The sequence below is a fragment of the Oryctolagus cuniculus genome, chromosome 2 (genome assembly GCF_051225735.1).
Source record: "Oryctolagus cuniculus isolate XC-2025 breed Fujian yellow rabbit chromosome 2, ASM5122573v1, whole genome shotgun sequence".
NCBI lineage: Eukaryota > Metazoa > Chordata > Mammalia > Lagomorpha > Leporidae > Oryctolagus > Oryctolagus cuniculus.
The window spans coordinates 169,356,246-169,465,100 of NC_142868.1; the positions used below are offsets into that span (position 1 = coordinate 169,356,246).

The 108,855-nt window shown below is 47.2% G+C and overlaps 1 protein-coding gene and 1 long non-coding RNA gene across 3 annotated transcripts; one reads left to right on the forward strand and one right to left on the reverse strand.

Moving 5' to 3' along the window:
- Positions 1–5,192: 5,192 nt before the first annotated feature.
- GALM (galactose mutarotase) lies at positions 5,193–62,901 on the reverse strand. Of its 2 annotated transcripts, none has more exons than XM_089326537.1 (7): positions 62,685–62,901; positions 50,852–51,006; positions 44,383–44,589; positions 36,999–37,080; positions 8,542–8,683; positions 6,632–6,806; positions 5,193–5,615 (listed from the first exon to the last, which is right to left on the reverse strand). In XM_089326537.1, the coding sequence occupies exons 1-7, from the start codon at positions 62,872–62,874 to the stop codon at positions 5,451–5,453; spliced, it is 1,116 nt and encodes a 371-aa protein (XP_089182663.1). In that variant the 5' UTR covers positions 62,875–62,901; the 3' UTR covers positions 5,193–5,450. The 2 variants fall into 2 exon arrangements, with proteins under 2 accessions (XP_089182663.1, XP_002709956.1); XM_002709910.6 differs by having other exon boundaries at positions 5,193–6,104.
- LOC103347701 (uncharacterized) lies at positions 24,541–33,413 on the forward strand. Its single transcript, XR_007918285.3, has 3 exons — positions 24,541–24,633; positions 31,115–31,280; positions 32,759–33,413. It is a non-coding gene; the product is annotated as an uncharacterized LOC103347701 (long non-coding RNA).
- Positions 62,902–108,855: the final 45,954 nt, after the last annotated feature.

The window sequence follows — 108,855 nt, forward strand, 5'->3', positions numbered from 1 at the left end:
CTACATGGCCCAAGCACTTGGGCCATCTTTCCTGCTTTTCCAGGCCATCAGCAGGGAGCTGGATCAGAAGTAGAGCAGCCAGGACTCGAACAGGCCCCTGTATGGGATGCTGGCACCACAGGTGGATGCATAACCTACCAGCCCCTTTTCCTCTGTTTTTCAGATTGAATAATTTCTGTTAATCTCTTTTCAAGTTCACTTACTCTTTCCTCTGCCAGCTCAAATCTACTGAACCTCTCTAGTAAATTTTTCATGTGTTTCTGTGTGTTTTTTTAACAGACAGAAATTTCTGATTGGTCCTTCTTAACAAAATCTCTGTTCGGTTTTATTTGTTTGTAAAAACAACTCTCAAAAAAAAAAAAAAAAACTCTTGCTTTAAAAAAAAAAAAGATTTATTTTATTTATTTGAAAGACAGAGTTACAGAGAGAGAGAGAGGTCTTCCATCCACTGGTTCACTCCCCAAATGATCACAATGGCTAGAGCTGTGCTGATCCAAAGCCAGGAGCCAGGAGTTTCTTCTGGGTCTCCCACATGGGTCCAGGGGCCCAAGGACTTCAGCCATCTTCTATTGCTTTCCCAGGCAGTAGCAGAAAGCTGGATTGGAAGTGGAGCAGCTGGGTCTTGAACTGGTACCTATATGGGATGCTGGCACTGCAGGCGGAGGCTTTAACCCACTGCACCACAGCACCAGCCCCTTGTGCTTACTTTTAAACTCTACTTTCTGGAGGGTTGCCCTGTATCTGCATAGCTTAGTGGTCAGCCAGTAACAGGACAGAAGCTGGCCTCCAGAAACCTTAACCTGTCAGACTGCCCTGTGTTGTTGCATATGTGTATAGCTAGGTGAGTGATTTCAGTGTTCAGACTGGCTTGAAGTCTGACTTTTTGCTTTCTACGGAGCCCCTTCTCAACTCTTGCATGTGCATGCAGCCTCAGAGTTAACCAGGGGCATGTGAATAGTTTGGGCCCTCTGGTCTCTGCTCTGTGTTCATGCAGCCTCCCATCAGCCAAAACTCCACTTGCTCTGGTCACTACTGCAGTCCCAGCTAGCAGGCCATGCCGCCTCATAGCTTCTGTTGACATTGCTAGGTGTGGCCATCACCCACCACTCCAAACCAAAGGAGCCCGCCTTCAGCCACAGCTGCCTGCTCGTCCTCATGTTGTTTTGCTCTAGCAGAACCTCCCTAATGAGCTGAGGAAGGAGAAGGGGAACTCTCCCAGGCAGGCATGCTGCAGACTCCCTGTTCCTACTCAACTTGCAGCAGGTTGCCAAACATGAGCATATTTCATACTGAAATGTTGTGTGTCTTCAGTTGGTTTCCAGGGCACCAAATTTGTTGTTGTCTTGATTTTTTTTTTCCTTCAGCACTGGAGTTGCCTTTTTGAGATTTGCTGGCCTCTTTACTTGATTATAGCCGGAAGTGTTGCCTAACAAACACATCTGAGACTTTTATTATGATCTAGCAACCAAACTGGAGAATTTGGAATGTAGAGAGAAGATAAATGCTTTGATTGGAGAAGGACTGTACTCCTGTCAAAACTGTCCAAATAGGCTCCAGTGCTGTGGCACAGCGGTCTAAGCTGTGCCTCAACACTGACATCCCATATGAGCACTGGTTCAAGTCGTGGCTGCTCCACTTCCAAGCTGGCAGTTTGCTAATGGCCTGGGAAAGCAGCGGAGGGTGGCTCAAGTGCTTGGCCCCCTGCACCTTGCACTTGGATGGAGCTCCTGGCTCCTGGCTTCAGCTTGGCCCTGCCTCTGCTTCTACGGCCATCTGGGGAGTAAGGATGGAAGATCTGTCTCTGTCATTCTCCCTTCTAAATAAATAAATCTTAAAAGAAGAAGAAGAAAAATCATCCAAATCGTCCCTTGCAAATTGGTGACCCAGTTGTTTAAGATGGTTAAGGATGATACACGGAATCAACAAGGGACCAGAGCACATGTTATATTTTCCTCCTGCCCTCTGCTGGCAGTCATGTAGATTTTCTTTCTTTCACTATTATTATTTTATTTGAGAGACAGAGACAGCTCTCTCATCCACTGGTTCACTCCTCAAATGCCTTCAATGGCCAGGAAGCTGTCGCCAGGAGCCAGGACTCAAGGTAGGTCTCCCACGTGGGTCATGGGAACCTGACTTACTGAGCTGAGCCATCACTGCTGCCTCCCAGAGTGTGCATTGGTAGGAAGCTGGAACCAGGGGCTGGAGCCAGGGAGTGGACCCAGTTATCCTAATGTGGGACATGGGTGTCCTAACCAGCATCTTTTTTTTTTTTTAATATTTAGTTATTTCAAAGAGAGATATATATAGAGAGGGAGAGACAGAGAAATTCCATCTTCTAGTTCACCAAATACACACCCTTGTAGATTTTCTATTTTGCCTAAACTACTCAGCATTATTGACATTAAACTTCCTATAGTCTTCTAAGTTTGGACTGCCATTGGTGGCTAGTGGTCACAGTAGTTTAGCCTCTGCTGCATGACGTCTGAGTCTTTAATGAATGTTTGTATAATGACATTAACACTGCAGCTAACCCATTCAGTTTTATTTCTTGCTGAGGCCTTCAGTAATTTCATCTTAACCTCATAAAATGCCTCTTATGCTCCCATGCTGTCATATTGGCTAGAGCGGCGCCAATCCAAAGCCAGGAGCCAGGGGCTTCTTCGGGGTCTCCCACGTGGGTACAGTGGTCCAAGGACTTCAGCCATCTTCTACTGCTTTCTCAGGCAGTAGCAGAAAGCTGCAAAGTCCTCTTTCATGTGTTTCATGAAAAAGGAAAGGTTGGTTGCTGCCTCCAAAACATGGGTCTCTCTAAATGTGTTTTCATCAGATTTGTGGTTTGACAGACTTAGCCTTTTCACTTGCATAAACATCATGAAAAAACACAGGTAACTTCTTTCAGCTGCCCTCCAGGTGAGTATCCTGACTGGGGCTTCTGTGGACTTGGCTTACTATGGAAACAGTTCTCGTTTGGAACAGGGGAAGGCAGCGCCTGACTGACAAATGTACCCTGGGACCTAAAGGCCATTGAATTGAGAACTCATTTGCAGGTAGGTTTCCTGGTGAGTAAGAAAATACCCGTTCTTCTTTCTTATCTGGGATTTCCTAAATGATTTTTGGTACCTATAACATAATCAAGCAATAGGCAACTTAAACTGGTAGATGGGTTGTGGTCAGCTTCGTATTTCACTTCAGAAGCTTCTAGGCTAATGTACACACTGACGGCTTTAGGATGGAGAGGCCCATGGACAGCATCTTAACCAAGGGATGCTCCCCAGAGGGAGGACAGCTGAGTTTGCAGACCACCTGCTGGGCTGCCGTGTACACAACACAGGACTTTTGTGCTATTCCTGCCGAGCATTTGGGATGTGGAGCTGATCAGGAGACACAGACGTCCCAATGGAGGAACACTCTACCGAGTAACTTTCCTGCAGTCCTCAAGTATATTAGGGTCAGAGAGGTCAGCAGAAGACTGAAGAATTGCACTGGATTGAAGAAACTGAGGAGGGGTATTATTCAGACAGGTGGTGAAATTTAGGATCTCGGAGTAAACAGTGTATGGGCATTTTCTGTATTGTTTGTGCAACTTTTCTATATATTTTAAATGATTATTTAAAAAATTACAGTGCCTCTTCCTCCAACACCCTCATTCTGGAGTCTTGTATTTTTTCATATTGCAAATGGGAGATGTTTGGCAATTCAAACTCTACCAATGAAGTAAAGCGAAGGCTCTGCCTTTTCCTCTCCAAATTCTATTTCCCAGAGATCACTGTTAATAATTTGGTTTTCCTCTCCAGATTTTACAAATATCCTTGAAGTTTTTGTTTGTTTTACAAAAGCAGGATGCTCTATGTATTATCTGAACTCACTCTTTTTAATGACCACATCCCATAGTACTCTATTTTATGATTATCATTTATCCATTCCTATACTGATGGCATTAGGTAGTTTTCAATTTTTTACTTTTACTAATTGCTATGCATACCTTTTGTCTGAATGTCTCTACCCATTCATGCTAGTACTTCTGAATAGACTTCTAGACAAGGAATTGTTAGAGATCATGATTTTTGCAAGTTTTCCAGTACTGATAGATTGTGCCAAGTTCCCCACCCTCCCCCCCAATTTAATTACTGCCAGTAACAATGGAGGAGACAGTCTCCATTTATCAAGACTATGTGTTAGGAATCCTTGATTTCCCCCTCTCAGAAAGGCAAGACTGGGGACTGTCGGTGGAGTACGCACCAGTACACCACACATTGGGGGTTCCTATTGAAGGGTGAGGGCTTGGGCTCTGGATCAGTCACTTTCTCCAGCCAGTGACCTCTTGTTTTACATGAGGACTTCACCACCTACACTGCAGGGCTGTAGGGAAAGATGAAATACTCCACTCAGACACTCTGGCAAGCATTAGAATTAGGTGAGAGTGAGCAGCTAATGAAGGTGAATGCTGGCCAATGGCAGCAGAGTAAGAAGCCAGTTGTCCAGGGGGGTCCTAGAAACAGGATGTGGGACAGAAGTTCAGACTGTGCAGAGCTCTTGCCATCTTGTTAGGCCTCCACCCTTGCTCAACCCAAAAAGGAAGCAAAAGACCCTGGACTCCATCTCCTTGCTCCCAGCATTTGTTGCTCAGTGCTCCAGCGGCTTGAGCATTTGTTGTCCACCCTGCATCAAAACCACGGGGAGGGCCTGAGGAAAAGAACTTGACTAGTGGCCCCCAGAAGGCCCTGCCTTGCAGACATGGTCTCATCTTCCAGGTAATCAAAGTCTAATCTGTTGAGGAAACTCAGGCCAAGTAAAGCCAGCAGGAGTGAAATGCCCAGGGCCGCTGGCTCTGTCAGGGTGCAAGTCTGTACAAGTCTGTAACAGTTACCCAGTTATTAGTCTTGTGTTCCGCAGAGAGGCGGTGATATTCCTGCAAGAACAGACTACGTTGTCTATGCTGCTTCTTGAATCCCTTGAAGGCTCCAGCAGAGGGTTGTAGTACTCAGGGAATCCATATTGAAATGGATTAAAAAGACACGGTACCTTTGCTTTATTACTTGTTGCAAAGAAAGGAAGCATGGGAAAGCTCAACAGGCTGCCACTGGGCCCCGTTCCTCTAGGAAATGCTGGGCTGCTCGGTACAGGACTTGGCAGGCCCATGTCCTTGGCCATTTCCTGAAGGCCCATGGAAGGTGAGTGAAGGAGCTGCAGTCTTCAGAAGAGGCAGATTTTAGTTTTATTTCAACTGATTAGAGTAGATAATAGGTACAGGATATATTTCTGCAAAAATCACCACCCCAAACACATCATTTATAAAAGTGAATCTGGGAAGAAAAGTTGGCTCTAACGGAATAGGGCTCACACCCCTCTTTGCTCCTCAGTGACCCTGGGTATGCTCTCGCGGACTCAGGTGCAGGCAAAGCAGGAGACTTGAGTTTGCATGACCTGAACTCAAGTCCTGGCTACAAGTTTTAGTAGCTTGTGGTGGGGAGGTCACTCTGTTTCTCAGCTGAGCTCCCTCTCTGGTCAGTCAGGTGCTGCCTCCCGGAGGCACAGAGGCCCATCTGTTGGCATACTGAATGAGCTGGTATGACTTTGGAAAACTCTTGTGCTGCAGCAGAATAATGTGGTAGGGGCTAGAGGGTGGGAAGAAATAGAAAAGCTATGAGAGCAGCATCAAAGACAGGAAGGGCGGGAAGCAGGAAAGAACAGGGTAGGGTAGAGAGGCGGAACCAACAACAGCACAAGAGTCCTGGGCACTGCTTCTGGACAGGGGTCAGGGCTTAGACGATGACACTGATGGCTGAGCTGACTTGCCCGCAGAACTGCACAGAGAAGAGAGTGATCATTAGCCATGGCCTGGAGCTAGTCTTGGAAAAGGAAATCAACACTCAGCCTGATTATCACGACAGCTACCATCTGTATGATTTTAAAACACATAGGATCACGTTGAAAGCCTCTAACTCCTCATCCCATCTTGGGACAGGAGACATGCTGCTGCGGGGACCCCCGGCCTCCAATCTCCAGGGTCCTATCTTCACGTTTCCTTAAGCCACAGAAAACTTGAACCAGGTGGTGTGGTTGTATTCCTCGTCGGGCCTCAGCAGCACAGGAGGGAAGTGGGGCTGTGAAGGGGAAAACAACCCAGGTTACATCATTAGTCACTAGGGGTGTGCTTCTGGGGAACCCGGCCAGTGCAGCTTTGCAACGAGGTAAATAACTCGAGCCAGAATGAAAATCTACTGCATCGCTCAGCACACGTGTTGAAGGCAGCAGAGTGTTGTAAAGTGCAAGGTTCTTCTCGTGGGTTGGCACTGACAGCTGGAGATTAAGGTTACACAGCAACAGATAGGAAGGAAAGACATGGAAGATGTGTCCCGGAGCATGGATGCAGCAAATGCACAGGCGTTGATAAGGAGGAACACTAAACGGAGTCGAGGCTTTGCAGGTACAACACTCGAGCTCTTTTGAAACATGGAAGTATCATGTCAGTGACTTGGCTACGGGTTTTCCGTGTTTATCATGACTTGGGGAAGAGAACCAGCATGGGCTTCTGACTCATACAGACTGACTTGAGTGCTGTGGCCTCTGTCATGTAGTGTGACCTTGGACAAAACACCACTCCGACAAGCCAGCCTGTGGCTTTATTTACCTGGTTGACTGCATTAGGCCAGTTCTGGGTCTCCAGGCAGAAACCAGAGTGCTTGGGATAGACCGCTCCGCCCTTGCCCTTCAGCGTGCCATCCAGGAAGTTGGCCGTGTAAAACTGGACCCCAGGCTGAGTGGTGTACACTTCTAGCACCCGCCCACTTCCAGCGTGCTGCACCCTGGGGATAAAGACAAACCACGCATGAGTGCAGGGCAGAAATGCAGGCGGGGAGGGACAGGAGCTGGGAAGCAGCTTTGAGACATGAGTCAGACCTGGCCGCAGAGCAGGGGCAGGATGTATGCAGGACATAAAAGTAGGAGGAGCACAGTGGAAAATTCTCAAAGCTTCGTGGGCCAGGAAGTGCGTTTTTTTTTTTTTTAAAGATGTGTTTATTTATTTGAAAAGCAGAGTTATAAAGTGAATGAGAGAGAAAGAGAGAGAGAGAGAGAGCGCGCACTTCTATCTGTTGGGTCACTCCCCAAATGGCCACAACAACCAGGGCTGGGTAAGGCTGAAGCCAGGAGCCTGGGACTCCATCTAAGTCTCCCATTTGGGTGCAGGGACCCAAGTACTTGGTCCATCCTCCTCTGCCTTCTCAGGTGCATCAGCAGGGAGCTGGATTGGAAGAGGAACAACTGGGACTCACACCAGAGCAGTCCAGCTCTGGGTTCCCACTGGATACACTGTTTCCTTTGTGTACCACCAGACCTCTCCAGAGGTGTTCCCACCTGGCTGTGCACCCGGTGTCAATGGGATATAGGGGACCGGCGCTGTGACCTAGCGGGTAAAGCCACCGCCTGCAGTGCTGGCATCCCATATGAGCGTTGGTTCAAGTCCCTGCTGTTCCATTTCTGATCCAGCTCTCTGCTATAGCCTGGGAAAGCAGTGGAAGATGGCCCAAGTCCTTGGATCCCTGTACCTGCGTGGGAGACCCTGAGGAAGCTTCTCGCTCCTGGCTTAGGATTGGTGTAGCTTTGGCCATTGTGGCCATCTGGGGAGTGAACCAGCAGATGGAAGACCTCTCTCATTGCCTCTGCCTCTCTGTAACTCTGCCTTTCAAATAAATTAAAAAAAAAAAAAAATGAGATATAGATCAAGAAAGGCCTGGACCTGACAGTCTCAGTACTAGTTAACACACCCCTACCCATGTTGTCCACCAAGAGGTTCAGGGAAAAGAGGCGAGGGAAGAGGAGGCCAGGATTTGCTCAAGAGGGAAGAAGTCAGGAGGGCCTTGTGGGGGTCGGGGCAGTGGGGGAGAGAAATGGGAGGGAGCGGCACGGAGGAGAAAGGTGACTGGGCTTAAAGGACACAGCCAGGCCTTGTGCGGGGGCTCTGAGGTGGAGAAGGTTTGGAAGTTCTTTGTCCAGCAGAGTTTCAGTCATCTGCTGTATTTAAAATCCATTCGTCCTTCCAACGTGTGATGATTGCTAGTGTCAAGCATGGGATTAGCTGTCTGGATAGAGCCAAGGGTTCCCAAAGATGAAATGGCACGAGCGAGGAGAGACAGCGCGACACGAGCATCGCGCAGACTGAGGCCGGAGGTGGTGACAGCTGCAGGAGAACCGTGGCCTTCCCGACTTGCCACAGGAGCAGGCAGGACACAAATCACCAACGGAGAAAGGAGGAAGGGCTCTGCAAGTTCAGCGAAGGAAGAGGTGACTTCAGGCAGGGAGAATTAGGGCTTCTACCAGCAATGGGCTTTCAGGGCTCGCAGAGATTAGGAGAGAGGATGTGGAGTAGGGGGCACGGGGATAATGGAAGGGGATAAGGGGCTAATTGGCATGGGAGCTTTGAAAAGACATGGGATGTGGTATTTGGGCCCCGCAGCATAGTGAAGAAGCACAGAGAAGTTCCTTAAGTAGAAGCTGGTGTCTCCTCTTCCCTACCGAGGTAGTAAGTGAAAAGTTCCCCACCTTGCACAAAAATGTTTTTCTTTGGATCCCTTCAGACAGAAATTGTGGTCAAAACCATTGATGTGGAACTGCTGCAGGTGTTTCCCGAGCTCCACCGGCTTCCTCAGGTCGAATGCAGTTCCTTGCACCGGAGCAACTTCTCCTGGTGGCAGAAAGCAGAAAGCGGAGGTGGCGACTGCCCAGACCAGTGAGCACCTGCAGCATCCCAGGGACCTCACCCTCCCCACTTGGCAAAGGAGACGGGAGCCTGGATTCTAGGAAGGAGAATGAACTCCTGGATTTCTTAATTAGAGTGTGCTGTGGACTGCAAACATGCGGTGGCCATAACATTCAGAGGCCGTCAAGTGTGAAAACGTATAAAAGCAAGGCAGCACACGATTTCCATCAAAGAGTGACGTCGTCCCAATCATTCAGTCTCCTTCCTGACCTTCCTTGCCTCCGGCTGAATTATCTCAAAGCTCAGAACCAAGCACTAGCACCAGGCACGGCTAAGCCGTCACTAAGAAAGTCCCGAGCAGAGTGATTCTCGTACCATCGGGGGCCCTTGTTAGCCAATGACAACCATGCTGCCCCAAGCAGCTCGCCATCAGCCTGGGGACACACTCCAGACCACAGCGGGAGCTGTTACAAAGAACCCAGGAACAAGTGGCTTAAGTGGCAAACAGGGTTGTATGAGCACTCTGCCTGTGCCCGTGTAGACTCAGTATTCAGGGAAGCGGTGTGTCTCCCGGAGTGATTCCTGGGGGAACTGTAGATGGGCGAGCGCTGCTCCTTCTTGGGAGCAGTCAGATTCGTCAGGCTTGCATGTACTATATTTGTCCTTGTCAAGGTGGCCATCAGGAACCTCTTCACAGTGGTGTGCAGGGGAGGTCAGTCCTGAGGGAGGACACTGCAGTTTGGTGACCTTCAACTCAAAGGGGAACGCATAGGAGGAACCTGGACAGGATTCCATTCTTGGTCATTACACAACCAATATCTAGTTGAGAACATCCCTTCGGGGTCGGTGCTATGGTGTAGTACCGGGTCACGCTTCTGCCTGCAATGCCACCATCCCATATGGGTGCCAGTTCAAGACCAGGCTGCTCCACTTCTGATGCAGCTCCCTGTTAATGCACCTGGGAAAGCAGTGGAAGATGGCTCAAGTCCTTGGGCCCCTATACCCATGTGGGAGACCCAGATGAAGCTCCAGAATCCTGGCTTTGGCCTGTTCCTGTCCTGGCTGTTGTGGCCATTTCGGGAGGGAACCAGTGGATGGATGATATCTGTCTCTTTGTCTGTCTCCCTCTCTCTCTGTAACTCTGCCTTTCAAATAAACAAATAAATCTTTTAAAAAAATCCCTTCGTGATGTAAAGAACTCAAGGATGGGGTCTGGCGATGTGGTACAGTGATCTAAGCTGCTGCCTGAAATGCCAGTATCCAATATTGGAGCACTGGTTCGAGTCCCAGCCGCTCCACTTCTAATCCAGCTCCCTGCTAATGCACCTTGGAAGGCAGCAGAGGATGACCCAAGTCCTTGGGCCCCTGCTGCCCATGTGGGAGTTCCAGATGGAGTTCTGACTGTTGTGACCATTTGAGGAGTGAACCAGCAGATAGAAGATCTCTCTCTCTCCTTCTATCACTCTGCCTTTCAAATACAGAATCTTCAACAAAACAAAAAGAAATGAACAAAATTCAATGATGTCAAGACCGGAAGGGTTCTCAGAGCTTGTCCGGTCCAGATAGCTCCTGTAATAGATGAGGAAGCAGAGGCTCACGTAACTTGCTGTCATTAACCAACAACCTATGATTTTCCTTTACTGTATTTCATCCATCTAAGACACTTTTTAAAAAAGATTTATTTATTTACTTTGAAAGTCAGAATTACAGAGAGAGGGGGAGATTTTCCATCTTCTGGTTCACTCCCCAGATGACCATCCTAGCCAGTGCTGGGCCATGCTGGAGCCAGGAGCCAGGAGCTTCATTCGTCCAGGTCTCCCATGTGGGTGGTGGGAGCCCAGACACTTGGGCCATCTTCTGCTGCTCTTCCCAGCCCATTAGCAGGGAGCCCATATGGGATGCCTGTGTCCCAGGCACTGGCTTTACCTGCTACACTACAACAACGGCCCAAAGACAGTTATTTTCACATTTTAAAATCTCTGGGGGTTGGCACTGTGGTGCAGTGGGTTAACACCCTGGCTTGAAGCGCCAGCATCCCATATTGGTGTCAGTTTGAGACCCAGCTGCTCCACTTCCAATCCAGCTCTCTGCTATGGCCTGGGAAAGCAGTAGAAGATGGCCCAAGTCCTTGAGCCCCTGCACCTGTGTGGGAGGCCCGGAAGAAGCTCCTGGTTCCTGGCTTCGGATCAGTGCAGCTCCAGCCGTTGCGGTCAACTGGAGAGTGAACCAACAAATGGAAGACCTCTCTCTCTCTCTCTCTACCTCTCCTCTCTCTGTGTAACTCTGACTTTCAAATAAATAAATAAACCTTAAAAAAAAAATCTCTGGAGCTATCCCATGGTTTAACTGGCATAGCTTTTTCTTTCTTCGTGGTACATACAATAATGGTGAACTTTATAATTGCTGGCATCTTAGAGTTGATAAAATGTGTAAAAATAGCTTGCCATCTTTTCTGTTTTAATAAAAACCAGTTAAAAAAAAAAAGTACAGGGCTTTGAGGCAAAAAAGAGGAATGGGGCTGATTGTGTGAATCCCCTCAACAGGAGGCTCAGGGAAGGGCTGGTCTCGGCAGAGTCCTCCTGCGACATTTGCCAAAAGGCTGGGACGCGGGCTGACCGTCCGCCGGAATGCAGCCACTCTCCTTTCTCACCTTTCATTCTCTTCCTTTCAGTTCTGTTCTTCCCCAGACACGGGACGAGCTATTTCAGAGGACACAAATTTCTTAAATTGAGCTGGTAAGAAAGCCTAGACAATGTGAGGAAGCCTGCAGCGCAAACCAGTGGGTTACTTTTTTTTTTTTTTTTTTTTTTTTTGGAATTTTTAAACGAAAGGCAGAGAGACACAGACAGACAGACAGACAGAGAGCTCCCATCCTCTGGTTAACTCTGCAAATGCTAGCAACAGCCAGGCAGGGCCGGGCCGGGATGAAGCCAGGAAGAACTCAATTTGCGTCTTCCACAGGGATGGCAGGGACTCAAGGACTGCAGCCATCACCTGTTGCCTCCCAGGGCGGGCACCATCAGCAAGTTGGAACCAGGAGCATAGCCAGGACTGGAAGCCAGCACTCCCAATATGGGGCACGGCCCATCCCAAGTGGCATCCTAACTGCTGTGCCAAATGCCTACAGCAGACCTGTCCTTGAAAGTATGCTAGGGCCAGAGCAGTGAACTTGAGAGCATTCACCGAGTCCTTCTAACATGTATTAAACACTTACTGTATGCCAGGGATTCTGATACCCAGGGAGACTACATGGAGGCTGGAGGAGGAACCAGACAGAGGAGCAGTTCACAGGCACTGAGTGTGGAGGGAATTCCAGCGGGGACAGCCACAGGGAGGAGACCAGCAGTGTGGCCATGCTGGCTGAGAGGGGAGATGTCATGGATGACACTGTAGTGGTCGAGTGAGGAGCTATCATTTTAGACTGAATTCGTGAGGGAGGCTGAAGGAGATTCCATGTGGAGGTCACAGTTGGAGGACACAGTGATAGGATGTATGTGTGTGCAAGTTGTGTGTATGTGTGTGTGTGTAGAAAGAAAGGTGGAATGACTACATGAGTAAGGAAGGAGGTAAAAATTAGGTTATGGAGGGGCCAGCGCTGTGGCATAATTAGGTTAAACATTCATCTGTAGCGCCAGCATCCCATATGGGTGCTGGTTCAAGTCCTGGCTGCTCCTCTTCCGATCCAGCTCTCTGCTATGGCCTGGGAAAGCAGTGCAAGATGGCCCAAGTCCTTGGGCCCCTGCACCCATGTAGGAGACCCGGAGGAAGCTCCTGACTCTTGGCTTCGGATCGGTGCAGCTCTGGCTGTTGTGGCCATCTGGGGAGTGAACCAGCAGAAGGAAAACCTCTCTCTCTGTCTCTACCTCTCTCTGTAACTCTGTCTTTCAAATAAATAAAATAATTTTTTTTAAAAGAAAGAATTGCAGAGACAGAGGAGGAGGGAGAGAGAGGATGAGATTTCCCATCCACCTGTTCACTCCCCACATAGCTGCAATGATCAGCACTGGGCCAGGCCAAAGCCAGGAGCCAGGAAGTTCATCTGGGTCTCCCACGTGGGTTCAGGGGCCCACACACTTGTGCCATCTCCCACTGCTTTCCCAGGCCAAAGCAGAGAGCTGTAGCTGAGACACAAACCGGCTTTACCCACTATTCCACAACAGCTGCCCCTACTTCAGAGTCTTAAACAATGACATAGTTTAGTCCTTTTTCTTTTTCTTTCTTTCTTTTTTTTAATTTGAGAGGTAGAGTTACAGAGAGAGAGAGGGAGAGACAGAAAGAGGGATCTTCCATCCAATAGTTCACCCCCCAAAATGGCCGCAATGGCAGGAGCTGGGCCAATCTGAAGTCAGGAGCCAGGAGCTTCTTCTGGGTCTCCCCTGCAGGTGCAGGGGCCCAAGCACCTGGACCATCTTCTACTGCTTTCCCAGGCCATAGCAGAGAGCTGGATTGGAAGAGGAGCAGCCGGAACACAAACTGGCATTCGTATGGGATTCCGGCTCCACAGGTGGAGGCTTAGCTAACTATGCCACAGTACTGGCCCCACAGTTTAGTTCTTGAAAAAATTTTTCTTATTGTCCCAGAGCTGTATCCTATATTTTCAAGGTAAGTATGAATGCTGGGTAGTTAACATACTCTTTTGAAGTGATAATCACTTTTTCCTTTTATGTAGTCAGATGAAAAGATTTTAGGAACTTGGTTTCTACTATTTTTAGGAGAGCTGTAGCATGCAAAGGAGCTGAAATCACAGGAGGCTAAGAAAAATCAGGAAATGGTACCTTCCCACTACAACGATCAAGCAAAAGGAGAACCGACTGTGGTCATCTGAAGCGCTGGTTCTGCTTTTGTGAGTTCCTAAATGCTGAGAGGGAGAACAGATCTTTGGGGAAAATAGAATAATCCTTTGCTCAAACTCAGAGCTGCTGTTTGGAAGTGTGGTCTTCTTGGCGTATGACCACTGGGGTCCTTGAGCTCACATGGAGCTTTGCAGGTATGTGAGGGACACAGCTCCCAGGGCTGGGGGCTGGGTGTCCCCGATTCAACCAAGGCACTTTGGGAAGCACACAAAAGAATCCCTTCTCTTTTGCCAGAGTCGGGCTTAGGGGAAAACAAAAACAAAAACAAAAACAGTATTATTCTTTCTGAAAACACCTTAAAAAGCAATTATTTCCTTTGCCCTGGTTCTTCTTTCACACACAAAAATTTTTGAATGGAAAATATTTTTTTTATTTGACAGATTTAGACAGTGAGAGAGAGAGAGAGAGAGAGAGAGAGAGAGGAAGGTCTTCCTTCCGTTGGGTCACCCCCCAAAAGGCCGCTATGGCTGGCGCTATACCGATCCAAAGCCAGGAGCCAGGTGCTTCCTCCTGGTCTCCCATGTGGGTGCAGGGGCCAAGGACCTGGGCCATCCTCCACTGCTCTCCAGGCCACAGCAGAGAGCTGGACTGGAAGAGGAGCAACCGGGACTAGAACCCGGCACCCATATGGGACGCTGGCACCACAGGTGGAGGATTAACCAAGTAAGCCACGGTGCCAGCCCCAGCCTTATTTTTTTAAGATTTATTTATTTATTTGAAAGTCAAAATTACAAAGAGAGAAGGAGAGACATCTTCCATCTACTGATTCACCCCTCAGATGGCCACAACAGCCGGGGCCAGGAGCTTCATTCAGGTCTTCCTTGTGGGTGCCAGGGGCCCAAGCACTTGGGCCATCTGCTGCTGCTTTTCCCAGGCACATTAGCAGGGAGCTGGATCAGAAGTGGAGCAGTGGGACATGAACTGGTGCCCATAGGGGATGCCAGTGTTGCAGGTGGCAGCTTTACCTGCTATGCCACACAATATTGGTCCCCAAGCCCTCATTGTCAATTGCATTCTTCATCATTATAAAATAGCCTCTGTCATGGAATTCAGGGATTTCTGTGCTGAAATCAGCCTTACTAATACTAAGATTGAGACTGTTTTGGCTTGCACTTGCTTGGTTTGCTTCACATTCTTACATTTTTCAACTTTGAGTCATTTGGCTTGTACATAGCATTCCACTTGCTTTTGCTTTAGGGTTCAGTCTGAGACTTTAGCAGGGCACTTACGGCATTAAATCCAGCACGTTTACACACATGATAAGTGCTCTTGGTTCGGTCATACTTCATAGTATGCTTTCTGTGTTTATTACTTCTGTTACTTTAAAAAAAATCTTATACTGTATAGTCTGTTTTTGCTTGTGTGTGTGCTTGACTTGTATGTTTGTTTAAGTGGTTACATTTCTCTGTATAAGTGGCTTCAGTGTAATAAATTTAATTCTCTTTTTCTCAGCAGAATCTGTTCTGAACTTCTGCCCATCCTCCCTTCTCCCCTTTCCTCTTTGCTTTTCGGTTTCTGACATTTTCAACTGCAGGTAGTCTGAGGCATTTTTGTTCCCCAGTAGGTGGTGCTAGAAACACTAGAAACACGAGAGAAAGAACTTGCTCCACAAAGTCCTGGAAACCCAGATGGGTTCTGGTGATAGGCGCTAGGTGGACGGCTCATTTACGATCTGCTGAGCTGGAGGTACCTTCATACCCCAAGCCTCCAACCCAGGTCTAATTCTACCCTTTTGTCAATCAAAACGTCCTCTTTCCTGGGATGCACTGGCACCTCTGGGACCTGGATGGGGATGGGGACGGGGGAGACACCATAGGAATACGGAAATAAGTTCCACGTGGAATTTTATGCAGATATCACAAAGCTCCCAGGTGGCTTTATGTCTGCTGAGTCACCCACCCCCCACCTCATAAAAGCAGGTACAGGGAGGTGTTTCCCCAACTTCTCCTTCTGGGCCCACAACCCACTTACGACAGGTATCTCTATGTGGGGCAACCCATGCTCACGTGTGTGTGTGTGTGTGTGTGTGTGTGTTCCCTTTCATACCTTTTAAATCAAACCATCATTTTGGGCACCTTATACATGCCTGCACTTAGAATGCTTCTCCAGGCACAAGGCAAGAGCCTGGGACAAAAACTAAACCCCACTCTCCAACAGCCCTGGAAGAATTAATGGTTGAACTTCTTGGATTTCTTTCTTTCTTTTTTTTCTTTTCTTTTTTTTTTTTCTGACAGGCAGAGTGGACAGTGAGAGAGAGAGACAGAGAGAAAGGTCTTCCTTTTGCCGTTGGTTCACCCTCCAATGGCCGCTGCGGCTGGCGCGCTGCGGCTGGCGCACCGCACTGATCCGATGGCAGGAGCCAGGTACTTATCCTGGTCTCCCATCGGGTGCAGGGCCCAAGCACTTGGGCCATCCTCCACTGCACTCCCTGGCACAGCAGAGAGCTGGCCTGGAAGAGGGGCAACCGGGACAGAATCCGGCACCCCACTCGGGACTAGAACCCGGTGTGTCGGCGCCGCAAGGCAGAGGATTAGCCTAGTGAGCCACGGCGCTGGCCGAACTTCTTGGATTTCTAAGGTCAGAGGTCAAATCCTGGCTGGTAGTGACCCACCTGGGTATGTTTGCCCTGTGAAATTTGTATCACTAGTCACTTCCAAGATTGACTTTGAAAAAGGTAAAAAGTGTTCCTTTATGAAACAATTACTTGGGGAAAAAGCAGCACCTATTCTCGTGGGCTCCAGGTTCTAATCTTACCCACCCACATTCTGCAGGGTAATTTGTTACACTTTCCTCCCTGAGCTCTCAGTATTTAACTCCTCCTTAAGGCCATAGTCACTGAGTGAGACTGCCCAGGTCACTCAAGATTGATGATAATTGTTTCCCTTAAAGCATGCATGTAGGCAGAAGATTCGAAGAACAAAGAAAGCCACAGACTTTCCATGAAGGAAAGACACAGGGCACATCGCAGGTCTGTTTTGCTGATATTGTGCAATCTACAAATCAAAGTTCATTTCAACTTTTCCTCTGTCCAACCAAGTTGCTACTATTTGCTGCCTTACAAATTATATGGAAATAGCCTGGAACTCCATCTGGGTCTCTCATGTGGGTGGCAGGGGCACAAGCACTTGAGCCATCATCCGCTGCTTCCCAGGAATCTGGATCAGAAGTGGAGTAGCTGGAGCTCGAACTGGCACTCTGATACAGGATGTGGGTGTCCCAAGTGGTGGCCTACCTCACTTGTGCCACACGCCCATCCCTATATGGAAATACTTGATCAATGATATGCCTGAACATCTTCAGGAGGATGGCAGAAACAAATAAGAGCTCCAGACTGAAGATATAGCTGAACAGAGGCTAAAGAGATTAAGATTTAAGGAATGGCAGAGAAACCATGACTTAAAATTAGGAATGTAGGATAATTCCAAAAAGATAATTTTTGCCAAATGAGAAGGGAAAAAAGAGAGGGTTCCAATATATCCTTCCTAGTCACCTGCCCTGACATACCCCCTCACGGGCTTAGTGATCAGGTATATAGAACGTGTGGAATTTGTCTTTGGGACCTTTCTCATAACCACGTGTCCCCTGTGCCCACCCTACTCCGGCAAAGTCCAACTGATCATTTAAGAGTACAGTACTCTTGGGGTGGGTGAATCAAGCAGTGTTTATGATGGGATGTCCTCATCCCCTATCAGAGTGCCTGGTTCTGGTCTCAGCTCCTTTGCTTCCATCCACCTTCCAGCTTCCTGCTAATGCACACCCTCGGGGGCAGCAGGTGGGGATTCAAGTCCGTGGGTCCCTGCCACACACATGCAAGATTTGGAGTGAGTTCCAGGCTCCTGACTGCAGCCTGGCCCAGGCTTGGCTGCTGCTAGCATTTGGGGAATAAACCACCAGATGGGAGCTTTCTAATCTTCTCTGTCTCTCAAATAAATAAAATGAATACAAATTAAGAGCACTGTATTCTTTAATATAATTTGCTCTATGGAAGATTCTAACCTCCACAGCCAGAACTGACCCCTTTAGATACTTTGTTCCCATGGTACTTAGAGCGGACTTTCCCCAAACCATTCGTCACATAATAGAATAACTATGGGATTATACCAAGCTGTTTGCCTGTAAGGAGGAGGCGTTGTAAAGGGCAGGAATTGTGCCCTGTTCATCTCTGTACTCTTCGGACATGAAGCAGAGCCTTTCCTGGGTTGAAAAACTTATGGGGGCCGCACTGTGGTGCAGCGGATTAACACCCTGGCCTGAAGTGCTGGCATCCCATATGGATGCCGGTTCAAGTCCTGGCTGCTCCACTTCCCATCCAGCTCTCTGTTATGGCCTGGGAAAGCAGTAGAAGATGGTCCAAGTGGGAGACCCGGAGGAAGCTCCTGGCTCCTGGCTTTGGATTTGTGCAGTTCTGGCTGTTGTGGCCATCTAGGGAGTGAACCAGCGGATGGAAGACCTCTCTCTCTCTCTCTCTCTCTCTCTCTCTCTCTCCTTCTCTCCCTCTCTCCCTCTCTCCTCTCTGTGTACCTCTGACTTTCAAGTAAAATAAATAAATCATTAAAAAAAAAAGAAAAACTATGAATGAGTGAAAAATAAAATAAAAACAACAGGGCAAGTGTGAGTGCTGCAGCATCCGTGAGAAAGTCAGATGAAAGACCTAGAAATGCCCTGTGGGGCTGTCTCACGCGGCAGCTGACAGGACCTGCCAGGGGTGGCCCAGGTCCACAGAGTCAGTCCCTGGGCTCTACCCAGGCACTTCCCATCTCGCTCTGCGGCGTCTGACTTGGCAGCTCGGGCACGTCCACGCCTCTCCCTGGTGCTCTCGGTTTTTCTCACTGAGAACCTGGAAGGTGAAGCTGCAGTTCTCCTAACTGTGGTCTGCATATGTAGGTTTGTGCTTTGGGGCTAAGAATAGAAAGAGTCAAAATAGCAGGGCTGAGGGTTCAGAAAGTGAAGCAGAAATGCAAAGGTGCTCTCACAGAGGGTGCCGCATCATCCACCTTGAGATCTGCAGCCACTACAAAGAAGCTCAGGGTTGGCAAGTGAGTGTACAAGGTCTGAGCAGCAAAGCCCTGCAAAAGGGGGACCCTGGCCCGAAGGTGTGGGCTTCTTGCTCAGGGGCAGAGGAGTGGCTCACACCAGCATTTCTGCTTCTCCCTTTCAGACAGCATGAGATTGACAGCATGTGCGAAGGGGCAATGATAAGGATGGACTGCTAATCCAGGGGTGGGGGAGAGGAAGTGAGGTCCTGAGGGGGTGAGGAGCAGTGAACGGGTCGTGGGATTCAGGGACCGCAGATTCTTGTGGCGGTGAATTATTAGAACTGAAAGACAGATGTCTTTTTGAAATTATTTTAAGCAGTTAAAAGGCAGAGAGAGAGAGAGAGAGAATGGAGGGACCTTCCATCTGTTGGTTCACTCCCCACATGCTTGCAATAGCCGAGGCTGGGCTAAGCCAAAAGCAGCCAGTCTCCCACATGGGTGACAGGGACCCAAGTATCTGAGCCATTACTGCTGCCTCCTAGGGTGTACACGAGCAGGAAGCTGGACTCAGAAGCAGAGCTGGGACTCTGACACGAGATGCGGGTGTTCCAAGCAGCACCCAACTGCTGTACCAAACGCCCATTGAGAGACCTCTTAAATAGAAATCATGGAAGGCTACCAGGAGAGATAATGACAAGGTCAAAGGTACAGCCCTGTGACCAGCGAGGGCTTCCCAACATTCCAGATCTCTGCCAGGAGGGCTTGGATCTTCCTCTCTGTTGGCATTCTTGACAGAGTTATAAGTTCCCTGCACCCTGCAAGTAAACACCCACTGCTTCACGAAATCCACCCGCCTTGATTCATATCATCCATTTTTTGTGCATTTTTGTGCATTTTCAATGCACCAGCATCAAACTGAGCTCAGGAAGCCCAGGCTCTGGTGGAAGAAGACAGTTTTAAGAAATAAGCCTGGGCCCGGTGCTGTGGCACAGCAGGTTAAAGCCCCGGCCAGCAGCGCCAGCATCCCATATGGGTGCCGGTTTGTGTCCTGGCTGCTCCTCTTCTGAACCAGCTCCTTGCTAACGCACCTGGGAAAGCAGCAGAAGATGGTCCAAGTGTTTGGGTCTCTGCACCCACGTAGGAGACTTTGAAGAAGCTCCTGGCTCCTGGCTTCTGCCCAGCCCAGCCCTGGCCATTGTGGCCATCTAGGGAGAGAACCAGTAGATGGAAGACCACCCCCCGCCCTGCCTCTCTGTAGCTCTGCCTTTCAAATAAATAAATAAATATATCTTAAAAAAAGAAAGAAGGAAGGCTTTGTGGGAAACCCAGTGAGCATGGCATTCACAAGGTGCTGGCAGAGCAGGGAGCAGCAGCTGACTCAGCCATGGGGTCAGGAAAGGCTCCACTGAGACAGGAGCCTCGCCTTGAAGGACGGATCAGGATTGGTTACCGGCCAAGGTGCAGGCCACAGCCGGCGCAGGAACGGATTCCTGCACTTGTGTGTTCTACCTGGGGCAGAACAAGACACAGGGCCAATAGGCTCCCGGCTCTGACTTCATCGTGTTTGGACAAGAGACATCAGAAACAGGGCTGAAGGTCAACTGATTCTGGGGAACCCCCATCAAACACTGACTCCAGTGAAGTGGGTTTTGCTCATGCCTAGGCATGAGCATTCTCTCAGCATCCTCCTCATTCTCGCAGCACATACATACATGTGAAAGACACAGAAGCTGTGCAGGCAGTGTGGCGCAACGTGTTAAAGCCCTGGCCTGTAGTGTCGGCATCCCATATGGGCACCGGTTCAAGTCCCGGCTGCTCCACTTCCGATCCAGCTCCTTGCTAATGTGCCTGGGAAAGCAGTGAAAGGTGGCCCATGTGCTTGGGCCCCTGCACCCAGGTGGGAGACCCAGAAGAAGCTCTTGACTTTGGATCAGCCTAGCTCCAGTCGTTGGGGCCATCTGGGGAGTGAACCAGCAGATGACGATCTTTCTCTCTCTCTCTCTTTCTCTACCTCTCTCTGTAACTCTGTCAAATAAAATAAATCTTAAAAAAAAAAAAGACACAGAAGCTTGTCGGAATGTGAGCAAATCAACAGCTCTCAGAAACTTCAGGAAAACGAAGCACCAGAGAAAGATAGCTCAGAAAATGGGGCTGATGAGGCCAACTCCATCCTCCTGGGTTTCACTGGGTCTCAGAAGTCATGCTCGCCTGTGACTGTGATCAGCCTGCCAGGGCATCCTGCCTACCTGCTTGTCAGTCAGATCAACAGAAAGGACTTTAGAGTCAGGCAGGCCCGGGTTTAGATCCTGGCTTTCTGTGCTGTAAATATCCCAGAGCCTTGATTTTCTCATCTGTAAAATGGGGACCACCAGAGATCAGGCATGATTGCGGATGCTAAATGAGATAAGGCAGGGAGAGTGCTCAGCACTTACCCAGCGCAGGGGCAGACTCTGCAATACGCTGCTGCTGTGAACGGGAGCAGAGGGAAACCAACAAATCAACTCCGCAGGTAGGGAAACCTGATGAGAGACTTTCACTCCACCAATTACTTTCGTTTTTCAGTTTTGTGTAGGTTCCTTAACCTTTCCAGTTTTCAGTTTCTTTAACTGAAGCGCAGGGTTAACACCTGTTACAAAGGGTATGTCAGTGGACTAATACGTGCTTAGTGCAGTGTCTGGCATTTATTCAACATTCAGTAAGTGGTGGTGATGAGGATGATGATGTTAGTGGTAATATTAATAGTCAAAACTCACAAAGCTCTTACTAAATGCCAGGAACTGTTCTAAAGTACTTTACACGTATTATCTCTTTATTTAGGCTTCACAACCAATGAAGTCGTGCAATTCTTTTGTTGTTGTTGTTTTTTAGAAGATTTATTTATTTTGAAAGTCAGAGTTATAGAGAGGGAGAGACAAAGAGATCGCCATCTGCTGGTTCATTCCCCAGATGCCCACAACAGCCCAGGGCTGGGCCAGGCTGAAGCCAGGAGCCAGGAGCTTCATCCTGGTTTCCCATGTGGGTGCAGGGGTCCAAACACATGAGCCACTTTCTGGTGTTTTTTTTCCAGGCCACTAGCAGGGAGCTGGATCAGAAGTGGAGCAGCCAGAATAGGAACTGGCACCCATATGGGATGGTGCAGACAGAGGATGTACCTGCTACAACACAGTGCCAGCCCTGGTGGTCCAGTTCTTACCTTCATTTTACACATGAGTCCTATAGAACTTAAGTAGGTTGTCCAGGATCACAGAACTGGTAGACTCTTACCTGGGCAGTCGATTTGAGTCTATGCCTTAAACCACTGATTTCCTGAGGATTATGTGAAAATCATCTCAGTCAACAGCCACTGAAGGTCACGCCAAGGACCTTCACTAAGGTCTCAAGTACTTTCTGTTTCTGGCTGGAGCTCCTCTGCCTGCCCCATAAGTTTTCATGGCATGTGGGGGTGACCGCTGCCCAAGATCAGGTGCATTGCTAAGGCCAAATGCTGTTCTATGAGAACCAAGATGGCCTTCCCTGGATCCTTCACTGGGCTCAGTCTGCCGACGGCAGCTGACTGTCCTGGCATGAGAGGGACAGCTCTTCTCCTGGCCACACCGACAGGCAGCATTTGGAGTCTGCTTGCTGATTTCACAGGGGAACACTATGGGAGGAAGGAGTTTCTTACACTTGCTTTGCTGCTTCATAGCCCTCCAAGCAGGCTCTAGCAATGGCGGTGTGATCAGGGAAGAGAGGCTGATGGCAGTCCCAGGGCCTCCTGCTCTCCTCCAAGATTCCCAAGGCTCCCGCAGTCACAGTTCACAGGAAGCCAAGAAGAGCACTTGGGGGGGGGGGGGAGTATTGTAGTATTGTAGCGCAGCAGGTTAAGCCACCACTTGTGATGTTGGCATCCATTACCAGAGTGCTGGTTCAAGTCCCAGTTGCTCCATTTCCAATCCAGATTCCTGGTAATGCACTTGGGAAGGATACAATGGCCCAACTACTTGGGCCAGTTGGAAAACCATGATGGAGGTTCTGGCTCTCAGCTTCAGCCTGGATCAGATCTGGTGGTTGCAGCCACTTGCAGAGTGAACCAGTGGATGGAAGATTTTCTCTCTCTCTCCTCTCTGTGTCACTCTGCCTTTCAAATAAATTCAATCTTTTTTTGTTATTTATTTATTTATTTGAGAGGCAGAGAGAAAGAGAGACAGAGAGAAAGAGAGAGAGCGAGAGAGAGAGAAAGAGAGAGAGAGAGAGAGAGAGAGAGAGAGTCTTCCATCCACTGGTTCATTCCCTAAATGGCTGCAATGGCCGGAGCTGTGCCAATTTGAAGCCAGGAGCCTGGAGCTTCTTCCAGGTCTCCCATGCAGGTGCAGGGTCCCAGGGACTTGAGCCATCTTCTACTGCTTTCCCAGGCCATAGCAGAGAGCTGGGTTGGAAGTGGAGCAGCCGGGACTAGAACTGGTACCCATATGTGATGCCAGCACTACAGGTGGCAGCTTTACCCACTATACCACAGTCTCGGCCCAATAAATTAAATCTTTAAAAAAGAATAAGGGGTTGGGGCCAGTGCCCTGGCTCACTTGGTTAATCCTCCGCCTGTGGCACTGGCATCCCATATGGGTGCTGGTTCTAGTCCCGGTTGCTCCTCTTCCAGTCCAGCTTTCTGCTGTGGCCTGGGAAGGCAGTAGAGGATGGCCCAAGTGCTTGGGCCCCTGCACCCGCATGGGAGACCAGGAGGAAGCACCTGGCTCCTGGCTTCGGATCGGCACAGCTCCGACCGTTGCGGCCATCTGGAGAGTGAACCAACAGAAGGAAGACCTTTCTCTCACTGTTTGTAACTCTGTCAAATAAATAAAATTAAAAAAAAAAAAAAGAATAAGGGGATCAGCATTATAGCATACCTGGTTTAATCCACTGCCTGAATTTTTTGCTGGTATCCATATGGGTACCAGATCAAGTCCCGGATGCTCTACTTCCGATCCAGCTCCCTGCTAATGCGCCTGGGAAGGCAGTGGAAAATGGCCCAAGTCCCTGGTTCCCTGTTACCCTTATAGGAGACCCAGAAGAAGCTTCTGGCTCTTAGCTTTGGCCCAGCACAGCCCTGACCCTTGTGGCCATTTGGGGAATGAAGCAGTAGGATTAAAGATCTCTCTCTCTCTCTCTCTCTTTTTCTCCCTCTTTCTGTAAATCTGCCTTTCAAATACATAAATAAATAAATCTTAAAAAAAATAAAAACACCAGGGACAGGTGGTAGATACCCTGGCCTGTGAAAAGGACAAGTAATGAAACACAGCTACGTTATGGTAATAGCCAGGGTCAGAGACCAGATCCAGGAAAGGAGACAGGGGCAAATCAGTCCAGCCTCTCTGGTCAGTTGGCACAGCTGCCATGAAATGGCTTTCCATGAGGCACTTAGCTACTATAACCTCCAGCAGCCCTTCCCCTCCTTTCAAATTGCCCCAAATAAATAATCTAAACTGAAGGCCAACCCCATGTATAAGTCAGCTTTTTGTTACTACAATGAAGCACCTGAGGCAACAACCTGCATAAGGAAAGAAGGTTTGTTTCAGCTCATGGTTTTGGAGGTTCACAGTCCAAGATCAGTTGGTTTGGCCTCTGTTGCTGGTGTTCTGAGGTGGTACAGAGTATCACAGGGCAAGAGGGAGCCAGCTTGTCTGTGCCTATGTAATCTCCTATAGAGCCACCAGCATTTAAATATGGGGGCTCCACCCTAAAGACCCAATCCAATCACCACCTCCCAGACACTATAATTGGATTAAGTTCCCATTCTCCTGGTATCATTAACATGAGACTGTGGGGACCAAACCTCTATACATAGGACCTTGGGGGTATATTCAGCATCCAGACTAATACCCAAAACATAGCACCAAGCCTCCCTCCTGATGAGACTGCTGCCACAAGCCTCTTTCATAGAAATGTTCACATCACCATGGCTGCTTGGTAGTCTGTGGTCTAGTTGGAGTCAGAGGCAGGAAGCTCTGCCTTCTACTTTAAGTATCTGCAGGAAATAACTGTCTGTGATCCTCTCAGGGATGTGTGTTCTGCCGATCCTGCATTCCACTTGTCTTTTGCACTGGTGCTGCCCGGACGACTGACTGCACAAACTGTAAGTGTGGGGGCTCTTGTCTATCCTGGGACATGGAGACCTGAAAGGCAGGCGGCAGCATGCTCATCAGGAACCAAGGCAAATGCGGCCAGTTGCAGAGGCTGGCAGCTGTGGGAACTCTGAAGTACCTGGGTTTGGGTGAGCAGAGTCTGTAAGGGAATTGCCAAGTGGACTTTGACCTTGTGGACAACAGAAGAAGACAAGAAGAGTCTCTCAAACTAGGACAGACAGCATGAAGCTGGTAGGCAGATACACATGGACAGACACAACCAGGAATCTCAAAGACAGGGCAAAGTATGGGTGAAATGCCACTTACAAGATGAGCAGGAGTTGATATGGTTAGGCACTTGTGTCAAAAACAAAACAAAACAAAATCAACCAGCCAGCCAACACTGCTGAGGTTTAGATTGTAACTGTAACCCCAGGCACAAAAGGTAATATTTTGAGGTCCTATTTCCTCACTTGCAAATTAGGATAATAATAACGTCTACATCATGAAGATGTTATGAGGATTAACTCAGTTATTTTAGGTAAAATGCTTAGCAGAGGGATGGTGACAGTGACTGGTGACACCTACATGGTGCTTAGCACAGTACTTCCCACCCTGGCAGTCTCATACCAGAGCCTGTCTTCTTAACCATCATGCTACACTTGCCGAGATGTTAGGTATAATTCTTGTCATCAACAACTAGGGAGAGGTGTAGCTGAGCCACAGCAGGTGTGAAATGATGTTAAGGATGTAGAGAGGCCGCTAGTTCAACTGCAGTCACGTAAAGATTGTCTAGACTGAGGTAGGGTACAGACGGGGCTACTCTTTGCAGTGTGGGCATCTCAGGTGGACAGAATTCAAGACACACAGAAGCAGGATCATAGGAAAATGCTCAGAGTAGCCACATCATGGCTGACAAAGAACAGCCAAAGGATCTGGGGTGTTCTTCCTGAAGAAAAGACTCTAGGGAGACATGACAGTGCTTTTTGAGGTCGTCAGCCTGCTCTGTAGGAAGCCAAGGCCCAGAACTAGGCCAAGCGGGAGTCAGCTCGGGCAGACAGATGCCAGCTCAGAACTGGGAAGGCCTCCCTGACATGCTAACCCATGGTGGTCATGAGCCTCCTGTCCCAGAGGCCCCTGAGTACTGGCAGGGCCCAGACCTCTGGGATTCAAATACTGGGCCCGTGGGTAGTGGTTTCCAACTGTGACATTCTAGGGTTGTAGGACCACTGGCGTATGTAACAAAAATAACAAAGCAGTTGTTCCATTTGGGGGCACACTGTGGTATGTTGGTTTTTTCTCCCATTTTAAATAACCATTTTAACTTGTCTAATCTAGGGAGCCACTGGCTGAGAGCAGCCCTCTGCAGAGTGACCTGTAGAGGCTGGTTTTCAGTGAGAGAAGCCCAGAGTCTGGAGGGAGGTGCTGACTAAAGGCAGCTAAGGGGGCAACAGGAGGCCACAGGGTAGGGAGGAGGGGAGCAAAAGGCATCCAATAGCTGTTAGAAACGGGAAAAGCAACGAAGGTCACGGGAGGCCACTTGGAGGTTTGAAGCCTGTTACACGGCTACCTCAGGCCAGGGGGACTGTCAGCACCACACGACCTGGGCGATTGTCAAGAACAGGAACCTGCAGGCTCCCCTCCCACCACTGCATCGGAATCTGCATTCTAACAAGTTCCCAGGTGACCCCTGTGCACAGGAAAGCAGAAAAGCACTGACATGGAGATGATCTGAGCGAGACCCAGGCTGTGACGGGCTGCTTGCTTCTTTCCTCTGTGAAAGAGAGAGCCGGGGGATGCTGGGGTAACAGGAAGGGCCTGGTGCTGGAGCCTGGTCTCCATGGGGATGGCCCAGCTCTGCTGCCAGCCCAGCTGCTCAATTCTGTCTGTTTCTTCATCTAGTCGGGTTAAGCGCATCAGTCCAATTTGCATAAGCGAGCCTTCGGTAATGGGGCTCATGGGCACAGGTACTCATCTGATGCCTAATTAAGCCATCTTGGTAAATCATCTCTAGAATGCCTGTTATTATTTTAGGAAACAACATAAAGAGAATGATAATTAAAAGTAACACCCTGGGTGGGAATTTTTACTTCATTCCAGCAGTTGGCAAGTAGAGCACCTTGGGACTTTTTTTTTTAGGTACCATTTCTATCAATTTTCATAGATCACACAACTTCAAAGCCTGGGTGTATTTTTTTCCCCTTCCCTCTGTCGCTGCTTTGAGTTTGTGGCTTTATTCTTCTGCTGCTTTTCTCTTTGCCTTTCCACCGGAGGTTTTCTGATTTTACTCTGACTTGCAGTGGGGGAGGGTATGGCTTCAGGATATTGCATACAATGCTGAACCCAGTCTGGGTCGTTTGCAGGTGAAAAGGCAATTTTCCGCTTCACAGGTAGGCCCACAGGAGGCATTTTCATGACCCGGGTATTTTTCTGTCTTAGAACCCATCAGGACAGCCTCTGGGGATTTGCTGTCCATCACCCGCTTTCTCTCTGCAGCCCCCACCCACCCCCCACCCCAGCTCTGCACATGACCGCAATACTCCTGTCTTCAGGGCCTTTGGCAGTCCGTTTCTCACACCCCTCACTGCCTCCCTGGAGCCCACCGTGGTTGATGGTGGCTGCTTCCATGGTAATACTCATCCAGCTGTGGACGACCCCACAGCCTGCCCTCCTCTTCCTGCCCTCTCTTCCTCCACTCGCTGCTTGTCCAGAGTGGTTTTCGACACCAGTCCCTCCTGTTAGCTCACTCAGGCAGCTGTTGGAACAGGCAGACTCCCATCCCCATACTAAGCAAACCTGCTCCCGCCTCTCTTCCTCACTTTCTGTAACTCTGACCCCGAGGGTGGGGCCACCAATCACCAGGAATGCGGGTTGTTTCCTGGGGGCGCTCTGGGCCTCGGACCAGGGACATCCACTTGGCTTAAGCTGCAAAGTCCACACTAATTTCTCTGAGTAGTTCCAGCTCTCATTTCTCTCCCATCAGCATCCTCACCGGTCCCACCGATCGCTGCTCCTCTCCACCTGGATGCCCCACAGCCACCTTAACCTCCCGTGTTTCTGAGCCCATCCCATAGCTCTCCCCAGCTGCTCCTCCTCTGTGCCAGCCCCTGCACTTCCCCTCTTGATGACTCAGTATCTCCATCTCTGCTCCCCACCCCCACCCCAGGAGCCATCCGTCTTCCTGCCGCCTTGTCCACTACGTTCAAGTCAGGCCTCCTAATCTTTACCTCCTAAATTTCACAAAACTATGTTCTGCCATCTGGCCCATGGATAGGTCCCCCTTCCCTCCCACATGGTCTGTTAAAGCAGCCGCTTGACTGTCGCTGTCTCCAGCCAGCCCCCACCTCAACAGTTGCCTTGGAGGTACTTCTAAAGCACCAACCTTGCTTCAAAGCCCTCACGATCTAAAGATAAAATCCTGGCTCCTTAGCATGGCACAGAAGCCAGTTTTGACTGTACACAACCGCAGGGCTGGCCAAGCAGAGTGCCTTGGGTGCAAAATCTAAGCACACATTGTCAGATGGAGGCCTCGCACATGCACAGCCCTGAGAGTGAATGCTACCTTCAGTGTGGTGTCCTAGGCCCCACCCTACCCAGCTGCCTTTCCGGCTTCTGAGTGACAGGCCGCCCCTTCTGTGCGCTGGCCCTCTCACTCTCCTTCTTGCTAGATCCTCATAGCCCAGCAAGACCGTGAGAAGGCCTCCTCCCGCCCTTGGCTCTCTTCTCCCCTAACCCCACCAGAATGTTCTCCACCACTGCCCTACTCCCTGAGCATCACAAATGCAAAGATAGTGTTCTGTCTACTTTCTACGTATAGCCAGGTCTCAGGCAGCATGCTGCAATCAGTAGGTGCTCTATACATGTATTCAAAACCGAAAGCAAGGGCTGGCATTGAGGCGCAGCATCGGCATCCTATAGGGGCATTCTGGTTCATGTCCTGGCTGTTTGCAAGTGATTCAGCTTCCTGCTAGTGCACCTGAGAGAGCAACAGAAGACTGCCCAAATACCCGAGTCCCTGCTACCCAGGTGGGAGACCTGGATGGAGTTCCAGGCTCCTGGCTTCTGCCTGACCCAGCCATGATGGCTGTGGCCTCTTGGGGGGTGAACTAGTGCATCAAAGATCAAAGATCTCTCTCTCTTTCTCTCTGTCTCTTCCTCTCTCTCTGTGTGTGTGTGTGTCATAATGCCATTTAAAAAAAAATCTTTAAAAAAAAAAGCCAAAAGAACTGAAAGCAAGTCTGCTCTGGGAAGTCACTTAGCCTCGGGCCCAAAGTTCAAAGCCCACAGTTAACACGCACCCTTCAGATGGGTGACCTCTGAGGACTGCCGCGCACCAGGAATGAATTAGAACCTGCTTCTGTGCAGGCCCGAGATGGGGAGAGGGAATGTGTGTGTGTGAAACATCAGCTCTCCAAGGGTGGTGGTCAGAGTACCAGCAAATAACTCCCCTTCTGACAAATTCACTTGCTGTTAGCCTGCAGTTTTCACAGAGATTGCACACTGCTTGGCCAACTGCTAAGTTCTGAGCTTTCTTCCTGCCAAATTTCTCCCATGCTGGCTCATGCTTGCCCATCTTGTAGCCGTGATGCGTCTTCTAGCAGGGAACATGAATAGCTTTGGGTCCATTTTATAAAAGGGATTCAGTAATGCACCACCTTGAAGGATACTATTGCTACTAGGAGAGGAGAGGCCCCTGGAGTTCTTAAATTGAACCTCCCAGGACACTATCTAGGAAGAACCTGTTATATAACATCCCATAAGGCCTCGTGTCACAAGTTTAATTCAAGTGCTTTCTTCTATTTTCATTTATTATTTCTCCTTCTCCATCCTCTTACATTTGAAAAGCAGAGAGCGAGGGAGGCAAGTGAAGATCTTCCATCTGCTGGTTAATTCCCCAAATGCCTGCGACACCCAGGCTGAGTCAGGGTGAAGTCGGAAGCCTATGTCTGAATCCTGAATGAACCAAAGATTGGCGGACATTTGAAGGCCATTTCATTCGCTGGACCAAGCAGACACAGAAAAGCTGGCCAAGCAACCCCCAGTCCTGCACGGCTATGGTTCCCCCGGGTAGCGCTGAGGGATGTTGCTTTTCTGGGTTGCCATCTTTCTCCACTAGCTAGCCTTCTGCAGCTCCTTTCCATAAACCCAATGGGAACGAACTAGCAAGAGACCCAAACCAAACCTGACCCATCCCGGGGACCACTGAAAGGAAAACACAGTATTGCTATTCCCAACAGCCAAATCACACAGGGTTCTACGTGGAATCCAGCTCACGAACCCCTCAAAGTTGTCCTCATCTGCCCAGATGTATGAGTGTGCTCGTTAAGAACACTGGAATTGGGGCCGGCGCTGTGGCTCAATAGGCTAATCCTCCACCTAGCGGCGCCAGCACCCCGGGTTCTAGTCCCAGTCTGGGGACCGGATTCTGTCCCGGTTGCCCCCCTTCCAGGCCAGCTCTCTGCTATGGCCCAGGAGTGCAGTGGAGGATGGCCCAAGTGCTTGGGCCCTGCACCCCATGGGAGACCAGGAGAAGCACCTGGCTCCTGCCTTCGGATCAGTGCGGTGCACTGGCCGCAGCACGCCGGCCGCGGCGGCCATTGGAGGGTGAACCAATGGCAAAGGAAGACCTTTCTCTCTGTATCTCTCTCTCACTGTCCACTCTGCCTGTCAAAACAAACAAACAAAAAAACAAACAAACAAAAAAACCACTGGAGTTGAAATTCTCTGTGGTGTGTGAGTAGGAGCATTAGAAATGGACAAGACCTCAGGGTTCAAATAAAAGAACCTTCATCGAATCAGGTTTTACAGATTAGGTTGATGAGGCTCAGAGGATTAGAGCTGAGACCAGTACCCTGGATTTCTGAATCCTAGTTTTCACATGGTATGACATTACCATATACTGCATTTCAAACGAATGTGTTGAAGTGGGGAGAGTGGATACTGGCTGTGGGGGAAAGGAAGCGGTAGCTAGTTTTAGAATATACACATTAGGTACTTAGTGCTTGGTTTCATTTCTGTGTTTAGCATGGTTTTCTAGCTTCAACCCAAAGAGACCAAGCCTGAAGCACACCCCCTCCCGCCAGGGGCTCTGTATGTTGAGTCTACAAGTCTAGAGAGATCATGTGGACGACATGTGGAGGAGCACGGGATGAGCTCTAAATGGCTTATGTCATTACAAAACCACTTGTCACAGAAACCCAATTGTTTCCAGGAAGTGGGGGAAAGATTTCCAAGCAGAAAATATGAGTCTTGAAGGAAGAGTAGGGGTTTGTGCCACGAAGAAGGGGGTGGGCTGAATGAGGGAAGGTACAGAAACCCAGTGGAGATGAGTGAGGCTTGGTAAGAGATGGGCAGCTGGTGTCTGGTCTGGGAGCCATGCAGGAGGCTTTTAAAGCTGGAATAAAGAGAGATTTGCATTTGGGATGGATACCTTTAGTGACCAGATGGAAGCCAGATCTTAAGCGATGTTCTTTTTTTTGTTTTGTTTTTCAGGCTCCAGAATGATCATTCATTCAATCCTTGATCCCAACTTGGGAAACTCATAACTCAAGTCAGGCACTGATCCAGACATGAAATGTGGCCTTGCCCAGGACAGTGGCCATGGAGTCCCATGATCAAGTCGCCCAGTGCAGAGACAGATGTGAGCAGCTCCTAGGAGGTCAGAATCAGCAGGACCTGATGGACTAATGATGTGGGCAAGGTAGAAAGGAAGGTGGAAGCATATCAATGGGTGGTTGGAACAAACAGGTGTCTAGGATCTCAGGGATCTTCTGTCTGGAGCTCCAGAAAGACTAAAATCCAAATATTCAAATATGACGGCCAAAATGGCCTTTATTTACAGTACCCTGGAACCTGGAGACGACTTCGGAATTTGTCATTTCTCCAGGGCAGATACTGACCTGCCCCCAGAGAAGTAATTATATCATCCGCCACATTGCAGGTTGAACTGAGAGAGGTTGAAATGAAATACGAAAGTCTTGCTGGGCCTCTCTCTGCAACCTCGTGGTCAGCCTTTCCTACCAGCATTCTAATTTTATCGAAATGGGGTTGCTTTCATGTAATTTGAGTGTGAGCTTTCAGAAATGGAGTATGGCAAGAACAGCAGGTGAACACAGATGGGCTGAGGGACTGAGCGGATTGGTTCAATTTTGATAAAAACGAAAGGTGTCTTTCCTCAAGGAAAAGGGCAGGAGGGGATTCTACGAATGCTACGGTAAAGAGGCAAAGGATTCCTTTTTTGCTTTGTTAATTCCTTGGGTAATTCCTTGTCTACTATTACTACCACAGAAGGAGAAACAAACTTAAAAGAAAACAAAGTGATGTGCCGTAACGTCTTAAAGCCACGACTTCAGTGCTGCAAGGCATGCTGTGCAGGGCAGTGTTGTGCCAGGCAGGCGCCCAGCCCTGCCCTCCTACTCTCAGGGCTATGCGAGGTCAAAAGGTGAAATGCAGAGTTTGCAACCCCAGCAAAGAATTCACCCCTGGAGAAACAGAAGGGTTAGGTTTTCTCGTGTGCAAACAGTCAGCTGGCTTGGTAGCTACACAAGGCACCAGGGCCCAGTTTTCTTGTTCTCCTGTGGCCACAGAGCACTTAAATTAGGTCTGATGTGGTGGCACAGGGATCTGTCACTGAGGTGTTCTCCATCTCTGGACATCTGTTACCTACCCGCCCGTCCTGTTAAAAGGGTTGTAGGAGTTCCACCTCCGGGAGAGCCCTGACAACAAGAAAACCACTCCATCGAGCCTTAAGGTGTCTCTCTGAGAGGGTGCTCGTATCCTACGAAGGAGCAAATGCTTTATGGGTGACAAATGTTATTTTATAAAAAATAGCTAAAAACAGCTGATCTGAGGAAGCAGAGCTAAGCGAATCAGAGTCACATGAACGCATCCCGACCGCTCAGCCGCTTTGAAACCTTTGCTGTGGCTCCTGCGGGGTAACAAGAGCCTGCAGCAGCTCTGTTTCCCACTTCTGCGGGCACCGCCTGCCCCAGCACAGCCAACAGGCACCCGGGAGCAACGACTGTGTGCTCAAAACACCCACAGGACTCCCAGAATTTCACCCGGAGTAGTTTTCGAAGCTGGATGATGGATTCTATTCTTTTATTTAAAAGATCCTTCTTTTTTGTTTTTCCCCAGGCAGAAGAGTAAAGATGCAGGAGTCTGCCAGCTTAACACACAAGGGATCTTATTTGCCCACGTTTGGAGCCTTCCAGGGCCGACAAGGTGGTGGGGGACTTCCAAGGGGCAGACGCGGATGACTTTAAATGACTTGAATGGGCTCCCTGGAAGGCTGCGGCCCCCCTACACTCGCTGAGGCTTTTCCGCTGGGCGTGGGGAAAAGGCCAGCCTTTGACTATTTAGGAAAGCAGAAGAAGCCGGAGGGGGAAGCAGCCACATAGGACAGGCTGTTGTTTTCCACGCTTTATTGGCGGAAAGGGCTGAGGCCATCTTATATGTCCCCAGAAACTGTCAACAGGAAGACGAACAGGAGCAAAACAGGCGTGCAAGGCGCCTGGAGGCTTGTGGGTCCTGCTAGAGCAGAGGGCTACGCGGAGGCTGTACGTTTCGGGCAGGGGGAGGTTCATCACATTGACCTTGATTTGGCTCCAGGGAATGGCGGGCCATGGAATCCCCGTCCCTTCCATGTGATAATGCCAGGTCAGTGGGCAGGGAACAAACAAAGAGAGGCCAGGACTCCGTCCCTCCCGAAACACACAAGGGGAGAACGGTCCTCTCTTACGGAGCACCCGGCCACAGTTACTGTAAAATAAAAGGTGTCACCTTCTCATGATGATGGGTTTTCCCATGGCCTGAAAAATTATTTACTTGTGTCTGTAACCAGGGTGAAAAACACCCCCAAAGTTTAGATCTGTGTCAGCATTCCCTTCAAGAATAGCTCAGCTTAGAGCTTTTATGAAGGGCAAACAACAGAGTTGAAAAACAAATACAAATCCATAGCTACAGAAGGAGGAGGGGAGGGAGAGACCTTTCAAACCTGTCTGTTTCACACACAGAATCTTAGAGGCACCCCTACAGGACTTGGCTGAAGCCAAGAGCAGGCTGATCAAAGGAAGCTGCAGAAATTATAATCCATCAAATTAGACACCTGTGACAAACCCACAGAGAATGCAAGGAATGTTTGGGGCGGGCATTTGGCCCAGTGGTTATGAGGTTGCTTGGAACGCACGCAGCCCCTGTGTGTGGTGGGTCCCAGCCCTGACGTTACTCCTGATCCAGCTTCCTGCTAATGTGTGCCCTGGGAAGCCGCAGCTGGTGGCTCAGGACGCAGACACCTGGATTGAGTTCTCAGTTCTTGGCTTTGGCCTGACTCAGCCCTGGCTGTTGCAGACATTTGGAGAGTGAACCAGCAGATGGAAGATCTCTCTTGTCTCTTTCTCTGCCTCTCAAATAATAAAAAAAAAATTTTTTTTTAAAGATTTCAAGGGATGTCAACAATATGATAAAAGGCCTCATGGTTAAAGTGTTACCCTTAACTTTTCCCAAATCCATCACAAACTCTCCCACTTGAGCCACTTTTTCAGACCTGGTGGCCCTGGGCACAGTTAAAGAGTTCTTGGTGCTAGGTTTCCTTTCTGCTATAATGATGTTAAGAGATACTTTTTTCTCCAAGCACAATTAATGAGAATTTTTATGACCCTAGGAAAAAGAATTTAAAAAACAAACACTCAAACAAGGACTTGGGGTAGAAGACAGAGATCTGTGATGGTTAACAAAATAACTGATCTGTGGAGTAAAAGCCATTCACATAAAGGGATCAGAGTTGTTAATACAGTAGGTTGTTTTGTTTTGTTTTCTGAGGGCTTTTCCACAGCCAAACGCAACCCCAGGGAATGCCAGGGAGAGCAGGAGGGTCTCGAACAAACCCATTACCTGGCTTCTCCGTCGGCTACTTTGAAGCATCTCACTCGATGACTGAAAGCTGCCCTGTATGTGGCAATGCTCTCCTTTGACAATGCTGTGGATTTTCTACCTGGCATCTTTAACAGAGACAACCAGCACACACCCTTAAAGAACGTGAACTTTTCACATCACTTGGTCATAACAAGGTTTTGCAGATTAGAAAACCAAGAACCAGAGAGATAAGGGACGTGTCATTGAACCCCACGTGTTGCAGCAGAGCAGTGACTTCTGAGGTTACTGCGCGCGGTGAACAATTCTGTGCTTCTGGCTGACTGGAGTTATTCCTTCCCTCATTCCCTTCCTTGTCAAGTTGACAGACACTTAAAGTTCACGCTCTTTAATCTCAGGAAAAATCCCCCTACTCACAGCCTCCCCCCCACCCCAATATAATTTAAACAAATATGGTTTTGTTTGCTTTGCAGCCTGGAATGTTTTTTACTCCAGAAGCAAATGTAGCTTTTCCCAGAGGGCCAGTCTTGCTGCTTCCCACACTGTTCAGGCTTCTTTTTTTTTTTTTAATCCAGAACACCTTTCTCCTCTGCTGCCTGGCAGACTTCCATTTGCCCTCCCAGGTTTTATTTAACTCTCAATTTCCTCTATCCGGGAGCCTCCAGCAGTGCTGCCCTGTGTGTCAGCTTGCTAGTTCTATCAATCCTGGCATTTTCCTAGTTAATGGTTAAGATTCTGGCTGATTCAACCACAGCACAGTCAGCTCCCGGGGAGTCCCAGCAGCACAGGGGAGCCATTTCTGAATCTGGGGTCTCCAAAGGAAGCCACTTGCTCGTGGGCTTCTGGTCAACATTAAGATCAGATGAAATCTGGGCTCCTAGAGATTTGTACTTGGCTGCAGTGGTACCGCCATGTGAATTCTTACATCACTGAACTGCAAAGTAGCGGTTACCACCATTCTTTTTTTTTTTTTTTGGAGGAAGTTTCAAAGAATTATACAATCAGCTTGTTTCTTAAGCGCTTCTGAGAAAAGAGGAAGAAAAAAAAAACCACTATGATATCTGTCTGTCATTGGGCAAACAGAGATAACATGCAACACTGGCTAATATATGGACAGGTAGAAAAAGTATGCATTTTTCATGAGTTCTGAAGTTACTGCAACTTATTTATTTGCATGATAGGATTCTAACAGATTTGCAGCCACGAAGCCACAGCACTAGCCCTGATATTTATTTTTTAAAAAAGTTTTAGGGTGCTGGTGCTGTGGCTTACTGGGTAAAGCCGCTGCCTGCAGTGCCAGCACCCCATATGGGTGCCAGTTCTAGTCCTGGCTGCTCCACTTCCTATCCAGCTCTCTGCTATGGCCTGGGAAAGCGGTAGAAAATGGCCCAAGTCCTTGGGCCCCTGCACCTGCATGGGAGACTCAGAAGAAGCTCCTGGCTTCTGGCTCCTGGCTCTGAATCGGCTCAGCTCTGGCTGTTGTAGCCATCTGGGGAGTGAACCAGCAGATAGAAGATCTCTCTCTCTCTCTCTCTCTCTCTCTGTGCCTCTGCCTCTCTGTAACTCCGCCTTTCAAATAAATAAATAAATCTTAAAAAAAAAAAAAAAAAAAAGAATGTCCTCAACTGGGTTCATGTGATGTTGTCTCCTGATCACAGTGAGGTTGTGCGTCTTTGACCAGCACGTTACGCTTTCTCAGAGTCTCATACTCAGACTGGGAGGCTGTGGTGTCAATACATCTTATTACTGGTGACATTAAGTTTTGATGACTTGGTTAACACAGTGCCCTTGGCTTTCATTTGCTCATATTCTACCGCATTAAGCTATTTTAAAATTCATTTACTTATTTGAAAGGCATAGAGATAACTTGCTTCCATCTGCTGGTTTACTTCCCCAAATGCTTGCAACAGTTGGGGCTGGGCCAGGCCAAAACCAGGAGCCCAGAACTCAATCTGGGTCTTCCATGTGGGTGGCAGGACCCAACTACTTGAGCCATCATCACTGCCTCCCACGGTGTGCTGTAGCATGAAGCCAGAATCAGGAGCCTCCTGTGTGGATGGAGTATCCCAAGAGGCATCTTAATCACTCTGCAAAAGCCCACTCCCATTCTTTCATTTACTCGAGATACTGACATGCCACAGCATTCCTCCTTAACTTTAAAGTTTATAATTTAGTGCATTTACAAGGTTTTGTGGCCCTCACCACCATTTAATCCTAGAATCTTTTCATCACCCAAAAAAAGAAATCTTGTATTTATTATCACTCATTAACTTCCGTCCCCAGCTCCTGGAAACCCACTAATCTACTTTTTTCTCCATATGCCTTTGCCCCGTGAACCAGGTTCTTCTCATCCCAAATAATAATAAACAAGATGATCTCAATCCAGTTAAACAAGGACATACACACACAGCCTATACATAGGGAAATAGTTTTAGACAAATGTAGTTTTCAGTGTTCCTCAAACCATCAGCTCTGTATACCCATAAAAAAATTTAAATTCACCAACCTGTAGGAATAAGGGTTTCATTCACTGGCAAAAAAGCATCAGCATCTATAGTAACTTCATGGTCATATATATTTGGGGAACCCTGGCAGGGAAAGGTAGGAGAAAGAAGAGTTAGTGTTTTGCCTTATTTCATACATTTGCTTCTTTTGAAAATATTTTCAGGCATTGACAAAAACTTTAGAACTTTCCTTTGACCAATGTCAATGGTGACAACTAAATATGATCCTTTAAGTGTAGGTAGACAGGGCCTCCAAATAGCAACTGGAAGAAGCTGTTCAGTATGACCCTAACATGCTTTATTTCATTTTTTCCTACATGGAAAATGATGGTCAAAAGTCAAAGAAACTGGGGCAGGTGTTATGGTGTTATAGGTTAGGCAGCCACTTGGGAGGCCCACATCGCATGTCAGAGTGCCAGTTTGAGTCTAGACTGTTCTGCTTCTGATATAGCCTCCTGATGACGCATAATGAGAGCCAGCAGATGATGGTCCAAGTGTTTTCATTCCTGCTACCCACGTGGGAGACCTGGATGGAGTTCTGGGCGCCTGGCTTCATCCTAGCCCAGATCCAGCTGTCGTGGGCATTTGGGGAGTGAACCAGTGGATGGAAGATCTCTCTATGTATACCTCTCCCTTTTCTCTGCCTATCAAGTGGATGAAAATAAACACTGAAAAAAGTCATGGAAATCACAATGGTTTGAAAGTCTTTAGATCTTGGCTTGTGGGAGTTTCTTCCACTCTCCTCAGATGAAGGCATTTTAAAAAGTTTGAAGAAAATGGAATTGTAAGTATGACTTTTGCCGGCGCCGCGGCTCACTAGACTAATCCTCCACCTAGTGGCGCCGGCACACCGGGTTCTAGTCCTGGTCGGGGCGCCGGATTCTGTCCCGGTTGCCCCTCTTCCAGGCCAGCTCTCTGCTGTGGCCAGGGAGTGCAGTGGAGGATGGCCCAAGTGCTTGGGCCCTGCACCCGCATGGGAGACCAGGAGAAGCACCCGGCTCCTGCCTTCGGATCAGCGCGGTACGCCGGCCGCAGCACGCCGGCCGTGGCGGCCATTGGAGGGTGAACCAACGGCAAAAGGAAGACCTTTCTCTCTCTCTCTCTCTCTCTCTCTCTCACTATCCACTCTGTCTGTCAAAAAAGAAAAAAAAAAAAAAGACTTTTGGGACCGGCACTGTGGCACAGCGGGTTAAAGCCTCAGCCTGAAGTGCCAGCATCCCATATGGGCAACAGTTCTAGTCCCAGCTGCTCCTCTTCTGATCCAGCTCTCTGCTATGACCCAGGATAGCAGTAGAAGATGGCTCAAGTCCTTGGGCCCCTGCACCCATGTGGGAGACCCAGAAAAACCTCTTGGCTCCTGGCTTCGGATCGGCGCAGCTCTGGCCGTTGCAGCCATCTGGGGAGTGAACCAGTGGATAGAAGACCTCTCTCTCTGTCTCTACCTCTCTCTGTAACTCTGTCTTTCAAATAAATAAAATAAATCTTAAAAAAAAAAAAAAGTATGACTTTGTTTTGGTGTGAAAAATTTTTTGAAATGCATGAGGTTTTTTCATAATACACATTTTCCATGTATTATGAAAACAATTTTTTGCACCAAAATAAACTCATATTTTTAAAAATATTTATTTATTTGAAAGAGTGACAGAGGGGCTGGTGCTGTGGTGTAGCAGGTAAAACTGCTGCTTGCAGTGCCGTCATCCCATATGGGCACCGGTTCAAGACCTGGCTGCTCCACTTCCGATCCAGCTCTCTGCTATGGCCTGGGAAAGCAGTGGAAGATAGCCCAGACCCCCTGCATCCACCTGGGAGACCCAGAGGAAGCTCTTGGCTCCTGGCTTCAGATCGGCACAGCTCTGGCCATTGTGGCCAATTGAACTAGTGGATGGAAGACCTCTCTGCCTCTCCTTCTCTCTCTGTGTATCTCTGACTTTTAAATAAATAAAAAAATCTTAAAACAATAGTAGTATACTTTAAAGCTTCATAGAAGGATATGGGGAGGGGGTAGCAAGGTGAGGACTGTGCTTAGTAAATGCTCATGAATCAGCTAAGCGAGGGGTTCTCAGCTTACCCACAGGGGACATCTGACAATGTCTGGTGGTGGTGGTGACACCCCAGCACCCAGTGGAAAGAGACCAGCAAGCTACTAAAAACCCCCTCTGATGCACAGCACGGCGGTCCACCCTGCCACACTGAGGGGTCTTCTGGCTCAAAATGTCTACAGTGCCAAGGGTGGGAAGCCCTGAGCGCAGCTGAGCTGAAGCCTCTGCGGGGCCCCCTGGAGGAAGCAGACAGAGGCAGAGAGAGCTGCAGGCCAGCTGGAAACAGAGGCCGGGTTCAGACACCCCACGATTCCGTGTCTAAACACGGTAGAAACTGCACTACTTGGAGGCTCCTCTACCAAAGAATGGATTCGCTCGTATTCTTCCGGGGATAGGAGCGGGCGGGGGAGGCGGCCAGGCCAGAGGTCTCCCTTCCGCCCACACTCCCTATCTTAGCTGCTTGCCTGGTCCTAGTTCTGAGCTGGGAAGGCAGGTCCAAAATGGGAGGGGGTCTGCACCAGGGTCCACAGCAGCTCTGGACCAAAGGGGTCTCTCTCCTGTGTGGCGCTTTCTACTGCCATCTTCTGTGACTTCGGGTTGTCCTGGAAGTGAGGGTCTCTTTGGGCCCTAGGGGAACAGAGCTGAGGGAAGAGAATATGAGGCTATTTTCCAGGATTTATCTGTTCAAGTTCAGCTCAACATGGAAGTTTCTGGTCAGTGGAGGCAGGGGTATGGAAGGCTGGGTACAAAGCCTTGGAGGTATTACACTGGGAGTTGCAGCTCCCAGGAAGTCCTCCAAACTCCCTGTGCACAACTGAGACTGGAGGGATGCACGCTCGCTGAGTCACTGAGTGAGGGGAGAAGGCTCGGGCCCTGTCTGGACTCGTGGCCTAGTGCTGATGGCCAGCTCTTCACTGTCGGCTCAGGTGCCTGCCTCCTTCCTCCCTCCTTTACGTTTTGAAATCAATACCTATTTACAACCAGAACACTGCTCTGATCTCTGTTGCTACAGATTAGTTCTGCTAATTAGTTCTGTGTGCTTCACACAGACAGGACCGTCGAGTTTATATTCTTTGGTCCCTAAGTGCTTCAACACTATGCACCACTGCATCAGTAATTTGTCCCTTTTTCTTGTTAAGTACTATTCCATTGCTTATCAAGATTTGCTTATTGATCCTCCTGATGATGGACTTTTGGGTTGTTTTTACTGCTTTACTATTATGAATAAAGCTGCTTAGGAATTTCCTTTTTCTTTCTTTCTTTCTTTCTTTCTTTCTTTCTTTTTTTTTTTTTTTTTTTGCCAAGGACAGGAAGAAAATGAACCTACATGAATATCACACACCAAATAAATTGATGAATGTGAGATGTTAGGAAGAAGCCTGGCAGGGGAAGGAAAAGAATATTTATCAGGTACCTGCTCCCCTAGTGGTCACGGGCTCCCGAAACAGCACTAACATTCCTAACGTGCTGGGCCTGCTGGTTACGATGCCTGCATCCTGTATCCCAGGACTTGGGTTTAAGAACCCACTCCAGCTCTCAACCCCAGCTTCCTGCTAACGCGCACCCTGGGAGGCAGCAGGTGATGGCTCAGCTTACTGAGTCCTTGTCCCTCATGTGGGAGCTCCCGGCTCCCGGCTTTCGCTCCAGCCCACCTCCTGCACTTTTGGGCATTTGGGCAGATGGGAATCTCTCTCTCTTTCTCTGCCACTCAAATTAATTAATTAATTTAAAAAGAAGCATGCCTTGTCTTATGAATGCTCTGGTCTGGAAAAAGCTACTGGTCTGTGGTGGAATTTTCCTGCTGGATTCATTTCCTTTCAGTGCTGATGAATCACAGCAAACCTTGAGGCTCCCTCCGAATCCGGGCTTTGGTTAACTTGGCTTGACTGCTACTAGCTTGCGACACGAACCTTACAGCGTCCATTATGACTTGCACGAGGCTTTAAGCACATGTTTGCACACTGCTGCTACCGCTGGCTTCATTCGGCTCTCACCACCTCTAGCAGGAAGCAACAGGCACTCTTGGCGGCAAAGCCACAGCAGCTCCTTAACCTGCACCTTCCCACTGTCCTGGCGGAAGCTGACTTGCCGAGTTCTACCCCAGACTATGTATTTCCCATCCCCAGAGGGTAAATTTTGATTGGTCTAATCCCTGTGCTGGCGACCAGGATTGGCAGACTCCAGACAAAGGAATGTGTCAGAAAGTCTGATGGGGGCCCTCTGAGATGAGAGCCTTCTAGAAAAAGTTTTGCTTTTTTTTTTTTTTTTTAAAAAAGGAAACTTTAGAGATATGAAAAAAGGAATAGGTTCTTTTTGTCCTTGGATACGACCGTATAAGGAAGTGGCAACCATCTTGTGACCAAGAGGGGATGAGCTTGAAAACAATCCAAAACACTGCGGAAGGAGAATGAGAAGATGGAAGAACCTGGGTTCCTGATGACTTGTCTACCCAGTCATACCAGAACCACAGCGGCTGTTTCTCATCTCAAATTCCCCCAGACCTTGCTTTCATAGCTCTCGAGGTGAAATTTCAATAAAAGACATGTTCTCCCAGAGCTGTGTTGCTCATAGGAAGGCACAGAAAAACAAAACAAAATAAAAGCTCTGCAACTTACACATCTTTTCCATTCTTTGAAAAACACAATTCTCCCCTCCCTGTAGGCCTCCAACACTCAGATATGATAAGCCAGTGCTTGGGCCCCATGTAGAACAAAAATATGGCATGTTCAATTTAAAACAAACAATAAATGAAACATAAGATGCGCTGACTCCTTTAAAAATCAGGGTTTGAGACAGATGATAATGCTCTCCAGGTTAAGGCAAGAGATGTTCTCAAGATGCACCCTTGACCCCAGGCCCAGCCAGCTTCACCCCTGATGCAGGTGCTGTGGATTTGAGCACCCACAGCATCCGGAAGGGAGCACACGCTGACCACCCTCTGGGTGGGGGTCTGTGATCCCGGAAACTATCCAGCCTCTGGGAAGAGACTCAGAAATCCCTGTCCCTCCTGGAAAGTCAGAAGGGCAGTCAATGGGAATGGCCTTAGCAAACCTTACTTTCCCAGATACCTTCTTCAATGGAACACACCTGCAGTTAGGATCGTTCATACACTCTTTCGCTTTCTTTTTCTTTTTTTCGAATGTATTTATTTGAGAGGGAGAAAGCAATATAGACAGAGAGAGAAAGAACTTCCGTCTGCTGGTTCAATCCTCAAATGCCTGCCACAGCTAAGGCCGGGCCATGGCTGAAGCCAGGAACCAGAAACTCAATCCAAGCCTCCCACATGAATCACAGAAACCCAATGACTTGAGCCATCACGACTGCCTCCCAAGGTCTGCATCAGCAGGAGGCTGGAATCAGCAGCTGAGGCCAGGAAGCAAACCTAGGTACTCCAACAAGGGGCACAGGCATCCTAGCCACAAGGGTCAATGCCCACCCCCACTTTTTATTTCCCAACCTATTCCTCTGGATCTCCCTCCCATTGAAGAGTAGGATGCCCTACATGTACAAAAATGTAGTAAATAGAGGAAAACCATCTACTACCTACTAAACCATCTACTACCTACTAAAAGCAATTATACTTTATTCTATTTCTGCCTGAACTTTTAAAAAATTAGTTATTTATTTTAATTTTTATCTAAAAGGCAGAGACAGGCCGGCGCCGCGGCTCACTAGGCTAATCCTCCGCCTAGCGGCGCCGGCACACCGGGTTCTAGTCCCGGTCGGGGCGCCGGATTCTGTCCCGGTTGCCCCTCTTCCAGGCCAGCCCTCTGCTGTGGCCAGGGAGTGCAGTGGAGGATGGCCCAGGTGCTTGGGCCCTGCACCCCATGGGAGACCAGGAAAAGCACCTGGCTCCTGGCTCCTGCCATCGGATCAGCGCGGTGCGCCGGCCGCAGCGCGCAGGCCGCGGCGGCCATTGGAGGGTGAACCAACGGCAAAAGGAAGACCTTTCTCTCTGTCTCTCTCTCTCACTGTCCACTCTGCCTGTCAAAAAAAAAAAAAAAAAAAAAAAAAAAATAAAAGGCAGAGACAAACAGAAGACCCTCCATTGGCTGGTTCCCTCTCCAAATGCCTACAACAGCCAGGGCTGGACCAGGCTGAAGCCAGGAACCTGGAACTCCATCTGGGTCTCCCATGTGGGTAGCAGGGGCCTAAGTACTTGGGCCACCTCCCACTGCTTTTCCCAGAAACATAGCAGGGAGCTGGATCATACGCAGTGCAACCAGGACTCGAATCAGTGCTTTGATACGGGATGCCAGGGCCACAGGCAGTGGATTAACTTCCTGTGCCACAACGCCAGCCCCACCTTTCTTCCTTTTCAAGAGGGAATTTTGGAAATTACATAAGAATCAATAAACTCCACTATTTGAGAAAATTCTAGAGAAAAAAAAGTCAGCAGATCACCAACAGACTCCTAAGTGCACAAGACTGCAAGATATTACTGGTTGAGTATAAACATCACCCTGTGGTGGGAAATCAGGCCAAGGTGATTAGAGTGACAATGCTGAGTCCTCAGATTAAGAGGAAATAATAGATACAATCTACAGAATTTGGCCAAGTTTTTTCTTTTATCTCATGTGATGGTCTCAGTCAACACGCTAAACTGTTGCTACTCAGAGGGAATGAGGAAGTTTAGAGGGAAGTTGCCAATGAGTCTATAGCACTTGTAGGTGGACATTTTAATGTCTTCCCCCTGGAGTTTATACCATGTTGAGTTAATTGTCATATCTTTACCAATGACTTCATAAAGTGCTTCCCACAGTGACTAACAAATAGTAGGTAGCCATTATTATGAAATGGACAGTATGCCTATCAGTCTAGAAAACCCAGGTCTTCCAAATTGTGGTTCCATGTTCTTTCCACTGCACTGTGCAGGACAAGACTGGGCGCCAGGAGCCCTGGGAGGAGCTGGGGGCTGCACTGTTGGAGCACACATGCCAGTGTCGCAACCTCAAGGGGGCAGCCAAATGCATTTCCAAAGATCCGAGAGCAGAAGGCCCCTTCATTGGAAGTCATTTGGGTGGGAGGAGGAACAGAATAAGGGAAGCAAACGTAAGCACATGTGACAAGCAGGGAGTCCTTGAAAGTGCTAGTTACTTGTCTAAAGCCCATGGGAAACAGATACTTGCCTTGGCCATACGATGTACTCATCCTATCTTTTTCTATAGCTTCCATTTATTGAGCACCTACTTAATCCCAGATGCTCTGCTAGGCCCTTTACATCATCATGCTGGTGATCTTATGCCAGGATAATTCCATACTGGGTTTCACCCACCTGCAACACCACCCCAAGTCATTCCACCAAGCACACAGGTGACAGCCCGAGAGCAGAAGTAAGTTCACTTACCTGGCCTGCCAGGTTGAAGTAAGAATGGTTGGTGAGATTGACCGGTGTGGTCTGACTGGCCTGTGCTCTGTAGTTGACCACAAGCTCCCCGCCATCCAAGGTGTATGTCACCCAGACTTTTAACTCTCCGGGGTAGCCTTCTTCACCATCTGCACTGACGCGGGAGAACTGGACACCATTTGGAAGAACTTGGGGGGTCCAGAGGACCTACAAAAAAGTTTTCAAAGCTGCTTAGTCACTGCAATCCCAAGCTAAATGCTACATTTCAACACTGAAAGACAACTGATTTGGGGCCAGTGCTGTGGCAAAGCAGGTTAAAGCCCCAGCCTGCAGTGCTAGCATCCCATATGGGTGCTGGTTCAAATCCCAGCTGCTCCTCTTCTGATCCAGCTCCCTGCTAATGCACCTGGGAAAGCAGAAGATGGCCCAGGTCCCCAAATGGCTGTTGTGGCAATTTGGGGAGTGAACCAGTGGATGAAAGACCTTTCTCTCTCTCTGCCTCTGCCTCTGTAATTCTTACAAATGAATAAAATAAATCTTAAAAAAAAAGACAACTGATTCTAGAAAGAGAAATGGTTATATACTCATTGAGGCTTTTGTGTAATATTCTAGATATTAGTTTATCCTAAAATTTTGCTTTATACAGAAAAGAGACTTTTTTTTAAAAAAGATTTATTTATTTATTTGGAAGTCAGAGTTACACACAGAGAGAAGGAGAGGCAGAGAGAGAGGTGCTCCATCCACTGGTTCATTCCCCAGTTAGGGGAATGAATTCCCCAGTTAGTTGGCCGCAATGGCCGGAACTGCGCTGATCTGAAACCAGGAGCCAGGAGCCTCTTCCAGGTCTCCCACGTGCGTGCAGGAGGCCAAGGACTTGGGCCATCTTCTACTGCTTTCCCAGGCCATAGCAGAGAGATGGATCAGAAGAGGAGCAGCTAGGTCTTGAACCGGCCCCCATATGGGATTCGGGCACTACAGGCAGCAACTTTACCCGCTATGCCAGAATGCCAGCCCCAAAAAGAGACTTTTGAAAGAAACTTTTTCTCTTTTTCTATTTACATTCCCTAATTACTTCCTTCTAGCTTTATGGGTACATGTCTACAATATTTTCCTCTTTCCCTTCTTTATTTTCCTTTGGTTTTTAAAATCTTGCATAAATGTCTACAGTAATATTTGCTAATATTATTTTTTTAAAACTTCAATAAATAATTCCCTCTCTCCTGGGGGTATAACATACACAATTTTTTAAAAAGATTTATCTATTCATTTGAAAGTCAAGAGTTACACAGAGAGAGAAGGAGAAGCAGTGAGAAAGAGAGAGAGAGCGCTCCTCCATCTGCCAGTTCATTCCCCAGTTGGCCGCAATGGTCAGAGCTGCGCCAATCCAAAGCCAGGAGCCAGGAGCCTCCTCTAGGTCTCCCACTAGGGTGCAGGGGCCCAAGGACTCGAGCCATCTTCTACTGCTTTCCCAGGCCACAGCAGAGAGCTGGATTGTAAGGGGAGCAGCCGGGACTCAAACCAGCACCCATACGGGATGCCAGCACCACAGGCAGCAGCCCTATCTGCTATGCCACAGCGCTGGCCTCCACACGTTTATTAAAAAAATAAATAAATAAAGCCCACTCCAGTGTGTGTGTTTGGCAGAGTGGCTAAGGGGCTGCTTGAGACGCCTGCATCCCACATAGGAGTTCCTGGTTTGAGTCCCAGTTACACCACTTGCAGTCCAGCTTCTTGCTACTGCGCACCATGGGAGGCAGGAGTTGATGGCTTGAGTACTTGGGTCCCTGCCTTATATGTGGGAGACTTGGATTGAATTCCAGGCTCTTAGCTTTGGCCTGGTCCAGCCCTGGCTATCGCAAGCATTTGGGGAGTGAATCAACAGACAGAAGATCTCTCACTGTGTGTTTTTGTCTCTGTGCCTTTCAAATAAAATGGAAATAAAGAAATTTAAACAACAACAACAACAACAAAACCCACCAAACATACCACAGTCTCTATTTTCCCTGGACAAAGTTCAAAATAAATAAAGTGCTTGTTCTGATTGAGAGAGTTTTAGCCCGCTAGTCAGGAGAACTGATTTGGAGGCCAGGTTTGTCCCTATCTCATTGTGTGACTTTGGGCATCTATCTCTTCCCTAAGATGAAGAAGGTAGAGAAAAATCATCTTAAGGAACTGGTGCTGTAGCGTAGTGGGTAAAGCTGTCACCTGCAGAGCTGGTATCCCATGTGGGCGCTGGTTCGAGTCCTGGCTGCTCTACTTCCAATCCACTTCCAATCTTCTATGGCCTGGGAAAGCAGTGGAGGATGGCCCAAGCCCTTGGGCCCCTGCACCCACGTGTTAGACGTGGAGGAAGCTCCTGGTTCCTGGCTTCAGATCAGTGCAGCTCCAGCCATTGTGGCCATCTGGAGAGTGAACCATCGGATAGAAGACCTCTCTCTCTCTCTCTCTGCCTCTCCTCTCTCTGTGTAACTCTGACTTTCAAATAAATAAATAAATGTTAATAAAATAAAATCATACATGTACCTAGTGGCAAAGCTGGGATTCAAACTCAGGGGTTGTTGTCTACACTATTCCATCTCTTAGTTTTATTGTAAGTTTTGGTCAGATCTCCATTTTTCTTTTTCTTTTTTTTTTTTTCTTTTTTTTTTTTTTTTTACAGGAAGAGTTAGACAGTGAGAGAGAGAGACACAGAGAAAGGTCTTCCTTCCGTTGGTTCACCCCCGAAATGGCCGCTATGCTGATCCAAAGCCAGGAGCCAGGTGTTTCTCCTGGTCTCCCATGGGGTGCAGGGCCCAAGCACTTGGGCCATCCTCCACTGCCTTCCTGGGCCACAGCAGAGAGCTGGCCTGGAAGAGGGGCAACCGGGACAGAATCCGGCGCCCTGACCAGGACTAGAACCTGGGGTACCAGCGCCGCAGGTGGAGGATTAGCCTAGTGAGCCGCGGCACCGGCCCCGATCTCCATATCTCCATTTTTCAACAGAACAGTTGAGGTCATACTTCAGCATTCCTAACAGACTTGCAAGATAATAACCTGCAGGACGGACATCTGGCCGAGGGGTTAAGATGCCGTTGTGGTGCTCTTGTCCCACGTGGGCATGTCTGGCTTAAGTCCCAGCAGGGGCGCCTGACTCTAGCTTCCTGTGGACTGAGGGAGGCAAACGTGGTGACTCACGTGGTTGGATTCCTGCCGCCCATGTAGGAGACCTGGATTAAATTCCTAGCTCCCAGCTTTGGCCTGGCCCAGTTCTAGCCAGTGCAGATATCTGAAGAATGAACCAGCAGAGGAGAGCTCTCTCTCTCAATTTATAAATAATAAACAAATAAAGATAATAACTTCCAGGAGCCACAGCAATGGCCTATTAGCCCAGGTGAATGGAAGTCTCTGTCTTTACCTACAGTGAAAGGAGCTGGTATCTGAAACAAATTCAAAGAGCTTACTGAAAAATTAATTATACACCCTAATTATCTCCCAGAATGTTGAACTTGCAAGGCACTTAAAATATGAACCCTATTACATGTGTAATTGAACAAAACGTCCCTAAATGGAAAATTTTCAGAAGTAAACATCTGAAATAAAATGTTCTTCACTTGCTACCACTTTTTCTCCTTTGGAAAGGATGCAATGGGAAGATTTTTATATGAATCAACATAACTGGTTAAGTATAATTCTTATTCACCAAAGGATTTACCCTGATCCCATAGTTTCCACAGTTCCAGAATTTTTGCATCTCTAGGCCTTCCTGTATCATTTCTAACCCTATCAAATTATTCTACTTTCATCATTTAAAAAAGGTGTCAATATGAATACACAATTATTCAATAATCATTAAGATCCAAAACAATGGGGCCAGCACTGTGGCGTAGTAGGTTAAGTCTCCGCCTGCAGCGCCAGCATCCCATGTGGGCACTGGTTCATGTCTTGGCTGCTTTTCTTCTGATCCAGCTCTCTGCTATGGCCTGGGAAAGCAGTAGAGGATGGCCCAAGTCCTTGGACCCCTGCACCTATGTGGGAGACCTGGCTCCTGGGTTGGATCGGCTCAGCTCTGGCTGTTGTGGCCATCTGGGAAGTAAACCAGCAGATGGAAGACTTCTCTCTCTGTCTCTCCTCTATCTGTAACTCTACCTCTCAAATAAATAAATAAAATCTTAAAATAATAAAAAAAAAGACGCAACACAACATAAAACAAAGGTCATCTGATGCTGCTAATACTACTGCTTCAAAACTTGCTGCTCAAAAAATTTCAATGGTTCCATAAAGATGTTCCAAGTCTTTCCCTATGCTTCCCTGGGTCATTGCACAGTCTCTACCTCCCTCCCCTCCCCACCGATATCCATGGATCGAATGAAATAGCACCAATTCTTCAAGGACGGTTTGACTCTCACCTACTCGGTTGCTATTCATTTGTCCGCTCCAAGTTCCTGAAGCATGCGGTTACCCTCTAAGTCATGGCACCTGTTGTGGCCCTTCTATGACAGTTAATTATTTATAAAATCCACCTCCCTCACTGTACTGTGGCCTCAGAAATCTTGGGTCTATTATGCTCTCTGGTTCTCAGAAGGAGGCCAGTAGGATCAAAGGCTATCGCTACAGTTTGATTGTGTCTGCACAAAATTGCCTGTGTGGAAACTCAATTCCCGAATTCATGTGTTAATGGATTTGGAGATGGGCCCCTGGGAAAGTAACCAGGATTAGATGAGGTCCTGAGGGTTAGGGCCCCCTGAAGGCATGGGTGACTGCCTACAAAGAGGACTGTCTCACCTCGTGATGCAGCAAGAAGGCCCTCACCCAATGCCAGCATCATGCTCTTGGATCGATCAGCCCACAGAACCGTGAACCAAATGAGCCTCTATTTCTTACAGGTTACCTAGTCTATGCATTCGGGTGGAGCATCAGAAAGTGGACTCAGACATTTCTGCACTGTGTGACCATTTTGTTCTGCTCATAAAGGGACCACATGCTGAGCAGCACCACAGAACACAGCACAGCGAGACCAATGGCGCAGGGACCAGAGACAAAAGGGTTCTGTTCTGGGATCTGCGGAGGATCCCTTCCCCATGGAGCCGGGCCCAACACGCTCTGGTTGAGGTTGGCCTAAGGTCCTAGCACGTCCTAGAGACTCTACCTTCACCTTGCAGGCCTGAGGAGTTCCATCGCTGAGAAAAGAGATTCCCACAGGGCATTCTGGTTCTAAGCCACAGACAGGAAGCTGGCAGGAGAGGGGAAACACAGCAACCAACTTTCTCCAACAGGACAGTGGCAGTGGTGGGGGAGGCAGAGGCAGAAAACAAGAAATTGTGGCCTTTAACTGCCAAACACATTCCTGTCTGCTCTGACTTCTCTAGCAAATAACCTGGATAGTGTATGGAAAGGAAAGTTAACTGGGACATTTTCTCCCTTACAACCTGCAATTGGACCAGTAAGAGTCGGTGCGGTTAACCTGCAGATTCCATGAAGCCAGAGGCCAGACAGTCCTACCTAAGGGAGAACTCGCCAACAGATTCGCTTTCTTGACCTTGTTCTCTAGGAGCTCACTTGGGTGATGGAAATGTTTAAGTGGAAAGGAGGGACTAGGGAGAGCCTCAGCTAGGATTTTTATTTTGTTTTAATAAGTTAGTTTAGTTGAAAGGGAGAATGACAGAGAGAAGCTTTCATCATCTGATTCACTCTGTAAATGGCTCCAACAGCCAAAGCCAGGAGCCAGGAACTCTACCTCAGCCTTCCATATGGGTGACAGGGGCCCGAGTACTCGCACCAATGTCTGCTGTCTCCCAGGCACATCAGCAGGCAGCTGGATCAGAAGTGGAGCTGCTTGACTTAAATTGGTGTTCCAATCTGCCAGCAAATGGCAACCTCTGTACCACAAATCCTGCCTGGAACTTGAGGTAATTTTGAGGCCTGGGGCACTTTAGTGGAAGGGTTGCCTGGGCACGGTGCCACACTGCATGGGGACAGGGCTTTGTGACAGGGACAGGGAGAGGTGTTGGACTGGGGGCACCATGGAAGCCTTGGAGGAGACCAGCGGTTGCGATTTGGGTATGAGAGTTTGGGACCAGGCAGAGCTGGCTTTTCCAGAGTTTCAGATGTCTCATTTGGTGACAGTTAGAGATGATACATCCAAACGCCTCGGACAGTCAGTAGTAGGTATTATTTTTAACCCAACTTTCTCTAACCCAAGTCCTGGATCCCAACCCTGTGAGAGAGAAAGTCATTCCTATCTTTTGAAACTAGGTTAAGGGCTGTTCTCTTTAACTCAGGGCTCCCCTGCCTGCGACTGTCAGACAAGGCAGGGAAGGAATGGTCTGGGAACATGGCCATGGCAACTGTTGCTGCCCTGAACCGAGACGCGGCCCTCTCCTGTGGCATCTTGCCATGCGTGTGCTCCAGGTCTCGGGACTGGAGCTGGCAAGCAAGGGGTGCCTGAGGCTGCTCTGGGAAGTGTGCCAGAAGGAAGTGTGGCCGCACTCACCTTATCAAAGCCTCGGAGTCCTCCATGCAGACTGTTGGGCCCGTTGTTGATGGCCAGGTGATACTCCTTCCCATCCAGCGTGAAGGTGCCGTTGGCAATTCGGTTGGCCACCCTCCCGACCACTGCTCCGAAGTACGGCTGCTTTTGCAGGTACCCTGCCAGGACAGGGGATGACAGCAGTTTTGAAAACGTCAAACCAAAGGTGGGGCTCACACTGCCACCCTCCCTGCCCTCCTTTTCCTCCGAGGGAAGCTGCAAGTACTAACTCGGGCACAGAAAGATGGTGTCTTATAAACGGGACCCTTTCCCTTCCCAAAGGTAATTCATGTTCATTACAAAAAGTTCTATGGAGGGGCCAGTGCTGTGGATGCCAGTTTGAATCCTGGCTGCTCCACTTCTAATCCAGTTCTCTGCTATGGCCTGGGAAAGCAGTAGAAGATGGTTCAAGTCCTTGGGCACCTGCGTGGGAGACCCAGAAGCAGCTCCTGGCTCCTGGCTTTGCATTGGTGCAGCTCCGGCCATGGGGGCTATCTGGGGAGTGAACCAGCAGATAGAAGACCTCTCTCTCTCTGCCTCTGCCTCTCTGTAACTTTGCGTTTCAAATACATAAAATAAATCTTTTTTTTTTAAAAAAAAGAAAGTTCTATGGCATTGCAGGTTGTAGCTATACCCGCTACTCCGCTCTGGCCCCCAGAAAGTTTTAAAGAACTTTATAAAGCCCAAAAAATATAAATCCTCCTTAATCTCATCATTAGAGAGAACAACTATTAATATTCTCATATCCATCCTCCCACGTTTTAGTGTATACATACATGAGTTTTTTTCTTTTTTAAAAATGTTGTCTCTTTTTTAATGTTTATCCATCTTTATTTATTTGAAAGGTAGGAGAGGGAGAGAGAGCGGGAGAGAGAGTGAGAGAGAGAGAGAGAAAGGGAATCTTCCATCCTAATGATTCACTCCCTAAATGCCCCCCAAGAGCCACAGCTGGGTTAGGCCAACAGAGGAGTCAGGAACTCCTTGGGTCTCCCCCATGGTGGCAGGGACTCAAGTACTGAAGACACTGTCTGCTGCCTCTCAGGCACATTAGCAGGAAGCTGTATCAGAAGGCAGAGGCAGGACCCTCTGACCCCAGGTGTTTTAACACAGGGAGCGCATATCCCAAACAGCAGCTGAACTGGCTGCACCCTAACCTGCTGTGCCATAATGCCTGCCCCTCCCCTCTTTTTTTCCTTTTTATTAAACTAGAACCTTGCCTTGTAACTATAACACTGCCTTGTAATCTGCTTTTTCCTAGGCCAACCAATCTTCTTTACTAAAAAATTATGCTTTTGTGTAGTCTTGAGAGGCAACTTTTTTTCTTTTTGAAAATTATACATGAAAATATTATTTAAAGACAGTTAAATAATAGATTAGGCTTGCTAGAGGAAATATAGAATACTCACTTAAATTTGAATTTTAGATAGAGAATGAGTAATTTCTTAGGATAAGGGTATATCATCATACATGGGACATATGTATACTTGAGGAGTCTAAGTTGTTTATCTGAAATTCAAATTTAAGTGGGCATCCAGATTTTTATCTGCCAAATCTGGCAAACTTAATAAAAAGTAAAATATGGAAACCCTCCTTCACCCTCAACTCTCCTTCCCCACAGTAGCCACTGTTAGTAGTGTGACTATGCTCTTTTCTTCCCTTTGAATTAACTATATATAAACATATATATAAACACATCTGTAAACACTGTTTGGTAAGTTTTCATTTTTAACTGTCTTAGGAACCCTCCACATCACTGTATTTATATCTACCATACTCCATTTCACGGCTACACAGTCCACGGAGGAGCATAAGTGGGTGCTGGGTGTTTTGGGGGAGAGCTATAAAATGCAATGTAGCATCTCTGTAGTTACACATTGGTGCATGGGCATAAACAATATTTTCCTTCTCTTTAAGTTTCTCTGTGTTCACTTTACAGAAGAGATTAAGGTTTGGAGAGAGTTTTGTGTTATCTACAAAAGTACTCCCTACTGTCTTTCACTCTGTTGCATTCGGACCTGCTGGGCACACTGTATCTGACAGGTCTACTTTAGAGCAGCAGAAAAGGCAGTTCAAGTACATGAGCCATGTTTCCACAGCTAGAGGGGCTCTCAAGCTCATGAGGCCAGTTCCAGGTCACAGGTTCCCATCACCCAACTGGCTGGGCACAAGTTAAACATTAAATCATTCTCAGTTCAGGTTCACGATACTGGTTCTTCCCTTGCTAATCTGTAGGTGTCTCAGCACCTTGCCCAGGGACTAACATAAAAGCTAACACTCACTGAGAACTTCCTATGTCCAATCACTTTGGGAGTGCTCCACATTTGTTTATTTTTATTTAAGAGTCAGAGAGTTAGAAAGAGCTCCCATCCTCTAGATCATTCCCCGGGTGCCTGCGATGGCTGGGCCTGGAGCCAGGGGAGCACAGTCCAGGTCTCCCAAGTGGGTGGCACATACCCAGTGACTTGCACTACCACAGCTGTCTCTCAGGGGCTACATTAGCAGGAAGCTGGAGTCAAGAGGTGGAGCAGGAATCAAACCCAGGCACTGCAATATAGGAGGCAGGCATCTTACCCACTGGGCTAAATGCCTGCTCCCTTAAGCACTCTACAAGCAACTCATTCCACCCTCAGAACATTTCTCTGAGGTAAGTACTACTTATGCTCCACTTTTTACACAAGGACATGAGATCAGAAACATTAAGTAACCTCCCCCCAAAACACCTGCTTGCGGAAGAAACCAGATTTGAACCCAAGCAGGCACTCGGATTACTGAGTCAAATGTTCTGTTTTTTTCCTTTTTTGAAAGGCAAAAAGAGATTTTTCATTTGCTAGTTCAATTTCCAAATTCTTGCAACATCAGGGACTAGGTTAGGCTGATGTCAGGAACCTGGGACTCAATCCAGGTTGCCCACACTGGTGAGCCATCATTGGCTACTCCCACATTAGCAGGAAGCTGAAATGGGGAGTGACCAGGACTTGAACCCAGGCCCTCTGCTCCAACTCCCACTCCATATTCTTTTTTTTTTTTTTTTTTTTTTTTTTGACAGGCAGAGTTAGACAGTGAGAGAGAGAGAGACAGAGAGAAAGGTCTTTCTTCTGTTGGTTCACCCCCTAAATGGCTGCTACAGCTGGCGTGCTGCGCCAATCTGAAGCCAGGAGCCAGGTGCTTCTTCCTGGTCTCCCATGTGGGTGCAGGACCCAAGCAGTTGGGCCACCCTCCACTGCACTCCCGGGCCACAGCAGAGAGCTGGACTGGAAGAGGAGCAACCGGGACAGAACCTGGCGCCCCAACTGGGACTAGAACCCGGGGTACCGGCGCCGCAGGTGGAGGATTAGCCAAGTGAGCTGCGGCGCTGGCCACCACTCCATATTCTTAAGCATCACAATACCAGTTATTCCTTGGGATCCCTGAGGGATTGATTCCAGGGACCCTCTCTTTGGTACCTCTTATGTAAAATGGCATAGCATCTGCATATAAACTTCACACATCCTCTTGAGTACTTTAAATTATCTCTAGATTACTCATAATACCTAATGCAATGTAAATACTATGTAAATAGTCATTATACTGCATTGTTTAAGGAATAATGATGGCCGGCGCTGCGGCTCAATAGGCTAATCCTCTGCCTGCAGCGCCGGCACACCAGGTTCTAGTCCCGGTCGGGGTGCCAGCTGTCCGAGTTGCTCCTCTTCCAGGCCAGCTCTCTGCTGTGGCCAGGGAGTGCAGTGGAGGATGGCCCAAGTGCTTGGGCCCTGCACCTGCATGGGAGACCAGGAGAAGCACCTGGCTCCTGCCTTCGGATCAGCGCGATGCACTGGCCGCAGCGGCCATTGGAGGGTGAACCAACGGCAAAGGAAGACCTTTCTCTCTGTATCTCTCTCTCACTGTCCACTCTGCCTGTCAAAAAAAAAAAAAAAAAAAGGAATAATGACAAGAAAAAAGTCTGTACATGTTCAGCACAGAGGCAATTTTTTTTTTCTGAATATTTTGGACCTGAGGCTGGTTGAGTCCACAGATGTAAAGGGCCAACTACATTCGGAAAGCACAACGCCTCTGGTGGGTTGACGTTACTATCATTCCTAGACACAGGCTGGGCGGATCTCTGCCAGCTCCCACCTCTCTCCTCATCCTCCTCTCTTTCTGAAGCTGTAGCTATACCAGTTAACCAAAAGGAGGCCCAAGAGCCAAACAACCTATTATTCTTGGTCTGCTTTATCTGCTTTTCAGAATCTGCAGGATAGAAAAGAGGGTGATAATTTTCCTGCCCATCATAAAGAGTCACGACCCAGGTAAGCATAACAAGTGTTTTTGATCACAGTTTCACATGACATGGGAACCTTCCTTTAGAAGATCCACAGACCTAGGAGAACTGTCCACTCTCACGCTCAGGTTCAGCAAAGCACTGAGAGCCATGCAGAAATGAAATTGAACAAAAAGGGTCTGATCTACCAATAAGAGCGGGAGCTGGAATACCCCGCAAGGCTTGTCTCTCTTCTTTCTTCTCGGCCTCTCTATGCAGCCTTCCTTCCTTAAGGGAATGGCGTGTCAGAGAATTTCCTGATGGCCAACTCTTACATAAAAAGCTCAGAGAGAGGCCGGTGTTGAGGTGCAGCAGGTTAAGCGGCCCCCTGCAGTGCCGGCATCCCATATGGGTGCTGGTTCCAGTCCCAGCTGCTCCACTTCTGATCCAGCTCCCCGCTAATGTGCCCGGGGAAAGCAGCAGAGGATGGCCCAGGTGCTGGGAGAACCAGATGGAGGTGCAGGCTCCTAACTTTGGCTTGGCCCAGACCCAGCTATTTTGGCCATTTTGGGGGTGAACTGGCATATGGAAGACTTTCTCTTTCTGACTCTGCCTCTCAAATAATTAAACAAATCTTTAAAAAGATGGTAAAAAATATTAGGGTAATATTTTCAGGTTCTATGGCTGGCCTTGAGGAAAAGGGGTTCCAGTTTCTACGACCTGCCTTGGGGAAGAGGAATTCTAATCTCTGAGGCTTGCTTAGGGGGAAGAGACTGAGGATGGGAGCTAGAAGGGCAGAAGTCACAGAAACTTTGCTTCTGAGTTCAATACCTTTTGGGTATTATTTTCTGATTCCCAACAAAGCTCAAAAAATATAAAGCTGAATTTTTGTCTAAAAGCTTTTTGACTGCTGCTATTTTTGAGTCTTACCTTGATTCATTCAACAAATGTGCACTGAGCCCCCACTCTCTGCCAGAGGCATAGCAGGCACTGGAGACAACTACAAACCCAACCGCATGGTTCCTGCCACGTGGGTTCACAAGAATCCCCTCAGAAAACAATTCCCGGCCGCATCTAATCAGCCATGGAGACAACAAGCTCTTGCCAATTTCTTGGTTGAGATGAATGGCTTTTAAGAATTAAACTAAACCATAAAAGGATGGCCAAAATGGAAAGCAACTAAAAATTTTTTTGATTAATTGAAAAAATTTTTTAAATGTGTTTCTGAGAGACAGAGACTGGAAGACACAGAGATCCCATCTGCTGGTTCACTTCCCAATCCTTGCAATGGCTGAAGCTGGGCTGGGCAAAAGCCGAGAGCCAGGAAATCAATGCTGTCCTCCCAAGTGGGTGGCAGGGATCCAGGACTCAGCCATCATTGCTGCCTCCTGGGGTGCCCATTACAGGAAGCTGGAATTAGGAACCAGAGCCAATAATCAAACCCATGTACTTCAGTATGGAACCAGGCAGCTTATCCAATGTTTTTATTTTAAGATTTGCTTATTTGAGGGGCTGACGCTGTGGCGTAGTGGGTAAAACCATCGCCTGCAGTGCCGGCATCCCATATGAGTGGCAGTTTGAGTCCTGGCTGTTCCACTTCTGATCCAGCTCTCTGCTATAGCCTGGGAAAGCAGCACAAGATGGCCCAAGGCCTTGGGCCCCTGTACCTGTGTAGGAGATCCAGAAGAAGCTCCTGGCTCCTGGCTTCAGATCAGCACAGCTCCAGCTGTTGCGGCCATTTAGGGAGTGAACCAACTGATGGAAGACATCTCTCTCTCTCTCTCTCTCTAACTCTGCCTTTCAAATAAATAAAATTTTGAAAAAGATTTGCTTATTTGAAAGATAGAGCCTCAGAAAGGAAGAAACAGATATATATATATATATATATAGAGAGAGAGAGAGAGAGAGAGAGAGAGAGAGAGGGAGATTGATTCTCCATCTGCTAGTTCATTCCCCAAATGGTGGGTAATAGCAAGGGTTGGGCCAAGCCAAAGCCAGGAGCCAAGAACTCCACCCAGGTTTCCCACATGAGTGGCAGGGGACTAGGAACTTGGGCCATCCTCTACTGCTTTCCCAGGTGCATTAGCAGGGAGCTGGATTGGAAGCAAAGTAGTTGGGACTTGAACCAACACTTGGATACGAGTGAGATGCTGGCATCACAAGTGGTGGCTGAATTTGCTGTACCCCAACTCCAGCCCCCTTAACCAGTGTTTTAACCGGTAGGCCTAATGCCCACCTCTAAAGTGTAGTTTTGAAATGCAGAAAATACTGTTTTCCATGAAAAGTCCAAAGTTCCTAGGTCAAGTCATGAATGCTGATTTTATCAGGTCAGGTGCTAGGATGAGGAAAAGAGTAAAGTTGCCCTTTTTTCCTGTACAAGGCCCTGGCCAGAACAAAATAATACACGCTTAACCATGGGACGTGGCCCTTACACTCCTCCAACTCCTCCAAGTACCCAAACTATGACACCCTTCTGGAACAACCCAAACCTTAGCCAGAGTGCCCTGAAATATTACAAAAAAAGAAAAAAGAAAAAAGAAAAAAAAGAGCTATTTTTCACCCAAAACCTCCACCCCTCAAATGCTTTGACTTTGGCTTTATAAGGAAAACAAACTTTAGTTAACAGTCACTTTGATCATTTCAGATATTTTATATATATTTTTAATGGCTGCTAGCTATCCCAGATGTGTCACCATGCTATTTTTTTGCAGGGTTAACAAGGCAAAACAAAAAGTTCTAGTATGGGGCCAGCACTGCGGCGGCGCAGTAGGCTAAGCATCCGCCTGTGGTGCCAGCATCCCATATGTGTCCCAGCTGCTCCTCTTCCGATTCAGCTCTCTGCTCTGGCCTGGGAAAGCAGGAGGGCTGCATGCACGTGGGAGACCCTGAAGAAGCTCCTGGCTCTTGGCTTTGGATGAGTCCAGCTCTGGTCCTTGTGGCCACTTTGGGAGTGAACCAGTGGATGGAAGATCTTTCTATCTTTCCCTCTCTCTGTAACTCTACCTCTCAAATAAATAAATCAATCTTTTTTAAAAAAATTCTAGTAGTATGGGCGCCGTGGCTCACTAGGCTAATCCTCCGCCTTGTGGCGCCGGCACACCGGGTTCTAGTCCCAGTCGGGGCGCCGGATTCTGTCCCGGTTGCCCCTCTTCCAGGCCAGCTCTCTGCTGTGGCCCGGGAGTGCAGTGGAGGATGGCTCAAGGCCCTGCACCCCATGGGAGACCAGGATAAGTACCTGGCTCCTGCCATCGGATCAGTGCATTGCGTGGCCACGGCGGCCATTGGAGGGTGAACCAACGGCAAAGGAAGACCTTTCTCTCTGTCTCTCTCTCTCTCACTGTCCACTCTGCCTGTCAATAAAAAAAAAAAAAAAAAAAAAAAAATTCTAGTAGTATGAGGGAAGATTTTGGGGGCAAAGGATGAGGAAGGGATAAAAATGATGAACTGTTATGCCTCTTGGGTGAGAGGCAAATCGCATACGTGGTCAGATACAATCAGACACATACACAGTCCGTAGCCCTTTGAATCATCACGATTCACTTGTTTTGAGTGAGGGAGTACAGCTGGAGAGATCAAATCACCTGCATGGTCACACAGCTTAGAGACCAGCAGAGAGGTAAACCAGGAATCCTCAGTGTGCCCACCTAGCACACTCAAGCATTTGCAACACTCAGCTGCAGCCTCCTTCCCCAGCCCATCTTCCAAACCCAGGCTTTCTAAAAGTACTAAGTTTATTTTTTCTATTTTTTCCATAATGGCTCTAATGGCTGCATTTTCCATAATGGCAGTAATAGCTGGTGTTTGGTGGTAAGTGGGAGGAAAATGAAAGGGAAGGAATCTCACTCACTGTATGGGGAGACTGTTTATACCCAGGGCTTATAAGCGAATATTCTCATCATAGATTGACAGAAGTCATAATGACTGTGGGTGGGACATGCTGATGGAAAACATTTTTCTTTTTAACAGAACAACTCACAGGAGGCATTACTGATTTTTTTAGGCTGTAACTAAAAGATTGTATAATTTACCTCTTTATTATTTTACAAAAGAAGGATCTCATTTTCCCAGGGAGAAATTGAACCATTCTGACCTCCGGTTATGGCTATCATCCAGGAAATTTATATAACCTATCTGGGAAACTACAGACTGTTCACATCTACTCTGGCAGCTACAAAAGGCCCACGTCTCATGGAATTATTCATGCTCAGCTCTTCTGGCTCGGGATGTTTTTGGCATATGGTATGGTATTATCTTTTTTTTTTTTTTTTTTTTTTTTGACAGGCAGAGTGGACAGTGAGAGAGAGAGACAGAGAGAAAGGTCTTCCTTTGCCATTGGTTCACCCTCCAATGGCCGCCGCGGCCGGCGCGCTGCAGCCGGCGCACCGCGCTGATCCGATGGCAGGAGCCAGGAGCCAGGAGCCAGGTGCTTTTCCTGGTCTCCCATGGGGTGCAGGGCCCAAGCACTTGGGCCATCCTCCACTGCACTCCCTGGCCACAGCAGAGAGCTGGCCTGGAAGAGGGGCAACCGGGACAGAATCCGGCGCCCCGACCGGGACTAGAACCCGGAGTGCCGGCGCCGCTAGGCGGAGGATTAGCCTAGTGAGCTGCGGCGCCGGCCTGGCATATGGTATTATCTTAACATTATTTGCCTCCATTCATTGATACAACTATACAGTTAGGTCCTTAGCCATTTCAGAAGAACATACAATTAAAAGCAGGTCCCTTCCTATCTCTGCACCCCAGCTCCTGAAAGTTCTTACTGCAGGACTACTGTACTACTACTTCAGTTTCTTAACACAGCTTTTAATACACCAGAATTGGTTAGCATAGTAGTAGAGGGCCATCTCATACTTTTTCTGATTGAGATCATTATGCTTCCTGTTACGACACATACGAAGACTTGTTTCTCTGTGGCAATACGAAAAGAATCCACACAAAAAACTGCAAGGCCATAAAAAGGGAACTAGGGCTCACAGCAACCTTGAAGATGGCTAAACATATCAAAAAGTGTTACTTAACATCCTGGGGTTCCCCCCTACCCAGTTTCTTCTCTTTTGAAAAGGGCTTGTTTCCTTTTAAAATAATCGAATGATTTAAACTGCAGCACAAGAATGATAATGTCCAACTTGATCCAGCCTCTAGAAAGATATTTCAAATACTTTGATTTGATCTGGCATTTTGTCAAACTTGTGATGCATCCCAGTAAGGAAATGCTGTTGAACATTCGCAAGAGCTCTTGGTAACAGGGAAGGCAATAAGATACTGACCACACACTGCACTCTCAGCGGAGTGGAGGCCTTTGCTTCCTTTTAAGACCATTTGAGGGGCCGGCATTGTGGCTAAGCTGCCCCCTGTGATGCAGGTACCCCAAACGAGCTCCACTTCCAACACAACTCCCTGCTAATGCTCCTGGGAAGGCAGTGAAGGTGGCCCAAGGACCTGGGCCTCTGCCTTCCATGTAGGAGACCCAGATGGAGTTCCAGACTGCAGGCTTTGGCCCGCCTCAGCCCTGGCCAATGCAGCCATTTGGAGAGTGAACTACCATACCACATGGTTCTCTCTCTCTCTCTCTCTCTCTAACTCTTTCAAATAAATAAATCTTTAAAAAGGAAAAAAAAAAAAAAAACATTTGGGGATAATTCTTTCACCAAGACTCCCACAAGGGTCACAGACTCACAGGGACAACCGTGGGAATGGCCTGGCCCCACCAGCCCTTCCGTGCCTATCAAGACCTGCTTCCCAGGCGTCATGTCACTGCAGCGTGCGCGTCCCAGGAATTCCAAAGACACCTTGTGCTTCTAGATCTGCATGACTCTCCCATCGGAACTAAAAACGGCAAGAAGTGTAGGAGGAGAGAGCGCGTCATCACGGGGCTGACAGTACCTCTCCGAGCAATGGTAAACGCGGCATACGCGCAGATGCCCACGGTTTAGCAGATCCACTGACTCTGGAACTCTGGGCCATCTATCCAATTCTCCCTCGACTCCACTGAGCGAGTTTGCATGAGTCAAGTCATCTCTCTGATTGTTTCTGCCTAGAAAATGGTCCTGCTACTACTGCTACTAGCAGACAAAGGTGACTCAGCAAAATGCTTCCAGAGAGCCCTCTTTGATCGCCTGCCAGCCCTGTCGCCTCCTGATTCGGAAGATATTTTCCCCAGAAGTTGGAGGGGAGTGCAGCCCATTCTCCCTCTCCTCCCTGCACCACTGAGTCTCCTCTAACAGACTCATGTGAGTTACCTAGGGAATTCTGCACAAGGAGGCCACCCCACCCCGCCTTCTCCAAGCCATGCTGTGGCGCAGTGGGTTAAAGCCCTGGCCTGTAAGCACCGGCATCCCATATGGGTGCTGGTTCTAGTACTGGCTGCTCCTCTTCCGATCCAGCTCTCTGCTATGGCCTGGGAAAGCAACAGAAGATGGCCCGAGTCCTTGGGCCCCTGCACTCATTTAGGAGACCCAGAAGAAGCTCCTGGCTCCTGGCTTCAGATTGGCGCAGCTCCAGCCATTGCAGCCATCTGGAGAGTGAACCAGCGGATGGAAGACCTCTCTGTCTCTACCTCTCTCTGTAACTCTTTCAAATAAATTAAAAAAAAAAAAAAAATCTTAAAAAAAAAAAGTGAGACACGACATGGGATCCTCAGATATATCCTTAGGAAAAAGTCTATTACAGAAACAGGGAGCACATTTCAGATTCCTAAGGGGAAAAAAGACAAAACTCTCGCCGGGTTCTGTGGACCCCCAAACAGGAGCCAAGTTACAGTTCTAAAAAAATCAAACAGACAGAAAGACGCACCAAAAGGAAAACCTCAAACCTCCTCTGAGCAGAAGCTGCCCGCACCCCCACCACGGAGGGCACTATTTTTCCATTGCCCTCCGCCGGGTTTATTTCAGACCTCTTGGTCTGTCTAGTACAGCACGGGGCCAAGGGAGCTCCCGCATACATTTGCTTTGCGGTAAAGTCTGTATCCCCAGCTTAAACTGCAGGTCCCTGGAAGGCGGGAACCTTGTTTCTTGTCGAAAGAGCTCACTGCACGAACAGTTTTTAAATGCACGGAATCCTCCACGACTTTGCCCAGGGATTCCCACGGGATGAAAGTCCATCCTAGTTCGAAGGAGACCTCATTTCTAGACACCGAATGGGTATCTAACAGGTGTTCGCTGTTTGGCTGGCAGTCGCGGGTGCTGGGTGCTAAACCCTGGAGACCAGAGCAGCCAGCTTCTCCCCAAAACTCACACTCAGCCTGGCCTCCGAGGCAGTCTGAGAAAGGAAGTAGAAGCCGCCGCCCTCGGGCAGGGCAGGGAGACACACCCCCCTCCCGCCTGCAGCGCCCCTGCCCCGAGGGGCATCCGGCAGTTCAAAGGTCGCCCGAATGAGTAATCAGAGGCCAAATCCTACGGCCATTTCTATTCATTCTGTGCTTTCTCCAAGCACGGGCTCGCCACACCACTCTGAGCTGGCGTTGGACGGTCCCAGGTACCGGGACTTTCTCTCGCTGGCTCCCCGTGCCCGCCTCGCTCACGGTCGGCCTGGAGCGCGGGTCCCAGGTGTTCAACCCACCTTCCAACTCGGCAAAGCCGAGCACCACGTCTGAGACGCTCCCCTGCCTGTCTTTGACCTCCAGGGCGGTGATGGTGCAGCCCCAGGAGATGATGTCCACCCTCAGCAGCTCTGACTGCAGCTGGAACTTCTCCACCGTCCCTGCGCCCGAGGGCAGCTCCCCAAACACGGTTCTGGTCACCGAAACCATTGGGAAAGTTCGGGCTCTTCCAACTCCGGGCGTCCAGCCGGGAGCGCGTCCGGTTTATTGGAGAAGGGGCGGGACTGAGCTCACACTCCTCCCCTTCCACGCCTGGATTGAGGGAGTGACCGCTCCTGGAAAAATACCCTCTGGGGCCTTTCTCTACCGTTCGTCTGCCTGAGGGTGACTGGAAGGCAAACTTTGCAGCCAGCCTCGCTGTCCTCTTCCTATGCCCACCCTGGCTGCACTGCATGTTGGGAATGGTAGTCTTTGGGCGGTGAAATTGCATTTTGGGGCCTGTAGTCTTTGTAAATTCAAATCGTGATTCCCCCGCTTCTCCCGCACGGCTTTCTCAACCTGCGTCGAGCTGGTCATTGAAGTGAAAGGCAGAGAGAGCAAAGTTAGGGACCGTGAGGGGGGATCTCAGGTGTGGGGGGTGGGGGAGGGGATATTCTGGTTTTCACTATTTGTACTGCAGTAGGTTACAGAGGGGTAGGTCATTGCAGGTCCTCAGCACACGAGTGACTAAAGAGCCCTTCTTTTCGTCCCACAGTGTGGAGACCTGGCCAGAGAGGAGGAGTAGCCTACCCAGGGTCAGGCAGCTAGAGCAGGCTTTTGTTCTATGGAGATGATCAGAGACAGCTGCGGACTTTTTCTTCAGAGGAAAGGAAGGGACCTTGGCCTCCTGCCCCTTCAAGTTCCTTTAAGCGGATGCGAGGGTGTGGGTGGAGTGAGGTGGGATGTCCACGTCCCATGTCAGAGACCCTGGGTTCCAGTCCCAGCTCCACTGCGTCCCAGCTTCCCACTAACATGTCCCGAAAGGCTGCAGGTGACGGCGCCAGTCATTGGGTCCCTGCCACTCATGCAGAGGGCGCTGGTTTCAGCCTGATTGTTTCAGTCCTGACTGTGTGGGCAGTTGGGGAATGAACCAGCAGATGGGAAATCTCTGTCTCTCTGCCTTAAAGATGATTAATTAACAATTTATAAAAAAAAAAAAAAGGAGGGGTGCTGGGGCCAGCACTGTGGCATAGCTGGTAAAGCCACCGCCTGCAGTGCCAGCATCCAATATGGGTGCCAGTTCGAGACCTGGCTGCTCCACTTCTGATCCAGCTCTCTGCTAATGCGCCTGGGAAAGCAGTGGAAGATGACTTAAGTTCTTGGGCCCCTGCACCTCCGTGGGAGATTAGGAAGAAGCTCCTGACTCCTGGCTTTGGATCGGCCCAGCTCCGGCCCTTGTGGTCATTTGGGGAGTGAACAAGCAAATGGAAGACCTTTCTCTGTAACTCTGCCTTTCAAGTAAACAAATAAATCTTAAAAAAAAAAAAAAAAAAAAAAAAAAGGAAGGGGAGAATGAAGGGAACAAGTGTTTGTTGAGGTCCTTTTAGATGGCAGGTACTGTGCCTTTGCTATCTCCTTTTCCAACAGTAGGAAGAAGTTTTGAAGACTGTCCAGTTGGGCAGGGAAAGACCCTGAGGTCAGTGAACAGTTGTCTTGCCTTACTGTGCTCAGAATTGTTAAATGCGTGTTCCCAGACCTCCTCCTGGCCTGCTAATGCTGGGAGTCCAGGTGAGTCAGCATTTCTCACACTCCCCAGCTTATTCTAATGCAGAGGATCTGGGACCAGATTTAAAGAGATATGTGTATTGCTGTAAGGTTTGATGACCTCAGGGTTGGTTGGTTTGTTTGTTTTTTGTTTTCCCCCAAAAATAGATTGTGAAAGCAGAGGACTAAGATAAAGCTATTAAAGGTCTCACTAGGATTGTGAGATAAAATTCAGGCATCTATGGATTTCTTTACTAAATCTGGCAACTCTAGAAGAGTACTGGGCCTAGGAAAGAGGAGGGTGCTGGGAGTCTAAAGACAAGATTTGCTCCACTCCTCTGCAGAATCCATTTGTCTTTGCCTGATGTTGCTTTTGGCTTAGTTCCTGGGTACTTCGGAGGGTGTCCAACTAGACTGTGTTGAGCACAGAAGTGCCTCTGTGATTAGGAAATTAGGAGAATTGGGGTCATGTTCCTGGAATCAGGTGCTAATAAAATATAATAACTGTCTCTCAGCCCTTTCTGCCTCTGTAATTGAAGGAATATTTAGCATTCTTGCCACAGTCTCCAGCCTCACTCACCGAGCAGGGGGAATTCTGATAGCAAGAAAAAAGAGCTTGCAACAGGCTTTGGGGAAGCGCCACGAACAATAACATCAAGACGTAAGGAAGTCAAATTATAGAGCACACCACACTCAGCTGATAACCAACAGGCACTCCCGCCTGCTGCTTCCTTCATCAGAAATTCTCGTGCACTCTTCAAGTCCCGTCAGCCCACTTCACGTTTGTGGCTGACTCACACACAAGCCCTTTTGGCAATGCTGCCTTAGCAAGGATGTCTTAGAATCTCTTCTGTGAGCAAGAAAACCACATTTTTTTCTCAGCCTACAGTTCTCAAAGTTCTGCCAAGCTCAAGCTGTCACAGGAAGAAATACATGCATGTGAGGGGCCCGGCACCTAGTGTCAGCAGGGAAGGTCTTGCTTCTCAGCTTGGTAGAGAATGAAGCACTCTGGTGCCGGCGCTGTGGTGTAGCGGGTAAAGTTGCTGCCTGCAGTGCCAGCATCCCATAGGGGCACCAGTTCCGGTCTCGGCTGCTCCATTTCTGATCCAGTTCTCTGCTATAGCCTGGGAAAGCAGTAGAAGATGGCCCAAGTCCTTGGGCCCCTGCACCCTCATGGGAGACTCAGAAGAAGCTCCTGGCTCCTGGCTTCAGATTGGCGCAGCTCCGGTCATTGTGGCCATTTGGGGAGTGAACCAGCAGATGGAAGACCTTTCTCTCTCTCTCTGCCTCTGCCTCTCTGTAACTCTGCCTTTCAAATAAATAAATCGAGAGAGAGAGAGAGAGAGAGAGAGAGAGAATGAAGCATCCCTGATGTCATCCTAACGTGTAAAGAGTACACTCCTTGATTTCCTTTTCCTTTCTCCTTGAAGGGTATACCATATTGTCCTAAATAGGAGTAACTGCACTTAAGTCAGCTGTCAGGCCTAAACCTGTATTTTTCCTACCTAAATATCTCATTTTCTTAATCCTACAGTGATACTCTTAAAAAAAAAGTCTAAAAATAGAGGCAAATTCTCCCCGTCTTCAGGGAGATCAGAAGCAAGGGAGTAATCTAGAAAACGAAGCATTGTGAAATTCTAGGAGGTATTTATTTTTGAATTTGGAGTACAGCCTGCAGGTGAGATTGTGTAGAAAGGGTGCACAGAGCAGGACATTTATGTGCAGGAAGAATTATTTCAAGTGGGTATCTTTTCCTGGCCTGGGAAGCCAGGCATGAGGCTGTCTGGGCCCGTGGACCCGCCCCCCTCCTCCAGGATTCTCATTCTGTACAGAAATTTCAGTCTGTTCAGTCTGGCAGTCTGTTTTGGGCCCTCTCAGATCCTGGGTTCATAAACACAGCTCTGAGGTCTTCACTATGGATAGGTTGCTCTGCCGGGGAAAGCCTCTGGGATAGCATAAATGAATCCACAGTTTGTCTAGAGAGAGACCTGAAACAGATTCTCTTCCTTTAGGTTGATTCGTTGTCTCAGGCCTGTTCTCCTTCTCTGTGTCTATGAATGCCAATGGTGTTTACTGTCTTTTCTTCTCAGTGGGCACTCAGTATTAATTCATTCTCTTAGATCATTCCCCGTCTTTCCATTTTTTTGTTGTTGTATGCTCAACTCTTGGCTCTGTGAGTCAATATTTTGACCTACATATCTTTTGTAATCCAAATTTATCATCCTGGCTTTCAGATGGAAACTACCTGTACAGGAAATAACTTATATTTCCATGAGGTAGAATTCATAGTTCAATTAAACTCAATTTGTTTTTTATTGACACAAGATGACTGTACATACTTATTAAATACCATGTGATAATTAGATACATCAATACAGGTAATGATCCAACCAGGGTAATTAGCATTTACATCTTCTTAAGTATTATTTCCTTGTTCAAGTTTATTTCATCAACACTTTTGGAGCAGCTGCTGGGGAGGTATTATAGGGAGCATGGGAGGAGGTATTTGGGTGGATGGAATTTGAATGTGTAGCATCTTATTTGTTCATCCAATATCCAATGAGGGTGTCCCGGGCACTATGCTATGTGCTGGTTATGCATTGATAAGTAGAACATGGTCTTTGCCTTCAAAGAACCTATGGTTTAATGTGATAAAAATCTTCAACTCCATCCCCTATAAAAATGTCAGTGAAGCCTTCAAAATTTGCTACCAGCCAATGCTGGATTAAACAAGGGGAAGTAGCTGCCAGATAGTTGTAATTTCTGCCTTATTGAGATTCTATTAGAATTCTCTAGAACAAAGCACAGTGACTGTCACATATTAAATACTCTCTCAAACAGTAATCATTGAGGGGGCCCGCATTGAGGCATAGCAAGTAAAGCCACTGCCTGCAATGCTGACATCCCATATGGGCACCAGATGGAGTCCCAGCTGCTCCACTTCCAATCCAGCTCCCTGTTAATGAGCCTGGGAGAGCAGCGGAGGACGCACCCATGTGGGAGACCTAGAAGAAGCTCCTGGCTCCCGGCTCCTGGCATCAGTCTGGCCCATCCCTGGCCACTACAGCCATTTGGGAAGTGAACCAGCAGATGGAAGATTTCTCTGTGTCTCTCCCTGTCTCTCTCTATAACTCTGGCTTTCAAATAAACAAAATAAATCTTTAAAAAAAAATTGAATGATGATGCAACCATATGTACAAACAATGTTGTAGTGAAGAATTGACCCTAGTATCAAACTACTTGTTTTTTTTTCTTTTTAAATTTTATTTAAGTTATATAAGTTTCATGTATTTCACATATACATATTTAGGAATATAGTGATACTTCCCACCATACCCTCCCTCCCACCCATACTCTAACCCTTCTTCCTCCTCCCTCTCCCATTCCCACTCTTAATTTTTACAAGGATCTACTTTCAGTTTACTTAATGATCATAAAGTTAACCCTACACTAAGTAAAAGAGGAAATATTTGGGCAATTTGTTCAATCACCCTGAACCTCAGTTTTCTCATCTATAAAACTGGAATAATATCATATGACTGGTCCACCCATTCACTTAATAGTTTTTATTTATTTATTGTTTGAAAGGCATACAGAGAGAGAGAGAGAGAGAGAGACAGACACAGAGAGACAGAGACAGAGAGAAATCACCCACCTGCTGGTTCAGTCCCCAAATGCCAGCAACAGCCAGAGAAGGGCCAAGCCATAGTCAGGAGCTGGGAACTCAATCCGAGTCTCCCACGTTGACGGCAGGGAGCTGACTACTTGAGCCATCACCTGCTCTCTCCCCTGGTGTGCATTAGCAAGAAGCTGGAATAGGGAACAGATATGGACACAAACTTAGGCACTCTAATATGGGATGTGGGCATCCCAAACAGTGGCTTCACCACTGCACTAAACTCCTGTCTTCAATTATTTGATTGTAAATAAACGTAAGGTGGTAAAGAGTGACTGGTCACTGTAATAAAGACTCCTGTGTAACAGGCATTATTATCTGATAGAGAAACAGAGACTTAGAGAGGTTAAGTCACTTAATCAAGGTCATGTGATCAGTAAATGAGAAAGCCAAGATGTGTTCCTGGGCTACTTAATCGCACAGATAGGAGTACTTACCCCTCCCTCATAGGCTGCCTGGTACTGTGGTCACTGAGAACAAAGATGCCAAAGGGCTCTGTAATTCCAAGTCACTGTGTCACTCTAACACATGACAGCAATGCAAAATGTTTATCTTCTGATTCTAAGGTCATTACAAGGTTTAAAAATCGTTTTCTTGAATAAGGTCACATTGCATTCACTTACTGTAAGAAAAAGGCCCAAGGAGAAGAGCTAGGTTTTAATAGCCACAGATCCTGGAAAACAAGGCATTAATCACCTTTGAACCTGTAATATACTCATTTGTCCTTATTCTTGTAGGTCTCCTGCCAAGAAAACAGAAGCTCTGAGAGAGTGGTAGGCCCCTGATACATATTTGTTGAATGAATGCTGTGAAACATCTCTCACACATGGCTGGTGCAAATCTTAGATGGTAAAACCACCCTGGAGGACATGTGGTCAATAGCTAGCACAGACAAATCACATATAGCGTAACAATCACCCAAGACCCAGCAGTTCCATCCCACAGAACATACTCTATATGATCTTTTGTATACTTAAGAATATATAGGGGCTGGCATTGTGGCATAGCAGGTTAAGCCACCACCTGTGACACAGGCATCTCAGCACTGGTTCACTCCCCAAATAGCCACAATGGCCAGAGCTGGGTTAATCCAAAGCCAGGCACGGGGAGATTCTTCCAGGCCTCCCACGTGGGTGCAATAGCCCAAGCACTTGGGCCATCTTCTACTAGTTTTCCAGGTCGTAAGTGGAGAGCTGGGTTGGAAATAGAACAGCCCCACTTCCAATCCAGCTCTCTGCTGTGGCCTGGGAAAGCAGTAGCAAAGCAGTAGAAGATGGCCCAAGTCCTTGGGCCCCTGCACTCATGCGGGAGACTGGAGGAAGCTCCTGGTTCCTGGCTTTGAATCAGTGCAGCTTCGGCCGTTGTGGCCAATTGGGGAGTGAACCAGCAGATAGAAGACCTCTCTCTCTCTCTCTCTCTCTGCCTCTCCTTCTCTGTGTAACTCAGACTTTCAAATAAATAAATAAATAAATCTATCTTAGGGGCTGGCGCCATGGCTCAATGGTTAATCCTCCACCTGCAGCGCCAGCATCCCACATGGGCGCTGGTTCTAGTCCTGGTTGCTCCTCTTCCAGTCCAGCTTTCTGTTGTGGCCTGGGAAAGCAGCACAAGATGGCTAAAATTGAATATAATATACGGCTACTGTTAAAAGAAAAAGAAGATAAAAATAAATTAGACTTACTCCTCTGTAATTCACTTTTGTCACTTACCCAGTGTGGACTCTTTTCCATATCAGAATACATAACTTTCCCTAAGATAACTGCAGTGTTTTGCACTGTGTAAACATACCATGATTTGTCCTTTATCAATGGGCTTCTAGGTCGCTATCAACATTGAGGAGTATAAGAAATACAGTCCTAGATGCCTATGTGCATATTGCTTTATGCACTTAGGTAGGAATGAAGGTAGAATAGATTCCTACCAGAATTGCTGGGTCAGAGGAAAATGTGGAATTTTTATGTATTTTTATGTAATAATTTGGATTTTCTTCCAAGTCTGTTATATTGAGGTATTTTAAACTTACAGAAAAGCAGAAAAATAGTGCAATGAAGCCTTGTACTCTTTTACATGAATTCACCCATTTTTAAGACTGATGCATTCAGATTCTGTCTCTAATTGCAGTCTTTTTCTTCTGCTGCTGCTGAGCCATTAAGAGTAAGTTACAGGTATCATACCCTCCACCCTTCAGTTCCTCAGCCTGTGTGTCTAAGAACAAGGATATCCTCTTACCTAACCACCATACGAGTATCAAATTCAAGAAATCCAATATCAAAGATAGAATTATCTTATATATAATACATACTCAGGTTTAGCCAACCTCCTCAATACTTTCCTTTAGATTAACATATTTTTTTTGGAGGGGGGATCCAGAATCCAATCCACGATTATCATTACATTTGGCTGTCTTGCTTTTTTAAATCTCTTTTTTCACTTATCTGAAAGGCAGAGTGGCAGAGAAAGAGAAAGGCATAGATAGAAAGAGAGAGATCATCCATCCACTGGTTCACTCCCCTAATGTCCTCAACAGCCAGAGCTGGTCTGGGTTGAAGCCAGGAGTCTGGAACTCCATCCAATCTCCTATGTGGGTGACAGGGACCCAAATACTTGAGCCATCATCTGCTACTTCCCAGGATGTGTATTAGCTGAGAGTTTGATTGGAAATGGAGTAGTAGGGACCCAACCCCCTGAACCACAATGCCTGACCCTTAATCTTTTTTTTTTTAAGATTTATTTTATTTACTTGAAAGGCAGAAATACAGAGAGAGGGGGAGAGAGAGAGAAAGAGAGAGAGGGAGAGAGAGAGAGAGAGACTGATCTTCTATCCACTGGTTCACTCTCCAAATGTCCCCAACAGCCAGGGCTGGACCAGGCCAAAGCCAGGAGCCAGGAGCTACTTCCAGGTCTCCCACATGGGTGCTTGGACCATCTTCCACTGCTTTCCCAGGCGCATTATCAGGGAGCTGGATCAGAAGTGGAGCAGTTGGACTCAAACCAGTGCCCATATGGGATACTGGCACAGCAGGTGGAGGCTTAATCTACACCACAGCACCAGTCCCCATCCCTTGATCTTTAATTCTTTTTTTTTTTTAAAGATTTATTTATTTATTTGAAAGTCAGAGTTACACAGAGAGAGAAGGAGAGGCAGAGAGAGAGAGAGACAGGTCTTCCATTCCCTGGTTCACTCCCTAGTTGGCTGTAATGGTCGGAGCTGTGCCAGGAGCTTTTTCCGGGTCTCCCACACGGGTACAGGGGCCCAAGGACTTGGGCCATCTTCCATTGCCTTCCCAAGCCATAGCAGAGAGCTGGATCGGAAGTGGAGCAGCCAGCACTGTAGGTGGCAGCTTTACCTGCTACACCAGGGCACTGGCCCCTGATCTTTAATTCTAGAATAATTCTTCATTGTTAAGTGTATATCATTACAGGGGCCAGTACTGTGGCATAGTAGGCTAAGCATCTGCCTGCTTTGCCAGCATTCCATACCATATGATATGGGTTCTTGTCCCGGCTGCTCTTCTTCCAATCCAGCTCTCTGCTATGGCCTAGGAAAGCAGTAGAAGATGATCCAAGTGCTGTGCCCCTGCACCTGCCTGGGAGACCTGGAAGAAGCTCCAGCATTGCAGCCATTTGGGGAGTGAACCAGTGGTTGAAGACCTTTCTCTCTGTGTCTCCCTCTCTCTGTCTGGAATTCTACCTCTCAAATAAATAAATAATTTAAATAATTTTTAAAAAGTATATATCATTACTTTCTTCTGCCCCACAAAATTTTTTACCCAATGATTTTAACATTTATTGATGTTTCTTGTCTCAATCAATTGTTGCTATGATTACACATGAACAGACATGTGACATGAGATTTATACATTTTATATCTAAACCTTGCAATGGCTGTGAGAAACACTCTCCATTAACTAACTGAAAACTTTGGGTTTCCCTGAACTTCAGCCATTTGTCCAGGGTCATTTAGATTGTTAAGTTGTGAGGCTGGGATTTGAACCCAGAGCACTTGACACTGTATCATTCTGCCTCTGGTAGATGGCATTGAGAGTCAGATACACCTTGGACCCTCAGAGTGCTCTATTGATTGATCTTTCCTTAGTTTGAGTCAATAGTGATGCTAAAGGGGTGGGTTTGGGGGCTAATTTATTCCCCACATTCTTTGATATGAATAACAGATATTTACGTAAAGCAATTTCAAAACAAGCCCTTCATCCTCCCCCTCTGACCTGATTATAGTGCCTAAGCTCTTCCTATTTATAGACAATTCCAGAGTGACAACTGCTCTGAGCACATTCTTTGATTTTATACAGACTGCATAGCCACTCGTAGGTGTCCTTTGTGACAGGAATACTTTCAAGAATCGGAATGCTTTTAGTTCCAAAAGCTATAAACCAACTCAACCTTGGCTTAGGCAAAAAGAGAAATTTATTGGCTGACATAGTGAAAAGTCCAGAGGCAGACCTACCTTCAGGGATGGGTGGATCTGAGCTAAAACCACAGTGTCTAGGACTTTTTCTCAGCCTCAGGGTTTTGTTTCCTTCCATACTGACCTTATTTTTCATGACTGCTCTTTCTACCTGAGGATCCCTGACACCGCTGAACCTTACCTGGTCCCTAGCTAGGAGGTGGAGTCAGCCTCAGCCAAGTAGGGATCAGGAGTGGGACTAGGTGTTTCCCCAAGGCTCCCAAAGTACTAACAGGGCTGAGCATGTGAAAACAATATGCTCCCCCCAAATAGTGATGAGGCGAATTTCATTAGACAATTGTGAACATATTAGAAGCTGGAAATAAGAATAGCACAGAAAATTACTGTAGAGAGATCAAGCATTTAGACTATTTTGACACATTCAGTCACCTGTATCTTACAGAAAGTGCTTTCAACACTTGGTCAGTGGTTCAGTAGCTGGTGTGGCCACATCCTCACAGCTATTCTTGCGTTATCATTGCCTGCCTTGGTCTGACTAATATGGTAAAGATGCAATCTTGTTTGAACCTTTCTCAATATTTTCAATTTCTCTGCTGTTTCTCGAAGGACATGAACTGCCAACATACTACAAAGAACTCTAAGGACAAAGTAGATCAGAGAATTTTTTTTTCCAGGTTCATCTAGACTCCATTCCACATAATATGGAGGCTTATATTTTAAAGCATGGGTGAATATACTTCTTAACAGAAAATAATGCTTAAGCAACTTTTTAAAAATTATCATGGGGCTGGCGCTGTGGCGCAGTAGGTTAGTCCTCTGCCTGTGGTGCCAGCATCCCATATGGGTGCTAGTTGGTGTCCTGGCTGCTCCTCTTCCTATCCAGTTCTCTACTGAGACCTGGGTAAAGCAGTAGATGTCCTGAGCACATGGGCCCCTGCACCTGTGTGGGAGACTGGAAGAAGCTCCTGGCTCCTGGCTTCAGATCAGCACAGCTCCAGCCGTTGCAGCCACTTGGGGAGTGAACCAGTGGATGGAAGACCTTTCTCTCTGTCCTCGCTCTGTCTCTCCCTCTCATTGTCTGTCAACTTACCTCTCAAATAAATAAAAATAAAATCTTAAAAAAATAAAAATTATCATAAACAAATGTGAAGAATCCACTGTCATAATTTTGACAGCTTGGCTAGTGACAGTGCCTTCAATATCTGCTAATTATGGGTCTTTTCAATGCCCACTTGTACATATACTTCTTACTCTTTTATAATTTCTTTCTTTGCATGGATCATAGTTAGCTCAGTTTGAATGACAAATATCCAACAAGATATAATAAAGCATGAATGTTTGGCAAATCAGAATTTTGAAAAGTTATTCTTTGATTAGTCAGGCTTAGGATTTGCTTATAACAAAATCCAAAATAACATTTGTTTAAAAGAGATACATGTCGATTTTCTCTTAAAAACTATTCCGAGGGGCCGGCGCTGCAGCTCACTAGGCTAATCCTCTGCCTGAGGCACCGGCACCCGGGGTTCTAGTCTCAGTTGGGACGCTGGATTCTGTCCCGGTTGCTCCTCTTCCAGTCCAGCTCTCTGCTGTGGCCTGGGAGTGCAGTGGAGGATGGCCCAAGTGCTTGGGCCCTGCACCCCATGGGAGACCAGGAGAAGCACCTGGCTCCTGGCTTCGGATTGGCGCAGTGCGCCGGCCGTGGCGACCATATAGGGCGTGAACCAACAGAAGGAAGACCTTTCTCTCTGTCTCTCTCTCTCACTGTCTAACTCTGCCTGTCAAAACAAACAAACAAAAAACTATCCAGAGGTAGATATGTCAGGTTCTGGGATTTTACTCCACTTACAAGCTAACAAATTACTTTCAAGGCTGATGTCAGAAGACATGAGACTCCCATATCTAAGACAAAGGTCTGAAAGATCCTAGATAGAGAGGTTTGTCATGCTCAGAGACTGGTGTGTGCAGGGCAGGAACCTCTGCGGTGGGGACGAGCTTATCAACACACGAAGAGCTCAAGTCACACAGGATTCTTTCCTCCCTGCACCCATGCCTCACAGAACTGAAAGACATGGAGAATACCAGGCCAGTCAGCTGAGGACTTGTGCTGGTGTTGTTGAGGAGGAGACTGAGACAGAGCTAGACGGAGGAGCTTCTGGGAGCTGGTATTGACCTAATATAGTCACAGGGAGGAATGCCCTTGCACCTGGGCACTCTCCTACTCAGTATCCAGATGATGACCCCTAGGATGACCTTGCAGCTGGCAGGTGCGTTCCCTTGGTTCATGGGAGCTCCTCCGTGCAGCCCTCAGTTCCAGTGTCTCTGTCTGCTTTCTGTTGCTGTAACTGAATACCACAGCCTGGGCAGTGTATAAAGACTAAAAGTTTCTTCATCTCATGGATCTGGAGGCTGACAGGTCCAAGGTTGAGCTGCCACATCTAGTGAGGGCCTTCTTGCTGGTTGGTGGGGGACTCTCTGTGGAGTCCTGAGTTGGCACAAGGAATCACGTGATAAGAGGGGACCATCCAACAGACAGAGGCAAACTGGCTTCTGTAACGGACCCACTCATGAGGCTGCAGGGGCTCATGATGCAATCACCTCTTGAAGGTCTCACTTGGTTTCACCTCTTGAAACCTTACAATGGGGGCTAGAGTTCAGCGTGAGTTTTAGCAGAGAGTCCAACTGCAGCACCCAGCAAAGCTTCTTCATGGATTACCTGAGCCTCTGTTCAAAGCAGCAGCACTTGGTTAGCTAATTCCACTTGGAATTCTACAGCACATTGGCCCTCAGTCATGTCTCCTGATTTTGTACCATCTCTTACCAAATTGACCTTGTCTCCCTCCCAGTAGGTGGGAGAGATAATCCTCGGCCAGGTTAATTGTCATGAAACCTCACAAATATAAAAATATGGAGAAAGAGACTCCTGTGGTTTCAGGTAGGCCAGTGGGTTTACCAGGATGGGTGGTGCTATGGTTTGAGCGTGTCCCTTCCAAAACTCATGTGGTGGTGTTGAAAAGTAGGGCCTTTTGGGATGTCAGTACGTCGCGAGGGCTCCATCCTCACAAGTGAATCAGTGTTATAAAAGGCACCAAGGGAAGGAACCAGCTTAGATCCTTTTGCACTTCCATCTCTTCCACCATGCGACAACACAGTGTTCAAGGCACCAAATTAGAAACAGAGACCAGGCTCTCTCAACAGCCACTAAGCCGGCACCTTGATCTTAGACTTCTGACCCTAGAATGGTGAGAAGTAAATTTCTGTTGTTTATAATTACCCAGTTTCAGGCCCTTTTGTTAGAGCAATGCTAACGGGCTAAGACAGAGGACACTGATTGATGAAATTGTGTCACTTCTTTAAATGGAAAGAGGGAAGGCAAAGTTGGAGATAGCATTTAACTATAATCACTGGGACAGCAGCACGGCCCGGGCGTCAGGCACAAAGGTCCAGATAGGACTGCTTTTTCCAATCTTTGCCTGGACTCCTGGGGCACATTTGAGTGAAATGGCTGAGTGAGACTATTGCAGCACCATTGGGGTCCTAAAAAGGGCTTGGTTACTGATAAATGCCAACAGGAATGAGGGTAAAAAAAAAAATCTAGTTAGATAGCAGGGTTCTGGCAGACATCCCGTGAGCAGTCTCAAAGGTCAATAGGCAACTCAAGCAGGGTCCAACCAAGTGAGGCCGACAGTGAGTCCATATGCGGCTATGCCCTATGCTAGGGCAGAGACCCTTTGCTCCCTGGCCTGCTGGAACTGTCCGCCAGGTTAGATCCAGAAGGTCAGAGGCTTGCAAGTACATCCAGCCCTCCCTTGGCTATGCTCCAGTAAAGACAATGTCAGCCTCCTTCCACGCTTCTTGAAAAGACTAACACTGAATTTAAAAGGTCGGAGAATTACAACAGAATTGCCATTTCTTCTGGGTGTAACCTCATTCTGTAAAGAAGTGTGGCTGTACAAGGGTCAAATGAAATCAGGAGACAATGTGACAGGGCCTCTGTACAGCGTTTTCTTTCCTAATAGCAAATGTATATCGTGTTCCCACACTTCAGCTGATTCTCCAAAACCAGTTGAGTGTCCTGTCATTTCTTGAGGCTTGGATAATGGCATCCCAAAAGTTATGACATTTTGGCCTCAGAAGGCAAGCCATGGAAACTACTTTCTCTTCCCCAAGGTGAGTCCTAGAAATCAGAACCCCAAACCAGCCAGAAAACCTAAAAAATGTTGCTCTCATCTTTCCCCACCTTTCTGTCTCAGATTCGACCATAAAGAAATTCTCCAGCTTGCCTTGCTTGGTTGTGTATCATGAAGCCCCCATTTCAGAAGAGGCCCTACCCCATAGCCTGGGGGAAGGAACACTGCACAGAAAAGCCAAGAAGAATCTGGGCGGTCTGGCCTTGCTGGGTTTCCCCATTCAGATCATACCCTTTTATCCAACTATACTTCTGAATGGTTGTCCCTGCTTTTTTAAATCTAAGCATAAAACTATGGAGATTTCTCTTTGATATTCTGAAGGATGTCATACACGTGAAACTGATTCAATACATTTGTTATGCTTTTCTTTGGACTTTTGTTACAGAGGTTTGGCCATGATGCTTATGATTGGTGAGGAAAGACTTCATCCCTTTCCTCCCCTTCAAATTCAGTTCAGTTCTGGCACTCTCTGGAGGCAAGGTCAGATCCCACAAGTCAGAGGGTTTAGTCTCTCAAGGTTACCTGCCCCCACTTCAGGCCATAGCCACCAACAGGATGCCCAGGCTGCCCACATTTCTGCCCCACAAGTGTGAGGGCCCCCAAGGCCTCCTCTCAGATTTGACAATTGGCTAGAATGACTTACAGAGCTCCAGAAAACACTACCTATCTTTTTCAGTTTATAATAAAGGATACAACTTGGAAGCAGGCAAATGGAGTAGAGAGAGGCTTGGGGCAAGGTGACAGGGGCTGGGGTGGTGCAGAGCTAACATGCTGTCCCTGGAAGCACTATCTTCCCAGCGCTTCTGTGTGTTCTCCAGCCTGGAGCTCACTGAATCCCACAGAGGAGGGTTGCATTACAAAGACTTGAGACTGGCCACTTGTGATGGACATTCCAGCTCCTCATCTCTTCCCCAGGTCGTGGAGTGGGGCTAAAAGTCCTGATCCTTTAGGCACCTGGTTTTTGGTGACCAACCCTCATCCTGAAGCTACAGAGGGCTCCCTGATCAGGAATCATCTTGATAGAATATAAGACACTCTTATCACTCAGCAGGTTCCAAGAGTTTTTGGGTTCTGTGCCAGGAACAGGAAGCAAAGACCAAGTATTTTTAACTACAGGGCAGCCCCCAACTAGGTCACACCAGGCTCTGTGTTCAAGGGTAACCAGACCAGAGAGGAGGAGGAAGGAACTTCCTGAAAGGACAGTGGGCCTCAAACTTTGATGCTCACTAGAATGTTCCGGGAAGCTTATTAAAAATACGGACTGCTGAGTCTGGCTCAGTGACTGTTGGCAGTAGGTCTGGGGAGGATCCTGAGCATCCTATTTTTAATACACTCCCCCCGTGATTCCCAAAGTTCCAAAAGAAAGGAGAAAACATTTCTTGGGGCTCACGGGTCTCAACACCGCTCCTTCCCAGAAGCCAACCCAGTCACACACCGGAGCAGCAGCCCCAAGTCTGACCGCAGGTTTTGATCTTCCCCTTACTTGAGGATTAGGAAAGATGAAGACAGAGTGCAGGGTACCCCCCCTCCAACTCCAGGCAGAGCAGATCCTAGGGATCCTGCAGATTCTGCCTCGGGTTGGAATCAGACTCTCCAGAAAGGGAATCTGCATTCACACTGGTCAGGGAGTCAGCTGTGTGAGAGGGGACGTGCTTCCCATGCAGTGTTACGTGGTTCACCTGTGAGGGAGGTAGAACTGTTCACCTTTCAGAGCTGAGACAGACTCAGAGGAGACCCGGGTCAGAGAGGGGCGGCTGGTATTCAACTCGGGCCTTCAAACCTAACCTCCCGGACCCGAATAAGTGAAGAAAAGGAAGCCCGTTGAGCTGGTGTGATTTGGTTGTGAGCTGGGGTCGCCGCGGCCACGGTGCAGGGTGGGTGGTTCTGTAGCCGCCATGATGGGAATAGGGGCGTTGACAAGGCAGCTCCTCTCAGCCTGTAGCTGTGGCTTCCGGTCACAGGTGCTGCTTCCGGAAGCTCGACTTTCTCAGAGCCTCCCTGGAAATCACCGTCCTAGTCAATGTTTTCCTGTCTTTGGGAAAGTGTGTCAATCCCAAATCCCTGTGGTAGAGGCCCACCAACGGTTCTGAAAATTGCTTGATGGATCTTGATGTCATCTGCTGAATCTAGTCTGGTTGATCCCAATTTTCATTTTCTGATATAGTAAGCCCTAGATAGTTCTATAGCTCTAAGTCCTATCTTTTTTTAAAAGATTTATTTAGGGGCTTGCACTGTGGCACAGCAGGTTAAGCTGTTGTCTGCTGTGCCAGCATCCCATATGGGTACCCGTTTGTGTCCTGGTTGCTCCACTTCCAATCCAGCTCCCTGCTGATGAGTCTGGGAAAGGAGCAGGGGATGGCCCAAGTCCTTGGGCCCCTGAACCCATGTGGGAGACCCGGAGGAAACTCCTGGCCCCTGGCTTCTGCCTGGCCAAGCCCTGGTCATTGCAGCCATGTGGGTAGTGAACCAGCAGATGGAAGCTCTCTTTTTATCTCTCTCTCTGTTTCTCCCTTTCTCACTGTGACTCTTTCAAATAAAAGTCAGAGTTAGGGAGAGAGGGAGAGATAGAGAAAGAGCTTCCCTCCATTGGTTCATTCCTCAAATGGCCACAATAGCTGGGGCTGGGCCAGGCCGAGGCTTCTTCCTGGTCCCCAACATGTGTACAGTGAGCCCAAGCATTTGGGCACCTCTCTGCTGCTTTCCCCAGCCACATTAGCAGGGAGATGGATTGGAAGTGGAACAGCTGGGACTCGAACCAGTGCCCGTATGGGTTGCCAGCATCGCAGGCAGCACCTCAACCCTCCACGCCACAACGCCAGTCCCCAGGTCCTGTCTTTCAGGCTAGGGAAGGCCCAATAGGAGAGCAGCCCTTCTGTTCAAGGCTGGGGTGGTAGGAGATGGGCAGAAATAGGGAAGGTGTCACCCAGGCATTTTTGAGGCAGTGAGGTCATATCAATGGGAACAATGGAAAACAAATAGAAAGAATATAAAAATCAGCAGCCAGAACTTTAAGGATGGATCAGAGGGCAGTGAACTAGGTGATGGGAATGGGTTCAGGAATGAATCACTGAAACGGACAGCTTGGCAGAGGTACCTATTTATGGTTATGGGGGTTACTAGAAAGGAGTGCCCTTGGCCAGACTGGGTTCTACTTCCACGCACATTCTTTGTTCATGGCAGGTGGAGTTGGCAGTATGATGTGACATTAATGGGAGGGATAGGACAGGAGGGTAGTGGTATAGCCAGGGAAATCTGGCAATTGATTACCAGGATGTGAATTTTTCCATGAGTCCTGGTTCTCTTCTTCAGTCTTTTAGGCAAGAAACTTGGCCTTTTATTATTATTATTAAAGATCTTATTTATTTGAGAGATAGAGTTATAGACAGAGAGAGGGAGAGACAGAGATGCCTTCCATCCACTGGTTCACTCCCCAAATGGCTGCAATGGCAGGAGCTGCACTGATCCAAAGCCAGGAGCCAGGAGTTCTTCTGGGTCTTCCACATGGGTGCAGGGGTCCAAGCACTTGGGCCATCTTCCACTGCTTTCCCAGGCCACAGCAGAGAGCTGGATCAGAAGAGAAGCAGCTGGGACATGAACCACCATCCATATATAGGATACTGGTGCCATAGGCAGTTGCTTAGCCTTCTACACTACAGTGCCGGCCCCAAAACTCAGTCTTGTGAATGTGCCAGGATTCATTTCGCCCAGGGAGACTAAGACAAGCTACAAATTAGACAGACTGATACATAAAATAAATCCTATTCTATTCCTTTAAAAGGAATTATCCTCTCCCAAGGCCTGGAATGTTCTTTTCTCCTTTTTCTAGTATTGAAGAGCTGGAGAGAGATGTCAAATCAGATGAATTAATAATTGTCTTAGTCTGTTTCATGTTGCTAGTAGCACAATACCACAGTCTGGATAAGTTACAAGGAGGTTTATTGTGGCTCATGATTCTGGCCCAAGGCTGAGGGACCACGTCTAGTGATAGCCTTCTTGTTGACCAAATCCTGAGGCAGTGCAGGCTTTTAAAGCAGATCTACTTAGAGAAAAGCCATAATACATTAATTAATGAATGGATTCATCCATTTGTGAGGGCCTCTTAAAGGCTTCATCTTACTCTTTTTAAAATAAGATTCTTTAACAATGTATTTGTTTTTATCTATTCGAAAGGCTGAGAGACAAGATCTTCCATCCACTGGTTCACCCTGAAACACCTGCAATAGCTGGGCCGAGGCCAGGGCAGAGCCAAGAGCCTGGAATTCAACCTAGGTCTCCCACATGGGTGGCAGGGACCCTGGTACTTGACCCACCACCTGCTGACTCCCAGGATGTATGTTAGCAGGGAGTAAAGTAGGGAGTGAAGGCATGACTCCATCCCAGGCACTCAGATTTGGGACGCAGGCATCTTAACTGCTGCACCAAGTGAGTGCCTTGGGTCCCTCTCTGAATACTGATGTCTCCTAATGGGAATTAGGCATGACTTTCAGAGGGAACGAACCATATTCAAGTCACAGCAATAATCCGGGTCATTTGATGAGCATGGTTGGGACAGAGAGCTGGTCATGCCCAGCCCCAAGGAAATGTTTTTGCTTCAAGTGGGCGTTCCTCTGGGACAGATAGTGGATGTCCTGTGATCAGCACTCCCCTGGACAGTGCCGGGTGTAATCAGCCAAGGGTTGCTTTTTCTGCACTTCGGTATCAGAGTTGCATCCTTTAACTTGTGCCACAATTTTGTTTTGCAGATAAAAATGGATCTTTCTATTACTTTGACTAGCACTGGTTAAATCTTCTCTTGAGTCTCCCTCCCCCCCCTCAACTTGGTTAGTTGTTGTGGTTGTTCTTGGTAATGAGGATTAATAAGACTCCAGTCTGGTGTCAAGCATAATAATTCTGATAGGTAAAATGCTTCTTCGCGTGTGTTCAGTTTCTCTTGGATAAAAATCCCATAACTCTCAGATAACCTCCCCCTCCTTCTTGCTGCTTCTCCTAACGTAGTGAACAGGTGGTTTGGAGAAAAGGGAGTGGAGTGGCTTCTGAGTCTTTGCCACAGGAGGAAGGGCCAAGGTCCTTGGGCTCTGTACCCTGTCCGGGTCTTCTGCCTATACTGCTCTCTTGCCCACCTGTTCACTGCATACTCTACTGGCTTCCGGTGCTGCAGCCTGCAGCAGTTAACATGGGCTCCTTAACAGCCTTGCCAAAGGCTCCTGGGAACACCGACCCCTGTTTCTGGCAGACTTGGCCTTCCCCCAGCTCTGACTGTGGACTCTCTGCTCCCTTGGTCACAGCCTCTGTGGTGAGGTCTTCTTTTTGTTCTCTTGATAGTTACATACTGAGCTCCAGTCTCACAGCTGCAGATCATCTTTCTAAAATACTCATAAAATCATGTCAATCCTTCATGTAAAACCCTCTAAGAGCTTTCTGTTTTCTGTAGGATAACTTTTGCTTAATCTAGTATAAAAGACTTTAAACAGCTTGGTGGTCTCAATTCATTTTCTAGCCCCTGTCCATTTCTTCCACCTCTCATGGCCATCCAGCACATTATGCCCTAGGATGTCCCTGAGTTTGTGTGCTGTTCTTTCTGCCTGGAATCTTCCTTTCTTTCTTTGAGGCGTAGCTCAAATGCTTCTCTGTGAAGCAATTGTTTTTCTCTTTCTTTCTCTTTGCACAGGTCCCTAGTATGGCATTTTACCTTATTATTTCTATAACTAAGGTAAGCTATGTAAATTAATTAATTTATTTTAAAATCTATTTGAGAGATGGTTAGACAGAGCTCTCATCCTCTGGTTCACTTGCCAAATGCCCACAAGAGCCAGGACTGGGCTGGGGCAAAGGTAGAAGCTGCAGACTCAGAGCAGCTCTCTCATGTTGGTGGCAGGAACTCGGTTATGAGTCATCACTGCTGCCTCCTAGGGTCTACGCTAGCAGGAAGCCAGACCAGGTGTCTAACCCAGGCACTCTGATAGGGATGTGTGTGTCGTACTATGCATCTTGCCTTCTAGGTCAAAAGGCTTCTCTAAAATATTTTAAGTTTAACTTAAATGTTTAAGGTAAATTTATTTATTCTAGAAATTGTGTAATTTCAAACCTAATTAACAATAAATGGTCTTTTTTATGCAATAGAAGCAGAATTTAGACATCAAATCCGCTCTCTGACATTGACATAGGCAGGCAATTTGAAACTATGAAGTCTTTTAACCAGTTTGTTAGCAAGCGTTTAGTTGTTAACAGGATACCTGTTTGCAACAGCAAGACATAGTAGTGTAACAAAAGAGAGTTCTGTTTTTCATGCATAATGGGAAGTCCACATCTTCAGCTGGTGCTGGCGCAGCTGCTGAGAGATGCTGGCAAGGACCAGGCTCTTTGTTTTCTGCTCCACCTTTTTAGCTTAGGGGCATTTATCCTCATGCTTGCCACCCTACATCACCAATCGTCTATTGCATCTCCAGCCTCAGGTCTGCTTTCTAGACAGAAAGAAGAGGAGGAGGCAACAGGAACAGAGTAATGGGGTCCTGCCAGGTGTATCTACCCCCTTCATCCGGAAAGGGGTACCTGAGAACTCAGCTTATATTCTATTGGTCAGAACCGAATCCAATGACCACCCCTAGCAACAAAGAAGAAAATGGTGAGTGTTCTGCTTTCCAGCCTCTAAGGTCGAATGAGGCAAGAGAGCAGCACCTTGTGAACAGCCTTTGGGTCGCCCATTCTCCATGTCTATCACAAGGCTGTATTGGATTACTTTATTCCTTAGGTGAATATATAATTGAGGATTTTTAAAAAAGATTTATTTATTTATTTGAAAGGCAGAGTTACAGAGGCAGTGAGAGAGAGAGAGAGAGAGAGAGAGAGGTCTTCTATCCGCTGGTTCACTTCCCAGATGGCCACAACGGCCGGAGGAGCTGGGCCAATAAAAAACCAGGAGTTTCCTTCAGGTCTCCCATGCGGACACAGGGGCCAAAGGACTTGGGCCATCTTCTACTGCTTTCCTAGGCTATAGCAAAGAGCTGGGTCGGAAGAGGAGCAGCCGGGACTCAAACTGGTGCCCACATGAAATGCCAGTGCTGCGGGCAGTAGCTTTACCTGCTATGTCACAGCTCTGGTCCCTATACTTGAGGATCTTGATGGGAGGTGGGGAGAGAGAATGACATTAGGTTATTTTGATCAAAGAATTCAAGCGTAGGGGCCAACATGATGGTGTAGTGGGTTAAGCTGCTGCCTGAAATGCCGGCATCCCATATGGGCCCTGGTTCAAGTCATGGCTTCTCCACTTCTGATCCAGCTCCCTGTTAATGCACCTGGGAAAGCATCAGAGGATGACCCAAATGCTTGGGCCCCTGCACCCATGTGGGAGACCTGGTAGAAGCTCTTGGCTCCTGGCTTTGGCCTGGCCCAGCCCTGGCCATTGTGGCCACTCGGGGAGTGAACCAGCAGATGGAAGATGTTTCTCTCCCTCTCTCCCCCTCTCCCTCTCCCTCTCCCTCTCCCTCTCCCTCTCCCTCTGTGTATGTATGTGTGTGTGTGTGTCTGTCTGTCTCTCCCTCTCTCTCTATAACTCTTCCAAGTAAATAAATAAATCTTACAAACAACCCTCAAGTCTAGGGGTGGATATTTGGTGTGGCAGCTAAGATGCCACTGGTGATGACTGCATCCGATATTGGAGAGCCCAGGTTCAAGTTCTGACTCAGCTCCCAATTCCAGCTTCCTGTTAATATGTATCCTGGGAGGCAGCAGGCGAAGGCTCAAATACTCGGCTCCCTGCCACTCATGTGGAGACTCAGATGGATGTCCTGGCTTCTAGCTCTGGCCTAGCCTAGTCCTTGCTGTTGCTGGATTTGGGGGAGTGAACCAGCAAATGGAAGATATTTCTTTGTCTTCTTTTTTCTTTCTCTAAAGCTCTCTGTCTCCTGTCTTTTAAATAAAATATTTTTTAAACCCCTAAGTCTGTCCTTGGTTTCCTGCCCTTTGTGTTTTAGTAAAGAGATTAGTCAGATCCAAGAAACTAACTTCTCTTTATGGTAACTTCTCATTTTAGATTCCTCTTCCAAGATTTCAAAAAACATCTTTACTGAGATATAACTTACATACCATAAATTTCACTCATTTCAAGTGTCCAGTTCAATGATTTAAGTATATTCACAGACTTGTGCAATCATTAGTAAAATCTCAGTTTAGAACATTTTCATGGGGGCTTGTGTTGTGGTGCAATGGATTAGGTCACCACTTATGACACTGGCATCCCATACTGCAGTGCCAGTTTGAGTCCCAGCTGTTCCACTTCCAGTCCAGCTTCCAATTAATGAGCCTGGAAAAGCAGCAGATGTCCCAAGTGCTTGGACCTCTGCCATCCATGTGGAAGACCAGGGTGGAGTTCCTGGCTCCTGGCTTTGGCCTGCCCAGTCCTGGCTTTTCTGGTCACTTGGGAAGTGAACAGGGGATGTGATATGTGATAGGCAGGCAGCTACCTAGGTCTGCTGAGTTGGAAGTCACAAGCCCCCATGAATTTTTTTTTTTAATTTTTTTAAATTAGTTTTTAACAGAGTCAATATAGTATATAGATATAATTCTTTTTTTTTTTTTTTTTTGACAGGCAGAGTGGACAGTGAGAGAGAGAGACAGAGAGAAAGGTCTTCCTTTGCTGTTGGTTCACCCTCCAATGGCCGCCGCGGCCGGCGCGCTGCAGCCGGCACACCGCGCTGATCCGATGGCAGGAGCCAGGAGCCAGGTGCTTTTCCTGGTCTCCCATGGGGTGCAGGGCCCAAGCACCTGGGCCATCCTCCACTGCACTCCCTGGCCACAGCAGAGAGCTGGCCTGGAAGAGGGGCAACCGGGACAGAATCCGGCGCCCCAACCGGGACTAGAACCCGGTGTGCCGGCGCCGCTAGGTGGAGGATTAGCCTAGTGAGCCGCGGCGCCGGCTTATAGATATAATTCTAAGAAATTCCCTCCCTCCTTTTCTTTCTCTCTCCCTTTGCTCCTATGTAAGTCTGTCCCCCAACTTGTCAATCAAAATGCCCCTCTTCACAGGATGCATCTGCTTCATCTGGGACCTAAGGAGGATGCCATGAAAATATGGATATTAAGCTCTACATGGGACTTGTGGAGCAGCCCAGAGGTACCCCCCCCCAATCTCATAAAAGAGACAAAATCGGGGGAGGAGCTCTCTCTCTGCTGCCTTAGACTGTGGCTAAAGGGGCTGCTGGGGGCTCCCTGTCTGTTTCTGCCCCCGCATACCTTCTCCTTTTGGGAAACTTTCAGGCCCCTGCCTGCTCCTGAAGGGTGTTCTCTGTGTGGGGCAGCCCATGTGCACGTGTGTCTGTGTGTGCTCAGTTTTTCACCTGTTAAGTACATTTGATCACTTTGTGTGCTTCATATGTGTCAGCACTGGCATTGCATGTTTTTGTGCATGACAAGAGCCTGGATTTAAAAAAATTTAAGATTTATTTTATTTATACGAAAGGCAGAGTTACAAAGAGGCAAAAACCAGGGCGGCAGGGGAGTCTTCCATCTGCTGGTTCATCCGCTAAATGGCTGCAACAGCTGGAGCTGGGCCAATCTGAGGCCAGGAACCAGGAGCTTTTTCCGAGTCTTCCATGTGGGTGCAGGGGCCTAAGGACTTGGGCCATCCTCTACCACTTTCCCAGGCCATAGCAAAGAGCTGGATCAGAAGTGGAACAGCTGGGGCTCGAACCTGTACCCATATGGGATGTGAGCAGCAGGCGGCGGCTTTACCCACTACGCCGCAGCGCCAGCCCCTGGAGTAAAAGCATTAATACACTCTTTGCCAAAGCAGATGTAAGCTCTCTCTTTCTCTGCTCTCTATCCCTCTCTGTTGCTCTACCTTTCAAATAAGTAAATAAATATTTGAAAAATTTTAAAAAGTAGAACATTTTCATGACCCCCAAAGTAGTCCTCTACCTGATAACAGCTTTCATTCCCCTCAGCCCCTAGCCCTAGGCAACCACTGGTTTAATTCTTGTTTGAAAATAAAGGTGTGAAAGGGCTCAGCTTTCTGCTGGAAAGTGAGTAGAAAACAGTATAGAAATGAGTTTCTGGGTAGAGACTTAGATTTAAGTATATCAGGGAAGGTAATTCAGCTACTCTGGTAGAAGTTCTGTGAAGGGACTGATGCCACATTGCGCTCACTGAAAGTAGAATTTCTAAGCCCCTCAAGTCTTCCTTTTGTCCTGTATATTCATATTTTTTCCTAAATTTTGGCTGTCTTATATTTCAGCCTCTCTTTTAAGGCAAGATTTATAAGCATATAAAATAGTTCTAAGATTATAAAACTCAAAATCGAACTCAAGGTCTGATTAGAGGGAGGGCTTTCGTTAAACACACACACACACACACAGAGCTACCCAGGACATGAAGAATCCAAACAAGTTGCTAATTGACAGTAACTCTTCTCCACTTGTGTCCCACTTTCTGTGTTATTTGCAAGAGATAAGCTTCTGAAATGAAAATGAGCCAAGAGGCCTACAACTCCGAATAATTGCTTTCCTGATGATTGCAATATTCTGCCTGTCCTACCCTGTTTGACGCAGTACCTATCGCGTCTAGAAAAGGAAGAAAACAGGAAGCGAGGCAATTGCTCCGCAACACCAACAACTACAACCCAGGGTCCCGGGGCCAAAGCTTCCTGCTCAGAGGTTGAGGGGCTGTGCAGAAAACCAGAGTGTTCTGATATCATGTCATATAGAACCGAACAAGAAAATGGTGCCTGAACAGAAGAGAGGGGCTCTCACAGTTAACTAGTTTTTATATTATTATTATTAATTTGTTTATTTGAAAGGCAGAGTTATAGAGAGAGAAGAGACAGAGAGAAGGGGAGAGAGATCTTCCATCTGCTGGTTCACTCCCCAGTTGGCTGCAACAGCCAGGTCTGGACCAGGCCAAAGCCAGGGGCCTGGAACCATCTGGGTTTCCCACATGGGTGACAGGCACCGAAATAATTGGGCTGCAGTTTAACCTGCTGTGTTGCAACGTTAGCCCAATGTGAGCTGGGCTTTGATATTGGGTTTCATATCACTTAAAGTAGGGACCGTCACCCTGAAAACTGCAGATTTGAGTGTTGTTCATTTGTTTTCAATCTTTTTTTTTTTTAAGATTTATTTATTTATTTGAAAGGCACAGTTGCGGAGAGGCAGAGGCAGAGGTAGAGGCAGAGAGAGAGAGAGAGAGAGGTCTTCCATTTGCTGGTTCATTTCCCAGATGGCCGCAACGGCCAGAATTGCGCCGATCCAAAGCCAGGAGCCAGGAGCCAGGAGCTTCTTCCGGGTCTCCCACGTACATGCAGGGGCCCAAGGATTTGGGCCATCCTCTACTGCTTTCCCAAGCCATGGCAGAAAGCTGGATCGGAAGTGGAGCAGCCAGGACTCGAACCTGCGCCCATATGAGATGCCGGCACTGCTGGTGGCAGCAGCTTTACCCACAATGCCACAGCACCAGCCCCTGGTTTCAGTCTTAAACTGCCAAGTTTCTTTAAGTATTAGGTACTTCTTTTTCTTGTAATTTCTATCACTATGACAGCAAGACATTTTATACCACTTTATCATGAAAAATGATCTACTATAAGCTTATTCTTTTATTATTATATTTTTTGATACATCAATAAAGCAGCTACTAAGTGGATGTTTTAATAATCAATTGTTTCATCTTGGGAGAAAAGACAATTCCCTAGTTAAATCTTTTTCCAATTTTAAAAGTTCATAAATGAGAAAGTATTATTTCTTTATATAGTTAAAAGATTTATTTAAATGTTTACTTGAAAGACAGAGTGAGAGAGAGAGCTCTTTCATCTGCTGGTTCACTCCCCAAATGGCAGGAACAGCCCCAGCTGGGCCAGGCAGAGGTCAAGAGACAAGAAGTACATCCTGGTCTCTTGTGGCAGGGGCCCAGGCATTTTTGCTGGCAAAGTCTCAAGGTAGCACAGGGTATCACTTGGGAAGTGGCAGGAGTACACAGAACTGTCTATATCTATGTGGTTTCTTACAAAGTCACAGGGATTCAATTATGGAAATCCTGTAAGATCCAATCTGATCTAATAACCTCCAAAGGTCCATCTCTAAACACCATTAAGTGATGTAAGTTTCCTCTTCTTTGTACCATTTCTTTTTTAAAAGATTTATTTATTTTATTTGACAGGCAGAGGCAGAGAGAGAGAGAAAAGCCTTCCATCCACTGGTTCACTCCCCAAATGGCTGCAACGGCCACAGCTGAGCTGATTTGAAGCCAGGTGCAGAGGCCCAAGGTCTTAGGCCATCTTGTGCTGCTTTCCCAGGCCATGGCAGAGAGCTGGATCGGAAGTGGAGCAGCTGGGTCTTGAACCAGTGCCCGTATGGGATGCTGGCACTGAAGGCAGTGGCTTAACCACTATGCCACAGCGCCGGCCCCAGGAAGGAATCTTGTGGCATGGAAGAGATTTCAAGAGTTGAACACTATTTTCGTAATCACCTGGAGGGAAGAACCACTGCACACCATTTGCTGAAGACCTCTGATTGCACAGCTGGGTGGTCTGGGGGTCTGTTCTCAAGTGTCAGGAAGGAAGATGATTCAAGAGATCCCACCAACAAGAAACTTCTACAAAGGGGTATCTATAAGGTAGCGAACGGAGGCAGGCACGGTGCACGTGGACTCCATCTGTGTCAGCATTGTACTGGTGACTAGCCCTTTGCCTCCAGGCTGACAAATATGGTTCTAGGAGAGAAATAATTTTCTTCCCTTTTTCCGTGAATGGTTTGGGGCCTCTTGCAAAGCAATTTAATGCAGTGGTTGCCATGGTAAATACTTTTCATAAGAACTAAGTAATTATTGGAAGCTGTTATAATCTACCATTGTTTAGTTTCAGAGGGATTTGAATGTCTCATGTTCCCCATTCATTAAACATTTTATCTGCATCAGGGCTTTGTTTGCTATTTTCTCTAGAGAGGATGTACTAAGGACCCAGGTCCAGCGACGAGTGTGAAAATATAAGCACTTTTTCCCCCGAAGAGAATGGTCAGTGTGGTTTTATATTTTTCAGTCTGCAAGACCTAATACATCTGGCTCTCATCTCACCTTTTAGGCTGCCTTTTTTTTTTTTTTTTTTTTTTTTTTTGACAGGCAGAGTGGACAGTGAGAGAGAGAGACAGAGAGAAAGGTCTTCCTTTGCCATTGGTTCACCCTCCAATGGCCGGCGCGGCCGGCGCACCACGCTGATCCGAAGCCAGGAGCCAGGTGCTTCTCCTGGTCTCCCATGCGGGTGCAGGGCCCAAGGACTTGGGCCATCCTCCACTGCATTCCCTGGCCACAGCAGAGAGCTGGACTGGAAGAGGGGCAACCGGGACAGAATCCGGCGTTAGGCTGTTTTTAACCAGGCATATCTTAATCATCAACAGCTTGGGGGAAAAAAGGGCGATAGAGCCATCTTGTCACAGATGGTGTGTTTGTGAATGTGCTCAATAAATCATATTGAGAGCATATTTCATTCAAACTGTAAAAGACAAAACTGAAATGCAGATTTATAGCATAGGTGAATTCTGAAGCTGTGTTAACAGCATCTGTTGGCAGGTGCCTGGTGGTTTTTGCTATTGATAGATATGTGATACCCCAAGATACCAAGATAATGAAGTATTTTTAAAAAGCAAAGGGCTGTAACACAGAAATAGCATGAAGAACTTAAGCAGATTCAAACAGGATTGAGAAACATAAGAGAGGAAGGTTTTTGTTGAAACCACACAGTCATAAAAATGGTCAATCCCACAGAGTAAAAAAAATGTGCGGGTATATTTTAATCACTTGATGAGAGACTTGTCACGTATCCTTTCCAAGCAACCTTTGCTTTTGTTCCTCTAAGGCCAAAACTTTTGATTTTGGTGCTCTGAGCTCGTTTGGTTTCTCCTCTCCTGCCTGTCAGTGACTTGCCAGTGTCTAGATTGGTCTCTTGTTCTCTCTTCTCTCCCTCATTCTCTCCTTTTCCCCTTACCCAGCCCTCTCTTTTATTTATTTATTTTTAAAATGTCTTTATTTGAAAAAGTTACAGAGAGAGAGAGAGAGAGAGACAGATCTTCCATCTGTTGGTTCAGTCCCCAAATTGGGGAAACAGCCAGAACGGAGCCAGGCTGAAATCAGGAGCCAGGAGCTCCTTCAGGGTCTCCCATGTGGGTACAGGGGCCCACACTTGGGCCATCTTCTGCTGCTTTTCCCAGGCCATTAGCCAGGAGCAGCCGAGACTTGAACCAGCACCCATATGGGATGCTGGTGCTGTAGGTGGCAGCTTTACCTACTAGGCCACAACGCTGGCCCTGCCCTCTCTTTCTTGACCCATTTCCCTTTCTCCCTTTCCTTCCTTATTTTCTTTCTTCCTTCTTCGTTGTGGACATTCCTAAGGAAATCACTGAGGTATAGCTGACGGTGGGTGGGGAAGATGAAAGCAGTTGGGAAGGTGTACTGATGTTGAGTCACATGAAAAAGTCTGAATGGTTCATTCCAGAATAATGTATTTTTGCTTTCTCTCTTTTCAAAACATATTTTATTTATTTATGTGAAAATCAGAGTGAAAGAGAGGCAGAGAGAGAGAGAGAGGGAGATTTTCCGTCTGCTGGTTTGCTCTCCAAATGCCCACAACAGCCAGGGCTGGGTTAGGCCAAAGCCAGGAGCCAGGAACTCCATCTGGGTCTTCCACATGGGTGGTGGACCCAAGTACGTGGGCCATCCTCTGCCACTTCCCAAACACATTAACAGGAGCTGGATCTGAAGGTGGAGGTGGGGCTGAATCCCAGGCACTCTGATGCAGAACCACTGTCCCAAGGGGCGGCTTAACCCCCTGTGCCACAATGTCCTCCTCCTTTACAGTTTAGTAATCCCTCAGGCTGCTCCATGCTTTTTGAATCAGGAGAATAGAAATCTAACAAACAATCTGCTTTAGTTGTAGGAATTTCACTGTTTCTGATTCAGAAAAACTCAATGAGCTGCCAAGTAACAGAAAAAGAACATTTATTTTAAATATTTTTTTTAATTTATTTTATTTGAAAGGCAGCCACAGACACACACACACACACACACACACACAGAGAGTTCCCATAATCTGGTTCACTCCTCAAATGGCCAAGGCTGGGCCAGGCCACAGTCAGGAGCCAGGGATTCTATTTGGGTCATGCATGTGGACTGCAGGGACCCAAGTATGTGAGCAATCATCTACTGCCTCCCAGGGTGCATATTAGCAGGAAACCGGGACTGGGGGATCAGCAGAGCTGACATCCAGGCACTCTGATATGGGATGTGCCCCAAGCAGCATTTTAAACACTGCAGTAAATGCTCACCCTAGGAAAAGGAAATGTATAATTAGGAGGGTTGATTATCTCCTAAGTATCTCTGTTACTGAGATATAAATTAAATGCTATAAATATCATCACTTATCATCTTTTCTATGAACCCTTTGTGAATCTCCTTGGTCTAATAAGCATGCCTTTTAAAAATGCTTCACTTTTAAATTCCTGGGACCATGACCACAGTTTATAGGGCAGAATTTATATGGAACAAAAAAGAAAAAGACATCTAACCGACACGCATGCAAGATGCACGTTTTTGCAGACTGCGGCTCTGCCATGAACGAGAAGGGCTTCCTGTGTAAGCTGTGGTCACTTCTGACAAGGGCTCATTGCTTCTTCCAGGGCATATTTTTACAGATTTCCTAACGATTCCTCGCTCTCTCTCTCCTGCTAAGCACTGAAGCCCCTTTTTTGCTGTTTTTAGAACCTTCTTCTATCATGTTTACCCCATTCATCACCAGGTCCACAATCACCACCATAGTGAGTGCTTGAGCTTCTTCCACCAAAACTGCCCCCACTTCGTGAGTTCATAATTTTTTTAAAGCTTATTTATTTTCATTTAAAAGGCAGAGCCACAGAGATAGAGATCGGTAGATGATAAATGGAAGATGATAAATAGAGATCTTCCATCCATCAATCCACTCCCCATATGGCTGTAACAACCCGGAATGGGCCAGGCTGAAGCCAGGAGCCAGGAACTCCATCTAAGTCCCCATATGTGTGGTAGAGACCCACGTAGTTGAGCCATCACTTGCTGCCTCCAAGGGTGTGCATTCACAGGAAGCTGGAATTGAAACCAGCGCTGGGACTCAATCCAGGCACTCTGAGAAGGGATGCAGGCATTGAGATCAGCATCTCAACCACTGCACCCAGGGCCCTCCTTCATGGGCCCACGATTCGACCGCTGTTGCTCTCTATAATCTCCAAATTCATTACGGTTCCCATCAGCACCATAGTTACCACCACCAGAATTTCCTCCTTCATTTTATCCATCATTCCTCCCTCCATCGCCACACATCCACCACCTTGCTTTCCGTATCCTGGCATATCACCTTGGCTTCCTCTACTAGAATAACCAGGACCACTGCCGTAGTTTGCCCTGTCACCTCCAGATCCATTCTGTCCACCATCACTTCCTCACTGCCACCACCACAGTCTCCTCTTCCAACAAAACTTCACCACAGCCAAAATCACCTGTACCACTCTCCAGACTTCCTCCTACCACCGCTGACATGGCAGATCCATGGGTGACACCTCGGTGATTCAGCCCATTGCATCTCTGGTTCCGAAAGGGACTTCTTCACTTCACAGTTATGTCCATTAATAGTGTGGCATTTATTTATGAGAGAGAGAGAGAGAGAGAGAGAAAGAGAGAGAGAGAGAGAGATCCCACCTGCTGGCTTACTCCTCAAACATCCACAATAGCTGGGCTTACTCTGAGCTGAAGCTGGAAATTCAATCTAGGTCTTCCAGGTAGATGGCAGGGAGCCAGTTACCACTGCTTCCCGGAGCACACACTGGCAGAAAGCTGGAATTGGGAGCTGGAGCCAGTTACCCAACCCAGGCACTCTGATGTGGGACCCGGGCATCAGGCATCTTAATCACAAGGCCAGATGGTATTTCTGAATAATTTTTTGTCAACTCTATCATGATCATCAAAAGCTGGAAAGGCAAACCCTCTTTTTCCCATGTTGCCAGACTTCTCTAATTTTTTGGTTTCAGTCTGACTATACTTCTCAAAGTAGCCTCTCACTTTATATTCATCTGTATCTTCTTTAATACCACAAAAAACCATGTTCTTCCCTGTTAAGATGGCACCAGGCTCTACAGAATTCTCTCTGGAAACAGCTCTCTGTAGTTCCACTCCATGCCCATCAACCTTGTGTGGTGGAGAACACATTGCTGCACCCACCTGTTCCACATAACAGTGACTCACAGGGCTGGCACTGTGCTGCAGTGGGTTAAAGCCTGTGGTGCCAGCATCCTATATGGGCACTGGTTTGAGTCCTGGCTGCTCCACTTCCTATCCAGCTCCCTGCTAATGCACCTGGAAAAACAGCGGAGGATGGCCCAAGTCCTTGGGGCCCTGCACTTTCGTGGGAGACCTGGAAGAAGCTCCTGGTTTCTGGCTTCGGATTGGCTCAGCTCCAGCCATTGTGCCCATTTGGGGAGTGAACCATCGGATGGAAGACCTCTCTCTCTCCCTCTCTGTCCCAACCTTTCTCTGTAACTCTGTCTTTCAAATAAATAAAATAAATCCTTTTTTTTAAGAGTGAATCACAAACCAAAGCTCCTGAAACCTTTTGTTTGGGAGCTTCTCATTACTACACATCTGAGTTCTCCATTTTTGAAAATTTCCTCTTATACCTTCATCTGTAGTTTCTAAGCTCTGGCTACCAATGAATAGTTTCTTTAACTGCTCTGTTTCCTTTGGCCCTCCTTCATATTTATATGTATGTATATATGTGTGTATATATATATGTGTGTGTGTGTGTGTGTAATATATAATTTTGAGAAGCAGAGAGACAGAATGATAGACAGAGAAAGATCCCATCTACAGGCTCACTCCACAAATACTTGCAATGGCCAGGGCTGGGCCAAGCAAAAGACAGGAGCTGGTAGGGACCCAACTACTTGAGCCATTAAAGCTAGACTTGGTAGCAGCAGAATTGGACCTATATGCTGCAACATGGGACACAGGTGTTTGAACCATTAGGCCAAATATCTATGCCCTGACCCTCCATTTTCTGACCATGTTTGCTTCTTCCAACTGGAGTTCAATACGGGATCACTTGCAGGCCTTAAATAGAACTACTTAAAATGAAATACTATTTGGAGCCCGTGCTTAAGGATGGATATATTTTGTTTCAGAAAACAGATAAAACCTATATGTTCACTTTAAATCTTGTCCTTATTTAAAGGGAGAAATAATCAAGATTCCTTCCCCAGGGCATTTTGGGAGTCTGGGATTAAGCTTAAGCAGGTAGCATAAGTGTGCTGGAACTGAGGGATGCTGACGGAGGCCTCCTGTGTTTCCCTACCAGCCTCGCATGGTCTCTAAAACACCAGTGACCACTGTTATGTGCATTCTGCTCCATACCTTGGAAAGGTAAGCCATCTTAAAAAAGATTGATTTATTGGATAACTTTTCATGTTTGACATCTGGTTGGGAACAAGATGTTGAAAAAATCACAACAGGTAAGTTGCAAAGGATCCTGGGAGATAAAATGACAGAAGAAAAGGAAGCCCTCTTCTAAGGTCACCTGCGGTGAGCATAATTAAGGGCATTCCTTACCCACCCCCACCCCCAATGAGCCTTAGAATTTTAAGACTTTTTTCTTCCTTTTCTCTAAAATGTGAAGCTCAAAGGATTTTAGTCACAAAAAAAAAGAATTATTATAAGAATTGGGGGTCCAGTGGCTGTGGTGTAGTGGGGAAAGCCTCTGCCTGTGACACTGGCACCCCTTATGGTGCTGGTTTGAGTCTTGCTGTTCTACTTCCAATCCAGCTCCCTGCTTATGGCCTGGGAAAGCAATGGAAAATGGCCCAAGTTCTTGGGCCCCTGCACCCATGTGGGAGACCCAGATGAGGTTCCTGGCTTTAGCCTGGCTCAGCCCTGGTCATTATAGCCACTTGGGGAGTGAACCAGTGGATGAAAGATCTCTCCTCCCTCTCTCTCTCTCTCTCTGCCTCTCCCTTTTTCTCTGTAACTCTTTTAAATAAATAAATAAATAAATAAATAAATATATATATATATATTTAAAGAATTGGCTAAGGAGGAGAAAAGTCATTTATGCCTCATAGGAAGCGTCTCGTAACAGAAATTTTCAATAACACTGTCCTTCAGTGGGTCTCCACAGTAGATTCAAGAGTCTACTTCAGAAATTCTTTAATTATCCTATGAAAAAATAATCAAATTACAAATCTCTAAGCTGTGGCTTCCCCAGAACAAATGAAGTTTCTTAAAATGAGATTAGGCATCAGTAGCAGAGGCATTAGCCTTAAACAAGTTCTTCTATGGAATTGTTGGCTTTGCTAGTAGGCTTAGGGTGAAACTTGTGCTAAATGTTTTAAGATAACAATCAAGTACTGCACAGATCTTAACAGATTCTTTTCTTATCACAGCAAAACCACAGTCGGTTTTGAGAAAGGTCAGAGTCAGAGCAAGGACACAGCTTCTTCATTACTGGTCTTTCGTGAGCTTGTTACCCGATATAGGGACATGGGAATGTCAAAGGGGCATTTGCTTTATATGGACTCTACGATTTCATCTCCAAGTGTCTAGTCTCTTCGGCCAATCTTTCTTGGACTTGTATTGCTTTTTTTTTCTGATGAATAATACTAAATTATATTACCTTGAAAAGTTATTAGCCATAATGGCATTGAAATTAAAAAAAAATTTTTCCTTGTGTAGCTATAGGCTGTGCTTACTTTGTCGATGTCAGAAAACCTCTGAATTCCCGGGAAGAACCAGCAGCAAACCCGGGGAGGGCCGAGCAGACAAAAGAACAACGCAGGGTCCTGTGTCGTTCCTCCACGAAGAGGGGGAACGACAGAAGAAGTTCTTGGGCCCCTGCACCTGCTTGGGGGAAAAACTCCTAGCTCCTGGCTTTGGATTGGCACAGCTCTGGCTATTGCATTGGGGAGTGAATCAGCAGATGGAAGACCTCTCTCTCTGCCTCTGTAACTCTTTCAAGTAAATAAGTAAATCTTAAAAAAAAAGTTATAATATTCATCATAAGAAAACAAAACAAGAACTTGAAAATGCAGAAAAGGATGAAGAAAAGCACAGAGGTGTCCCACATAGGCTAAAATCCTGCCTGCCCTCTTAGACTAATTAATGTTAACAGTGACCTTTTTAATCTTTAAACAATTTTTTTGCATAACTGAAATTGTAGATATATAAGGCTTTGTGTACAAACTGCATTCTGAGAAATGGTGGATCCAAAATATGTTGAAGAAACAGAGAAGAAAACACCAGGCAAATGGAAAGGCACATCTTTTTCTTGGGTAAGATCTGGCAGGATAGATTGTTAGCCCATTAGCTCTGGGGCACGCTCTCTCTCTTACTCTGTGTGCGTGTGTGTGTGCGTGTGTGTGCTCTGTTGCTCTGCCTTTTGAATAAATAAACCAATAAAGAAATAACCTCAGCCGGCGCCGCGGCTCACTAGGCTAATCCTCCGCCTTGCGGCGCCGGCACACCGGGTTCTAGTCCCGGTCGGGGCGCCGGATTCTGTCCCAGTTGCCCCTCTTCCAGGCCAGCTCTCTGCTGTGGCCAGGGAGTACATGACCCAAGTGCTTGGGAGGCCAGGAGAAGCACCTGGCTCCTGCCTTCAGATCAGCACGGTGCGCCGGCCGCAGTGGCCATTGGAGGGTGAACCAACAGCAAAGGAAGACCTTTCTCTCTGTCTCTCTCTCTCACTGTCCACTCTGCCTGTCAAAAAAAAAAAATTAAAGAAATCACCTCGATGTTCCTCTGCCAGCTGAAGAGCATGAGCAGTACTTTTGCAGGCAGGTGTGCAGCCCCCAATCTCCTTCCCTTCCCTGAAATTGCCAAAGTTTTGAATTTTCTTTCTTTCTTTTCTTTATAGTTCTACCACACAAATATATATATTTAAATATTTTTATTTATTTATTTGAGAGGTAGAGTTACACAGAGGCAGAGACACAAAGAGAAAGGGAGAGTCTTCCAATTGCTGGTTCACTCCCCAGATAGCCGCAATGGCCGGAGCTGGGCCGAGCCAGGAGCCAGGAGCTTCCTCCAGGTCTCCCATGCAGGTGCAAGGGTCTAAGGACTTGGGTCATCTTCCACTGCTTTCCCAGGCCATAGCAGAGAGCTGGATTGGAAGTGGAGCAGCCGGGACCCGAACCAGCGCCCATATGGGATGTTGGCGTTGCAGTTGGAGGATCAACCTACTTTACCACTGTGCCGGCACACACACACACATACATAAACAAATCTTTTATATATACATATAATATATACATATAAAAGATTATATATTAAAATACATATACATGAAATATATTTATATATTATTTATATATTTTATTATATATTAAATATATATTTATATATACTAAAATATATATACATGTATATATACATATAAAAGATTTATTTATTTACTTGAAAGGCAGAGGTTTTGAGGTTTTGAGGAGATCTTCCATCTGCTGGTTCAACCCCAAATGGTCACAATGACCAGGCCAAAGCCAGGAGCCATGAGCTTCTTTCAGTTTTTCCAGGTGGGTGTAGGGGCCCAAGAGCTTGGGCCATCTTCTACTGCTTTCCCAGGCCGTAGCAGAGAGCTGGATCGGAAAAGGAACAGCTGGGACTAGAACTGACGCCCATATGGGATGCTGGCGCTTCAGGCCAGGGCTTTAATCCACTGGGCCACAGCACCGGCCCCCCATATATTCTTAAATAGTACATTTCTTTATTTTTCTTTTTTTTTCAAATTTTGTGTCAATGTAGTCATATCATATGTAGCTTTGCATGACTTGTTGCAATGCCAATTCTGTTATGAACCATAAGTCTATTTTGGGGTTCTCTATTCTGCTCTATTAATTTGTTTGTCCAGGGCCAGCACTGTGCATAGAGGGTAAAGCAGCTGCCTGTGGCACCAGCATCCTATATGGGCACCAGTTCAAGTCCCGGCAGCTGCTCCACTTCTGATCCAGCTTCCCACTAATGTGCCTAGGAAAGCAGTGGAAGATGGCCCAAGTGCTTGGGCCCCTGCACCCACATTGGAGACCCAGAGAAAGCTCCTGGCTCCTGGCTTTGGTTGGCCAGCTCCGGCCATTGCAGCCATCTGGGGGAGTGAACCAGTGAATGCAAGATCTCTCTCTCTCTCTTGCATTTCAAATAAATAAATAAATCTTTAAAAAAATATTTGTCTCCAGTTAAGACTTCAAAGTCCTAAATATTATAGTTTTAAAACATATCTTCATATTCAGTAGGGAAAATCTTTACTCTTTTTCTTTTTGAAAGTCAGAGTTATACAGAGAGAGGAGAGGCAGAGAGAGAGAGAGAGAGAGACAGGTCTTCCATCCGATGATTCACTCCCCAGATGGCCGCAACAGCTGGAGCTGCGCCAATCTGAAGCCAGGAGCCACAAGCTTCTTCTGGGTCTCCCACATGGGTGCAGGGGCCCAAAGACCTGGGCCATCCTCTACTGCCCTCCCAGACCAGAGCAGAGAGCTGGATCAGAAATGGAGCAGCCGGGTTTCGAACCGGCGCCCATATGGGATGTCAGCACTTCAGGCCAGGGCGTTAACCCTCTGAGCCACAGTGCTGGCCCCATATACTTATTCTTCAGGAGTGTCTTGGTTATACTTGGCACTTATTAGAAGAAACTTGTAAAGTTCAGTGGAAAGAAACTTAATGGGATTATGACTCAAAATTGCATTGAACTGGCCGGTGCTTGGCTAATCCTCTGCCCGTGGTGCCACCACCCTGGGTTCTAGTCCCGGTTGGGGCGCCGGATTCTGTCCCAGTTGCTCCTCTTCCAGTCCAGCTCTCTGCTGTGGCCCGGGAAGGCAGTAGAGGATGGCCCAAGTGTGTGGACCCTGCACCCCATGGAAGACCAGGAGGAAGCACCTGGCTCCTGGCTTCAGATAGGCGCAGCACGCCAGCTGCAGTGGCCATTTAGGGGGTGAACCAACAGAAGGAAGACCTTTCTCTCTGTCTCTCTCTCTGTCTAACTCTGCCTCTCAAAAAAATTTGCATTGAACTATAAGGCAACATGAGAGAACAAACATCTTTTTGATCTTCTATGAGTATTTATAAAAGGATAGTCTTTCCATTTAAACTTATGGTAAATAAGAATCAAGGTTCCCTAAATACATCTGTGGTCTAAGGCAAGCATTTGGAGTAGTCATTTATAATGCCAGTTGGCACACCCATTCCCATATTAGAGGGCCTGGGTTCAAATCCTGGCTCAACTCCCTATTTCAGCTTCTCACTAGTGTGCACCCTGGGAGGCAGCAGCCAAAGCTATAGTTGCTGGGTCCCTACCACCCTTATAGTAGACCTGGATTGAGCTCCCAGCTCCTGGGCAACTGGGGAGTGAGCAATTAGACAGAGAAGTCTCTTTGCTTTTCAAAAAACGAAAAATAGGGGCTGGTGCTGTGGGAAAGCGCGTAAAGCTGCCTCCTGCAGTGCTGGCATTCCATATGGACGCTGGTTCGAGTCCCGGCGGCTCTACTCCCGATGCAACTCTCAGCTGTGGTCTCAGAAAGCAGTGGAAGATGGCCCAAGTCCCTGGGCCCTGCACCTGCGTGGGAGATCTGGAGGAAGCTCCCGACTCCTGGCTTTGGATCGGTGCAGCTCCGGCCGTTGCAGCCAACTGGGGAGTGAACCAGCGGATGGAAGACCTCTCTCTGCCTCCCCTTCTCTCTGTGTGTAACTCTGACTTTCAAGTAAATAAATACATCTTAAAAAAAAAAAAAAAAAAAAGATGGAGGAAGGGGCTCTAAGCCAAGGAATGCAGCAGTCTTCAGTCTGGAAAAGGTAATGAAAAAGACTGTGCCTCCTGTAGGAATGCGGCTATGACATCCGGATTTTATCCCTCAAGAGTCTGACCTCCAGAACTGAGCCCTTTTAAGATGCTAATCTGGTGGTAATTTGTTGGAGCAGCAATAGGAAATATCCGCAGTATTTTTTTTTGCGCAAAGGTGCTCGTGCATACCCCGGGAGGCAGCTGGTGATGCAGTTCTGAGCTTCCGCATTCCGCTTGGCCTGGATATCTGGGGAGTGAATCAGTAGATGAAAGATCTGTGTCTGTTTTCTTCTCTCTCTCTCTGCTTTTCAAATGAAATGGAAATAAATACACAGAAAATAAAAATATTTTACCTTTCCTTCCTATCTTAAATGGTATTTTTAAAATTAATTTTACTATTTCTTTTCTTTTGTAAAAATTATTTATTTGGAAGGCAGAAACACACACACGCACACACACACACACATATTTCATTTGCTGTTTCACTCACCAAATGCCTAGGAGCCAGGTGGCAGAGATCCGAGTATTTGAGCCACCATCTGCTGCCTTCCAGGGTGTGCATTAACAAAAAGTTGGAATCAGAAACGCAGCCAAGACTTGATCACTGGCACTGTAAGTTGGCATGTGGGCATCCCAACAGATGTCTTCGTCACTACGGCAAACATCCACTTTTTAGAAAGTTTTAATTCATTTATTTTATTTATCTGAGAGGATGGGAAGGAAAGAGAGCGTGCAAGAGCGTGCGTTCCCATCTGCTTGTTCACTCCCCAAGTGCCCACATCAGACAAGGCTGGGCCAAGCTGAAGCTGAGAGTCTGACCTCAGTCTGAGTTTTCCACTTGGGCGGCGGGGGCTTCAGCCAACACCTGCTGCTTCCCAGGGTACACATTAGCAGGAAACTGGAATTGGGCGTGGAAGCTGGATTCTAACCCAGGAACTCTGCTATAGGATGTAGGCTTCCAAGCTGTTACTTAACTCCTAGGCCAACTGCACCAGATTTCAATGTTTTTGCACCACAATAAACTGATCTGTTCACTCCAGTTTTCCACAAACTTTTTGGAGTCACTTTGTATCCATTTGCTGGGATTGCTGTAAGAACAATAGATGTAAAATGTAAAGTGTTTGGCGTGTGGCCTGTTCTGAGTATGTTAGAGGCTGTTAGTAGTTACTTCTTTCTGCTGCACCCAGGACACTTTGTGACGCCACCACGCAGCACAGAGCACCCCTGTAACACTACTTGCCATACCAGGTTCAGATCCACTCCCTCCTGATCCGATCTGTACCTGGGAGCCCTTTCCTGAAAGTCTCGGATCTGGAGGGGCTGGGGTTGGTGCTGGGAACAGTAGAGGAGATGTGGATGGGGGAAGGGGAGAAGTGCCCCCCCCCCCCCAGGGACTGTTGCTGGCACCTTGCTGTTTGTGTGTGTGTATTCCGTGAGGGTGCTGGGGGGAGCTGTTAACATAGTGGCTTAGTGGCTGCCAGAGGCTTGGAGGCTGCTTCCCAGTATGAGCCCGGCCCGGTTTCCCCCTTGGAGGACTCTTGACTTAGACGGGTGTCAAATGCAAGCCTTCAGGTAAGGAGCACTGGTAACTTAATAGATTGTGCTGCTGTGAACACCTGTTTCTTTGTAGTTAGGTGACAGTTAGTGCGCCCTGTGTGGGGACTGCCATCACCAACATCAAAAGAAAATGTCACATTGTGTCTTGATAAGACAGATCTACATCACTTCTCAAAGGTTCATCATTTATTTTAAAACTGAATTTCATGTTATATCTGATACGTAAAACATCTTCAAGTGTTTTAAAAATACATTGCTATGACCACGTAAAGCAGCAGGATTCTGGGGGACTCAATAGGGTTCTCAGACCCTCAAGAGAGTGATTCACAGATGAGTTGGCCTAACTTGGGGCTCGCTCCCTAAAATTAGGTTATGGTTGCAATAACTTTAACCTTTTCCTTTAAACAAAAAAGAACTCAGGGGTATGTTGTGGTGTAGCAGATTAAGCTGCTACTTGCAACGCTGGCATCCCATACTGGAACCCTGGTTTAAGTCCCAGCTGCTCTGATTCTTATCAATGTGCCCGGGAAAGCAGCGGAAAATGGGCCCCTGGCACCCACACAAGAGACCCAGATGGAAGTCTCTAGGCTCCTCGTTTCGGCCTGGGCCATTGCTGGCTGTTGCAGCCATTTGGGGAGTAAACCAGCAGATGGAAGATCTTTATCACTCTGCCTTTCAAAACAAATAAATCTTTTTAAAAATAGACATAAAAGAACTAAAACATCATTATATAAAGGCAGTGTAATCAAAACCATTGGGAGAAAGTCCCCCATAATTCTACCACCCTAACAAGCAAACCATTTTCATTTTCCCGTGTTCAGTCTGTATGGTGATTGATGAAGCCCTCTAAAGGACAACTGGCCCATCCAAAGGTTAACTGCTGTTGAGCTGAGGGAGATGTTTACGTAGAATTTGGGGGATATGACCACATAGAAATTTCATTCGTTGTCTTTAAAAAAAAAAAACCAAACTCTCCTGACACTTACAAGGTGGCAATTTAAAATATCATAATCTGAGTATACCTCTCCTCTCTTTTATAGGTTGTAATATCCCAGAGGACAGATGAGGATTGTGGTTTGCTCATAATTACATCCTCTGTAATTCCTAGTGTGTACATTGTATGCAAGGACAATTAATAAATATTTGTTGAAAAAATGAATTGGGCCAATCAGGATGGGGGTAAGGCTATTGAGGACTGGGACTGCTGTTCCCCAGCTTAACCTACTGTGCCACAACGCCAGACTCCAAAACTGAAGTTCTACCTTTTGTGTTCACATCTATCAAATTAAAGAATGAAGGCAGTAGAATACTTTGAAAATGTTAGATGTTGTAATGCTTAATACTTTTTTTCAAACATTGGGAATTGTCTAAATATCTTAAATAGTTTTCCCAAGGACACTAAGCATACATTAAGTTCTTGCTCAATCCTGGTTGCCTGTGGTGTGAGTGAAATCAACATGTACCCTGCTGAGAAGATGGAGTAGCCTTTGTCTGTGTTCAGGGACCACAGTACTGGGGAGGGATCCACTCCCAGAATGCTATGGCTGCAGCTTCTATTGCCAATATTGTAGAAAGTTCTCTTGGTCCAGCTGGCTTGGATAAAATGTTGGTGACGTGACTGATACTAATGATTGGTATAATCACCCTGAGGTTACTGGAGGTAGAACATCCTGCAGCTGAAGTTCTTTGTGAGCTGGCTGAGCTGCAAGATAAAGAAGTTGGAGAAGGAACTATCTCAGTGGTTATTATTGCAGCAGAACTTCTGAAAAATGCAGATGAACTAGTCAAGCAGAAAATTCATCTGACTTCAGTTATTAGTGGCTGTCAACTTGCTTGCAAGGAAGCAGTGTGTTACATCAGTGAAAACTTAATTGTCAACACAGATGAACTTGGAAGACATTGCCTGGTTAATGCTGCTAAGAAATCAATGTCTTCCAAGATGGCCACAGCAGCCGGAGCTGGGCCAATCTGAAGCCAAGAGCCTGGAGCTTCTTCTGGGTCTCCCATGGGGGTGCAGGGGCCCAAGGACTTGGGCCATCTTCTACTGCTTTCCCAGGCCATAGCAGAGAGCTGGATCGGAAAAGGAGCAGCTGGAAATCGAACCGGTGCCCATATGGGATGCCAGCACTGCAGATGGCGGCTTTACCGCCAAGCCACCGCATGGGCCCCTAGAATGTCTAGTATTTTAATTTTTTTTTTTTTGACAGGCAGAGTTAGACAGAGAGAGAGAGAGAGAGAGAGAGAGAGAGAGAGAGAAACGTCTTCCTTTTTCTGTTGGTCACCCCTCAAGTGGCCGCTACGGCCGGTGTGTTGTGGCCAGCACGCTGTGCTGATCCAAAGCCAGGAGCCAGGTGCTTCTCCCATGGGGTGCAGGGCCCAAGGACCTGGGCCATCATCCACTGCACTCTTGGGCCACAGCAGAGAGCTGGACTGGAAGAGGAGCAACCGGGACAGAATCTGGCGCCCTGACCGGGACTAGAACCAGGGGTGCCGGCGCCGCAGGCAGAGGATTAGCCTAGTGAGTTGCAGCGCCAGCCAGAATGTCTAGTATTAATGAGTCATTCTGTCACTCTCTATCTGAATCAGTTTTGGCCTTATGGATTTTTAAAATGATGTTGCAATAACATAAATAATGTTTCTTCTGATATTATAGTGAGAAAATTAAAATTATCTCTGGTAATGGGATATATAATAATAATTAAAGATTAAATCTTCTGGAGCCAACACTGTGGCATAGCAGGTAAAGCCACCACCTGCAGTGCTGGCATCCATAGGGGCGCCGGTTTGAGTCCCAGCTGTTCCACTTCCAACCCAGCTCTCTGCTGTGGCCTGGGAAAGCAGTGGAAGATGACCCAAGACCTTGGGCCCCTGCACCCACGTGGGAGACCCAGAAGTAGCTCCTGGCTCCTGGCTCCTGGCTTCGGACTGGTGCAACTTCAGCCATTACTGCCATCTAGGGAGTGAAGCAGCAGATGGAAGATCTCTCTCTCTCTCTCTCTTTCTCTCTCTGCAACTCTGTCTTTCAAGTAAATCTTTAAAGAAAGATTAAACCTTCTTAGAAGAGTTTGCAAATCATAACAGCACTCAATTTTTATTTTAATCCCCTTAATATTTTTATTGAAGAAAATATTAGAGTGCTTAAAAGCTTCAATAAATTCATCATCTTACTGAAATGCTTCTAAAATTTTTCAAAATTTCTTTCCAGCTTTCTTTTTATATGCATATATTTTACCTATCAGCGACCATGGGGCTTATCATAGTTCTCAACTAGGGATGATTTTCACCCCTAGGGGAGAGCTGGGAATGTCTGGAGACATTTTTTTTAGAAAATGATTTTCATTTTATTTGAAAAGCAGAGAGAGAGAGAGAGAGAGAGAGAGAGAGAGAGAAGGAGGGGGAGAGAAAGAGAGAGAAAGAGAGTAAGTGAGAAAGAGAGAGAACTGTTTCATGTGCTGACTCACTCTTCACCTGCCCACAGTAGCCTGGGCTGGGCCAGGCTGAAATCAGGAACTCAGAGTCCAGGTCTCCCATATGGGCAATGACCTGAGCGCCTGAGCCAGGATCTGCTGCCTCTTGGGATGCACATTAGCAGAAAACTAGAATTGAGAGTGGAGCCAGGGATGGAAACCAGGCACTCCCATATGGGTTGTGGGGGGGCCCCAACTTGGCATCTTAACTACTATGCCAAATATTTACCCCATGGGACTTTTTTTTATTCTATCTCCAAGGTGTGGGTGGTGCTATATCATCTAAGGAGCAGGGGCCAAGGATGTTGCTAAATGTCCTGCTATAGACAGCCCCATCTTAGAAAAGAGTTATCTGGTCCAAGACGTCACTGAAGCTAAGACTGAAAAACCCTGGTGTACACACACACACGGACACAGACACACACACACACACACACAGAGGTTTTATACTGGGCTTTTAAAGACTTTCCAAGAAGTAATACATTTTTGTTGTGATAAAATTCTTATAATTAGCTCTGAGTACATTTAGCTGACAATCATAATTTATCTAATGACTTTCCTACTCTTTGATGTCATGGATTTTAACTTTTTTTTTTTTTTTTTTTTTTTTGACAGGCAGAGTGGACAATGAGAGAGAGAGACAGAGAGAAAGGTCTTCCTTTGCCGTTGGTTCACCCTCCAATGGCCACCGCAGCCAGCGTGCTGCAGCCGGCGCACCGCGCTGATCCGATGGCAGGAGCCAGGTACTTATCCTGGTCTCCCATGGGGTGCAGGGCCCAAGGACTTGGGCCATCCTCCACTGCACTCCCTGGCTACAGCAGAGAGCTGGCCTGGAAGAGGGGCAACTGGGACAGAATCCGGCGCCCCAACTGGGACTAGAACCCGGTGTGCCGGCGCCGCAGGAGGAGGATTAGCCTAGTGAGCTGCGGCACCGGCCTTGGATTTTAACATTACAAACACCTGCAGGCATCTGGCTTCTATGTGAATTTGGATTAAACTTAACTTCTCCTAAGTAATATTATTTTTACTTGTCAAATATTGATATTTTACTTGTCAAAATATTTTATGGATTTTATACTTTGTATAGAGAGTATAGAGTGTATAGACATTAACTTTGACAAACCACATGATTAGTAGTTTATCAAAGAGAATTAAAGTCTACCTTTGACTACAGTTTCTAATCTTATTATGTGTATGGGAAGTAATGATGCTGGCGTAGGATTATATGTGACAATTTTAGCTTTTTGAATAGACAATGTGATTTCAGGCAAGGAAGGATATCTTTTCATTCTCCTTTATGTTACCCACTGTGTTTGATTTTACATAAGTGCATGTGGAAAATGGTTCACACATATGCCTTAGCCATCTTTAAGTTTATGGCACCTGCCAAAGACTCAGAGAGGGTTGCAACTGTGACTTATTCATTTTTCTATCAGTGCCCACCACAAGGTCAAGTTGAAACTGTCATAAAAGTGTGTGCAATGTGTGGGGAGGGGGATGAGTGGTAACACAGGAAGCGACAAACTGAGTGAAACCTACTTTCTCCGAGCACACAGCATAGAAAGCTTGGTGTTCCCACAAAGTAATTTTTTGTAAATTCTCACTTTTATGCAAAGAGCGTTGTATGGAAACAGTCAAGCAGATCAACTTTTTCCTTCCTATAGTCATTGTGGTGTCACTGGCAGAATATCTGAAGCCATCTTACAGACTTTGATTTCAGATTGAGATAAAATGTCATGTTAGTATTTTTCCTCTCTGTAAATCTTTATTGTAAGGTTGATTTGGTAATAGTTTAGTCACTTACTGCTATTTTAGTACCTGCAACTTATTGCAAGGACACTTAATGTTTTTTCTGTCTTTGCTACTAATAAAATATTTAAATCTTTTTATTTGAAAGGCAGAGAGAGAGAAGAGAGAGGAGAGAGAAAAGAGAGAGATTTTCCATCTCTTTGTTCACTCCCCAAATGCCCACAACAGCTGGGGCTGGGCCAGGCTGAAGCCAGGAGCCAGGAACTCAATCTAAGTCTCCCACATGTGTAATAGGTACTCATTATTACATGAGCCATCATCTGCTGCCTCCCAAGGTGTACATCAGAAGGAAACTAGATTGGAAATGGAGCTGGAACTCGATCCCAGGAACTCTCATATGGCATGTGGGCATCCCAATTGGCATCTGAACAGCTGTGCCTAACATCCATCCCTAACACAAGATTTTAAAAAGAGCAGACATGTTGGCATACTTGACCAAGACTCAACTGATGCTTCCTGTATCATGGCACAGGTGTCAACTATTATGATCACATACTGATGTAAGCTGGAATCAACTGACCTAGAGGCTTTTGTCTGTACCTGACCTCAGCTGCCTCAAGGACCAAGGGGAACATTATCTTAGCATATCCCATTCACTGAGCATCCTGATTGAAGACTTACCCAAAGATGGTCTTTGTGTGAGCAGCATCAGCATCACCTGCTACAAATGTAGAATCCCAAGTTCTATCCCAATCTGCTGAGTCAGAATCCACATTTTCCTGAGATTCCAAGGTGATTTACAAGCAGTTTTACATGAGTATATCAATCTAGACAAAGGTGGTGGTGGTATAGCAATACAACCAGATGGGATATCACTCCTACTGGGCATTAACAAAATAGTGAGGCTGGCACTGTGGCTTAGTGGGCGAAGACTCTGCTTGTGGCACTGGAATCCCATATGGGTGCTGGTTCAAGTCCTGGCTGCTCCACTTCCAAGCCAGCTCTCTTCTATGCCCTGGGAGAGCAGTAGAAGATGGCAAAATCCTTGGGCCTCTTCACCCACATGGGAGACTCAAAAGAAGCTCCTGGCTCCTGGCTTCAGCTCAGCTCAGCTCCAGCCATTGCAGCCATCTGGGGAGTGAACCACCAGATGGAAGACCCCTCCCTCTGTTTCTCCCTCTCTCTGTAATTCTACCTCTCAAATAAATGAAATCTTTATTAAAAAAAAATTAAGAAACAAAACAGCAAATCATTTAAATGTTGTATTTTTCTGCTGGTGAAGTTGTACTAAAATGGCATTGCCTGGGATCTGAGGTTTATTTAATCCTATAGCCTTTCTTTTGTCATAGAGCTTCTCTGATCACTCTTTAAGATTTTTCAGTATTCTACTAATGTTCAGAGTACTGAAAACAAACATTTGAGTTCTTTAGGTGAGTGTGGAGGATAAGGAAGATTCACCCAATAACTGTTTCATCCTCCTTCAACCATGCTTTCCTGTACTGCAGACGGCAAGCCAAAAATTGCATCCTCCAGCTATTACTGCATCCTGTCTTGCATCTCTTATTATGCAAGAACTTAGGTTT

Coding starts and splice junctions, on each gene's coding strand:
- GALM (XM_089326537.1), bottom strand. CDS start 62,874: ATGGTTTCGGTGACCAGAACCGTGTTTGGGGAGCTGCCCTCGGGCGCA. Junction 8,684..36,998: donor TGAAACCCTTATTCCTACAG/GTTGGTGAATTT, acceptor TTCTGCCACCAG/GAGAAGTTGCTCCGGTGCAA. Junction 6,807..8,541: donor GAAAAACATTTTTGTGCAAG/GTGGGGAACTTT, acceptor CTTTATCCCCAG/GGTGCAGCACGCTGGAAGTG.